Source organism: Hevea brasiliensis, chromosome 14, assembly GCF_030052815.1.
Source record: "Hevea brasiliensis isolate MT/VB/25A 57/8 chromosome 14, ASM3005281v1, whole genome shotgun sequence".
Taxonomy (NCBI): domain Eukaryota; kingdom Viridiplantae; phylum Streptophyta; class Magnoliopsida; order Malpighiales; family Euphorbiaceae; genus Hevea; species Hevea brasiliensis.
This window is the reverse complement of record NC_079506.1, coordinates 48,232,054-48,376,232: the sequence shown is the minus strand read 5'-3', so window position 1 is coordinate 48,376,232 and position 144,179 is coordinate 48,232,054.

The following is a 144,179-nucleotide window of genomic DNA, read 5'->3' as shown; positions in this document are numbered from 1 at the left end:
GTGATAAGGAGGGTGTTTGAAAGACTCAGAAATACCGGTTGAAGTGAACCTCGCTAAGTGCATATTCGAGCTAGATCGGGAAAACTGTTGGGATTCATAGTAGCGAGAAAGGGATAGAAGTAGATCCGCACAAGGTTCGAGCTATTCAAGAAATGCCGCCCCAAAAACAGAAGGGAGGTGCGATTTTAGGGAAAGCTGAACTACATTTCGAGGTTTATTTCTAATCTCACTGCCAAAGCTGAGCCTATTTTTAGATTACTCCGGAAAAACAACTCTACTCAATGGGATTCAGTTTGTCAAGAGGCTTTTGAGAAAATCAAGCGATTCATCAAACCCACCAAGATTGGTTCCACTGTGGCAGTGTGCCTTGATACTGTACATGGCAGTCCAACAGAATTCTATGGGGTGTGTTTTGGGACAGCATGATGATACCGGCCGAAAAGAGAGGGCCATTTATTACCTGAGCAAGAAGTTCAATGATTGTGAGTCAAGGTACTCCTTCTTAGAAAAGACTTGCTGCGCGTTAGCATGGACAGCAAATCGCCTCAAGCACTATATGTTGAATCACAAGACATGGCTTATCTCCAGGATGGATCCTATCAAATACGTATTTGAAAGCCCGTTCGTGCCAGGGAGGATAGCCAAGTGGCAGGTTATACTTTCCCAATACGACATAGTCTACATGACCCGAAAAGCGGTGAAAGGTAGCGTGATTGCTGACCTCCTAGCGTAAAAACCCTATCCAGGATTATGAAGCTCTGAATTTCGAGTTCCCTGATGAACATATTAATGAGGTAGACTGCAAAGAAGACGAGCCAACCGATGTATGGGAAATGTATTTTGATGGAGCAGTCAATTTATCAGGAAATGGAATCGAGTCGCATACTAGTATCCTGACGGAAACATTTCCGATAGTCGCTAAATTGGGGTTTGACTGTACCAACAATGTCGCAGAGTATGAAGCTTGTGTAATGGGTCTACATGCCGCTATAGAGATGAAAATCAGAAAGTGGGAGGTGTACGGAGACTCGGCTCTGATAATCTATCAAGTCAAGGGAGAATGGCAAACTAAGGATCCCAAGTTGATCCCATATCGTAAGTACTTATCGGAGTTGATCAAGAAATTCAAGAAATCTCTTTCACTCACCCGAGTAGAGACAAGAATCAATTTGCTGATGCCTTAGCTACTCTAGTCATATGGCTCAAATCGAAGAAGGGCGTATGTTTGAGACGTTGAAGATTAAGGTAAGGGATGAGCCACCTATTGCTTCATGATTGAAGAAGAGTCCGACGGAAAGCCTTGGTATCATGACATCACGGCTCATCAGAGAACCAGAGAATTCCCTTCAGGGCAAGCAAAAATGAAAAGAAGATGATTCGAGGTTAGCATTAGGTACTTTCCTGGTGGAGAAACCCTATACAAGAGGAGCCCCAACGGAGAATTGTTGAGATGTGTAGATGCAAAGGAAGCAAAGAAAATCCTTTTGAAACTCATGAGGGAAATTGTGCCACTCACGCCAATGGTCACATGATGGCAAAGCAAATCATGCGACGTGGGTATTTTTGGATCACAATGGAAAAGGATTGCATCGAGTATTTCCGGAAGTGCCATAAGTGTCAGATTTACGCAGATCCGATAAATGTGCCACCTCACAAGTCGCTCAATCTCGTCTCACCGTGGCCTTTTGCAATGTGGGGCATAGATGTGATTGGTCCCATCAATCCCAAGGCATCCAATGGGCACAGATTCATCCTTGTAGCCATCGACTATTTCTCCAAGTGGGTCGAGGCGACATCCTATGCTCACATCATGCAGAACACGTTTCTCAAATTCTTGAAGCAATATCATCCGCCGCATGGTCTCCGAATGAAATTGTCACCGATAATGCCAAGAACTTGAATGGTCCAAGATTCGGGAATTATGTGACCAATACAAAATCCGACACCTCAATTCCTCCCCATACCGTCCCTGATGAATGGAGCGGTGGAAGCCGCAAACAAAACCTCAAGAGAATAATCCGGAAAATGACGGTCACATATAGGGATTGGCATGATATGCTTCCCACGCTCTTCACGCATACCGACTTAGTAAGGACCTCGACCGACAACTCCATACTCACCGGTCTACGGATGGAAGCGGTATTGCCCATTGAAGTTGAAATTCCGCCCTAAGGATTCAAGGAATCGGGTTGATGAGTCGAATGTATCCAAATAAGGTTGGATCACTAAACTTCTTTGGATGAGAAGAGGTTAACCGCAGCATGTCACGCAATTATACGGAGGAGAATGGCCCGAGCATTTGATAAAAATGTACGCCACGGAATTCCAACCTGGGACTTAGTTCAAGAAAGTGTCACGAACCAAAACGATCCTCGGGGCAAGTGGTCACCAACATACGAGGGACCCTATGCGGTTAAGAAGACATTTTCCGGAGGAGCCTTGATCTTGACCCGCATGGACGGTGAAGAATTCCCAAGACCAGTCAATGCCGACACTGTCAAGAGATACTATGCATAAAAAGGGGAAAGGATGAAAACCCGAAAGGGCGTCCAAAAAAAAAAAAAAAAAAAAAAAAAAAAAAAACCCAAATTGGGGTGAAAACCCAAAAGGGCGTCCCAAGAACCGAAATGGAGAAGAGGGCATGAAACCACGGGTAGAGAAGAGATCGTTACGGCATGAGGCTTCAGAGGACTCGAAATAATGGCAGTTAAAAGACTTCAAAAACTAACCATAAGGAATATGTGAGATCTAACCTTATGCCCTTTTTCCTTTGAAAGTTTATCTTCGCTTTTCTAAGACCATAATAAAGTTATACTTTATTCCCTCTGCTCTTATTTTTCTGCCTACTCACTTTTTACTATCCTTTCTCTTTGTTTAAGTGTGCTATTAATTAGTTAAATTTTTGCCATAAGATTTGAATCTGGAAAATTGGTAACCTCACGTACTTTGCTATGAGATTTGCAGGGAATGACATCCAAAAAAAAAAAAAAAAAAAAAAAAAAAAAAAAAAAACTAGAGGTGAAAACCCGAAAGGGCGCTTCTGGTCAAGCGGACTAAAAGAAAGTGAAAACCCAAAAGGGCGCTTCTGGTCAAATGGACTAAAAGAAAGTAAAAACCCGCAAAGGCGCTTTCCGAAGAATAAGAAGAAAGTCGGGAACGGAAAAGGGTCATCCGAAAGAATGAGATCATAGGTCAGGTCTTGCAACTCCTCCTCCATTAATCATCCGCCTTCGTTATCTTGTTAAATACACTTCTTCAGGGAAAGAACTTCATGTGTCAGGGTTAGACTCGCCTTGTAAGTTGATTTTAATTTCCTGCAATTTAAATTTCTGCTATCAACCTCTGGTTCCTTGATCCAAGTTGATTTTAATTTCCTGCAATTTAAATTTCTGCTATCAACCTCTGGTTCCTTGATCCAAGTTGATTTTAATTTCCTGCAATTCCACCATCAACCTTTGGATCCTCGATCCAAGTTGATTTTAATTTCCTGCAATTCCACCATCAACCTCTGGATCCTTGATCCAAGTTGATTTTAATTTCCTGCAATTTTAAATTTCTGCTATCAACCTCTGGTTCCTTGATCCAAGTTGATTTTAATTTCCTGCAATTCCACCATCAACCTTTGGATCCTTGATCCAAGTTGATTTTAATTTCCTGCAATTCCACCATCAACCTCTGGATCCTTGATCCAAGTTGATTTTAATTTCCTGCAATTCCACCATCAACCTCTGGATCCTTGATCCAAGTTGATTTTAATTTCCTGCTATTTTAAATTTCTGCTATCAACCTCTGGTTCCTTGATCCAAGTTGATTTTAATTTCCTGCAATTCCACCATCAACCTCTGGATCCTTGATCCAAGTTGATTTTAATTTCCTGCAATTTAAATTTCCACCATCAACCTCTGGATCCTTGATCCAAGTTGATTTTAATTTCCTGCAATTTAAATTTCTACCATCAACCTCTGGATCCTTGATCCAAGTTGATTTTAATTTCCTGCAATTTACATTTCCACCATCAACCTCTGGATCCTTGATCCAAGGTGATTTTAATTTCATGCAATTTAAATTTCTGTTATCAACCTCTGGTTCCTTGATCTAAGTTGATTTTAATGTCATGCAATTTACATTCCTGTTATCAACCTCTGGTTTCTAGATCCAAGTTGATTTTAATTCTCTAGGTCATTAATTTAGGTGTGCTTTAGTTCCCTAATTTCAAATACCTAATCGTCCAAAATATGAGTCGGATTCTTTACATAATTCCTATACGGAAATCTTTCCTTTAATAGAAATTATGTAAAGAGGGGCAGCTGTTGACACCATATTTTGGTCGATCCCTAGAATCAATAAAAATTCTTCTTTGAACAGCTAATCACGTTTCCGGTCCCTCCTTGATAGGCGGTCACATTTCCGATCTCTCCTCACAAAGACTTGAATCAATGCTAAGTCCTAGCATCCCTTAAAACTCAGCCGATCTCTCAAATCATTTACCGATCCTCAAACCCGTTCGAATTTCGGACTCGGGTATATTCTCGATCTCTGTTGATGAATAAAATGAACGGGCACTAGATCTTTTCCTACCGCTTTATTGCCGACCTCCTTTCCGAAAAGTTTAAGAGCTAAAGTTTTGGTTCGATTCCGATCTTAAGTGTTCGAGTTAAATTTTCATCAAGTTCTATTCAAAGATTTCTTCCCTACCGATCTCATGTTCAAAGTGCTTTCCAATCTCTCATACTTAGATTAATAATCACATTTAGTTTTTGTTTTGCTGTGCTCATACAATCAAATACTCAGACAAACAATGGTTTAAAATTTTCCGATCACAATCATTCATTGAACAAAAGGCATTTCATTTCATGTCATAATTTGTACAAGTTATTCGGCTGGGGGATCACCCCCAGCCTGATCTACATTTGGATCACTCCCTCTCTCCCTCTCACCCTCGGCTTCATCCTCACTGTCTTCATCATTGTCCTCAGGAGCCACATCGGCCATCCAAGAAAAGTCTTCTTCTGGGTAACGCTCCTGGAGTGCGGCCAAGAGATCCTTGTGAGCCTTCACATAGGCCTCGGCTATTCCCGTCACCATCTCCTCATCCCTTTCCTTAAGCTCCTTGTCTTTCTCCTTAAGCTCCTTATCCTTCGCCTCAAGTTCCTCTATAAGTTGAGCGACCTGAGCGGCTTCGTTGGCGTGAAGCACCTGGACTTCCTTAAAAGCGCGGTCCCTCTCATCCAAAATACGGTTCTGTTCGGCCAACCGGTCTTCATGGAGCTTTGCCCGTCCCTCGACCTGAGATATATAATCCCGAGCCGACGAGAGCTGGGATCGGAGGGAATCTACTTCCTGGTTCTTCTTCCCGATCTCCTTACCCAAGCGCTGAATCCTTTCCCGGATCATGGTCTGGTTCACCAGACACTCCACGTTTAAGCTCATGGTCCGAGTCAATATGTCGTCGAGACCATTCAGGATAGCTGTCCCGATCCTCGGAAAGAAGATGGTAGACCCGGTGACTTTGGCGAAATCGAGTTCTCCTTGACACCGATTATTCCTCAAGCGATCGATCAAGATTTGAGCGCCCGAGAAGAGGTCCTCCTGAAGCTTGAGTAGGCCCCCTTCCCGCTTGGAACAAGCTGCAAGAGTCGGAGGTCGCTCCTCCGATCTAGGAGGAGATCGGGTAGCTTCAGTGGTCGGCGGACCCGTAGGTTGGGGAGGATCACTTTGTATCTCCCCAGGTTCGTGACCGGGCGTTTGGAGTCGTTCCGAACGCTTTATCTCCTTTATCTTCCGGGAGATCTCTCTCTCCTTCTTCCGCTTCCTTGAACCTCACCACCCGCCATACCGCATAAAGAAAAGGTTAGTGAGATCGCTAAGGTCCCGAGATCCGAGGTATAGAAAATACCGATGCCGAGGTTAGAGAGCGGAAGTTCTCGGTCTTGGCAGTGAGCACCGAACACCAATGGTGCAGCTTCGGCCACCGAATCCAAACAAGAATACTTTTTAGTGGCAGCCTCACTCTTGAGATCCATCACTATCAAACTTTCCTCTTCGCTCGTGGTAATATGGTTCGAAGCAAGGGTCCCCGGTACCACCAAATGCGGGGAAGTCCTCAAAGCGGCTCGGATCTTTGCTCCTCACAATGAAGAAACGATTCTTCCAGTTCTTAAGAGACGAGGCGATCGGAAAAGAGCTCGCAATTAGGCTTCGCTGAAAGAACCAATGGTCATCGTCCTTTCGGTGAGTTAGCCGGCAGCTTGGCGAACACTTTAGCCGTAGGTCCGATTCCCTTAGCTCGGCATAGACCTCGAAAGCTACCAAGATCCGCCACGAGTTGGGGTGAATTTGAACAATGGATGCTCGGTGAAGTTTTAGGACTTCCTTATAGAAATCGTCTAGAGGGAACCTCGACCGCCTTTAATCGTTCCTCATATACCATAACCCTGTCGTTCTCTTCAAAGAAGTGATCGACACGAAGGTCGCCATGGCACTTGATTAGCTCAAACGAATCAGGACAAATATTGTATTCTTGAACAAACGACTGCAGAGCGGATTCTCGAAGAACCGACGGAAGCTCGTCTATGGGAAGGGTCTCTCTCCTTGAAGAAGGGCGCGTACGCCTTAATGGTACGACTACCGACTGGGGCAGGGACCCTAAGGGGTCCAGGTTGCGCGCTTGGCCCGACTGCCTCTTCTTCATCAGACGATGACCAAGAGAACTCAATGGAAGGAGGGCTCGCCGCTCTCTGACCTTCGGCACCGCTCATTTTCAAAAGAAACAAAGAATTTAAACAAAAAAGAAGATCAAAGTCCTTACCAGAGTCTAATCGGCGTCGGAGAAACTGGAGAAAATGAGAGAACTTCGAAGCTATGAGCAGGAGACTGAAAATGGAATGAGAGAACAACTGGCTAACCCTCCCCTATTTATACTAGTCCGAGCATTTAATGCTCGCGAGGTTCTAGGCGGCGCATCGATTGGTGAGACTCGACAGCTGTTCTGACACTTCTCTCAAATATCCGAATGTTCAGAGATCGGTTAATTGGAGATCGGCATAATAAGTTAAATATTTTGAATAAAGGATCAGTTAAGTGTCATTCAGGTAAAGAACCAGATCGGATAAACACGGAGAGATCGGAAAATAATCAATGCAAAAATAAGATGATAACCGACAAAATAAAGTCTTTATTCTCAAAAGATCGGATTACATCATTTGGGCGATCTCTAGGGATCGGACATACAAAGGTCTAGCTACATCATGTGGCCGATCTCTAGAGATCCGATTACATTGAAAGATTACATCATTTGGACGATCTCTAGAGACCGTGAAAATCCTATCTGAAGAGGCTGATCTAAGGATCAGTTTATAACTTATCCCAAGGATACTCCCAGGTGATCTAAGGATCAGTTTATAACTAATCCCAAGGATACTCCCAGGTGATCTAAGGATCAGTTTATAACTGATCCCAAGGGTATTGCCGACCGGAAGCTTAATCCGCTGTCGGAACACCCAATGTGGATCAGAATCGCTGTCGGAACACTCAATGTGATGAGAAGCCGAATGAACTCAGTTGAGCAACTCGAGATCGGTACAACCGAAGCCCGCAATACGGATCGGTCAAATCCAGCTTCTCTCACCATCGCCAATTAGGACCATCCAATCACCGGATCGAATTTTCACGAGGAATAGGGAATTCCATCGGAAGAGGATCAAAACCACGATTGTAGCCTAACTTTCCCTAAGCCTAGAACCAAGAAACAAGGAGAAAGAGAGAAAAATCGAATGAAGGAAATGCCACTATCAACAGGGGTATATATAGGGGAAAATGGGCATTTAATGCTGAGCGGAAAACGAAGCAGACGCTTCGAAAATCGAGATGTAATTAATGCTTGGACCGAATCCAGACTGATCAAGGGATAATAGAGATCGGGAGATAGGAGATCAGTATGAGAGATCGGAATAGGAGCTAGGGGAGGGATCGGAAGACAAAAAGAATAAGACAAATTCCAATAACCGCTGCCGTAATCGTGAGCGAGGTAGTTAAAGCGTGGCGCATTTAAATCTCCACCGCACGCCTAAGAATCGCCCGCACGTCGACAGTGCGGTATGTCATGACATCCAGACATCCCAATCTCCACCGTTGATCTCACTTGTAAGGATGAATCCGGAACCCTTGGATCAAAAGAGAAGATGATAATACCAGCGTTTTTCACTCTCAGCCCTCAGATCATTCCGGACAAGAGGATTCAAGACCGTCGGATTAAAAGAGGAAAAGGACAAATATTTTGAGAAGCGATCTCAGCCATTCGTTTTGATTCTCTTTAATTCCTAAACATCCGATCATGTACTTCAAAATCTTGACCCTCCATCTCCCTCAAAATGAATCTCGACCCTTCATGGGGAGCACCGATTCCTATAAATACTGCATGAAAAACTGCTCAGGACGAAAAAACGAACGGAAAATATAGACAAGAGGTCGCTATTATCGTGGAGGAACTCAAACTTCATTCAGCTTTGTTACTCATTGCTTTGTAGTGATTAAAAGACTTTTGAAACTAGTTTTCAGGAGTGTTTTCTTGGAAAAGGTTTTGAATACTGGAACTCCATATTTCCATTTTGTTCATTATCTGACATCAACTCTCAGGCTGATCAATCCGCCATCTTCATCACTATTTACCATCTCATAGTTATTTCAATATATTTGGCTCCTCACAGGTAAGAGCTCATACTGTTGTTTACGTTTATTTTCCACACTTCCTTTGTTCTTTATACATCTGCAACTTCCTTCAAAGATTATTTTGCACTAGAGAACCTCAAAAGGTGTTATTGTAGGAGTTCATGCTACTGTTTTATTAAGTGTCCACGTTTATTTTCCGCATTTTCCTTGTTTTCTTACATCTGCGATTTTCTTCAAGTTTACTTTCTGCACAAGCAATCCCAAAGAAAGTCACTCTCAAATCATTTTTTTAGTGATCAGTTCATTTTATTGATCTCCGTCATTTCTGAAAACCAGTTTTCTAACTCTTTGTAGTATGTAAATGGTTGGGTAAACGTAGGTAGCTGCAACTTAGAGGTCTCCTTTAAAAAGAGGACCTGAATAACACGTCAGGAAGATAGCCGAACTATTAGGCCGACGTAAACAGCAGTTCGACCAAGATGTCATGAAATGGAATAAGACCAAAGTAAACGAAACAGAGTGGATCGGTCATTAATAGATATTGGTAAAATGACTACATGAAAAGGTCAGTGAATCAAGTCCAGTGTTCCCCGTTCAGCCACAGGATATCCATAAACCTTATCCCCGGCATTTTTGAAGGTCAGAATTCTTAGTTTTAGGTTCTTAAGACCCGTAGCTGTGGTTAAATTTTTAAAGGTCGGAAAAGTCTTTGTCCGAGTCTCATCAAAATAGAAGGGGTCGGAAGAGTCCTTATCCTATCCTTGCCTAAAAGCTTTAAGTCAACTCTTAAAGGAGATCGGAGGAGGGTTCTTATCCGGTCTCCCTTCAAAATTTTGATAAACGTTAAGTAGGGATCGGAAGAGAGTTCTTATCCGGTCTCAACTCAAAACATTAACGAATAACTCTAAAGGAGATCGGAGGAGGGTTCTTATCCGGTCTCCTCTCAAAATTTTAATAAATAACTCTAAAGGAGATCGGAGGAGGGTTCTTATCCGGTCTCCTCCCAAAATTTTAATAAATAACTTAAAAGAGATCGGAGGAGGATTCTTATCCGGTCTCCCTTCAAAATTTTAATAAACATTAAATAGGGATCGGAGGAGAGTTCTTATCCGGTCTCAACCTCAAATTTTAATAAACATCTGAAAGAGATCGGAGGAGAGTTCTTATCCGGTCTCATCCTCAAAACTTCAAATAAATAACTTAAAAGAGACCGGAGGAGGGTTCTTATCCGGTCTCCCCTCAAAATTTTAATGAACAACTTAAAAAAGATCGGAGGAGAGTTCTTATCCGATTCTCACACCCGTTCACTAAGGTTGTCTCATTTACTTATGTATCTGGGTGATCCAAATTTAGTGAAAAATCAAACATTCCTTCCACCAAAAGGATTAACATTGCCGCCTAAGCCCCTCTAACTAATTTGTAAAGGACGCAGAATTAAATCTACTTACCCTTATTAAGGGACGAGGTGGGGTGCCTAACACCTTCCCCACCCGTTTACGGACCCCGAACTTAGAATCTCTGTTTTGAAGTGGTTTCATTTTTAATTTAACTTCTCAAATGGTTTTCTTTAGTTTCCCTCAAAACTAAGGTGGCGACTCCTCACTCTTTCCCACTTCGGTGAGTGATCGTCCGGGCGACCGCAAAATCCCATTGCGACAATAATAATAACATGTAATATGTGATAAGCCCTCGAGAATCTACTGAGAACTTGTGTCATTGAATCCGAGGGGAGATGGGACAGATACGTCCCATTAACAGAATTCGTATACAATAATAAGTTTAAGCTAGCATACAAATAGCACCCTATGAAACATTGTAAGGGAAAAAGTGCAGAACACCAGTACCTTGAACTGCGTTGGGTAAAGATATCTAGACATTGATATAGAGTCTTATAATTATTTTGATATTTTTGTCAGAAAAGAATGATTTAGGTATTTGAAAATATATCTAGAAGTTATAGTGTTATTCCCTCTGAAGCAATAATAGATACCTTCCATTGATGGAGTTTGTGTATAGTGATATTTATTAAATAAGCATGAAGATACCAAGGTATAAGGTCTTGTATGAGATAAATGTAGAAAACCTAGATAAAGGGTAATTTAACAGAGTTGGAATTGGTAAAAGAGACTAAAGGACCAGTAAGAATTCCAATATGAGAAATCAGAGAACTAATGAATAATAGACTTTCATGAGTATAAATAATAAAGGCAAAAGAAAACAATGATGGGAAAGTGAATAGAATTCTGAAATAACGATAAGCTTAGTTGTTTAAATCTGATGAATTTCGAGGACGAAATTTTCATTTTGAGGGGAAGAATTGTAACACCTTCACTTTACGTAGTCCGTACATTCGACTACTCCGGTGACCTACTGTCAGTCCAAACAAGTCAGGATGTCTGGAACTACACTCTAGTGATAATAAACAGACATAAAATGAAAAAATAAATAAAAAAATACAAGAAAAATTAAGGAAAAAATAAAAGAGACGAAATGAAAGTAAGTTAAACAAGCCGGCACCATAGCGTTGGGTGACCGCATTGGGAAGTTACGGCGAAGACCGTTGACTAGCCCTGGACCGCGGGGAACCCTTAGAAATATTTTTAAGACTTAAACAAATATCTATTGAGGTATAATTGACTTAGAAAATATCAAAGAAAATTTTATTAATTAGTACAAAGTAAAACGAAAATTAAAGAAATCGGCTGGTCAAGGAATTAATCGGTAGTACCGAAAAATCAGAAATGCAACCCGAAGAGGGGCATTTTGGTCATTTGACACCTAGTGTTAGCTTTTGACCTAAATGTCTATGAAAATAAAGTGGTATTAAATTTTTAAAATTTCATGAAAAATGAAACTGGAATGAAATGTAATTAAGGGAAATTATGGGGTGTAAATTGCAAATAATGAAAACTTAATTATTTAAGTAATATTTAATTGATTAAGTGGAGGTATAAAAGGCCAAGTGGATAGCATATCCCACTAACACACTCATCTTCATCTTCCTCACCTCATAGCAGAATTCTATTTCTCTCAAATTCTTTAAGGTTACTCCATAGTCAGCCATGAAAGAAGCTTCAATCTACCCATGATCAAGTCACTTTCTCCCTAAGTGTCTTCACTAAATCTTGTCTACACACCATGGGCAACATAAAGACTGCAAAAACGAGAGGGAATTCCATGGATTTGTGAAGCAAAAGTTGAGGTAAGTGCCCATTCTCTTCCCTTGTTTAAGTAAAGTTTATGTTTAGCTTGAGATGAGTTGATTGGTGATGAAAATTGATGAAATTGTTGAGTTATTGGACTGCCTAATTTTAGGCAGCCATGGGGGCCTATATTACTTGAGTATTCTGCGTAATTTACTTTGCTAGAATTGTATTGAATAAATATAGAAGTGCCAAGAATGAATATTGAAGTATTGGGAGGAGGAGGATTGCCAAATTGGGAGTGTAAATTCTCTTATGCAAGTTGTGATTATTGGTAGTGTATAAATTAGGTTATAAGTGTAAAGTTGTGACTCCAATTGGTATGAGGCCAAATGGAGGTGTAACTAGACATAAAATAGGCCAACTTTCATGTAGAAGTGTTGCCCAAATTCTACCTAGAAGTGACCAAAAAGAATGACTAAACCCGAAATTGCATGACATGAAAACCCAGAATTTTGACCATATGAAAAGTAGTCAGTATTTTGGCCATAACTCACTCAAAACAGGTCCAAATGACCTAAAATTTATATGGTTTGGAAGCTTAGACATAGGGCTACAACTTTGGTGAAGACTACCAAGCCTAGAAATGCCAATTACCAAGTTAAAATGATCACCAAAATTGGGTTACAAAAACTGGCCGAATTGACTTTGACCTAAAAATGACCTAAACTTTGCAATATAAGTGCAACTTAATCAGCAATAGTAAAATGACCATAACTTGGTCCATAGAACTCCAAATGACATGAAACCAGTACCAAAATTTCAATAAAAATAGATTTACAATATTAGTAATTTGACCAAAACCCAGAAATCAAGGGAATTAGGTCAACTAACTTGATTAAGTTGGCACACTAAATCTAGAATTAGCACAATTGACCATAAAATCCAGAAAATTCAAATAAGCATATCTCCCATCAAAAGTGTCCAATTTAAATGAGCCATACCAATATGGAAAGCTAAAAAAGAGACCTAAAACATTGTTTTAGACAACTTACTCAAATTATAAATGTATAAGGTTAGAATTTAAGGTTAAGCCATTGACCTAATTGAGGACCATGCCAATATAGGACCTTTGAGTCCAAGTTAACAATTTGTTTGTAAAGAATTCTATAAGACTTGAAAAAATGGTAAGCAAAATTTATGGTTGTCTCTAAGACATAGGGCAACAATACTTATGAAGAATGCTAGACCTCAATGTGATTACAAACAGTCCAAATAAATTAGTAAAATCAGAACTGAAAAGGCCTAAAAAGGAAACTAAAATTTAGATGAGCTATACAACTCCAAATGGAGTGATTCAGAAAGGAAATTAAAGAAGACACAATGAGAAACAATTTAATGAAGAGAAATCTGCTAAATTTACACTGTAGCTTAGTCCAATAGACAGTAAACATTAGCTATGAAATCTGAATAATTGCAATAAAATGTAATAAGCTTTGATATGAAATTGGCAACATATGTCAACATGTGAGGAATGTAAAATGGAATATGTTAGTGACATTAAAACTAATTCACCTAGTGTGCATTAAAGGTTAACATTATAGGTTGACTAATGAAAGGAATAGTATTAATAAAATTTAATTATTGAACCTTATTGTTAGAAACAATTTAAATAAGTACTGAAACACTTTAAATTGTGTGTTTCAGTTAGAAAAGAAACTAGAAAGGGAAAAGACCCACCAAGTCAAGGCCAAGAGGCGATTCATCAGAGGTTTGTGCACAACTAGTTTTTAATTGATTTTATTTTGAAAATTTCATATGACTAAATGACGTATTTTCCTTATTTGTTATGTTTATCAAGTATTGGATTTAATTCAATGATTATTGAAATTATAATAGTATGTATGAATTTAGCTTTGTGAAATGGTATTTCAATAAGTATTAAGCATTGTTGTAGATTGAATAAATTATGTTTTGAAAAATTGTGATAGAATATGTTTTGAATTGTGATGGGCAATTTGCATGAAAAAATAAAAATTTATGTTTTGAATTGTGATGAGCATAAAAATTATTAGATATTGGAATTGATATTGAATTGAATTGTGTTGTGATTTATGCTCACAAAAAGGACAGAGATTCATGATATTGTTTTATATCTCACTGTAGATCCTTGACTAGGTTATGGCTCTTTCGGAAGTTTCATTATTGTGATGTGTACTGTGCACGATGATTCGACCTCCCTGACCACAGGGAGTTAGAATTTGATTCGACCTCCCCGACCATAGGGAGTTAGAATCACCCCGGAGATGGCCCTTTCGGATTAGTCTTGCATAGTTAGTGAGATAAATAATGGTTTTTGAATAGTAAAGAATTTCAATTTCAAATGGGATTTATGATATTGTTTTATATCTCACTATAGACGCTTGACTAGGTTATTGCCCGTCTCTCTCATTTGTTGAGGAGACAATGGAGTTAGCTTTGTTTTAATTATCATGATATGTGCACAGGCTTAGATTCTCCTCTTATTAGAGGTTAGATCTAAGTTTATATGTTATGGCCTTTTCGGAAGTTTCATTATTATGATGTGTACTGTGCACGATAATTCAACATCCTCGATCATAGGGAGTTAGAATCCGATTTGACCTCCCCGACCATAGGGAGTTAGAATCACCCCGGAGATTGCCCTTTTGGATTAGTCTTGCATAGTTAGTGAGATAAAGAATAGTTTTTGAATAGTAAAGAATTTCGATTTCAAATGGAATTTATGCATAATTGATTTTGTTGGAATTAATTTTTATTTCCATGATTGCTGGAATTACTTTAAATGTCCAGTTGTGATTTGATAAATTGAATTTCTTGCTCAAAGTCATTTTAACTAATGATTTATATTATTGGCAATGAAGATTTTGACTTTTGCAATTTTTTTTTGAATTTCGTGACTTTTAAATTAATTGTTATAATTTTGCTAATGTATATTGTACTATATTTTAAATTATAGTTGTGCACCACTGAGTTCACCACTTAGCGATAGCTTTGTATGCTGTCACAGGTGAAAGTAAGGATAGAGCAACTGAATGAGAATTCCTGTAGCTGCGCCTTGAAGACACATTCAGATCATCTCCAGGTATATCATAGATATACCCATGTACATAGGTTTGATGTATGCATGTAATAATGTGTATGTAAATTATTTGAGCAGTTGTATAAAAACTCTTATAAAATATTTTGGTATGTAATTAAATGCAAATTATTGTAATGTAAATTTCAGATTTCATTTACTTGTATAGTTTTGTAATATAAATTTTTTTAGTCTTGTAATCAATGAAATGTTTCTTTTATGATGAGGTTGGTTTGAAAATAAAATGATTTGATTATTGAGATTGAATTATGAGATGAAATGAAATTTATTGGATTGTATTTGAGAAAACATATTGGGAGTGTTTTCCTTTTTAGGTTTGAAGAACTATTTTCTCAAAATACAGCCGGCACTCTGCCGAAATTTTGAAAAATTTTTGTGACACTAGATTTTAATCGATGATTTTATCCATGACCAAAATTTCACTTAAAGGCTTTTTAAGAAATATTCAACGTTCCCTCCACTATTTAATTTCACAAAAATTATTTTAAAATCCCTTGTAGTATATTTAATTGGTTACCAGTAGACGAAGTATGGTTATTCATCAGGTGTACTATGGAATCATGTTACATCTTACGGAGGAGTAAGGTGTGACAAGGTATATGATATAAAATATGAATAAATATTGAAGAAAAATTTATTAAAAATAAATTAAAATAGATGAAAAGAAAACAAAACAAATGAAGTTAAAATTCCATTTATGACATCATAATTATGCACGTAGACTTTTTCGAACCAATCACATGTGGACAACTTCAAGTGTAAAAGTTAAATTAGGGATGAATTGAATTAAAAACACCTTCTTCTTCCTTGGTTCTCATAGTGGCTGAAACCTCTCTCACTCTCCTTCATAGCTCTTCCATCTTCACATCTTCAATTTAGTTGGTTTCCCACCATAAAACTCCTTACTCCTTTCATTAAAATTTCTCCTTGCACCTTGGGGAAGCTTGAGACAGCAAAAAGAAGTGGAAATAAAGAGGTTTGTCAAGCTTTGGTTGGCATACATAAAGGTTAGTGTCAATTACTTCCACTCTCTCCCTAAATTCTTTATTAGGATACTAAATTCAACGAGAAATTGTTGAAATTTAAACAAAATACACATGTTTGAACCTACCTTGAATTTTAGCAGCCATGAAATTATTAGGGTTTTAATGATTTTCTTTGAATTAAATTGGTGTATTGGTTGCCCTTGATGAGAATATAAATATGAGATCTTTGATTTGTTATGTATGGTGATAAATGGAAAATTTGGAATTAGGGTTTAAGCAAAAATTAGGGTTTTGCTCACTTGATGGTGAATTAGTGTTCTAATGGTGAATTATTGACCATTTGAAGTGAATTGACCATAATTTGGAATGAGTTGTGGCAATGGATTAAGAATTGGTATGCTGCCCCAACTGTGCCAGAATTTCTAGACTTGAGTCCAGTGTGTTTGGTCAGCCATAACTTGAATTGTGTAGCTTTAATTGGTGCAAGGCCAATTGGAGGTGAAACTAGGGTCATAATTCCACAACTTTGTTGAAGAAACCTTGCCCAAAAAACCAACTTAGGATGACCTAAAAATTGACCAAATCCGGTTAACTAATTGTAGACCTCATAAAAGTGACATTTGGCCATAACTTTGGGTAGAAAGGTCCAAATGACCTGATTTTTAAACCCATGGAAAGCTAAGAAAATTTAGAACAACTTTCATGGAGAATAGTAACTCATAAATTAGGACACCAAAATTGTCAGAACCAATTTCTACCCAGAAATTCTGGGTTATGGCCAATCCGGCCAGCCATGGGAAAAATGGCATAACTTGAGCTATAAAACTCCAAATAGAGTTATTCAAAAACAAAATTAAAGAAGACTACCCCTCCGTAAGGCATAACATGATCCCGTAGTATACCTAATGAATTACCAACTTTGTCTACTGATAACCCATTAAATACACTACAAGGGATTTTAAAACTTTTCTTACTTCTTTTTACAATGGTGAGCACTATTTTCAGGTGTTAAAAAATTTTTTTGAACTGAAGTGAAACTGTAACACCCCTATGTTCGGTAGTGCGTTCTACTATTCCAGTGACCAGTGTTGTCCGGACAGCTAGGATGCCTAGAACTACACTTCGTTATGAGTGAGGAGGCATAAAATAATGAAATACAAGAAAAGAGAATACAAGAAAAACAAAAGAAAAATAATAGCAAAGAAATGTAACCAAGTTAAGCGAGCCGAGAACCCTGGCGATGGGTGATCGCACCGGGAAGTCACGGCGTGGACCATTGACTAGCCCTGGACCGCGGGAAACCTGGAAAATATTTTTAGGACTTAAATAGACCCCTATTGAAGTATAAATATCATTAGAAATATCAAAGAAAAATTAATTAAATAGTACAAAGAAAAGTGAGAAATCGAAAAACGGACAAGACCCGGTGTTACCAAAAAATCGGGAATGCAACCCGAACAGGGGTATTGTGGTCATTTGACACCCCGAGTTGTCTTTTAACCTAAATGTCCATTGAAAATACATGATATTACACTTGGAAAATATAATGAAAAATTAAATTAGGGGTACCTAATAGAAATAGGAAAAATGGGGTTCAAATTGGGTAATTAACACTTTTCACTTATTAAATCATTAAAAATGGGTGAGTGGAGCACTTTGGGGATTAAATTAACATCATATGGGCAGGTGTACTTCCACTAAACTTCATCTTCTTCATTCCTTTCATCCAAGCCGAAATAAAACCTCAGAAATCCACCATTGCCGAATTTGAGTGAAGCGTCCTAACCTCCTCCATTCCACCTCCAAACACCAAAGCTTCTTTACTAATCTTGATCCCCACCGCACAAGGAAGAAGTAGATACTAATTTCAAGGGAGTTTGGTGAAGATTTAACAAGCCTCATCAATAGGTAAGTTTGTATTTTTTATTGTTGTTTTGTTAAAATTTGTAAGGATGTTATGGGTGTTTGATTTATGGAGAAATTTTTGAGGTTTGATGTTTAAAGGGGGAAGTGTACTTTTGGCAGCCATGGAAACACCTTGAAGACAATTTATTTTTGCTTGTAAATGGTGAATAAAAGGATTGATTAAATGTATATGGTGTAGGAAATTATTTGGGTGATGTATACTTAGTATATGTGAATGTGTATTGAAATTTGAATGCTTGGAAATTATGGGAATGTAATGCATGAAATGGCAGCCTGGTTTGGTGAACCATAAGGATGTTATTTCATGTTTGGGTTATGGAATATTAATGTTGAATTGTGTTGGTTATTATGGCAGTTTGGGTATGTGTGTGATGGTGTGAGGTTGAACATGTAAAAGTGTTATGGATAGGTGATTGAATTGTGGTAAATGAGTTTGACAAATTCTGCACTTTATGGTGTATGTTGAATGTTATTGTAAGCTGCCAAAATGACCAATAATGTGTTGTGAATTATGTTTAGGTCATGGTACAACCAGAATTGGCTTGAATGTTGAGTTTGGTAAGTGTTAAAAGTGATCCTTGATGTGTATGAAGGAAATGCAATAAGGCAGTTTGTGTTTTGAACCTAGAACTTTAAGTGTGTGGCTCCAATTGGTATGAGACCAATTGGAGGTGAAACTAGGCACAAAATGTGCCAACTTTTATGAAGAAAGCTTGCCAAAATTCTGCTTGCAAGGTAGCTTGAAAAATGACCAAATCCGGATTAAGTGCAAATAAGGCCTGAAAAGTTACCATTTGGGCAGCAGTTAGTTTTTAGGCCATAACTCACTCAAAACAGGTCCAATTGACCTGAAATTTTGACCATGAATAGTTAAGACCCATATCTACAAGTCTTATGAAGACACCAAAGCCCAGAAATGACCATAAGCAAGTCAAAAAGCTTGCACAAGTTCGGGTCCAAAAACTGGCCGAACCAAAATTGACCTAAAATGACCAATTTTGGGGCAATTTGACCAGCAATAGTAAAATGACCATAACTTGGTCTACATAATTCAGAATGACCTGAAATTTTGCTCCGCGTGCAATAAGACATAGATCTACAAGTTTGTAGTTTTGACCGAAACCTGAAAAGGGAGGGAACTAGGTCGTCAGGCTAGGTCAAACTTGTATCCCGGAATCCAGTAAATTGCAAGAAAATGCAGTATACACGGAACTGAAATTGGTAACATGTACCAACCCTAAAAGACTATCGAATGTGACATGTTAGTAACACTAAAACCTAATTTACCTAAAACGCATCTAGGGTCGATATATGAGGTTGATTAAGCAAATAATAGCATTCAGTGAATTACTTATCAAGCATTATCATTAGAGACAGTTTAATTTAGTACTGAAAAACTTCATGAAGGAACGGAAGCGTGAAAAACACAAGTTTATACCATTGAATTCAAAAATTTTCACCTAGGGTCACATGCATCATGCAAGATTTATTTTTATCTATTTTATTTCAATGATAAACAACATATTAAAACTCTTTTAATATGTTTTTGGATCTGTATTTGCCATTTAAGATTTTAAAATTAATCAGATTAATTTTAGAACCCTAGATTAAATCAAGAACGATTACACTAACCTCTTGATGCCTTCGCAACGTGTCCGCGCTTTGATATTCGTCTTCAGGACACCAGATGTTGTCCCTCTAGCTTGTCCACACCAAGAACACCTATGGCAGCCCTTGAACAGCTTCTAAAGCCTTTTCTATTAATTAGAAATTCAAGTTCTGCCTTTTAAGAGATTAAAGATGTAAACAGGACACTAGAAACAATTTTTAGTGTTCTTAATTCAAGAGATTTGTCACACCCTACCCCTCTGTAAGGCATAACATGATCCCGTAGTATACCTAATGAATTACCAACTCCGTCTACTGATAACCCATTAAATACACTACAAGGGATTTTCAAAACTTTTCTTACTTCTTTTACAGTGGTGAGCACTATTTACAGGTGTTAAAAACTTTTGAATCAAGTGATAAACCGACACATTTGACTTAATTGGAGTTTCTGTAAAAATTTTGGCAGAGTGCCATCTGTATTTTGGATAAAACAGTTCTTCAGAAAACCTGTAAAAAGCACTTCAATATGTATTTGCAAATCTCAACTCCAATATATTTCTCAATTCAAATCCATAGTGATTTTTCAAAGACTGAGATACAAGAAATATAATACAAAACTATTTAAGTAAATGAAATCTCATATTTACATTCACGATAATTTACATTTAATTACATACCAAAATATTTTACAAGAGTTTCTATACAACTGCTCAAATAATTTACATACATATTATTACATGCATACATCAAAACCTATGTACATGGGTATATCTATGATATACCTGGAGCTGATCTGAATGTATCCTCAAAGCAACTTAATCACTGCTCTATGCTCTTCTTACTGCGATAAAGATGCAAAGCTATCGCTGAGTGGTGAACTCAGTGGTGCACAACTATAATTTAAAACATAGTACAATATACATTGACAAATTTTACAGTAAATAATTTGAGAATCTGAATACTGATCAAATTCCAAAACTCAAAATATTCATTTCCAATAATGTAAATCATTTGTATAAATGACTTGAAGCACAAAATTCAATTTATCAAATCATGACTATCCATTTAAGTAATTCCAACAAAATCAATTATACATAAACCATAATTGAAATCACCATTCCTTACCATTCAAAAGCCATTCTGTATCTCAAAAATCATTATGTATCCCAAAAATCATACTGTATCTCAAAAATCATACTGTATCTCAAAAATCATACTGTATCTCAAAAATCAATCTTTATCTCACTAATATGCAAGACTAATCCGAAAGGGCCATATTCGATGTGATTCTAACTCCCTATGGTCGGGGAGGTCGAATCTGATTCTAACTCCCTATGGTCGGGGAGGTCGAATCATCGTGCACAGTACCATCACAATAATGAATCTTCCGCAAGGGCCATAACGATAAAATAAACTTAGATCTAACCTCAAATCAGAGGAAAATCTAAGCCTGTGCACGTACCATGGTAATCAAAACACAACTCACTCCATTGTCTTCTCAACAAATGAGAGAGACGGGTAATAACCTAGTCAAGCATCTATAGTGAGATATAAAACAATATCACAATCCTTTTAGCGAGCATAAATCACAATATAATTCGATTCAAAGTCAATTCCAATATCCAATAATTTTTATGCTCATCACAATTCAAATAATAAAGTTTTCATTTTTTCCATGAATATTACCATCACAATTCAAAACATATTCTATCACAATTTTCCAAAACATAATTTACTTAATCCATAACAATGCTTAATACTTATGGAAATACCATTTCACAAAGCCAAATTCATACATACAATAACAATTTTCAATAATCATGGAATTAAATCCAATGCTTGTTAAACATAATTCATAAGAAAAATATATCATTTAATCATATGAAATATTCAAAACAAAATCAGTTAAAAACTAGTTGTGCACAAACCTCTGATGACTGTCTCCCTGATCTGGACTCAGTGTTTCCTTCCCTTTTCCTGAGTCTTTGGTAACTTTGATTGTAACTTGCTAAACCTTCACCAAACTTCTCAAATTTGGTATCAATCTCTTCCTTGTGATGAGTAGACAAAGTTTCATGAAGGAAGGTGTGGGAAAAGGAGGCTTGATCATGGGGTTGTGAAGGGTTGAAGGTGGGCGGCCATGGGAGATTTCTCTCACCTTCACTTCGGCATGTTTGAATGCTTTGGAGAAAATGAATATTTCTGCTGGTTTAGTGGAGTTACAGCTGCCCTATTATGTGTTTATTTTATGCATTAGTGGTCCACTCATAAATTTAATCATATTATAAACTTAACTCCCACTTATTCCACATTTAACCCATGATTTTAGCTATTTTCTTTAGGTACCACCAAATTAATTTTTCATTTTATTTTCTAAGTGTAATACTATTTATTTTTAATGGACATTTAGGTCAAAAGATAATTCGGGATGTCAAATGACCATAATGCCCCTGTTCGGGTGGCATTCCCGATTTTTCGGTATTACCGGGTTTTGTCTGTTTTTCGATTTCTCACTTTTCTTTGTACTAATTATTTAATTTTTCTTTGATCTTTCTAATGATATTTATACTTCAATAAATATTTATTGGAGTCCTAAAAATATTTTCCAGGGTTCCCCGCAGTCCAGGGCTAGTCAACGGTCCACGCCGTGACTTCCCGGTGCGGTCACCCATCGCTAGGTTTCTCGGCTCGCTTAACTTGGTTACATTTCTTTGCTATTATTTTTCCTTTGTTTTTCTTGTATTTTCTTTTCTTGTATTTTATTATTTTATGTCTCCTCACTCACATTGAAGTGTGGTTCTAGGCATCCTAGCTTTCCGGACAACACTGGTCACCGGAACAGCAGAACGCACTACCGAACTTAGGGGTGTTACAAGATTGATGGCTAATCTCTTTGAATTGATGAGAGATGAAGAAGAATAGAGGGAGGGCTGCAAAATGGCGTGACAAAGGAGTGTGGCTGCTGGTTGTATTTTATTTTCTCATAACAACACTTAAATAGCTAGGTTAACACATTAAACCCTTGCCATATGTCACCCTTTGATTAGCTCTAGGTTTAAGTGACCCAATCACATTGTGCCAAGTGTCAAACCTATATTTAATCTTGATTTTAATCATCTTACATCATTAAAAAACATTTGGCAAGCTTATGTGTTATGCCATGTGCCACCATCTCATGGTGCCACGTGTCACACTACAAAATGACCAAAATGCCCCTGTGTCTTAATTTTGAGTTCTTAACCCAAAATAATTATTTTCTTCTTCTAATTAATTTATATCAAATATAAATTAATTAATTAATCTCTATTAATTAATTTCTCATTAATTAAATTCATATTTAAACACTTTAAATATAAATTTAACTTATATTATACATCCAATAATCTAGATTTGGTTTTAAGTCATGCTAGGGACTTTGCAATCTAATTGCAAACCAAACCTATTTAATTAATCAATTTAAACTCTTTAATTAATTAATTAAATCATATTTAATTAGGTGATAACTTGTGTATGTGTGTGACTTACTAGGCTCATCACTAATTGGCAATGAGACATGATATCAACTCTTAATATCATCAGAACTCTTTCTTACCATAAATGATTTCTCTAAATCATTTTATGAACCTCATAGACCATGGTTAACACCTAGCATAGCATGCCATAGCCACCCAATTAGTAATAAGGTTTACCTTAAATGAACCTATAATCATATGTTACCATGCACTAGAATCTCTCTCATACAAAATCCCAACTCAAGCCGAGTCATGGCTTATGTCAAACTCCATTTGCTATGAATATTATGTTCTCTTTTAATTCCAGTTCTTGATTAAAAGATTTTCTCATCGAAACTCTTTCTCAATAAATCCATCTGTCTGCCAGAACTTGAAACATCAAGAACAATTAAATGAACATAGGATTTTATCTCTATTTACTTAGAGGAACATATTCCATCTTGATCAACACCTACCTCCATATATAACTAGTAGGAGCCAACACATGCCCATATACCCATACACAGTACAAGTATGAAAGCAGTATCAAACTCAAACTACCTATATACAAGATAATCGTGCTATCTCAGTCTAAAGATTATATGCACCGATATGATTTATGACAAAACATTGACAAGAATAAACTCCATGTGCTTGTCATAAGTGTCACTGGTGCGGCCTACTTATCATTTATAAGTGCCTATCATGTTTGTTATATGGCATGAGACTCACCATTCCATCTTATTTATATCTCATATAAATAACTTGGGAACAAACATGAATACAATCTTTCTGGATAAGTCATGTCCTTATTATGAAGTATCCTCAATTGTGAACCTATTTATGATACTTCGTGCTAGAAATATTGTCACTCATATTCTTAACAACTTAAGAATAATATTTCTAACAAAATATCAATGGACCTTTTCTATTACACATAAATATATTATGTAAACGGAAAAGTGGAAATGCCTTTTATTAATAAAAATATGTACAAGATACATACTAAATGATATGCTCTAGGGCATACTACTAACAATCTCCCACTAGCACTAGAGCCATTCATTACAATATCTTAGACCTATCTTCTCAAGATGTCAATCTAACTGAGTCTGTGACATAGGCTTAGTGAATGGATCAGCTGGATTTTCAGCTGATGCTATTTTCTGCATGGCTACATCACCTCGCCCAACTATTTCTCTGATAATGTGGTAGCGCCTTTCTATGTGTTTGGATTTCTGGTGAGACCTTGGTTCCTTAGCTCAGATGATCGCTCCATTATTGTCACGGTGTAGTGGAACCACGACTCAATGGAAGGAACTACTGTAAGTTCTGTCACAAACTTCTTTATCCAAACAGCCTTCCTTTGCAAAGATCTCGATGCAAAGAATATACTCGGCTTCGTAGTGGAATCTGCAATCGTGCTCGCTTGGAACTCTTCCAACCGATCGCACCTCCATTACAAATGAACACATATCCGAGGTAGACTTTCTATCATCGATATCGATTGGAAATCGTAATCGGTATAACCATCCAATTGCAAGTCTCCACCTCCATAAATCAAGAATAAATCCTTAGTTCTTCTCAAGTACTTAAGGATATTCTTGTGACTATCGATGTTCCAAACTGGATTGGATTGATACCGCTAGTCAAACTAACAAAGATATGCGATATCTGGCCTAGTACACAACATTGCATATATTAAACTTCCAATAGCCGAAGCATATGGAATCCTGACCATCTTATCTCTTTCTTCAGGTGTCTTTGGAGACATCTCTTTAGAAAGATGGATACCATGTCTCACTGGTAACAATCCTCTCTTGGAATCAAGCATGTTAAACCTCTTTAACACCTTTTCCAAGTATATACTTTGGGATAAACCAATTATTCTTTTCGCTCTATCTCTATAGATGCGAATCCCAAGAATATAGGTTGCCTCCCCTAAGTCTTTCATGGAGAATGTATTTGACAACCATACCTTTATAGTCGTCAACATACCTGTGTCATTACCCATCAACAGTATGTCATCCACATATAAGACAAGGAAAGTGATAGCACTGTCACTAACCTTCTTATATACACATGGCTCATCCTCATTTTTGATAAAACCAAAGGATTTAATGGCTTCATCAAAATGAATGTTCCAACTCCTCGAAGCTTGTTTCAACCCATAAATGGATCGCTTTAGCTTGCATACCTTGGAACCATCTTGGGATTCAAATCCCTTAGGTTGTTCCATGAAAATGTTTTCTTCAATGTATCCATTGAGAAAAGCGGTTTTGACATCCATCTGCCAAATCTCATAATCATAGTACGCAGCTATTGCTAATAAAATCCTAATTGATTTAAGCATGGCAACAAAGCAGAAAGTCTCCTCATAGTCGATTCCTTGCCTTTGGCGAAACCCTTTCGCTACTAGCCTTGCCTTATAGGTCTCTACCTTTCCATCGAACCAATTTTCTTCTTGAAAACCCATTTGTTCCCTATAGGTATAATACCTTGGTGGGTCAACAAGATCCCAAACTTGATTCTTATACATGGAATCAATCTCGGATTTCATAGCATCAATCCATTTTGAAGAGTCTATATCTGATATAGCTTCTTCATAGGTAAGTGGATCATCTCCATGATCTACTTCTTCATGAGTAGATAACTCTTGTTCTTCTTCATGAAGAAAACCATATCTCAGGTGGGTGAGATACCGGTTGTTCTACGAGGAACAGTGTTGATGTTTCATCAACGGGTATTGGTTGACTAGATGGATCTATATCCATCGATGCATTGGTTGGTCAGAATTCTCCAATTCTAACTCTATTTGCCTTCCTTTGCCTCCTTCTTGAACAAACTGTTGTTCAAGAAATGTGACATCTCTACTTATCACAACCTTTTGTGAAGTAGGCAAATAAAAATAATATCCAAAACTATCTTTTGGATATCCAACAAATCGACCTTTTTCTGATCTGGTCTCCAATTTATCAGTGTTCAGCTTTTTGATATAAGCTGGACAACCCCAAATCTTAACATGCTTAAGAATTGGTTTTCTTCCATGCCATATCTCATAAGGTGTGGAAGAAACTGATTTTGATGGAATCCTATTCAGAATATACAAAGCTGATTCTAATGCAAATCCCCAAAAGGAGATTGGCATATCAGTATAGCTCATCATACTACGTACCATATCCAATAGGGTACGATTTCTCCTATCAGATACACCATTCACCGTATGGCGTTCTGGAGGAGTCACCGAGAAACAATGCCATGCTCTCTCAAGTATTCATCAAATTCAGTACTCAAATATTCACCTCCACGATCTGATCGAAGAGCTTTAATATTCTTTCCTGTTTGATTTTCTACTTCAGATTTAAATTCTTTGAACTTTTCAAAAGATTCATGTTTGTATTTCATCAAATACAAATACCCAAACCTTGATTTATCATCAGTAAAGGTAATAAAATAATGAAAACCCCCTCTAGCCATTTCTTTAAATGGACCACATACATCACTATGTATTAGCTCCAAAATATTTTCAGCTCTTAGCCCCTGTCTAACAAAGGGTGATCTAGTCATTTTGCCCTAAAGGCAAGATTCACATGTTGGAGTAGGCTCAGAGCCCAATGAGGATAGAATCCCCATTTTCTCCAGTTTTGCAATCCTATCTTCTGCAACATGACATAACCTTAAGTGCCAAATATATTTTGAACTTGAGTTGGTTTTCACCATGGCATTGCATTCTTTTAGATCACTTGCATTCAATTTGTGTTTGTCATTATTATCCAAATAATAAAGACCATCATTCATATAACCCGAACCAATATATTTATTTTTAAAATAAATATTGCAAACATCATCAGTGAACTGAAATTCATAGCCATTTCTAGTCAAATTAGATATAGAAATGATGTTCTTAAAAGCATCAGGTACATATAAAATATTATCCAAACACAAAACATGTCCAAACATGTAAAAAGATTTAGATCCTATGGCTAAAGCTTCAACAGTTGAGCCATTGCCAATCCGGACTCTAACATCTTGAGAACGCAAGCTGCTACTATTTGCTAGTTCCTGCATATCATTAGAAATGTGAGAAGCGGCACGATGATCTAAAACCCAAGTTGTAGATGAACTATGAGTATCAGAATCTAAATAACAAGATATGGACATACCTTCCGAAGGTGTATCCTTCTTGTCCTTCAGAGAAGCAAGATACTCTGGGCAGTTCCTTTTCCAGTGCCCATCCTTTTGGCAGTGGAAACACTTTCCTTTGCCACCATCAGCTTTAGTCTTCCTTTTCTGTTTAGCTATTTTCTTGGAGGGACCAGGAATCTGAGGTTTCTTTTTCTTATTGTCCTTCTTCTTGTTGGACTTTCCAGTAGAAGAAGATGCAACCAAAGCTACCTCTTTTCCTTTATTGCCTGGCATATTCTTTTGGGCAATAACCAGCATGTTGAGTAAACCAGCTAAGGTGCATTCCTGTTTAGTCATATGGAAATTTGTCACAAAATTCCCAAAAGACTCAGGAAGGGACTGAAGGATCAAATCCGTCTGTAGTTGGAAATCCATGTTGAAGTCAAGATGTTCCAACTGCTCAATCAGCTGAATCATCTTGTGGACATGATCCCCAACATTCTGTCCCTCAGACATCCTCATACGGAATAGCTGTCTAGATATCTCATACCTAGCATTCCTGCTGTGCTCACCATACAACTCTTGTAGGTGAAGGAGGATCTCACTCGCGCTTTGCATGTTCTCATGTTGCTTCTATAACTCATTACTCATGGAAGCAAGCATGTAACACTTAGCTCTCATATCATGCTCCTTCCACTTGTCCAAAGTTTCATGTTCCTCTTGTGTGGCCTCTGGAGGTAAGGGACCAGGAACATTTGAATCTACAACATATCCTATATGTTCAAGGTTCAGGACAAGTTTCAAATTTCTTAGCCAATCAGACAGATTAGGTCCTGTCAACCTATTGTGATCAAGTATGCTTGCAAGGATATTGGATGGTGGTGGTTGTTTTGTGCTCATTTTTATCAGAAAATTAACTGCAGAAAATAACCAGATTAATTAGTAAATGTATCATGTAATTAACCAAAATGATTATGGTCTTTTAATCAAATTGGTCCTCCCACTAACTTAGCGAATCCTACACTTCCAAAGTAGAAAACGGAAATCCTAGTTGGATGGATTTCTAGTGGGTGATTGAATTCTTATAATTCTATTGATCATCCTCAGGTACATCCATTATTGGAATTACAATAAACTATAAGTGAGCAACTCTTTGCCCATCACATCTCATGTGAGGTTCAATCCTTTACCTAGCCCCTAATGCTCAAAATCTCAGGTACATCAATTATTGACTTATCTTGCATTAGTTAAGTTGATCCCATTGAGCCAGTAATTATGCAAATAATTTTAATGTCCTCAGGTACATCCAATATTGGCCACTAAACCATTTACATATTTACAACATCTCATGCTTAACAATTATTCTTAAGAAAATCTCTTAAATAAATTGCATCTTATGCAACTATTTAAAATTTCTTAAAATAATTGCCCCAATGGAGGGCCTATGTTATAATTACTTTAATTATAGCATTTCCAACTTAATCATTTGTTTGGAAGATTTTATGGTCATTATATTTACTATTAAGGTCTCACTTTGCACATTATCCATTTAGCATGCATATATCATATAATTGCATACATTCCCATACATCTCATGCATTCATGGATAAGCGAAATATGGTATGATCATGGACTTTCTAAGGGATTCAATTCGAGCCACCAAGAATTGAATCGGGGCATTCCTAGGTGCATTTTATTCATTCATTTTACAAGAGTTGCTGAAGGAGTACATAATCAACACTTGATCTTGAATTCCTCCCACGGTCCCACCAATGCTCTTGACCTCCTTGAACTTCTTGCAATCCAATATTACATAGTAATCCTTGGCATACCAAGGCGAATTTACAAGAACTTAAATAAATGAAATTACAACCCAAAAATTATTACAAACTTAATAATACATGCCCAAAATAAATTAAAATAAATTAATTAATTTACAATCCCAAAGAAACATAAAAGAAATAAATCCAATCACATTGGTCTTTTATAGTCCATGATCATCCATCATGCATATCACTATTTAACAATTAAATAAAACATACATACTTAAATTAAATTGAATATCTCATATTCAACTTAAAATCCAGATTTGAATATGATTCAAATAAATTTAAAAATTCAGATTTGAATCTCATTCAAACAAATTTAAAAATTCAGATTTGAATCACATTCAAACAACTTCAAAAATTCAGATTTGAATCACATTCAAACATTTTTTAAAAAATCAGATTTGAATCACATTCAAACATTTTTTAAAAAATCAAATCTGAATTTTATTCAATCAATTTTAAAAAATCAGATTTAAATATGATTCAAACAACTTTAAAAATTCAGATTTGAATCACATTCAAACAATTTTTAAAATTCTGATTTGAATCATAATTTAATTGTGTGATAAAAACTACTAATTAAACACTTTAATTAGTCAAAGAATAGGCCTTAGATCATACAACAATTGCAGAATTAAAAGCCAAACCTTAAACCACCCATGGAAGCCAAACCATGCGCACCATTGATGGTGTTTTTTCAAGTATGCCGCCAACTTGCTTTGCAACCAGCAATGAACTTTTGATCTCATGATCAAACACACAATTAAATCATATAATCAACAATCTAAATGGCAAATATAGTGGCTCTGATACCAATTGAAGGAACGGAAGCGTGAAAAACACAAGTTTATACCATTGAATTCAAAAATTTTTACCTAGGGTCACATGCATCATGCAAGATTTATTTTTATCTATTTGATTTCAATGATAAACAATATTTTAAAACTCTTTTAATATGTTTTTGGATCTTTATTTGCCATTTAAGATTTTAAAATTAATCAGATTAATTTTAGAACCCTAGATTAAATCAAGAACGATTAAACTAACCTCTTGATGCAACTGCAGCGTCTGCGCCTTTGAGATTCGTCTTCAGGACACCAGATGTTGTCCCTCTAGCTTGTCCACACCAAGAACACCTATGGCAGCCCTTGAACAGCTTCTAAAGCCTTTTCTATTAATTAGAAATTCAAGTTCTGCCTTTTAAGAGATTAAAGATGTAAACAGGACACTAGAAACAATTTCTAGTGTTCTTAATACAAGAGATTGATGGCTAATCTCTTTGAATTGATGAGAGATGAAGAAGAATAGAGGGAGGGCTGAAAAATGGCGTGACAAAGGAGTGTGGCTGCTGGTTGTATTTTATTTTCTCATAACAACACTTAAATAGCTAGGTTAACACATTAAACCCTTGCCACATGTCACCCTTTGATTAGCTCTAGGTTTAAGTGACCCAATCACATTGTGCCAAGTGTCAAACCTATATTTAATCTTGATTTTAATCATCTTACATCATTAAAAAACATTTGGCAAGCTTATGTGTTATGCCATGTGTCACCATCTCATGATGCCACGTGTCACACTGCAAAATGACCAAAATGCCCCTGTGTCTTAATTTTGAGTTCTTAACCCAAAATAATTATTTTCTTCTTCTAATTAATTTATATCAAATATAAATTAATTAATTAATCTCTATTAATTAATTTCTCATTAATTAAATTCATATTTAAACACTTTAAATATAAATTTAACTTATATTATACATCCAATAATCTAGATTTGGTTTCAAGTCATGCTAGGGACTTTGCAATCTAATTGCAAACCAAACCTATTTAATTAATCAATTTAAACTCTTTAATTAATTAATTAAATCATATTTAATTAGGTGATAACTTGTGTATGTGTGTGACTTACTAGGCTCATCACTAATTGGCAATGAGACATGATATCAACTCTTAATATCATCAGAACTCTTTCTTACCATAAATGATTTCTCTAAATCATTTTATGAACCTCATAGACCATGGTTAACACCTAGCATAGCATGCCATAGCCACCCAATTAGTAATAAGGTTTACCTTAAATGAACCTATAATCATATGTTACCATGCACTAGAATCTCTCTGTTACAAAATCCCAACTCAAGCTGGAGTCATGGCTTATGTCAAACTCCATTTGCTATGAATATTATGTTCTCTTTTAATTCCAGTTCTTGATTAAAAAGATTTTCTCATCAGAAACTCTTTTCTGAATAAATCTATCTGTCCTGGCCAGGAACTTGAAACATCAAGAACAATTAAATGAACATAGGATTTTATCTCTATTTACTTAGAGGAACATATTCCATCTTGATCAACACCTACCTCCATATATAACTAGTAGGAGCCAACACATGCCCATATACCCATACACAGTACAAGTATGAAAGCAGTATCAAACTCAAACTACCTATATACAAGATAACTGTGCTATCTCAGGTCTAAAGATTATATGCACTAATATGATTTATGACAAAACATTGACAAGAATAAACTCCATGTGCTTGTCATAAGTGTCACTGGTGCGGCCTACTTATCATTTATAAGTGCCTATCATGTTTGTTATATGGCATGAGACTCACCATTCCATCTTATTTATATCTCATATAAATAACTTGGGAACAAACATGAATACAATCTTTCTGGATAAGTCATGTCCTTATTATGAAGTATCCTCGATTGTGAACCTATTTATGATACTTCGTGCTAGAAATATTGTCACTCATATTCTTAACAACTTAAGAATAATATTTCTAACAAAATATCAATGGACCTTTTCTATTACACATAAATATATTATGTAAACGGAAAAGTGGAAATGCCTTTTATTAATAAAAATATGTACAAGATACATACTAAATGATATGCTCTAGGGCATACTACTAACACTTCAAATTGTGTTTCTCAGTTAGCAAAGACTCAGGGAAAGGGAAGGAAACACCGAGTCAAGGCCAGGAGACAGTTATCAGAGGTTTGTGCACAACAGCTAATTCTTTTGAATTTTTCAATTGAAATGAATTATGACTATTTGTACATTATTATTTTAAATTGTGAAAATGTGTTTGAATGAATATTTATTGCTTGAAAAGCATTATAAATGGTTTGAAACTGTGAAAAATTGTTTGAATGATATTGATGGATACTTATTGATTGAAAAGCATTGGAAATGATTTGAAACCACAACTATCATGTATATTGATTGTATTCCTCGCTAGCTTGTCTAGTGGGACGAATTGAATTCCCTCTCTGGCTGAAGTGTTGAGGTGTGTGCCAATTGAGGACGAATCGAATGAGTACTCATATTTTTACTAGCTAGCTATGTTATTCCTCATTAGCCATCGGCTTCTGTGACGAATTGAATACCTCATTAGCCATCGGCTGTTGGGATGAATTGAACTTTGGAACATGATTTTAAGCTGTGTGTGATTTATTGATACGTATTTTAAGATTGTGAAATGGAGTTTAAATTCTTATTGACATTCACTGTCTTCTGAATTTAACTATGTTTTGATTACCAAGATTTATTGTGATATTGTGTTAAATTCCTTATGACATTCATTGTCTTGAATTTAACTATGGTTTTATGTATCCACTACTTATATGATTTATAATTTGTGATTTAAAGTTGTATTTGGTTAATGTTGTGCACCACTAAGACATTGTCTCAGCGATAGCTTTTTATTGCTATCGCAGGTAGACAGACGGACAGGGCAGCAGACTAGGCTGCTAGTACATCCAGGGAAAGATTATCGGGTATAATGAGTATACCACATTTTGCATTTTATACTGTAATGTATGACCACTGTATGTACATATTGTTCTTGGTTTTGAGCAGTTGTAAATTAAAATTGTACATTAAAGTTGTAACATAAATTATGAGTTATTTTGACTTGTAAAAATTGTATTATATTTCTTGTATCTCAGTATTTGAAAAATTATTGTGGATTTGTGTTGAATTATGTTGGAGTTTGAGATTGAGAAAAATATTGAAGTGCATTCTACAAGTTTTTGAAGAATTGTTTTATCCAAATTACAGAGGGCATTCTGCCAAAATTTTTACAGAAATTACTAATAGTCTAAATGTGTTAGCTAATTCACTTCAGTTCAAAAAGGTTTTTAACACCTGTAAATAGTGCTCACCACTGTAAAAGAAGTAAGAAAAGTTTTAAAAATCCCTTGTAGTGTATTTAATGGGTTATTAGTAGGCGAAGTTGGTAATTCATTAGGTATACTATGGGATCATGTTATGCCTTACAGAGGGGTAGGGTGTGACATGTTTTAAGTGGTATCAGAGCTTAGTTTTTAAATTCTGTTTTTACCTATTACTTGAATATTCTTTCTTCATAGTACAACTGCTTAATATCATTGTTTGATACATACAGTACATTACATTATAAATAGGCACTAACGGGAGGAAATCTCCTTGTGTTATTTGTTCAAGAGATCTAAGATCCTCGCATTGACTATGGAAGAGGGTGATCGTTCAGTCGATCAATCTATTGAGGCTGAGGTGCAAGGGGATGCCCCAGGCCTACACAATGTCAGTGGTTTAGCGGCACGAGCAAAGACTGCCACGCTTTCCTACTCAGTTCGCTCAGCAGATGGCTGCAATATTCCAACAAATGGCTGGTAATGTGCCTACTCAAGTCCCAATACAGACACCAGTGGTACAACCACAGTCTCCTGCTAGGCAGTATGACAAATTGATGAAATATGGGGCTACAGAGTTCAAGGGGACAGTAGATCCTCTAGAGGCTGAACAGTGGTTAGAAAGGATGGATAGGGTATTCAAGAAACTGAATTGTACGGAGGAGCTCAAATTTGAATACTCAGTATCTTTACTACAGGGGGATGCTTATAACTGGTGGAAAACCATTCCCCATAGTCTGGTAGAACCTGCAGTGTTAACATGGAATGACTTTCTCAGGGAATTTAGACAAAAATATGTCCCTGATGCTTATGTAGACCAGAAGTTGCAAGAGTTCCTAAGTCTGAAACAGGGGAGCAGATCAGTGGCTAAGTATGAAAGAGAATTTTCCCACCTAAGCCATTATGCAGTAAGTTTACTTTCTACCAGCAAGGAGAGATGCAAGAGGTTTGAAACTGGCTTGAAGCCCAGTATCAGATAACAAGTAGTCAGATTCAAACACACTAACTTCTCTGAACTTGTTTCTCAAGCCCTAGAGTTGGAAAGAATTGAGTCTGAAGCAGCTCCTGAGAAAAAGAAATCAGAGAAGACAGAGAAAGAGGGAAAATTAGTATAACAGAGTTCCAGTGGTCCTACTGGAAAGAGGAAGAACCATGGGGGACACAGCAGAGGTGGCAAGAAGTCTGGTGGGGGAAGATATTCAGGACAGAAGCCTCCTCTATCTGGTCAGTAGAGTACCAGAGGTTCCTACCCTCCCCGCCAATGTGAAACTTGTGGAAGAAATCATGGTGGGATATGCTACAAGGCTATTGGAGCCTGTTATAACTGTGGAGGCACAGGATACTTTGCCAAGGACTGCACCAGTAGTCGCAGAGTTGGACCACCTCCTACTACTGCAAAAGGGTTAGTTCAGAGCCCTATCACTAGAAGTTCACAACCACCCAGCAAAGGTAGAGGCAGGGGTAGAGGTAGCCCAGCAGGCAGCCAAGGCACAGTGAAACATTCAGAGCAAGACAGTGCTCCAGTTAGAATCTATGCAATGAGACAGAGGGAAGAGGCTGAGACATCTAATGTTGTGGCTGGTACCTTCTCAACTTTTAATCAAGATGTGTTTGTGTTATTGATCCGGGTTCTACCCATTCTTATGTGAGTGCTAGCATCATTGATTGCATTGCTGTTCCATGTACTAAAATGGACTTTGAAGTGCTAGTAACAAGTTCGCTAGGACAGGAGGTCAGGGTTAATAGAATGTATAGGGATTATCCTTTGGTGATCCAAGGACACACTTTTCTATCTAATTTCATTGAAATGCGCTTCAGAGATTATGATATCTTCTTGGGCATGGATTGGTTAGCCAGGCATCATGCCATGATTGACTGTAGGCTGAAGACAATCACTTTTGGTCTCCCTCAGTACAGTGATGTGGTAATACATGGGGAGAGGCAACTATTGCCATCAAACATCATTTCGGCTGCACTAGCTAGAAAAATGATCAGAAAGGGGTGTGAAGCATACTTGGCACATGTGGTAGACACCCAAGTGGGGAGTCCAGCATTGAAAGACATCCCTACAGTATGTGACTTTCCAGATGTGTTTCCTGATGAATTGCCAGGATTACCTCCGGAAAGAGAAGTGCAGTTTGAAATTAATATTATGCTTGGTATGGATCCAATCTCCATAACACCATATAGAATGGCACTAGCAGAGTTGAAGGAGTTGATGATACAGTTCAAAGAACTACTTGAAAAGGGCTTCATCCACTCTAGTGTGTCACCTTGGGGAGCACCAGTGTTGTTTATTAAGAAGAAAGATGATACTCTCCGCTTATGTATAGACTACCGGCAGTTGAATAAGGTGACAATAAAGAATAGATATCCATTGCCTCGCATTGATGATATGTTTGATCAGTTGAAGGGTGCAGCTGTATTCTCCAAAATTGATTTGCGATCTGGTTATTATCAGTTGAAGGTGCAAGAGCAGAGTATTCCAAAAACTGCTTTCACAACTCGGTATGGCCACTATGAGTTTCTAGTAATGCCATTCGGGTTAACAAATGCTCCAGCTGCTTTTATGGATCTGATGAACACTATCTTCAGACCATATCTTGATCAATTTGTGGTGGTGTTTATTGATGACATTTTGATATATTCGAGGAATGCAGAGGAGCATGATAGACATCTGTGGATTGTACTGTAGACTTTAAGGGAGAAACATCTATACGCTAAATTGTTGAAGTGTGAATTTTGGCTGAAAGAAATCTCCTTTTTAGGACATGTTGTGTCAGCTGAAGGGATTAAGGTAGATTCCAGCAAGGTAGAAGCTATCCTTAATTGGAAGCCACCCAGGAATATCACAGAAGTTCACAGTTTTCTGGGTTTAGCTGGATATTACCATCGGTTTGTGAAAGGGTTTTCTATGTTATCTTCTCCACTGACCAAGCTACTTCGGAAAGATGTAAAATTTCAGTGGACTGATAAATGCTAGCAGAGTTATGATGAGTTGAAGAGGTGTTTGACTGAAGCTCCAATTCTCACTTTACCTACTCCGGGTAAAGAATACACAGTTTATAGTGATGCTTCTCACAATGGGTTAGGCTGTGTACTGATGCAAGATCGGAATGTCATTGCTTATGCATCACGTCAGCTGAAACCGCATGAGAGGAACAATCCAACACATGATCTAGAGCTAGCAGCTATTGTTTTTGCTCTGAAGATCTGGAGACACTATTTGTATGGGGAGAAATGCTACATTTACACAGATCACAAGAGCTTGAAGTATTTAGGCACCCAGAAGGAATTGAATTTGAGGCAGAGGAGATGGTTAGAACTCATTAAAGATTATGATTGCTTAATAGACTATCAGCCAGGGAAAGCAAATGTGGTGGCTGATGCCTTAAGTCGCAAGACTATTGCAAGTTTCAGAGTTTCTCCTTTGTCCATGGTATATGAATTGAAAGCACAGCATGCCAGTTTAGAGATTATTGATGAGGGACAGACAGCAGTTGCATGGCATGTACAGCCAGTATTGATTGATCAAATCAGAATGGCTGCTCAGAGTGATGTTAAATATCAGAAGCTACTGAAAGAAGTCCAGCAGGGCAAGAAACCTGAATTTTCTGTGAGAGATGATGGTTTATTGCTACATCAGGGCAGAATGTGCGTTCCTAGTGATGTGGAATTGAGACAGATCATTATGAAGGAAGCACATGAGTCTCCTTTTGCTATGCACCCTGGTGGAACTAAAATGTATAGAGGGCTGAAAGAGCATTACTGGTGGATGGGTATGAAGAGAGATATAGCTGAATTTGTTTCCAAATGCCTAACTTGTCAGCAAGTAAAGGCAGAATATCAAGTTCCAGCTGGTTTGTTACATCCTTTGTCAGTACCAGAGTGGAAATGGGAACGAATAACTATAGATTTTTTTACAGGACTTCCAAGGACATAGAATAGTCATGATGCAGTATGGGTTATAGTTGACAGATTGACCAAGTCTGCTCACTTTTTGCCAATTCGGATGGATTATAGCCTAGAAAGATTAGCCAGATTGTACATATATGAGATTGTAAAACTGCATGGAGTGCCAGTATCAATTGTGTCTGACAGAGATCCTAGGTTCACTTCTAGATTCTGGGGTAGTCTACAGAGAGCCCTAGGAACTAGATTGAACTTCAAAGACAAAGATTCCACCCACGCATGCATGGCCACCGAAAGGGTTATTCAGATATTGGAGGATATGCTACGGGCTTGTGTGATTGAGTTTGAAGGTAGTTGGGATACACACTTGCCTTTGATTGAGTTTGCTTATAACAACAGCTATCAATTAAGCATTGGGATGCCTCCATATGAAGCTTTGTATGGCAGAAAGTGCAGAACTCCCTTATGTTGGGATGAAGTAGCTGAAAGGAAGATGATTGGGCCAGAAATTGTTCAGCAGACAGAGGAAAAGATCAAATTTATCAGAGCTAGACTCAAGGCTGCATCAGACCGTTAGAAGTCCTATGTTGATATGAAGAGAAGAGATATTGAATATGCAGTGGGTGATAAGGTATTCCTCAAAGTTTCTCCTTGGAAGAGAATTGTGAGATTTGGCAGACAGGAGAAACTGAGTCCTCATTTCATCGGACCATATGAGGTTCTGGAAAGAGTGGGTCCTTTGGCATATCGGTTGGCATTACCTCCAGAGTTAGCAAGGATACACAATGTCTTCCATGTGTCCATGTTAAGGAGGTACAGATCTGACCCATCTCATGTACTATCAATTGAAGAGATTGAAGTAAATCCAGACCTCTCATATGAGGAAGAACCCATAGAAATTTTGGCTTATGATGTGAAGCAGCTGAGGAATAAACAGATACACCTGGTTAAAGTGCCGTGGAACCATCATTCAGGCCAGGAAGCTACTTGGGAACGTGAAGAGGATATGAGGGGACAACACCCACAACTAGTCAGAGACTAATGCCAGGTAAAATTTCGAGATGAAATTTATTTAAGGGGGGGAGAATTGTAACACCCCTATGTTCGGTAGTGCGTTCTACTGTTCCAGTGACCAGTGTTGTCCGGACAGCTAGGATGCCTAGAACTACACTTCGTTATGAGTGAGGAGACATAAAATAATGAAATACAAGAAAAGAGAATACAAGAGAAAAAAGGAAAAATAATAGCAAAGAAATGTAACCAAGTTAAGCGAGCCGAGAACCCTAGCGATGGGTGACCGCACCGGGAAGTCACGGCGTGGACCATTGACTAGCCCTGGACTGCGGGGAACCCTAGAAAATATTTTTAGGACTTAAATAGACCCCTATTGAAGTATAAATATCATTAGAAATATCAAAGAAAAATTAATTAATTAGTACAAAGAAAAGTGAGAAATCGAAAAATGGACAAAACTCGGTGTTCCCGAAAAATCGGGAATGCAACCCGAACAGGGGCATTGTAGTCATTTGACACCCTGAGTTGTCTTTTGACCTAAATGTCCATTGAAAATACATGATATTACACTTGGAAAATATAATGAAAAATTAAATTAGGGGTACCTAATATAAATAGCAAAAATGGGGTTCAAATTGGGTAATTAACACTTTTCACTTATTAAATCATTAAGAATGGGTGAGTGGAGCACTTTGAGGATTAAATTAACATCATATGGGCAGGTGTACTTCCACTAAACTTCATCTTCTTCATTCCTTTCATCCAATCCGAAATGAAACCTTAGAAATCCACCATTGCCGAATTTGAGTGAAGCTTCCTAACCTCCTCCATTCCACCTCCAAACACCAAAGCTTCTTCACTAATCTTGATCCCCACCTCACAAGGAAGAAGTAGATACTAATTCCAAGGGAGTTTGGTGAAGATTTAACAAGCCTCATCAATAGGTAAGTTTGTATTTTTTATTGTTGTCTTGTTAAAGTTTGTAAGGATGTTATAGGGGTTTGATTTATGGAGAAATTTTTGAGGTTTGATGTTTAAAGGGGGAAGTGTACTTTTGGCAGCCATGGAAACACCTTGAAGACAGTCTATTTTTGCTTGTAAATGATGAATAAAAGGATTGATTAAATGTATATGGTGTAGGAAATTATTTGGGTGATGTATACTTAGTATATGTGAATGTGTATTGAAATCTGAATGCTTGGAAATTATGGGAATGTAATGCATGAAATGGCAGCCTGGTTTGGTGAACCATAAGGAAGTTATTTCATGTTTGGATTATGGAATATTAATGTTGAATTGTGTTAGTTATTATGGCAGTTTGGGTATGTGTGTGATGGTGTGAGGTTGAACATGTAAAAGTGTTATGGTTAGGTGATTGAATTGTTGTAAATGAGTTTGACAAATTCTGCACTTTATGGTGTATGTTGAATGTGATTGTAAGCTGCCAAAATGACCAATAATGTGTTGTGAATTATGTTTAGGTCATGGTACAACCAGAATTGGCTTGAATGTTGAGTTTGGTAAGTGTTAAAAGTGATCCTTGATGTGTATGAAGGAAATGCAATAAGGCAGTTTGTGTATTGAGCCTAGAACTTTAAGTGTGTGGCTCCAATTGGTATGAGACCAATTGGAAGTGAAACTAGGCAAAAAATGTGCCAACTTTCATGAAGGAAGCTTGCCAAAATTCTGCTTGCAAGGTAGCTTGAAAAATGACCAAATCCGGATTAAGTGCAAATAAGGCCTGAAAAGTTACCAATTGGGCAGCAGTTAGTTTTTAGGCCATAACTCACTCAAAACAGGTCCAATTGACCTGAAATTTTGACCATGAATAGTTAAGACCCATATCTACAAGTCTTACGAGGACACCAAAGCCTAGAAATGACCATAAGCAAGTCAAAAAGCTTGCACAAGTTCAGGTCCAAAAACTGGCCGAACCAAAATTGACCTAAAATGACCAATTTTGGTGCAATTTGACCAGCAATAGTAAAATGACCATAACTTGGTCTACATAACTCAGAATGACCTGAAATTTTGCCCCACGTACAATAAGACATAGTTCTACAAGTTTGCAGTTTTGACCAAAACCCGAAAACTGAGGGAACTAGGTCGTCCGGCTAGGTCAAACTAGTATCCTGAAATCTAGCAAATAGCAAGAAAATGCAGTATACACGGAACTGAAATTGGTAACATGTACCAACCCTAAAAAACTATCGAATGTGACATGTTAGTAACACTAAAACCTAATTTACCTAAACGCATCGAGGGTCGATATACTAGGTTGATTAAGCAAATAATAGCATTCAGTGAATTACTTATCAAGCATTATCGTTAAAGACAGTTTAATTTAGTACTGAAACACTTCAAATTGTGTTTCTCAGTTAGCAAAGACTCAGGGAAAGGGAAGAAAACACTGAGTCAAGGCTAGGAGACAGTTATTAGAGGTTTGTGTACAATAGCTAATTCTTTTGAATTTTTCAATTGAAATGAATTATGACTATTTGTACATTATTGTTTTAAATTGTGGAAATATGTTTGAATGAATATTTATTGCTTGAAAAGCATTGTAAATGGTTTGAAACTGTGAAAAATTGTTTGAATGATATTGATGGATACTTATTCATTGAAAAGCATTGGAAATGATTTGAAACCACAGCTATCATGTATATTGATTGTATTCCTCGCCAGCTTGTCTAGTGGGACGAATTGAATTCCCTCTCTGGCTGAAGTGTTGAGGTGTGTGCCTGTTGAGGACGAATCGAATGAGTACTCATATTTTTGCTAGCTAGCTATGTTATTCCTCATTAGCCATCGGTTTCTGGGATGAATTGAATACCTCATTAGCCATCGGCTTTTGGGATGAATTGAACTTTGGAACATGATTTTAAGCTGTGTGTGATTTATTGATACGTATTTTAAGATTGTGAAATGGAGTTTAAATTCTTATTGACATTCACTGTCTTCTGAATTTAACTATGTTTTGATTACCGAGATTTATTGTGATATTGTGTTAAATTCCTTATAACATTCATTGTCTTGAATTTAACTATGGTTTTAAGTATCCACTATTTATATGATTTATAATTTGTGATTTAAAGTTGTATTTGGTTAATGTTGTGCACCACTGAGACATTGTCTCAGTGATAGCTTTTCATTCTTTGCCGCAGTAGACAGACAGACAGTGGCAAACAGACTAGGCTGCTAGTACATCCAGCGAGAGATTATCGGGTATAATGAGTATACCACGTTTTGCATTTTGTACTGTAATGTATGACCACTGTATGTACATATTGTTCTTGGTTTTGAGCAGTTGTAAATTAAAATTGTACATTAAAGTTGTAAAATAAATTATGAGTTATTTTGACTTATAAAAATTGTATTATATTTCTTGTATCTCAGTCTTTGAAAAATTATTATGGATTTGTGTTGAATTATGTTGGAGTTTGAGATTGAGAAAAATATTGAAGTGCATTCTACAGGTTTTTGAAGAATTATTTTATCCAAATTACAGAGGGCATTCTGCCAAAATTTTTACAGAAATTACTAATAGTATAAATGTGTTAGCTAATTCACTTCAGTTCAAAAAGGTTTTTAACACCTGTAAATAGTGCTCACCACTGTAAAAGAAGTAAGAAAAGTTTTGAAAATCCCTTGTAGTGTATTTAATGGGTTATCAGTAAGCGAAGTTGGTAATTTATTAGGTATACTACGGGATCATGTTTCCTCAGTTTTCGGGTTTCTATCAAAACTACATACTTGTAGGTCTATGTCTTATTGCATGCAGGGCAAAATTTCAGGTCATTCTGAGTTATGTAGAACAAGTTATGGTCAATCTACCAATGCTCGGCAGAATGTATCAAAATGGTCGCTTTAGGTCATTTTTAGGTCACTTTTGGTTCGGCTAGTTTTTGGACCTGAACTTGTACAAGCTATTTGACTTGCTTATGGTCATTTCTGGGCTTTGGTGTATTCATAAGAATTGTAGATATATGTCTAAACTATTCATGGTAAAAATTTCACGTCAATTGGACCTGTTTTGAGTGAGTTATGGCCAAAACACTAACTACTGCCCAAATGGTCAATTTTCTAGCTTTCAAAGCACTAATTCGGATTTGGTCATTTTTCAAGTCACCTTCTAGGCAGAATTTTGGTAAGCTTCCTTCATGAAAGTTGGCACATTTTGTGCCTAGTTTCACCTCCAATTGGTCTCATACCAATTGGAGTCACACACTTAAGGTTCTAAGCCAAAACACACACTGCCCTGCTACACACTCTTCATCACATACCAAAGGACACATTCAACACTTACCAAGTTACACATCCATGCCAATTCTGGTTTGTACCATAACATAAACACATTTAGCAACTCATTTTTTGTCATTTTGGCAGCTTACAACCATTCTCAATATGCACATTATAGTACAGAATTTTTCAAGTCTAAGTATAAATAATTTAACCACATGACATAGCTCATTTACATGTCCATATTCAAACCTTTATACACATATACATGCTGCCATAACAAGCACCATAATTCAACAATATAATTCCATAAACCAAACCTTTAAACAACATATTTTGATCTACACTTCAAGTTGCCGCTTTGTACATTTCCTCTAATTAGTTTCCAAGCTTCCAAAATCAAGTGTACTATCACACATACATTTAGTATACATTATCTAATTTATTCCTACACACATAAACCCTTACATCAACACTTTAATCTACCATTTACATGTAAGGATAAACTGCTCTTATTGAAGTTCCATGGCTGCCAAAAATGTACCTCTCCCTTAACTCATCAAACTTCAAAAATCCTATCACAAATCAACTACCCATAACATCCATTCAAGGTTTAATGAAACAAGCATAAAAAATACATACTTACCACTTTTGAAATTCTTCAAAACCTCACTAAAACTTGATTTTCTTGCTGCCTATCTACTGTCCAAGTTGTGTAGAACAACTTTAGTGAAGGAAAATGCAAGGAAATAGGCTTGGATCATGGGAGAATGGAGCTTGGCCATGGACGGCCATGGAGGTTTTCTTTAAGAGAATTTTTGGCTGGTTTTTGGCAAGGTTGAATAAGGTGAGTAATCTGTTGTCCACATGCTGATTAAGTATCCACTTTATGGAGTTAGTGGAGCACTATCATCATTTAAATGTTTATTTATTCTAAAGTTTTCATTTTCCCACATTTAACTCCTATCTTTTGCTATTTAATTTAGGTACAACCAATTAAATTTTTCATGACATTTTCTAAGTGTAACATCATTTATTTTTAATGGACATTTAGGTCAAAAGACAACTTGGGATGTCAAATGACCACAATGCCCCTGTTCGGGTTGCATTCCCGATTTTTTAGTAACACCGAGTTTTGTCGTTTTCTCAATTTTCCATTTTTATTTGTACTAATTAATTAATTTTTCTTTGATAATTCTAATGATATTTATACTTCAATAGACATTTATTTAAGTCCTAAAAATATTTTCTAAGGTTCCCCGCGGTCCAAGGCTAGTCAATGGTCCACGCCGCAACTTCCCGGTGCGGTCACCCATCGCTAGGGTTCTCGGCTCATTTAACTTAGTTACATTTCATTGCTATTATTTTTCCTTTGTTTTTCTTGTATTTTATTTTCTTGTATTTTGTTATTTTATGTCTCCTCATCCATAACTAAGTGTATTTGTAGGCATTCTAGCTGTCCGGACAACACTAGTCACCAGAACAGTAGAACACACTACCGAATATAGGGGTGTTACATGACCAAGAACTCATAATGGCCATAGCGGGTTCTAATGGCAGTTTTAGGAATACTCTGCTCTTGTACTTTCAATTGATAATAACCTGACCTCAGGTCAATTTTGGAGAACACAGCTGCACCCCTCTACTGATCAAACAAGTCATCAATGCGGGGCAATGAATATCTATTCTTTATTGTCACCTTATTCAACTGCCGGTAGTCAATACATAAACGGAGAGTGCCATCCTTCTTCTTAACAAACAACACTAGAGCTCCCCAAGGTGACACACAAGGGCGGATAAAGCCCTTGTCAAGCATCTCTTGCAACTGCACTTTTAACTCTTTCAATTATGCTGGAGCCATTCTATATGGTGTTATGGAGATTGGGTCCACACTAGGCATAAAATCAATCTCAAACTGCACTTCTCTTTCTAGAGGTAATCCTGGCAATTCATCAGGAAACACATCCAGAAAGTCACATACCTTAGGGATGTCCCTGAGTGCTGGACTTCCCACTTGGGTGTCTATCACATGTGCCAAGTATGCTTCACACCCCTTTCTGATCATTCTTCTGGCTAGTGCAGCCAAAATGATGTTTGATGGCAGTAACTGCCTCTCCCCATGTATTACCACATCACCATACAGAGGGAGACTAAAAGTGACTGTCTTCAGTCTATAGTCAATCATGGCATGATGCCTGGCTAACCAATCCATACCCAAGATAATATCATAATCTCTAAAGGGCATTTTAATCAATTCTAACAGAAAAACATGTCCTTGGATCACCAAAGGACAGTCTTTGTAGATTCTATTGACCCGAACCTCTTATCCTAATGGACTAGTTACTAGCACTTCAAAACCCATTTTGACACACGGAACAGCAAGTGAACTGACTATGCTAGCACTAAGATATGAGTGGGTTGAACCCGGATCAAACAACACAAATACTTCTTAATCAGAGATAGAGAATGTACCGGCTACCACATCGGAAGTCTCAGCCTCTTCTCGCTGTCTCATCATATAAACCCTGGCTGAAGCACTTCCTTGTCTTGGCCGACCATGATACCATCTGCGGAAGCATTGCCTCTACCTCTGCCTCTTCCTCTGTTAACAGGTTGTGAACCTCTGATAGCAGGACTCTGAATAGACCCTTCTGCAGTTGTAAGAGCTAGCCTAAATCTAGGGGCACTGGTGTAGTCCTTAGCAAGATGGCCCTTGCCTCCACAGTTAAAGCAAGCTCCCGTTGCCCAATAGCATTCTCCCCCATGAACCTTGTCACAAGTCTCACAGGGGCGGGCAAGATATGAACCCCTGGTCGACTGCTGACCAGATCTAAGGGGTCTCTGACCAGAGAATCTGCCCTTTCCAAACCTTCCACCTCGACCTCTGCTAGGTCCCCCAAATTTCTTCTTTTTTCCAGATGTACCACTGGGACTTTATTCTACTGATTTTGCCCCTTTGTCTTTCTCTGATTTCTCAGTCTTTTCTGATTTCTCTTTTACTGGTGTCACTTCTAATTCAATCCTTTCTAGCTCAAGTGCCTGTGAGATGAGTTTAGAGAAGTTACTGTGTCTGAATCCCACTACTTGCATGCTCAAACTGGGCTTCAAACCAGTCTCAAATCTCTTGCACCTTTCCTTGCTGGTAGAAAGGAGACTCCTAGCATAGTGGCTTAAGCGGGAGAACTCTCTCTCATATTGTGCCACTGTTCTGTTACCTTACTTCAAACTCAAAAATTCTTATAGTTTTTAATCCACATATGCATCTGGGACATATTTCTGTCTGAACTCTCTAATGAAGTCATCCCAGGTCAGTACTGGTAGTTCAGCCAAGCTGTGGGGGATGGTCTTCCACCAATCATACGCATCCCCTTATAGCAAAGATACCGAATATTTAAATTTCAGCTCACCTTGGTAGTGTAATTTCATGAATACTTTGTCCATTCTTTCCAGCCATTGCTCTGCCTCTAGTGGGTCTACTGTACCCATAAATTCCGTGGCCCCATACTTCAATAACTTATCATATTATCTGACTGGAGCTTGGGGTTACACCACAGGAGTCTGGGGTGGAGCTTGAGCAGGCATACCCCCAGCCATCTATTGAAACATTGCCACCATCTACTGTGTGAACTGTGCAGGAAACTGCGGCATTTGTGGGGCTAGTGCCACTGACCCACTAACATTTTGTAGAGCTGGGGCTTCCCCTTGTGCCTCAGCTTCAATAGATTGCTCAACTGAGTAATCCCCTTCTTCCTTTTCAAATTGAAGTTGAGATATCTCCTTAACAAATAACACAAGGAGATTCCCTCTGTTAGTTCATATTTATGATGTAATGCATTGTATATAACAAATAAGGACATTGAGCAGTTGTACTTGACAAAGAAAAGACACAAATTCACAAGTTAAAATATACTTTAAAATTTTGCTCTGATACCTCTAAAACATGTCACACCTTATCCCTCTGTAAGGCATAACATGATCCTGTAGAATACCTAATAAACTGCCGAACTTCACCTACTGATAACTTATTAAGTACCCTACAAGGGATCTTAAAATCATTTTCTTACTTTTTAGAAGTGGTGTGTCACACCCTACCCCTCCGTAAGGCATAACATGATCCCGTAGTATACCTAATGAATTACCAAACTTCGTCTACTGATAACCCAATAAATACACTACAAGGGATTTTAAACCTTTTCTTATTTCTTTTTACAGTGGTGAGCACTTTTGATAGGTGTTCATTTTTTTTTAAACTGAAGTGAAGCCAAATAACACATATGAAGTATCAGTAATTTTTGTAAAATTTTTGGCAGAGTGCCATCTGTATTTTGAATAAAATAGTTCTTCAAAAACATGTAAAAAGCACTTCCAATATATTTGTTCAATCCCAAACTCCAATATGGTTCAACACAAATCAATTTCTCAACATTTATCAAACTCAATTCAACATCAATTTCTAGTATTTCCAAAGATAGACTACAAAATGACCAAGTAGTTCAAAAGTCGATATAAGAGAAATTTATTACAACTTTAGTTTACAACTGCTCAAGACCAAGTACACTATATATACATACAGTCACGTACATTTCAACAAAAACTTCAAAAAAAAATAGTATACTCAATATACCCGAAAGAATTCCAAAATGTAGCATAAGTAGCCTACTCTGCTGCTCTGTCTGTCTGTCTACCTGCGATAGCAATGAAAAAGCTATCGCTAAGCTAATATCTCAGTGGTGCACAACATTAAGAAAATGCAATTTAAAACCATAAATCATAAATCATATAAACTGTGGATACTTAAAATCATAGTTAAATTCAAAAGACAGAGAATGTCATAAAAAATTAAACTCCATTTCATAATGTCTCAATGAATATCAATAAATCACACACACAGCTTAATCATGATTCCATAGTCCAATTCATCCCAAAAGCCAATGGCTAATAAGGAATAACATAGCTAGCTAGCAATTATATGAGTACTCATTCTATTCGTCCTCAACTGGCACACACCTCAACACTTCAGCCAGAGAGGGAATTCAAAGCCAATTCATCCCACTAGACAAGCTAGCGAGGAATTCAATCAAATATACATGATAGCTGTGGTTTTAAACCATTTGCAATATTTTCAACCAATAAGTATCCATCAAATATCATTCAAACAAAATTTTTCATAATTTAAGCAATAACATACAAATTGTCATAATTTATTTCTAGTGAAAATTCAAAAGAATAACTATTGTGCACAAACCTCTGATGAGTAGCCACTTGGCCTTGACTCAGTGTTTCTTTCCCCTTTCCTGAGTCTTTGCTAACTGAAAGACACAATTTAAAGTGTTTCAGTACTCAGTTAAATTGTTTCTAACAATAAGGTTCAATAATTAAATTTATTTAATACTATTGCTTTCATTAGTCAACCTATAATGTTGACCTTTGATGCACTCTAGGGGAATAAATTTTAAGGTTACCAATGTCACATTTTATAGTCCTTTAGTGTTGGTATATGTTACCAATTTCATTTTCAAGTGTATTGCATTTTATTGCAATTTATCAGATTTTGGTATGCTGTTTTGACCTAGCCGGATGACCTAGTTTTCTCAATTTCTGGGTTCTGGTCAGAATTGCAAACTTGTAGGTCTATGTCTTAGTGAATTTTTGCCATAAATTTTAGGTCATTTGGAGCTTACTAGACCAAGTTATGATCATTTTACTATTGCTGGACAGATTGCACTAAAATGGCAAACTTAGGTCATTTTTAGGTCATTTCCAATTCTGGCAGTTTTTATACCCAAACTTGTGCAAGCATTTTGACTGGCTTATGGTCATTTCTGGGCTTTGATGTCTTCATAAGAGTTATAGCTCTATATATAAGATTTCCATGGTATAAATTTCAGATCATTTGGACCTGTTTTGAGTGAGTTATGGCTAAAACACTGACTACTGTTCAAATGGTCAATTTTCAAGTTTGCAAAGTCACCAATCCGAATTTGGTCAATTTTCATGTCACTTTCTGGACAGAATTTAGATAGGCTTCCAACATGAAAGTTGGCACATTTTATGCCTAGTTTTACCTCTAATTGGCCTCATACCAATTGGAATCACATAATTCCATTTATAGCCTAAAACACATACTGCCTTTAACACATTTTTGAAGCATCAACCAATCGCACATTCAACTAACCATACTTTACTTCCCTAACCTAATTCTGCATTTGTATCATACCACAACCATTCATCACTTTACATTATAGTCACTTTAGGCAGAATATAACCAATTTACAATGCACCAATTACACTTCCAATTCACAATATCCAATTCTAAACAACATATACACATAACACTCCTAACCATTACATATAGCTTCCATCATCAATTATACAAACTACCCCTACATCATCACCACCAGAATCCATCAATAAGTTTCTTGATATCATACATAATTTCATTGGTTTAAAGGCTACCCAAAATGGCAGTTTACTTAGGTATTGAATTTCCCTTACAAACCTTAATTTCCATTGCTCAATTCACACATACATATAAAATACATTGGCTAAAACATCTTATGACATTAATCAACATGATTTCCCATCAATTACATGTAAAAGCAAGCTAAACACTTTGAACTTCCATGGCTGCCAAAATGGAACACCACCCTAAATCATCAAAACCTCAACATTTCTTCATAAATCAACTCACCACAATACCCACACAAACTTTAACAAAGAAAGGATGAAGAAATGGTTACTTATCTCTTATGGACTTCCTCAAAACTCCACTAAATCTCTTCTTTCTTGTTCCCAAAATGTTGCCCAAGGTGTGTGTGCAAGCTTTAATGAAGAAACTATGGTGAAATGAGGGCTTGAACATGGTTGCATGGTGGTTGAAGTGAGGTTGGCCATGGAGTTTCCATGGGAGTTTTGGGAGAAAGCTCAATTTGGCTTGGAAGAAGAATGAAGAAGATGAAGCTTACTTAGTGGAGAAATCTATCCGCTAATGTTATATTTTAATGTCCATTAACCTCACTTAGTAGAGCACCAAGTTTAGTTAATGATTAATTAATCCAAAGTTTCGAAATTTGTAATTTTATCACCATTTCTTTCACTATTAATGTAATGTACCACAATTTAATTTTTATGACATTTTCAAAGTTAAATATCATTTATTTTTAATGGACATTTAGGTCAAAACGCAACTTGGGGTGTCAAATGACCAAAATGCCCCTCTTCGGGTTGTATTCTGGAGGTAATCCTGGCAATTCATCAGGAAACACATCTAGAAAGTCATATACTGTAGGAATGTCCCTCAATGCTGGGCTCCCCACTTGGGTGTCTACCACATGTGCCAAGTATGCTTCACACCCCTTTCTGATTATTTTTCTGGTTAGTGCAGCCGAAATGATGTTTGATGGCAATAGCTGCCTCTCCCCATGTATTACCAGATCACTCTACTGAGGGAGACCAAAAGTGACTATCTTCAGTCTACAGTCAATCATGGCATGAGGCCTGGCTAACCAATCCATGCCCAATATGATATCATAATCTCTGAAGGGCATTTCAATCAGATCAGACAGAAAAGTATGTCCTTGGATCACCAAAGGACAATCCTTATACATTCTATTGACCCTGACCTCTTGTCCTAGCAGACTTGTTACTAGCACCTCAAAGTTCATTTTTGTACATGAAACAATAATGCAATTAATGATGCTAGCACTCACATAGGAATGGGTAGAACCCGGATCAAATAACACAAACACATTTTGATTAAAAGTTGAGAAGGTATCAGCCACAATATCAGATGTCTCAGCCTCTTCTCTCTGTCTCATTGTATAGACTCTGACTGAAGCACTGCCTTGCTCTGACTGATTCACTGTGCCTTGGCTGCCTGATGGACTATCTCTACCCCTGCCTCTACCTCTGCTAGGTGGTTTTGAACCTCTGGTGGCAGGATTCTGAACTGACCCTTCTGCAGAAGTAGGAGGTGGCCCAACTCTACGGGCACTGGTGCAGTCTTTGGCAAAGTGTCCTGTGCCTCCGTAGTTATAACAGGCTCCTATGGCCTTGTAGCATACCCCACCATGATTTATACCATAAGTTTCACATTGACGAGGAGGGTAGAACTTCTGGTAGTCTGCTGACCAGATGGAGGAGGTCTCTGTCCCAAAAATCTTCCCCTACCAGACTTTTTACCACCCCTGCTTTGTCCCCCAAAATTCTTTCTCTTTCCAGGAGGACCACTGGAACTCTGATCTACTGACTTCCCCTCTTTCTCTTTTTTTGTCTTCTCTGATTTCTTTATCTTTGAGGCCGCTTATGACTCAATACTTTCTAATTCAAGTGCTTGAGAAATGAGCTCAGAGAAGTTATTATGTTTGAATCCGACCACTTATAGTCTAAGACTGGGCTTCAAGCCGGTTTCAAACCTCTTACATCTTTCCCTGCTGGTAGAAAGGAGACTTCCTGCATAGTGGCTCAGGCAGGAAAACACCCTTTCATATTCTGCCACTGATCTACTTCCCTGTTTCACACTTAAGAACTCCTGTAGCTTCTGGTCCACATAGGCATCTGGGACATATTTTTGTCTGAACTCTCGAAGAAAATCATTCCAGGTTAGCACTAGAGGTTCCACCAAACTATGAGGAATGGTTTTCCACCAGTCATATGCATCCCCCTATAGTAGTGACACTGAAATACTCAAATCTGAGCTCCTTTGTACAGTGTAGTTTCTTGAACACCCTATCCATTCTCTCCAATCATTGTTCTACCTCTAGAGGATCTACTGTCCCCTTGAACTCAATAGCCCCATATTTAATCAGCTTATCGTACTGCCTGGCTGAAGGCTGTGGTTGCACCACTGGTGTCTGCAGTGGGGCTTAAGTAGGCATGTTACCAGCCATATGTTGGAACATTGCAACCATCTACTGAGCAAACTAAGCAGGAAACTGCGGTACTGAGGGGACTGGTGCGGCTAATCCACTCACATTGTGAAGAACTGGGCTTCCGCTTGTACCTTAGCCTCTATTGATTGATCAACTGAACGGTCCCCTTCTTCCATAGTCAATTAGAGGATATTATACCTCCTGAATAAATAACACACAGAGATTTCCTCCCATTAGTGCATATCTATAGTGTAATGTACTGTATGTATCAAACCATGACATTGAGCAGTTGTACTATGAAGAAAGAATATTCAAATTACAGGTTAAAACAGAATTTAAAAACTAGCTCTGATACCACTAAAACATGTCACACCCTCCCCCTCCGTAAGGCATAACATGATCCCGTAGTATACCTAATGAATTACCAAACTTCGTCTATTGATAACCCATTAAATACACTACAAGGGATTTTAAACCTTTTCTTATTTCTTTTTACAGTGGTGAGCACTTTTGACAAGTGTTAAATTTTTTTTTTTTAACTAAAGTGAAGCCAAATAACACATATGAAGTATCAGAAATTTTTGTTAAAATTTTGACAGAGTGCCATCTGTATTTTGAATAAAACAGTTCTTCAAAAACCCGTAAAAAACACTTCCAATATATCTGTTCAATCCCAAACTCCAATATGGTTCAACACAAATCAATTTCTCAACATTTATCAAACTCAATTCAACATCAATTTCCAGTATTTCCAAAGATAGACTACAAAATGACTGAGTAGTTCAAAAGCTGATATAAGAGAAATATATTACAACTTTAGTTTACATCTGCTCAAGACCAAGTACACTATATATACATATAGTCACGTACATTACAACAAAAATTACAAAAAAAATGGTATACTCAATATACCCGGAAGAATCCCAAAATGTAGCATAAGCAGCCTACTCTGCTGCTCTGTCTGTCTGTCTACCTGCGATAGCCATGAAAAAACTATCGCTGAGCCAATGTCTCAGTGGTGCACAACATTAAGAAAATGCAATTTAAAACCATAAACCATAAATCATATAAACTGTGGATACTTAAAATCATAGTTAAATTCAAAAGACAGAGAATGTTATAAAGAATTAAACTCCATTTCATAATGTCTCAATGAATACCAATAAATCACACACACAGCTTAATCATGATTCCATAGTCCAATTCATTCCAAAAGCCAATGGCTAATGAGGAATAACATAGCTAGCTAACAATTATATGAGTACTCATTCTATTCGTCCTCAACTGGCACACACTTCAACACTTCAGCCAGAGAGGGAATTTAAAGCCAATTCGTCCCACTAGACAAGCTAGCGAGGAATTCAATCAAATATACATGATAGCTATGGTTTCAAACCATTTAGAATATTTTTTAATCAATAAGTATCCATCAAATATCATTCAAACAAAATTTTTCACAATTTAAGCAATAACATACAAATTGTCATAATTTATTTCTAGTGAAAATTCAAAAGAATAACTGTTGTGCACAAACCTCTGATGTGTAGTCTCTTGGCCTTGAATTAGTGTTTCTTTCCCCTTTCTTGAGTCTTTACTAATTGAAACACATAATTTAAAGTGTTTCAGTACTCAGTTAAATTGTTTCTAACAATAAGGTTCAATAATTAAATTTATTTAATACTTATGCTTTCATTAGTCAACCTATAATATTGACCTTTGATGCACTCTAGGGGAATAAATTTTAATGTTACCAATATGTCACATTCTATAGTCCTTTAGTGTTGGTATATATTACCAATTTCATTTTCAAGTGTATTGTATTTTATTGCAATTTATTAGATTTTGGTATACTGTTTTGATCTAGTCGGATGACCTAGTTCCCTCGGTTTCTGGGTTCTGGTCAGAATTACAAATTTGTAGGTCTATTTCTTAGTGAACTTTTTCCATAAATTAGAATTACTAGACCAAGTTATGGTCATTTTACTATTGCTGGACAGATTGCACTAAAATGGCAAACTTAGGTCATTTTTAGGTCATTTCTGATTCTGGCAGTTTTTATACCCGAACTTGTGCAAGCATTTTGACTTGCTTATGGTCATTCCTGGGCTTTGGTGTCTTCATAAGAGTTGTAGCTCTATGTATAAGCTTTCCATGGTATAAATTTCAGATCATTTGGACCTGTTTTAAGTGAGTTATGGTCAAAATACTAACTGCTGTTCAAATGGTCAATTTTCAGGTTTGCAAAGTCACCAATCCGGATTTGGTCAATTTTCATGTCACTTTCTGGACAGAATTTAGGTAGGCTTCCAACATGAAAGTTGGCACATTGTGTGCCTAGTTTCACCTCCAATTTCCCTCATACAAATTGGAGTTACACAATTCCATTTATAGCCTAAAACACATACTGCCCTTAACACATTTTTGAAGCATCAACCAATCGCACATTCAACTAACCATACTTCACTTCCCTAACCTAATTCTACCTTTGTATCATACCACAACCATTCATCACTTTACATTATAGTCACTTTATGCAGAATAGAACCAATTTACAATGCACCAATTACACTTCCAATTCACAATATCCAATTCTAAACAACATATACACATAACACTCCTAACCATTACGTATAGCTTCCATCATCAATTATACAAACTTCCCCTACATCATCACCACCAGAATCCATCAATAAGTTTCATGATATCATACATAATTTCATGGGTTTAAAGGCTGCCCAAAATGGCAGTTTACTTAGGTATTGAATTTCACTTACAAACTTTAATTTCCATTGCTCAATTCACACATACTCATAAAATACATTGGCTAAAACATCTTATGACATTAATCAACATGATTTCCCATCAATTACATGTAAAAGCAAGATAAACACTTTGAACTTCCATGGCTGCCAAAATGGAACACCACCCTAAATCATCAAAACCTCAACATTTCTTCATAAATCAACTCACCACAACACCCACACAAACTTTAACAAAGAAAGGATGAAGAAATGGTTACTTACCTCTTATGGACTTCCTCAAAACTCCACTAAATCTCTTCTTTCTTATTCCCAAAATGTTGCCCAAGGTGTGTGTGCAAGCTTTAATGAAGAAACTATGGTGAAATGAGGGCTTGAACATGGTTGCATGGTGGTTGAAGTGAGGTTGGCCATGGAGTTTCCATGGGAGTTTTGGGAGAAAGCTCAATTCAGCTTGGAAGAAGAATGAAGAAGATGAAGCTTACTTAGTGGAGAAATCTGTCCACTAATGTTATATTTTAATGTCCATTAACCTCACTTAGTAGAGCACTAAGTTTAGTCAATGATTAATTAATCCAAAGTTTCCAAATTTGTAATTTTGTCACCATTTCTTTCACTATTAATATAATGTACCATAATTTAATTTCTATGACATTTTCAAAGTTTAATATCATTTATTTTTTATGGACATTTAGGTCAAAAGGCAACTCGAGGTGTCAAATGACCAAAATGCCCCTCTTCTGATTGTATTCCTGATTTTTTGGTAACACCGATTTTTATTGGTTTTTCAATTTTTCATTTTTCTTTGTACTAATTAATTTATTTTTCTTTGACATTTCTAATGTCATTTATACTTCAATAGATGTTTAAGTCTTAAAAATATTTCCCAGGGTTCCCCGCAGTCCAGTGCTAGTCAACGGTCCATGCTGTAACTTCCCGATGCAGTCACCCATCGCTACGGTTTTTGGCTCATTTAACTTAGTTACATTTCATTGCTCTTATTTTTCCTTTGTTTTACTTGTATTTTTCTCCATTTCATTTCATTATTTCATGTCTCCTCACTACTATTTAAGTGTAGCTCCAGGCATTCTAGCTGTTCAGACAGACACTGATCACCGAAATAGTAGAATGCACTACCGAATATAGGAGTGTTATATGGTGAGCATTTTCTGATAGGTATTAGAACATTTAATTAGAGTTTGAAAACGAGTTAAGATTTTTGTCCCTTTTTATTTGTCCGCAAATTTTAGAAAAATTTCGGAAGAGTGTCGTCTATATCTCATCAACTCAACAACTTCAACATCCACCACAACAAATTTCAACATCATTTCTCAAATTCTAAAATTCAAATCAATAAATTTCAATTCAATATCATCCAAAATAATACTAAGTAATTTCATTCAAATTAAAACAAAATAATTTCATTCCCTATTTCATTAAAGTTAAAACAATTTACATTCAACAATCCAGAATTTACATTAGAAAAATTCAAACTAATATTATTACAAACTTTATACAACTGCTCATGACCAGTTTTACATGTACGTACATTTACATACATCAAAATAATTATTACAATCAGGGTATAAAATATACCCGATAGAACTTCAGGGAAGGTGGCTCCACAATCCTTAGCAGCTCACTTTGCTGCTCCTCTAGTCTCAATATCTACGACAGCAATAACAGCCATCGCTGAGTACTATGACTCAGTGGTGCACAACATACTAAAATAACATTTATGCAGAACTTAAATCATATTTATTCAAAAATTGAACTGAATATGAGAAATAAATACAAAATATGATTTATATGCATTTAATCCAAATAATTTTATTTCAAAAGTCTCAAAATAAATTTCATAAAAACATACAGTTATATCATGATATTCGCAACAATAATCATGTCAATAGCCAGAGACTTATGAGAAGTCACATCACAAGGCTAGCTAGCTCAAATATATGGGTACCCATTCATTTTCTTCTTCTACTGGCACACACCTCAACACTTTAGCCAGAGAAGGAATCAAAATTCGAAACTAATTTCCCCCACTAGTTATGCTAGTGAGGCATTCAAATATATGGTCATGACACTGTGGTTTCAAAACTGTCTTAGCAATTTATTAAACATTTAATGCCATTTCAAATATATACAAGTAAACTTTCAACAATTTAAGTCAAAAGCATAATACATGTTTCATGCACTTTATAAATGAATTTTAAAGAATATTGATGTTGTGTACAAACCTTATGCAAGTCGCCTCTTGGCCTTGACTAGATGCCTCAGGTTCTTTCCTGGTATTCTTTTCCACTGAAACACACAGTTTCACAGTGTTTCAGTATTACAATTTATCATAAGTCCAAAAATAAATTCAAATCTACTTATACCTAGCTTTAATATGTTAAACTTGATGTTCTTTAAAATTTGTATTTTGGGGTTACTATTCATGATACTATTCAAGTCAATTTATTGACTTTCTAATGCTTAATAGGTATGGGAATTCTAATTTCACCCACATACCACATTTTGGTTACCTAATTTGTTAGTTTTTGTTGTTTTCTCAAAACTCAAGTCTTTTAGGCAAAATTTCAAATTTTCAGTTTTGGTGTCCTATTTTGCACTGTTTCATTGGTCATGTTGCTATTAGAATTTGGCTAAGTTTTCTTCATAGAAATTGTTCCTTATTGTCTTAAATTTATTTCCCATTTTGAATCACTCCATTTGGAGTTTTGTAGCTCAAGTTATAGCCATTTGAACATGGCTGGCCAAATTGGTCTAACCCAGATTTTCTGGGCACTAATTTGGTTCTGGCAGTTTTATGTCACTAAATTTGGGTGGCTAAATAACTTGGTTAAGGGAATAATTTGGACTTGTGTTCTTCATGAAAGTTGTAGGGCTATGTCTCAGCTTTTTACTGGTAAAATTACAGATCATTTGAACCTGCCTAGCCCAAGTTATGGCCAAATGAACAAATACTGGTCATTTGGTCATTTTTGTATAGGTCAGTTTACCTAATCCGGATTTGACCGATTTGTTCACTAAGTTATGGTCACTTTTTGGGCATGATTCCTAAATGAAAAATGTGACATTTTGTGTCTAGTTTCATTCCCAATTGACCTCACACTAATTGGGTTTGTAAATTTTTAGTTTTGGTCCCTGAAAAGGACCTTGGTCATGCTGCCTGCAGAATGACCATAACCAATCCGAATTCAAACTTAATTCCAACACTTCCTACACACCACAATTGGTCATACATGACCATTTTTCAACTCAAGCAAGGTCAAACACATTATTTGGATAATTCTCACATTTTTATCTCCCAAATCCTAGATGCCAAAACCCTAATTTTCATAAAATTCAAATCTAATGCATTCTAAACACCTATCCATAGTCTACATACATAATTCAACTTAAACAACCATTCAAATGCATCAAATTCACTCATTTCAAGCCCTAACCTACTGCTGGCAAAATTTCTATTTGGTCCCCAAGGATAGTTTTCTTTTAATTTTAAGTATATTTCTAAGTTAATTGAACTAAGAACATAAACATTTAACTAAAATATTCAAGTTTAGATTACTAACCTCAACTTTGACTTCCAAATTTTCCAATCTTCAATTCCTTCCTTTTCTTTGTCCTCCAATCTTCTTTTTTACTTGAGTTAGCAAGGTTTTATGAAGAAATTTGAGAGAAATTTGAGGTATGTGCATGGAAATCAAGCTTGAAACCAAGCTTTAATGGAGTTATGTGAGAGAGAGAGCTTTGGGAGAAAGTGTTACGGCTTAAAGAAGAAGAAGACTGAATTTTTTTTTTTTTCTTTTCTTTTATGACTTTTTAAATCTTTAGTAAGATAAAAGTTATCCTAAAATTTAAATTTTTAATTATTAGGTTTATTGCATCATGCATGATGTCACACATGATGTAAATAACCTTTTTCAACTTTTCTTTTTCCTTTTTTTTTCATTTATTTTTTCTTAGTTCTTTAATTTAATTCTTGATCTCAAAATTTTCTTTTTTCTAATTTTATTGGACAGTTAGGTCAGGAGTCAGCTCTAGGGGTAAATTGACCAATTTGCCCCTCGCTGGTTCGATCCGATTTGCTAGTTCTTTGATATTTCTTCTAGATCCCTGACCTAATTACTTGATCGGCTTAACAATTCTTTTTCATGATTTTCTCTTTTCCACTGTGTTCGTAATAGTCCTAAGGATCGCGGCGTCACATTTTACAGTTCGAAATTCGAGTTTAAATCGACCTCGCAATCCTTCCCAAGAAAGTCACCCATCACTGTGACTATCGGCTCATTTAACTTCTTATGTTTTGTTTTTCTTATTTAAACTTAACTAATTGACAATTACTAATTATTTGTATTTAGGGCTTAACTAGGTGTCTTAGACGTGGTTCTACATCTCTTAATTGTCCGGACCGACACTGGTCACCAGAACAGTGAAATATATCAGGCTATGCAAATAGGGGTGTTACATCCTCCTTCAGCTACAAGAGTTGTATGGTGAGCACAGCAGGAATGCTAGGTGTGAGATATCTAGACAGCTATTCCGCATGAGGATGTCAGAGGGACAGAGTATTGGGGATCATGTCCACAAGATGATTCGATTGATTGAGCAGCTGGAACATCTTGACTTTAACATGGATTTCCAACTGCAAATGGATTTGATCCTTCAGTCCTTTCTTGAGTCATTTGGGAATTTTGTAACAAATTTCTATATGACTAAGTAGGAATACACCTTGGCTAGTCTAATTAACATGCTGGTTATTACTCAAAAGAATATGTCGGGCAATAAAGGAAAAGAGGTAGCTTTTTTTGCATCTTCTTCTGCTGGAAAGTCCAACAAGAAGAAGGATAATAAGAAAAAGAAACCTCGGATTCCTGGTCCTTCCAAGAAAATAGCTAAATAGAAAGGGAAGGCCAAAGCTGATGGAGGCAAAGGAAAATATTTCCATTGCCAGAAGGATGGGCACAGTAATAGGAACTGCCCAGAGTATAGCAAGTAGTACCAGCTTGCAGTAACAAGATATTAGACTCTAGGTTGGCAATGGCTCAACTGTTGAAGCCTTGGCCATAGGATCTAAATCTTTATACATGTGTGGATATGTTTTGTATTTCAATAAGGTTTTGCATGTACCTGATGCCTTTTAAGAACATCATTTCTATATCTAGTTTGACTAGAGATGGTTATAAATTTCAGTTCATAAGTGATGTTTGTTATATTTATTTTGGAAATAAATATATTGGTTCGGGTTATATGCATGATGGACTTTATTATCTAGATAATAATGTTAAATACAAATCTAATGCAAGCAATCTAAAAGAATGTAATGCCATGATGAAAATCAACTCAAGTTCAAAAAATATTTAGTACTTAAGGTTAGGTCATGTTGCAGAAGATAGGATTGCAAAGCTGGAGAAAATGAGGATTTTATCCTCATTAGGTTTTGGACCTACTCCAACTTGTGAATCCTGTCTTCAAGGCAAAATGACTAGATCACCCTTTGTTGGACGAGGACTAAGAGCTGAAAAATGTTTTGGATCTAATACATAGTGATGTATGTGGACCATTTAAGGAAATGGCTAGAGATGGTTTTCATCACTTTATTACCTTTACTGATGATAAATCAAGGTTTAGGTATTTGTATTTGATGAAATACAAACATGAATCCTTTGAAAAGTTTAAAGAATTTAAATCTGAAGTAGAAAATCAAACAAGAAAAAGTATTAAAGCTCTTCGATTAGATCGTGGAGGTGAATACTTGAGTACTAAATTTGATGAATACTTGAGAGAGCATGGCATTGTTTCTAACTGACTCCTCCAGGATCACCACAGTTGAATGGTGTATCTAAAAGGAGAAATCATACCCTATTGGATATGGTATGTAGTATGATGAGCTATACTGATATGCCAATCTCCTTTTAGGGATTTACATTAGAATCAGCTTTGTATATTCTGAATAGGATTCCATCAAAATCAGTATCTTCCACACTTTATGAGATATGGCATGGAAGAAAACCAAGTCTTAAGTGTGTTAAGATTTGGGATTGTCCAGCTTATGTCAAAAGGTTGAACACTGATAAATTGGAAACCAGATCAGAAAAGGGTCGATTTGTTGGATATCCAAAAGATAGTTTTAGATATTATTTTTATTTGCCTACATCACAAAAGGTTGTGATAAGTAAAGATGCCACATTTCTTGAACAACAGTTTGTTCAAAAATGAGGCAAAGAAGGCAAATAGAGTTGGAATTGGAGAATTCTGACCAACCAACAGTTTAGATGGATATAGATCTATCTAGTCAACCTACACCTATTGATGAAACATCTACAGCTGTTCCTCATAGAACAACTAGGGTATCTCACCCACCAGTGAGATATGGTTTCCTTCATGAAGAAGAACAAGAGTTATCTACTCATGAAGAAGTTGATCACGGAGATGATCCACTTACCTATGAAGAAGCTATATCAGATATATACTCTTCAAAATGGATTGATGCTATGAAATCTAAGATTGATTCCATGTATAAGAATCAAGTTTGGGATCTTGTTAACCCACTTGAAGGTATTGTACCTATAGGGAACAAATGGGTTTTCAAGAAGAAAATTGGTTCTGATGGAAAGGTAGAGACCTATAAAGTAAGGCTAGTAGCAAAAAGGTTTCGCCAAAGGCAAGGAATCGACTATGAGGGGACTTTCTCGCCCGATGCCGTGCTTAAATCAATTAGGATTCTATTAGCAATAGCTGCATACTATGATTATGAGATTTGGCAAATGGATGTCAAAACAGCTTTTCTCAATGTATACATTAAAGAAAATATTTTCATGGAACAACCTAGGGGTTTTTAAATCCCAAGATGGTTCCAAAGTGTGCAAGCTAAAGCGATCCATTTATGGGTTGAAACAAGCTTTGAGGAGTTGGAACATCCATTTTGATGAAGCCATTAAGTCATTTGGTTTTATCAAAAATGAGGATGAGCCATGTGTATATAAGAAGGTTAGCGATAGTGCTATCACTTTCCTTGTCTTATATGTGGATAATATCTGTTGATAGGTAATGACACAGGTATGTTGACAACTGTAAAGGCATGGTTGTCAAATACATTCTCCATGAAAGACTTAGGGGAGGCAACCTACATTCTTGGGATTCACCTCTATAGAGACAGAGCAAAAAGAATAATTGGTTTATCCCAAAGTCTATACTTAGAAAATGTGTTAAAGAGGTTTAACATGCTTGATTCCAGGAGAGGATTGTTACCAATGAGACATGGTATCCACCTTTCTAAAGAGATGTCTCCAAAGACACCTGAAGAAAGAGATAAAATGGCCAGGATTCCATATGCTTCGGCTATTAGAAGTTTGATGTATGCAATGTTGTATACTAGGCCAAATATCGTATATGCTGTTAGTTTGATTAGCAGGTACCAATCCAATCCAGGTTTGGAACACTGGATAACTGTCAAGAATATCTTTAAGTACATGAGAAGAACTAAGGATCTATTCTTGATATATAGAAGTGGTGACTTGCAATTGGATTGTTATACTGATTTTGATTTTCAATCATATATCAATGATAGAAAGTCTACCTCTAGGTTTGTGTTCATTTGTAATGGAAGAACAGTTAGTTGGAAGAGTTCCAAACAGAGTACGACTACTGATTTCACTACAGAGGCCGAGTATACTATTGCATCAGATGCTACAAAAGAAGTTGTTTGAATATAAAAAACCCCGGTCTCACTAGAAATCCAAACACATAGAAAAGCGCTATCACATTATCAGAGAGATAGTTGGGCAAGGTGATATAGCCATGCAGAAAATAGCATCAGTTGAAAAATCCAGCTGATCCATCTACTAAGCCTTTATCACAAGCTCAGTTAGACCGACATCTTGAGAAGATGGGTCTAAGATATTATAATGAATGGCTCTAGTGCTAGTGGGAGATTGTTAGTAGTATACCTTAGAGCATATCATTTAGTATGTATCTTGTACATGTTTTAAAAGGCATTTTCACTTTTCCATTTACATAATATATTTATGTGTAATATAAAAGGTCCATTAATATTTTGTTAGAAATTCTATTCTTAAGTTGTTAAAAATATGAGTGACAGTATTTCTAGCTCAAAGTATCATAAATAGGTTCACAATCGAGGATACTTCACAATAAGAATATGACTTACCCAGAAAGATTGTAATCATGTTTGTTCCCAAGTTATTTATATGAGATGTAAATAAGATGGAATGGTGAGTCTCAGGCCATATAACAAATATGATAGGCACTTATACATGATAAGTAGGCCGAACCAGTGACATTAATGACAAACACATGGAGTTTACTCTTGTCAATGTATTGTCATAAATTATATCAGTGCATATAATCTTTAGACCTGAGATAGCATAGTTATCTTGTATATAAGTGGTTTGAGTTTGATACTGCTTTCATACTTGTACTGTGTATAGGTATATGGGCATGTGTTGGCTCCTACTGGTTATATATGGAGGTAGGTGTTGATCAAGATGGAATCTGTTACCCTAAGTAAATAGGGATAAAATCCTATGTTCATTTAATTGTTCTTGATATTTCAAGTTCCTGGCCAGGACAGATAGATTTATTCAGAAAAGAGTTTCTGATGAGAAAACCATTTTAATCAAGAACTGAAATTAAAAGAGAACATAATATTCATAGCAAATGGGGTTTGACATAAACCATGACTCCAGCTCGAATTGGGATTTTGTAACAGAGAGATTCTAGTGCATGGTAACATATGATTATAGGTTCATTTAAGGTAAACCTTATTACTAATTGGGTGGCCATGGCATGCTATGCTAGGTGTTAACCATGGTCTATGAGGTGCATAAAATGATTTAGAGAAATCATTTATTGTAAGAAAGAGTTCTGATGATATTAAGAGTTGATATCATGTCTTATTGCCAATTAGTGATGAGCCTAGTAAGTCACACACATACACAAGTAATCACCAAATTAAATATGATTTAATTAATTAATTAAAGAGTTTAATTGATTAATTAAATAGGTTTAGTTTGCAATTAGATTGCGAAGTCCGTAGCATGGCTTGAAACCAAATCTAGGTTATTGGATGTATAGTATAAGTTAAATTTATATTTAAAGTGTTTAAATATGAATTTAATTATGAGAAATTAATTAATAGAGATTAATTAATTAATTTATATTTGGTATAAATTGATTAGAAGAAGAGAAATAATTATTTTGGGTTGAGAACTCAAAATTAAGACACAGGGGTATTTTGGTCATTTCACAGGGTGACACGTGGCACCATGAGATGGTGACACATGGCACTACACATAAGCTTGCCAATTGTCTTTTAATCATGTAAGATGATTAAAGTCAAGATTAAATTAAAGTTTGACACTTAGCACAATGTGATTGGGTTAATTAAACTAAGAGCCAATCAAAAGGTGATAAGTGGCAAGGGTTTTAAGTGGTGACCTAGCTATATAAGGGAAAGGATGAAAAAAAAAAATACAAGTTGCTGGTTTTCTTTTTGTGCCGCCACCTTGGAGACCTCTCCCCTCTCTTATTCTTCATCTCTCATCAATTCAAAGAGATTTGCCAACAATCTTTTGAATTAACAATACTAGAAATCATTTCTAGTATCCTGTTTACATATGTAATCTCTCAAAAGGCAAAACCTGATTTTCTAGTTGATTGGAAAAGCTTTAGAAGCTGTTCAAGGGGCTGCCATTGGTGATCTTAGTATGTACAAGCTAGAGGGATAACATCTGGTGTCCTAGGTGCATTCCAAAGGTACCAAACACACTACAGTGCATCAAAAGGTTAGTGCACTTGTTTTTTTATCTAATCTAGGGTTCTAATGAATTAATCTATTAATTCTAAAATCTTAAATGGAAAATGTAGATCCAAAAACATATAAAAAGAGTCTTAATATGTTGTTTATCATTGAAATCAAATAGATAAAAAATGAATCTTACATGATGCATGTGACCCTAGATGAAAAATTTTTGAATTCAATGATCTAAACTTATGTTTTTCATGCTTCCGCTCCTTCAGATCAAAGCTGACAAAAACAAAGGAAAGTGTTTCCACTGCCAGCAGGAAAATGTTTCCACCGCCCAGAGTATAGCAATCTAAAAAAATGCAATATCATGATGAAAATTAACTCAAGTTCAAAATATATTTGGCACTTAAGATTAGGTCATGCTGCAGAAGATATGATTGCAAAACTGGAGAAAATGGAGATTTTATCCTCATTGGGCTCTAAGCCTACTCCAAATTATTAATCCTGCCTTCAGGGCAAAATGACTAGATCACCCTTTGTTGGGCAAGGACTAAGAGCTGAAAATATGTTGGAACTAATACATAGTGATGTATGTGATCCATTTAAGGAAATGGTTAGAGGCGGTTTCATTATTTTATTACCTTTACTGATGAAAAATCAAGGTTTTGGTATTTGTATTTGATGAAATACAAATATGTATCCTTTGAAAAGTTCAAAGAATTTAAATCTGAAGTAGAAGATCAAACAGGAAAAAGTATTAAAGCTCTTCGATCAGATCGTGGAGGTAAAAACTTGAGTATTGAATTTCATGAATACTTGAGAGAGCAAGGCATTGTTTCCCAGCTGACTCCTCCAGGAACACCACAGCTGAATGGTGTATTTGAAAGGAGAAATCATACCCTATTAGATATGGTATGCAGTATGATGAGCTATACTGATATGCCAATCTCCTTTTGGGGATTTGCATTAGAATTAGCTTTGTATATTCTGAATCGAATTCCATTAAAATCAATATCTTCCACACCTTATGAGATATGGCATGGAAGAAAACCAAGTCTTAAGCATGTTAAGATTTGGGGTTGTCTAGCTTATATCAAAAAGCTGAACACTGATAAATTGGAAACTAGATCAGAAAAGGGTCAATTTGTTGCATATCCAAAAGATAATTTTGGATATTATTTTTATTTGTCTACATCACTAAAGGTTATGATAAGTAGATATGTCACATTTCTTGAACAACAGTTTATTCAAGAAAGGAGGCAAAGGAAGGCAAATAGAGTTAGAATTGGAGAATTCTGACCAACCAACAGATCAGATGGATATAGATCCATCTAGTCTACCTACATCTATTGATAAAACATCTACAGTTGTTCTGTAACACCCCCGTTTGCATAGCCTAGTAGATTTCACTGTTCCGGTGACCGGTGTCGGTCCGGACAATTAAGGAGATTAGAGCCACACTTAAGACAACTTGAGAAGCCATAAACACAAATAATTAGTAATGTTTAATTAATTAACTATAAATAAGAAAAACAGAACATAAGAAGTTAAACGAGCCGAGAGTCACAGCGATGAGTGACCTCCTCGGGAACGACTGCGAAGTCGTTTTAAACTCAAATTTCTAACTGTAAAAAGTGACACTGCGGTCCTTAAGACCCTTATGAACACAATGGAAAAGAGAAAATCACGAAAAAGAACTGTTAAGCCAGTCAAATAATTAGGTCAAGATGCCGGAAGAAATATTGGATTATTTACAAACCGGGATGAACCGGCGAGGGGCAATTTGGTCAATTGACCCCGAGAGCTGACTCCTGACCTAACTGTCAAATAAAATCGGAGAAAAGAAAATTTCGGGATCGAGAATTAAATTAAAGAACTAATAGAAAAAAATAAATAGAAAAAAAAAAGAAAGAAGTTAGAAAAGTCAAGGTGATGACATCATGAATGATGTCATAAAAGATTAATTAACTTATTTTATTAATTTGGGATTTTTGGTCTTCAAAAGGGATAAGATTAAAGAAAATAAAAGAAAAACAAAAATTATTTTAGCTTCCTTCTTCCTTGTTGTGCCGCCCCACCTTCTCCCTCTCTTCTCCATGAAAGTTTCTTCTATTAAGCTTACACTTAAGCTTAATTTGCTCCACTTAATCTTCATAAATCCCCTAAAAACCTTGTTAGAACTTGCAATCTCAACTTAAGCACAAGGATTACAAGAAGAAAGAGGAGTTAAAGATATGGTTTTGAAGATTTAAGAAAGGTTAGTGTGCTAACTTATTATTTTACTTCTTTAAATGCATATGCAATGGTTGAAATGAACTTAAGATTAAGGAAATGAAATAAAAATATGGGGGAAGGACAAACTGAATTTTTTGGCCAGCTTGAAGGGAGTATGAATTGCATGAATTTAAAGGGTTTGAATGAGTATAAAAACCTTAATTAGTTGAATGATGATAGTTTAGAACTTTGAAATTGTTAATGGTGACAAAGTTGTGAGTTTAGGGTTTGAATGTTAGGGTTTGTGAACCAAATTTTGGAAAAATGCATAAATGATATCTTTGACCAATTTTGGACTGAAAAATGGTCAATAATAACCAAAGGAAATGTATGGGAATTGTTAGAATGGAAGACAAATTCGTAGGTCAATTGGTCATGCTGCTGGCAGCATGAGCAAACCAAATTTGAAGGACCAAAACGGAAATTTTACAAGTCAAATCGATATGCCACCAATTGGGGATGAAAATAGACATATAAGGGCACAATTTTCATTAAAGAACCATGCCCAAAAACTGACCAAAACTGGGTGAACCAATTGACCAAAGTGAAATGAGAGCAGGCTGCCACTGCACCAAACTGACCAAATGAACAGTAACTGTTCATTTGGTCATAACTCGAGCTAGGAAGGTCAAATTGACCTGAAATTTTATCAGAAATTATATAAGATATAGATCTAAAACTTTCATGAAGAACACCACCCCAAATTATGCCATATACCCATTCAAATTATTGAGCAAAGTTGAGTTACTGTAAATGCAATTCTGCAGAATTCCATTTGAGCAGTAATGTTTGAAGGGCTATAACTCTCTCTAGGAAACTCAGATTTAGGTGATTCTTGAACCGATGGAAACCTAAGACATAGTAGAACATTTCATATGAAGAAAGTTAGACCAAATTATGAACTTAACTTCATCAAATTACTGAACAAATTTGGACCAAAAATCTGCCAGAACCAAAATCTCAGCATGAGCGATTGCGTGAGCGATGCTTGTATTTTGGCTATAACTTGAGCTAAAAAACTCTGATTGGGGTGATCCAAAAATGAGAATACACTTAAGACAATAAGGAACATTTTCTATGAAGGAAGTTTTGCCAAATTCCAACAGTAGATTGACCAATGGAATAGTGCAACTTCGGAGCACCAAAACCGAAAATTGGCAATTTTGCCAAAATGACTTAAGCTTTGAGAAAATGACCAAAACCAACAAGTTTAATGGCCAAAATGTGGTATGTGGGTGAAGTTGGAGTTCCCATACCTATTAAGCCTTAAAAAGTCAACAATTTGACTAGAATAGTATAGTGAATAGTAACCCGAAACACAAAAATTTCAAGAACGTCGAAATTAGCACGTTAGAGCTAGGTAAAAGTGAAGTTAAATTTATTTTTGGATTTATGTTAAATTATGGTACTGAAACACTATAAAATTGTGTGTTTCAGTGAAAAAGAATACCGGGACAGAACCCGAGGAGTCAAGTTAAGGCCAACAGGCGACTCATTTGAGGTTTGTGCATAACATCTCCATGCTTTAAAATTCATTGATAAAGTGAACGAAATATGTATTTTACTTGTGCTTTGGAATTGTTGAAAGTTTAATTGTGACATTATTTATGATGTTTTAATTTAAACTGTGAAAGTTATTGTGTATATTTGAAATGACAATGTTTAGCAAATTATTAAGATAAGTTTTGAAACCACAGTGTCATGACCATATATTTGAACACCTCACTAGCACGACTAGTGGGGGTAATTAGTTTCGAATTTTGATTCCTTCTCTGGAGAAGTGTTGAGGTGTGCCAGTAGAAGAGGATGTGAATGGATATCCATATATTTGAGCTAGCTAGCCTTGTGATGTGATTTCTCTTTAGCCTCTGGCTATTGAGATTCTATTTGTTTCGAATGGCATGATTTAACTGTGGGTTTTATGAAATGTGTTTTGATACTTCGAAATGAACGTGGTTTGCATTAAAATCTCATAGTTCATGTTTTGTGTTTAATGCTCATGTTTAGTCAAATTTTTGAATAAATATGATTTTATTTTTGCATAAAGATTATTTTAGTATGTTGTGCACCACTGAGTCCTAGTACTCAGCGATAGCTTTATTCTTTATCACAGATCTGAGAGACTAGAGGAGCAGCAGACTGAGCTGCTAAAGATTGAGGATCATTCAGCCTAAAGTCTTCGGGTATAATTTATACCCTAATTGTAAATATTTCTTTTGATGTATATATTGCACATAAATGTATGGACATGTAAAAATGAGTCTTGAGCAGTTGTATAAAATTTGTATAAAGTTCTAATATATATTGTAGTTTTGCCAAAGGCAAGGAATCGACTATGAGAAGACTTTCTCGCCTGATGCCATGTTTAAATCAATTAGGATTCTATTAGCAATAGCTGCATACTATGATTATGAGATTTGGCAGATGGATGTCAAAATAACTTTTCTTAATGGATACATTGAAGAAAACATTTTCATGGAACAACCTAGGGGTTTTGAATTCCAAGATGGTTCCAAAGTGCGCAAGCTAAAGCGATCCATTTATGGGTTAAAACAAGCTTTGAGGAGTTGGAACATCCGTTTTGATGAAGCCATTAAGTCATTTGGTTTTATCAAAAATGAGGATGAACCTTGTGTATATAAGAAGGTTAGTGATAATGCTATCACTTTCCTTGTCTTATATGTGGATGATATTTTGTTGATGGGTAATGACACAGGTATGTTGACAACTGTAAAGGTATGGTTATCAAATATATTCTCCATGAATGACTTAGGGGAGGCAACCTATATTCTTGGGATTCGCATCTATAGAGATAGAGCGAAAAGAATAATTGGTTTATCCCAAGGTCTATACTTGGAAAAGGTGTTAAAGAGGTTTAACATGCTTGATTCCGAGAGAGGATTGTTACCAGTGAGACATGGTATCCACCTTTCTAAAGAGATGTCTCTAAAGACACTTGAAGAAAGAGATAAAATGGCTAGGATTCCATATGCTTCGGCTATTGGAAGTTTGATGTATGTAATGATGTGTACTAGGCCGAATATCGCATATGCTATTAGTTTGACTAGCAGGTTTCAATTCAATCCAAGTTTGGAATACTGAATAGCTATCAAGAATATCCTTAAGTACTTGAGAAGAATTAAGGATTTATTCTTGATATATGGAGGTGGTGACTTGCAATTGGATGGTTATATTGATACTGATTTCCAATCAGATATCATTGATAGAAAGTCTATCTCTGGATATGTGTTCATTTGTAATGGACGTGCAGTCAGTTGGAAGAGTTCCAAACAGAGCATGACTGCAGATTCCACTATAGAGACTGAGTATATTGCTGCATCAGATGCTACAAAAGAAGCTGTTTGGATATAAGAAAACTCAGTCTCACTAGAAATCCAAATACATAAAAAAGGCGCTACCACATTATCAAAGAGATAGTTGGGCAAGGCGATGTGGCCATGCAAAAAAATAGCATCAGCTGAAAATCCAGCTGATCCATTCACTAAGCCTTTGTCACAAGCTCAGTTAGACTGACATCTTGAGAACATGGGTCTAAGGTATTGTAATGAATGGCTCTAGTGCTAGTGGGAGATTATTAGTAGTATCCCCTAAAGTATATCATTTAGTATGTATCTTGTACATATTTTATTAATAAAAGGCATTTTCACTTGTCCGTTTACATAATATATTTATGTGTAATAAAAAAAAGGTCCATTGATATTTTGTTAGAAATTCTATCCTTAAGTTGTTAAAAATATGAGTGACAGTATTTCTAACACAAAGTATCATAAATTGGTTCATAATCGAGGATACTTCACAACAAGGACATGACTTATCCAAAAAGATTGTATTCATGTTTCTTCCTAATGTATTTATATGAGATATAAATAAGATGGAATGGTGAGTTTCATGCCATATAACAAACATGATAGGCACTCATACATGATAAGTAGGCTGAACCAGTGACATTTATGACAAGCACATGGAGTTTACTCTTGTCAATGCATTGTCATAAATTATATCAGTGCATATAATTTTTAGACCTGAGATAACACAATTATCTTGTATATAGGTGGTTTGAGTTTGATACTGCTTTCATACTTGTTGTGACACCCCTTACCCGTGTACAGTATACCCGAGTAAGTAATGCCACACAGTGTACCGGCACACTCTAATATTCCTTAATTAATTTATATCATACTTTTGCATATAATTTATGAAATACAATTTGTTTAAGCCATTTATCAAAACTATTATTCATTTAAGGTTCCGAAAATTTTAAAGAAAATTCGGCAGATTACCGGCTAAAAATGGAGAAAACCGTTCTTCGGAACCTGTTAAAAACACTTCCAATAAACAAATTCATTCATTCTCAACTTCAATATCATCACAAAACTCAATATCAAGATTTGAACAATTTTTCAGTTTCAGGTTTCAACAACCTTTTCATTTCTCAACATCCATTTCTCATATACAAGCAATAAATACATGCTCAAATCTTGCATTCATAGTCATAACTTTCATTATTTACATAAACATCAAAATATATTACATGAGTTCAAGTACATATGAGAAAATACAAATCTGCTACAAAATATCAAAATGACAAAATGACACCTAGTGCCCTACCGATGCACTGCAGGTAGTGAGGTGACACGGACACTGAGCAGAACTGTCAGATGGACTCACCCAGTCTATGGTCTACTGGGCTCACGGTCGAAATCTCCAGTACCTATGCGTGGCAAAAGCAACGCGCTAAGCAATAATGCTTAGTGGTGCAATAATATAATAGAAGAAATTGGCAAGAAAATAAATGTGTATGCAAAGTGTATGCTTTCTTTGTTTGATTTTGGTATATTCATTAATTCATTAACTTTGTTCACTTTTATTCATTTGGTTGCCCCAAGTAACCTACACTAGACGACTGGACTGGATAACGGTAACGGCACTGGGTACCTAGTACCTCGGGCCACACCATCGGTCACATATGCATCTCGGTGTGTAACAGGCTAACAATGTCAGAATAATATCAGGCACAAGGCCAAGTCTCAATGCAAAGTCAGAATGGCTAAAAGCCATGAAATCACAGAATGGCATTTTTGCCATGTGCAGTACTGCTAACTGAACGCTATTGGCATGCCAAACTATCCAAACCAATCTTGTTAGGTATACTAGGGCATTTGAAACTCTTAAATTCATCAATTTGTGAATTTCAACTTTTTTGGTGTTACTATTCATCATTGGTCAACAAAAATGTTGACTTTTAGAATAAAAATGTGTACATCAACTTTGGCACTCCCAACATACCACATTTGGTGTTTAAAACTTGTTGGCATTAAGTGTTTTTGCCATTCCAAAGTGTAACTCAACACAAACAGATTTTTCAGTTTTGGTGAGTCAACTTCACTGTTCCATTGGACACTGTTACTCTTGTAATTTGAGGAAATGTAAAACATGAAAGTTGTTCCTTATTTTGTCTAGTTGAATTTCCTTTTTTTAATCACTCCATTTGGAGTTTTGTAGCTCCAGATATGGCTCAAAAACCCAGGCTGTCCGGATATGCAGTCTGCAGAATTTTACCATATCTACAGTGCATGAACAGTTATTTGAGTCACTTGGTTGAATGGGTTCTGGCCATAATTTGGGGTAGGTTCCTTCATGAAAGTTGTTTGTCTATGTCTTAACTTATTGCTGTAAAAATTTCAGACCAATTGACCAAATCTACAGTGACTTATGGCCAAATGAACAGTTACTGTTCATTTGGTCAAATTCTGCAGAGGCAGTTTTAGGGTTCCGGATTGTGGCTGAGTTTTGACCCTTTTGCTTTGGTCTTTTGGGCATGGTTTCTTCAGCAAAAATGTGCCATTATAAGCCTAGTTTCATGTCCAATTGGCCAAACATCAATTGGACAAGCACAGCCCAAGTTATGGCAGTGCAAAGGGACTGAAATTTCAGTCCCTATGCTGCTGTCCATAGGGCAGTTTATACTTTCACTTTACCATCTCATTTTTCAGTTCTAATTAGGGTCAACCTACCTAAAATGGTCACTAATTGACCATTAAAAAGTTCCCTAACCATTTCCTAAGCTAAGTCACAATTTCACCTACACAACCCTAATGTCCAAACTCATTACTCATACACTTTGATTAACATACTTACTTAAGTCTCCATGCATATTAATACTTTAACCATGATTTCCAACCATTCTAAGCTTATCAAACAATCAACCTCAATCTCCCATAGGGCTGCCTAAATTCTTTGGTAGAGATACACATGGATTTGTTTCATTATTTCACAATTTTTCATTCATTACAAGCATAGATCATGGAACTAATGAGTTTTAAACTTCATATATGCACTAACCTTGTTTGGGCAGAATTTCCAAAGCCCTAAACTCCAATTTCTTCCTTCTTCTAGGCTGCCAAGAGACCATGCAAGGTACTAGAACAAACTTTAGTGAAGCTAGGTTATGATTTTAGGGTGAAACAAGGTAGGAATTTGAGCTTGCTTATTTGAACTTCAATGGAGGTTTCTAGGTGTGTTTCGGCTGGGTAGGGAATGAAGAGGGGCTGCTGCAAATTTTGGTAAATTTAGTATTTATTTAGTCTTTTATTTAGTTAGTCAAAGGGTGGTTAAATTGTGATTGGTCCAAATAACCTTAATGACATCACCATGATGCCATAATTAAGCTTTTTTCCTCATTTTCTTTCCTTTTCTCCACTACTCATTTTCAATTTGATTTCTAGTAATGTTTATTCATATTTTATGTTATATTAATTATTTACTCAACTGGACAAGTCGGCCAAAAGTCACCTCGGAAGGCGAAATGACCAAAATGCCCTCCGTTTGACTTAACGGGTCAAAATCGTCTGTACCGATTGAAAAATTTTTCTAGGTATTTTCTTGGCATTCTAATGCCATGGGTACCTCAATTACCCTTCTCTGGAGTCCCAAAAATTATTTTATAATTTTCCCCCCGGGTCTAGGGCTCCTCGTTGCGAGAACCGCAACTTCCCTCCGGTGACCCATCGCTTGGGCACCGGCTCGTTTGACTCTGTTGTATTTTATTTCTAAAATTTTTACTAAATTTTTCTTATTAATATTTGAGTTAATTAGGGTTCCTGACTTTAGTTTAAATATTTTTCCGGACGTTCTAGTATGTCGGACCGACACCGAATAAAGAGGGATGTACGGAGTGGTTATCGGGAGGGTGTTACACTTGTACTGTGTATGGGTATATGGGCATGTGTTGGCTCCTACTAGTTATATATGGAGGTAGGTGTTGATCAAGATGGAATCTGTTACCCTAAGTAAATAGGGATAAAATCCTATGTTTATTTAATTGTTCTTGATGTTTCAAGTTCTTGGCCAGGACAGATAGATTTAATCAGAAAAGAGTTTCTGATAAGAAAATCATATTAATCAAGAACTGGAATTAAAAGAGAATATAATATTCATAGCAAATGGGGTTTGACATAAACCATGGCTCCATCTCGAATTGGGATTTTGTAACAAAGAGATTCTAGTGCATGGTAACATATGATTATAGGTTCATTTAAGATAAACCTTATTACTGATTGGGTGGCCATGGCATGCTATGCTAGGTGTTAACCATGGTCTATGAGGCACATAAAAAAATCATTTATGGTAAAAAAGAGTTCTGATGATATTAAGAGTTGACATCATGTCTCATTGCCAATTAGTGATGAGCCTAGTAAGTCACACACATACACAAGTAATCACCAAATTAAATATGATTTAATTAATTAATTAAAGAGTTTAATTGATTAATTAAATATGTTTGGTTTGCAATTAGATTGTGAAGTCCCTGGCATGGCTTGAAACCAAATCTAGATTATTGGATGTAAAGTATAAGTTAAATTTATATTTAAAGTGTTTAAATATGAATTTAATTATGAGAAATTAATTAATAGAGATTAATTAATTAATTAATATTTGATATAAATTGATTAGAAGAAGAGAAATAATTATTTTGGGTTGAGAACTCAAAATTAAGACACAGGGGTATTTTGGTCATTTCACAGGGTGACATGTGGCACCATGAGATGGTGACACATCGCACTGCACATAAGCTTGCCATATGTCTTTTAATCATATAAGATGATCAAAGTCAAGATTAAATATATGTTTGATACTTGGCACAATGTGATTGGGTCAATTAAAACCTAGTGCCAATCAGAAGGTGACATGCGGCAAGGGTTTTAAGTGATGACCTAGCTATATAAGGGAAAGGATGAAAAGAAAAAATACAATCTGCTAATTCTCTCTTTGGTGCCACCACCTTTGAGCCTCTCCCCTCTCATCTTCTTTATCTCTCATCAGTTCAAAGAGATTTACCAACAATCTCTTGAATTAAAAATAATAGAAATTGTTTTTAATGTCCTGTTTACCTTTGTAATCTCTCAAAAGGCAAAACTTGATTTTCTAATTAATTAGAAAAGCTTTAGAAGCTGTTCAAGGGGCTGCCATTGGTGATCTTGGTGTGGACAAGCTAGAGGGACAACATCTAGTGTCCTAGGCGCATCCCAAAGTTGCCAAACACACTATAGTGCATCAAAAGGTTAGTGTACTTGTTCTTGATCTAATCTAGGGTTCTAATGAATTAATCTGTTAATTCTAAAATCTTAAATGGCAAATATAGATCCAAAAATATATTAAAAGAGTTTTAATATGCTATTTGTTATTGAAATCAAATAGATAAAAATGAATCCTGCATGATGCATGTGACCCTAGATGAAAAATTTTTGAATTCAATGATCTTAACCTATGTTTTTCATGCTTCTGCTCCTTCACAAAGGACCGCGGCGTCACTTTTTCCGATTCGAAATTTGAGTTTAGAATGACATCGCAGTCATTTCTCGAGAAGCTCACCCATCGCTGTGACTCCCTGCTCATTTAACTTTTTATGCTTTGTTTTTCTTCTTTATACTTAACTATTTTACAATTACTAATTATTTGCGTTCAGGGCTTATCTAGGTGTCTTCGATGTGGTTCTAATTCTCTTAATTGTCCGGACCGACACCGGTCACCAAAACAGTAAAATAGGAGTGTTACAAAAACAACTTTTCTCAATAGATACATTGAAGAAAATATTTTCATGGAACAACCTAGGGGTTTTGAATCCCAAGATGGTTCCAAAGTATGCAAGCTAAAGTGATCCATTTATGGGTTGAAATAAGCTTCGAGGAGTTGGAACATCCGTTTTGATGAAGCCATTAAGTCATTTAGTTTTATCAAAAATGAGGATGAGCCATGTGTATATAAGAAGGTAAGTGATAATGCTATCACTTTCCTTGTCTTATATGTGGATGACATTTTGTTGATGGGTAATGACATAGGTATATTGACAGCTGTAAAGGTATTATTGTCAAATATATTCTCTATAAAAGACTTAAGGGAGGTAACCTATATTCCAAGAATTTGTATCTATAGAGATAGAGTGAAAAGAATAATTAGTTTATCCCAAAGTTTATACTTGGAAAAGGTGTTAAAGAGGTTTAACATGCTTGATTCCAAAAGAGGATTGTTACCAGTAAGACATGGTATCCACCTTTCTAAAGAGATGACTCTGAAGACACCTGAAGAAAGAGATAAAATGGCCAGGATTTCATATGTTTCAGTTATTGGAAGTTTGATGTCTGCAATCATGTGTACTAGGCCGGATATAGCACATGCTGTTAGTTTAACTAGCAGGTTTCAATCCAATCCAGGTTTGGAACACTAGATATCTATCAAGAATATCCTTAAGTACTTGAGAAGAACTAAGGATTTATTCTTGATTTATAGAGGTGGTGACTTGCAATTGGATGGTTATACTCATTATAATTTCCAATCAGATATCGATGATAGAAAGTCTACCTCTGGGTTTGTGTTCATTTGTAATGGAGGTGTAGTTAATTGGAAGAGTTCCAAACAGAGTATAACTGCTAATTCCACTACAGAGGCCGAGTACATTGCTACACCAGATGCTACAAAAGAGACTGTTTGGATAAAAGGAACCCCGGTCTCACTAGAAATCCAAACACATAGAAAGGTGCTACCCCATTATCAGAGAGATTGTTGGGAAAGGGGATGTAGCCATGCAGAAAATAGCATTAGCTGAAAATCTAGCTGATCCATTCACTAAGCCTTTGTCACAAGCTCAGTTAGACTGACATCTTAAGAAGATGGGTCTAAGGTATTGTAATGAATGGCTCTAGTGCTAGTGGGAGATTGTTAGTAGTATGCCCTACAGCATATCATTTAGTATGTATCTTGTACATGTTTTATTAATAAAAGGCAATTTCACTTTTTCGTTTACATAATATATTTATGTTTAATAGAAAAGGTCCATTGATATTTTGTTAGAAATTCTATTCTTAAGTTGTTAAGAATATGAGTGATAGTATTTTTAGCACAAAGTATCATAAATTGGTTCACAATCGAGGATACTTCACAATAAGGACATGACTTATCCAAAAAGATTATAACCATGTTTGTTCCTAGGTTATTTATATGAGATGTAAATAAGATGGAATGGTGAGTCTCATACCATATAACAAACATGATAAGCACTTATGCATGATAAGTAGGCCGAACCAATGACACTTATAACAAGCACGTGGAGTTTACTCTTGTCAATGCATTGTCATAAATCATATCAGTTCATATAATCTTTAGACCTAAGATAGCATAGTTATCTTGTATATAAGTGATTTGAGTTTGATATTGCTTTCATACTTGTACTGTGTATGGGTATATGGGCATGTGTTGGCTCCTACCAGTTATATGTGAAGATAGGTGTTGATCATGATGGAATCTGTTAGCCTAAGTAAATAGGGATAAAATCCTATGTTTATTTAATTATTCTTGATGTTTCAAGTTCCTGGCCAAGACAGACAGATTTAATCAGAAAAGAGTTTTTGATGAGAAAATCTTTTTAATCAAGAACTGGAATTAAAAGAGAACATAACACTCATAGCAAATGGGGTTTGACATAAACCATGACTCTAGCTCAAATTGAGATTTTGTAACAAAGAGATTCTAGTGCATGGTAACATATGATTATAGGTTCATTTAAGATAAACCTTATTACTGATTGGGTGGCCATGGCATGCTATGCTAGGTGTTAACCATGGTCTATGAGGTGCATAAAATGATTTAGAGAAATCATTTATGGTAAGAAAGAGTTCTGATGATATTAAGAGTTGATATCATGTCTCATTGTAATTATATGTATGAAATTTCCTTTGAGCAGTTGTACCAACTCTTTTGTAATATATATATTTCGATCGTAATCAAATACAAATTATTGTAATATTATCTTGAGATTTTATATACTTATAAAGTTTTGCACTATTAAATTTTAATGCTCCCATGAATGTAAAAATTAATTTGTTTACCTCAATGAGATGTTTTAATATTTGATTTAATTTACACTGTGTATTGAGTGGTTTATGCGGATTTGTGAAATGAGATTGAATAATGGAGTTGGGATTGAGAAATATATTGGGAGTGTCTTTATTTTCAGGTTTTGAAGAACTATTTTCTCAAAATACAGATGACACTCTGCCAAAATTTTTGTAAAAATTATGGAGATTTTAAATATCTAAAAATTTAATTTATGTTTGGACTTTAAATAAAAGTTTTTAAAATCTAAAAAAAAAATTTTACCCACCAATTTAAAAATGAACGAAAATTATTTTAAAATCCCTTGTAGTATGTTTAATGGGTTACCGGTAGGCGAAGTACGGTAATTCATTAGGTGTACTACGAGAGCATGTTACATCTTACGAGGAGTAGGGTGTGACATGTTTAGTGGTATCAGAGCAAAGGTTTTAAAGTAAATTTTGAACTGTGAATTTGAAATATTTTTCGATTAGTACAACTGCTCGAATGTTTGATACATATAGTACATTTACATCATAAATATGAACTAACGAGGAGAAATCTCTTTGTGTTGGTTGTACAGGAAATTAAAAAAAAATCCTATGAATAGAAATGGATAAGGGGGATAAAACGGTAGAGCAGTCTGATACGGCTAATGTACAAGGAAAGGCCCCAGTTTCGCAGAGCGTTGGAGGTCTAACTGCACCAGTCCCTCCTATACAAATTACTGCACAAATGGCCCAGCAGATGGCCATGTTCTTTCAAAGAAATGGTCGATAATCACGACCAGTGCCCAAGTACAAACCCAATCCCCTCAAGTGCACATGAAAAAGAGAAAAGTGGGAAACCCATCGATCAAAGTTCGAGTAGTAATTTGGGAAAGAGAAAAGATTTGAGGGACCCCGAGCTCCTAAGTATGACAGAGGCGGATCTTCAGGGCAAAAGCAATCAAGAACCATTTGTTAAAGAACCAGAAGTTTCTACCCTATCCGTATCTGCGACATTTGTGGAAAATTTCATGGGGGTATTTGCCATAGGGGAGCCTACTTCAATTGTGGTGGAATTGGACATTTCGCCCGAGATTGTGCTAGCACACGTCGATTTATGCCACATACTACACCAGAGGAATCAGTCCAAGGTTCTGATTTTAGAGGCTCATTAATAGTTAGTAGGGGCAGAGGTAGAAGTAGAAACAGCACTTCGAGTAATCTTCACACAATGGACCAACTCGAGCAGAGGAATACACTAGAAAGAGGGAATGCCATGCATCGAGGGGAAGAAGCAGAGACTTCAGATGTAGTTACCGGTATGTTCTTAACTTGTGAAAGGAATAATTATGTACTATTTGATTCCGGCTCTACTTGTTTATATGCTAATGCTAAAATTATATGTTCTACTGCTATTCCCTTGCATGGAGATAAATTTTAATGTGTTAGTAATTAGTCTTTTAGGATAAGAATTGCGATAATGTGATTGGAATTAATTTTGGAAAAGTTTTTAGTGAGAGACATCTCCTAGACTATGATAAATTATAAAATTAATTAGTAAGCCTAATTAGGTAAGGCAAAAGGACCTAAAAGTAAGTTATAGTAATATACCTACCATAGATGCAGGTAAATGTATTACTGCTGATAGATGTCAATGGGTACCATAATTAAAATAAGTTTAGTGGATTTGAAAGAAATAAGACATAGGGAAGTTTGATCTATTGGGATGTATAAGTTTGATCTATTGGGATGTATCGTAGTAACTATGCAATATTCTTGATGTTTGTGCTGTAAGCTGCAGATTACAGTACTGACTTGAGATTTATTATATAGAGCTACGTACTACCCAATAGTACATAAGGATAAGAATAGTTATAAATGACTTTCGCTCTGGTACAAATATACCAAAATAGAGTTTTATTACTAGAACTGAGTTTGAAAATCCTAATTCGGGATTTAAAACTCTATAATTAGAATATCAAAAGATCATGGTTGCAAGGTAGTGAGAGTTAAAGACTCCGTTACCTTAGCATGAATTATTGTACATCAAGAATTGTTATGGGACTAGAGATTTTAGCATGTTAAAAATTTAAAAATAACACCTATAGGGCTAAATCATCCAGTCTCCGATATGGGGTTTATAGTTATTTTGGTATTGCAATGGATCTTTTGCTCAAAGTTTACTAAGGAATAGTATTCTATTTGTGTAGCAGTAAGACATAAAATATAATTTTGTTCCCCTAGAAGAGACAGGATGCTATGGATGACAATTATAACTTATAAAACAGTTAAGAAATGATATTCTACTAATAACAGTAATGCTATAGGAACTAGTTGGCCAGGTATTCTTTAGAAAGAGCACAATTTTATTGTGCAGATCATAAGGATTAGATTAGAATTCAAGCGAAACTTTAGAATAGCATGAGAAACAGGAGAGTCCGGTAGACTCTCTTTTTAAGATTAAAGAATTGTTTATGGTTGAAAGAAAAAAAAAACAAATAGAACAGTAAGAAATGAGAAAAACACTAGATGAGGAATTGCCACTAGGGCAAACAACCTACCTAAGACGCGTAACGATATCCCAAACTAATTTATCAAAAAGGAAATAAGTTAAACAAGAACAAACAAGATAGTGCAAAATGGCACATAAGCCTTAGTCATAAATATAGATGGTAAGATAATGGTTATGGACCTATGGCCAAGAAAGAGATAAGCAGTTCATATATGACCAACAAGGTCATTAAAAAAAAAAAGACTACAAAGGAAAATAATTGCTAAAACAACAGCAAGAAAAGACTAAAATATTCTAAATAAAACTGAAGGTTGCATCAAATGATCAAGAGATTTGATAAGAAAAGAGTAAAACTAAGTTTTCACCCATAAGATCATACGAGGTCCTAGAAAGAGTGGATCCACTAGCACACAGATTTGCGTACCTCTAAAATTGAAATGAATTTGAATCTAACTTATGACAGAAGCTCATAAGAAACTTGGCACACGAGGTGAGCAATCAATGAGTAAATAGTATTGGTTAAAGTACTAAAGAATCATCATTCAGGCCAGGAAGCTACTTAGGAGTATGAATAGGACATGAGGAGACAACACCCACAACTGTTCAGAGACTGATACCAAGTAAAATTTTGAGGACGAAATTATTTTAAGGGGGGGAGAATTGTAACTCCACTATTTGCATAGCCTGGTATATGTTACTGTTCCGGTGACTGGTATTGGTCCGAACAATTAAGAGGATTAGAACTGTGTTTAAGACCCCTAGTTAAGCCCTGAACACAAATAATTAGTAATTGTCAATTAGTTAAGTATAAATAAGAAAAACAAAACATAAGAAGTTAAATGAGCCGAGAGTCACAACGATGGGTGACCTTCTCGGGAAGGACTGCGAGGTCGATTTAAACTCAAATTTTGAACCGTAAAATGTGACGTTGCGGTCCTTAGGACTATTATGAACACATTGGAAAAGAGAAAATCATGAAAAAGATTTGTTAAGCCAGTCAAATAATTAAGTCAGGTAGCCGAAAGAAATATTGAATTATTTGCAAACCGGGTTGAACCGACGAGGGGCAATTTGGTCAATTCACCCCTAGAGCTGACTCCTGACCTAACTGTCAAATAAAATCGAAGAAAAGAAAATTTCGGGTCCAAGAATTAAATTAAAGAACTAATAGAAAAATAAATGCAAAAGAAAAAGAAAATTGAAAAATTTTATTACATCACCTTTATGACATCATTATGATGTCAAAACTAATTTTAATTTTTCTACCTAAATTAACCAAGTCAAAAGCAATTTTAAAAGAAATAAAAATAGCAAAAATTCAAAGAAATTTATTTTTTTTTCCCTTTCTTCTTCTTCTTGCCGTGACTCTATTCTCTCTCATTTTTTTTCTTTTCCTTCCCTCCATTAAAGCTCACTTTGAGCTTTTGTAACTCTAAATTACCACATAAATCCCTTAGAAAACTTGTAGAAATCCTCAAATTGAGCTTCAAGAAAAAGATTTGAAAGAGAAAAATTGAAGAAAATTGAAGAATTAAGAACATTGGAAAGCTCAAGTGAGGTAAGAATTTAAATTGAAATTTTTAGTTTAAAACATATGTTTTGAGTTAATTTAACTTAGATTTTAACTTAAAATTAAAAGAAAATAATTGTTGGAGGACAAGAGGAAAATTTGACCAGCTAGGGTTTTGATGTGTATGTGCATGAATTTGATTGAATTCAAAGTGTACGTAAGTGGGTATGAGTATGGAAATGATGTTTGGATGCATTGTAGTAGTTAAATGCAACATATTGGTGAATTAGGGTTTGGCACCTAGGGTTTAGAAGACAAAAATGTGGCAATATGTTAAATCGTGTGTTGGACTTGGTTTGAGGTGAGAAATGGTCATTTGTGACCAATTGGAGCATGTTAGAAGTATTGGAACCAAATGCAAATTCGGATTGCTTAGGGTCATGCTGCAAGCAGCAGGACCAAGGTCTTTTTGAGGGACCAAAACTGAAAATTTACAAGTCCAATTGGTGTGAGGCCAATTGGGAATGAAAATAGACACAAAATTACACAATTTTCATTTAGGAATCATGCTCAAAAAGTGACCAAAACCTAGTGAACAAATTGACCAAATCCGGAGTTGGCAATCTGACCTGTACAAAAATGACCAAATGAACAGTGTTTGTTCATTTGACCATATCTTGGGCTAGACAGGTCTAAATAACCTGAAATTTTACCAGTGAAAATTTGAGATATAGACCTAAAACTTTCATGAAGAATGCAAACCCAAATTATGCCCCTAACCAAGTCATTTGGCCACCCAAATTTGATGACCTAAAACTGCCAGAACCAGAATTTGCCCAGAAATCTAGGTTAAGTCCAATCCGGCAACCATGGTTCAAATGGCTATAACTTGAGCTACAAAACTCCAATTGGAGTGATTCAAAAAGGAGAATAAACTTAAGACAATAGGGAACATTTTCTGTGAAGAAAGTTTTACCAAATTCTAATAGAAAAATAACCAATGGAATAGTGCAACTTAAGATACCAAAACTAAAAATTTGCAAATTTGCCTAAAAGACTTAGAATTTGAGAAAACAATCAAAACCAACAAATTTAGTAACTAAAATATGGTATGTGGGTAAAGTTGGAATTCCCATACCTATTAAGCTTTAGAAAGTCAATAAATTGACTTGAATAATGTAGTGAATAGTAACCCCGAAACACAAATTTTAAAGAACGTCAAGTTTAGCATATATAAGCTAGATAAAAATGAATTTGAATTTATTTTGGATTTATGATAAGTTATGATACTGAAACACTGTGAAACTGTGTGTTTTAGTGGAAAAGAATACTGGGAAAGAACCCGAGACATCGAGTCAAGGCCAAGAGGCGACTTGTATAAGGTTTGTGCACAACTAACTATTTTGTTACTTTTCACTTCTAAATTGATTTGAACAAGTTTATTTTATGATTTATAATTTTGTTGTGTTGAGGATTTTAATTTGTTGAATGAAATTGTATAAATTAAATGTAAATTTTTTTTATACATTTAAGGATTTATTGCATGGTTTTGAGGATTGTAAATTTTAAGTTTGATGTGTTGCCAACCTTGAGCATGAATTTATGATGATTAAATATGTTGATGATTTGTAAACACTTTGTAAATAGAAATTGTTTTGAATATGATTTGAAACCACAGTTGACATGGCAAAATATGTTGTGAATACTCATTAGCTTGTCTAGTGAGATATCTCCTCCACTAGATAGGGCGAGTTCCTTCCTCTCTGGCTTGCCAGTTGGGGAAGAGTTTGAATGAGTACTCATATATACTAGCTAGTCTTTGTTCCTCCCTTTTAGCCTCAGTTATTGGGAGAATGTGAAATGCCATGATGTATAACACAGCATCTATTTGAATTTTGGGTCATGGGTTCAACTGTGTGAATTGTTAGCAACGCCCTTTAAATTATGCATAGTTTGATAAATTGTGGTTGAAATAAATAATTTTTCAGTGATTCAAAATATTTTTATATTGTTTCGGGATTTAAAAGAAATATAGATAAATAGTTACTATTTGATCAAAATGTTATTCAAATGAATAATTTACATGAATGAAAATATTGATTTTGGAATGTTATGAATTTTGAAGAATTTAGAAATTTTAAATTTTTATTCGTTATGAATTGCCAAGCATAACTTATATTAAGTTTTAAATTATTAGTTTGTGCACCACTAAGTTCACCACTCAGCGATAGCTTTGTATGCTGTCGCAGGTGAAAGAAAATATAAAGCAGCTGAGCAAGATTACTAAAAGGCATAGTGAGACTATCTTCAGGTATATCATAGGTGTACCCTTGTACTTTAGATTTTGATGTAATTTTGTAATTATATATATGAAATTTCCTTTGAGCAATTGTACCAACGCTTTTGTAATATATATATTTCGATTGTAATCAAATACAAATTATTGTAATATTATCTTGAGATTTTATATGCTTATAAAGTTTTGCATTATTAAATTTTAATGCTCCCATGAATGTGAAAATTAATTTGTTTACCTCAATGAGATGTTTTAATATTTGATTTAATTTACACTGTGTATTGAGTGGTTTATGCAGATCTGTGAAATGAGATTGAATAATGGAGTTGGGATTGAGAAATATATTGGGAGTGTCTTTATTTTCAGGTTTTGAAGAACTGTTTTCTCAAAATACAGACGGCACTCTGCCGAAATTTTTTATAAAAATTATGGAGATTTTAAATATCTAAAAATTTAATCTATATTTGGACTTTAAATAAAAGTTTTTAAAATCTGAAAAAAAAAATTTACCCACCAATTTAAAAATGAACAAAAATTGTTTTAAAATCCCTTGTAGTATGTTTAATGGGTTACCGGTAGGCGAAGTACGGAAATTTATTAGGTGTACTACGGGAGCATGTTACATCTTACGAGGAGTAGGGTGTGACAGTCAATCATGGCGTGATATCTGGCTAACCAATCCATGCCCAAGATGATATCATAATCTCTGAAGGGCATTTCAATCAAATCTGATAGAAAAGTGTATCCTTGGATCACCAAAGGACAATCTCTATAGACTCTGTTGACCCGGACCTCTTGTCCTAATGGACTAGTTACTAGCACTTCAAAATCCATTTTGGCACACGAAACCGCAAGTGAACTGACTATGCTAGCACTAACATATGAGTGGGTTGAACCCAGATCAAACAGTATAAATACATCTTGATCAGAGATAGAGAAAGTACTGGCTACAATATCGGAAGTCTCAGCCTTTTCTTACTGTCTCATCGTGTAAAACCTGGCTGGAGTACTCCTTTGTGCTGACTGGCTAACAGTACCCTGACTGCCAGAAACATTGCCTCTACCTCTGCCTCTTCCTCTGCTAACCGGTTGTGAACCTCTGATAGCAAGACTCTGAATAGACCCTTCTGCAATAGTAGGAGCTGGCCTAAATCTAGGGGCACTTGTAACACCCTTCCTATAGCAATTCCATACATTCTACTGTTCCGGTGATCGGTGTCTGTCCGGACAGCTAGAATGTCTGGAAAAAATATTTAAACTAAAGTGACGAACCATAATTAACTCAAATATTAATAAGAAAAATTTAGGAAAAATTTTAGAAATAAAATACAACCAAGTTAAATAAGCCGGTGCCCTAACGATGGGTAAACCAGTGGGAAGTTGCGGTTCTCGCAACTAGGAGCCCTAGACCCAGGAGAAAATTCGTAAAATAATTTTTGAGACTCCAGAGAAGGTTCATTGAGGTTTTTATGGCATTATAATGCCAAGAAAAGGTTTAGAAAAATTTTTAAATCAATACAGACAATTTTAGTCTGTTAAGCCAAATGGAGAACATTTTGGTCATTTCGTCTTCAGAGATGATTTTTGGCCGACTTGTCCAGTTAAGTAAATAATTATTATGACATAAAATGTGAATAAATATTGCTAAAAATTAAATTGAAATTTAGTAGACAAGAAAAGGAAGGAAAATTAAAGAATTCGAATTATGACATCATTATGATGCCATTAAAAATCCTCCCACCCAATCAAACTTTGACACATGGCATTAACTTATTTAAAATGACTTAATGGGCAGAAGAAAAGAAAGAAAAATTAGTTTCTTCTTCAACCTTTGGGGCAGCCAAAAACGTGGAGAGAAAGAGAGAGGAAGAAAAACTCCATTAAAGCTCACCCAAGCTCCCAACCTCACCAAATCTCACTCCAAAACCCTAGCCTTCTTCACAAAAAATTAACCTAGCACCTTGAGGAAGCTTTGGGCAGCAAAAAGAAAGAAAAATCAAGAAGTTTTCTAAGCTAGGGAAACTCTCCAACAAAGGTTAGTTTTACCAGCAACAAGCTGAGATATAGATCTACAACTTTTATGAAGAAAGCTAACCCAAATTATGACTAGAACATATTCAAAAAGTGAGTTGCATTGACTGTTCCAAGTACTGTAGATTTGGTCAGTCCAGAAATTCTAGAAAAATTTCAATCCGGCCAGTTGTGGTTTTTGGGCCATAACTTGAGCTACAAAACTCCAAATGGAGTGATTCAAAAAAATAAATATAACTAGACAAAATAAGGAACAACTTTCATGTTGATCATTTTGCCAAATTCCCACTGCAAAAATGACTAATAGAACAGTAAACACAATACTAGAAATCTGAAAATTTTGAACAATTAACATTAAGCTTAGAAATGGTATTGGCAACCAATACCAACAATTTTAGAATGCAATCATTGAATTCAAAAATTTTCACCTAGAGTCACATGCATCATGCAAGATTTATTTTTTATCTATTTGATTTCAATGATAAACAACATATTAAAACTCTTTTAATATGTTTTTGGATCTATATTTGCCATTTAAGATTTTAAAATTAATCAGATTAATTTTAGAACCCTAGATTAAATCAAGAACGATTACACTAACCTCTTGATGCACTGCAGCGTGTCTGCGCCTTTGAGATTCATCTTCAGGACACCAGATGTTGTCCCTCTAGCTTGTCCACACCAAGAACACCTATGGCAGCCCTTGAAGAGCTTCTAAAGCTTTTTCTATTAATTAGAAAATCAAGTTCTGCCTTTTAAGAGATTAAAGATGTAAACCGGACACTAGAAACAATTTCTAGTGTTCTTAATTCAAGAGATTGATGGCTAATCTCTTTGAATTGATGAGAGATGAAGAAGAATAGAGGGAGGGCTGCAAAATGGCGTGACAAAGGAGTGTGGCTGCTGATTGTATTTTATTTTTTCATAACAACACTTAAATAGCTAGGTTAACACATTAAACCCTTGCCACATGTCACCCTTTGATTAGCTCTAGGTTTAAGTGACCCAATCACATTGTGCCAAGTGTCAAACCTATATTTAATCTTGATTTCAATCATCTTACATGATTAAAAAACATTTGGCAAGCTTATGTGTTATGCCATGTGTCACCATCTCATGGTGCCACGTGTCACACTGCAAAATGACCAAAATGCCCCTGTGTCTTAATTTTGAGTTCTTAACCCAAAATAATTATTTTTTTCTTCTAATTAATTTATATCAAATATAAATTAATTAATTAATCTCTATTAATTAATTTCTCATTAATTAAATTCATATTTAGACACTTTAAATATAAATTTAACTTATATTATACATCCAATAATCTAGATTTTGTTTCAAGTCATGCTAGGGACTTTGCAATCTAATTGCAAACCAAACCTATTTAATTAATCAATTTAAACTCTTTAATTAATTAATTAAATCATATTTAATTAGGTGATAACTTGTGTATATGTGTGACTTACTAGGCTCATCACTAATTGGCAATGAGACATGATATCAACTCTTAATATCATCAGAACTCTTTCTTACCATAAATGATTTCTCTAAATCATTTTATGAACCTCATAGACCATGGTTAACACCTAGCATAGCATGCCATAGCCACCCAATTAGTAATAAGGTTTACCTTAAATGAACCTATAATCATATGTTACCATGCACTAGAATCTCTCTGTTACAAAATCCCAACTCAAGCTGGAGTCATGGTTTATGTCAAACTCCATTTGCTATGAATATTATGTTCTCTTTTAATTCCAGTTCTTGATTAAAAAGATTTTCTCATCGAAACTTTTTCGAATAAATTTATCTGTCCTGGCCAGGAACTTGAAACATCAAGAACAATTAAATGAACATAGGATTTTATCTCTATTTACTTAGAGGAACAGATTCCATCTTGATCAACACCTACCTCCATATATAACTAGTAGGAGCCAACACATGTTCATATACCCATACACAGTATAAGTATGAAAGCAGTATCAAACTCAAACTACCTATATACAAGATAACTGTGCTATCTCAGGTCTAAAGATTATATGCACTGATATGATTTATGACAAAACATTGACAAGAATAAACTCCATGTGCTTGTCATAAGTGTCACTGGTTCGGCCTACTTATCATTTATAAGTGCCTATCATGTTTGTTATATGGCATGAGACTCACCATTCCATCTTATTTATATCTCATATAAATAACTTGGGAACAAACATGAATACAATTTTCTGGATAAGTCATGTCCTTATTATGAAGTATTCTCGATTGTGAACCTATTTATGATACTTCGTGCTAGAAATATTGTCACTCATATTCTTAACAACTTAAGAATAATATTTCTAACAAAATATCAATGGACCTTTTCTATTACACATAAATATATTATGTAAACGGAAAAGTGGAAATGCCTTTTATTAATAAAAATATGTACAAGATACATACTAAATGATATGCTCTAGGGCATACTACTAACAATGTTGGGAGTATTAGAACCAATGTACCTATTGTCTATGCAAAAGTCAACATTTTAGTTGACTAATGAAATGAATAGTAACACCTAAACTTAAATTTCAAGAATTGTAAAGTTTAAAAGTGTAACATGCCCTAGTACACCTAGCAAGATTGGTTTGGATAGGTTGGCATGCCAATAGGGTTCGATTAGCGATCGCACATGGCATTATGCTATTACGTGATTTTATGGCTTTTAGCCATTCGACATTGTGTTGATACTTGGCCTTGTGCCTAATATTTATTGACTCATTAGTCGCTTTGCACATCGAGAGATACATATGTGACCGATGGTGTGATGGCCAGAGGTACTTGATACCCAGTGCCAGTTTACCCGTTTATCCAGTCCAGTCGTCCAGTATAGGTTACTTGGGCAACTAAAAATGGAAATGGATAAATTTAATGAAATTATGAATATAACAATTACAAAATAAATAAGATTACCAATACTGATTGAAAAATTATCTGCATAAGACATCAAAACATGCACTGCATATTTATTTTCTATTATTTATTTTTATTTTATTATTGGCACTACTAAGCATTATTACTTAGCACGTTGCTTTTTGCCATGCGTAGGTTCTGGAGAGACCGACCGAGAGCCTAGTAGACCACAGACTGGGTGAGACCATCTGCAGCTCTGCATAGTGTCTGTGTACCTCACCGATGTCAGTGCATTGGTAGGACACTAGATTTCATTTTTGGTATTTTGTAATTAACTTTTATTTTCTCATATGTAATTGAAACTTATGTAATGTATTTTGGTATTAATGTAAATAGTGGAAATTGTGTTTATGAATGAAAAAGTGAATATTTATTTATGACTTTTACATGATTATCATATGAGATGAATGATTAAGAAATGGAAATGTTGTTGAAAAACATTTTGAGATTTTGTTGATGAAATGGAGTTTGGGATTGATTGAAAATATTGGCAGTGTTTTTCATAGGTTCCGAAGAACTGTTTTCTCCATTTTTAGTCGGTACTTTGCCTGATTTTCTATAAAATTTACGGAACCTCAAATAAATTTATGATTTCAATAAATGACTGAAATGAATTACATTTCACAAATTGTACTTCATAACTATGAAAAAAAAAATAAATAAATTAGGAAGAATAAAAAAAATGATTGAATTAAAATAGGGTGTTCCAGTACACTGCGTGGCATATCTTGTTCGGCTACACTGTAGATGGGTAAAGGGTGTCACAGCACTAGTGCAGTCCTTAGTGAGATGGCCATTGCCTCCATAGTTAAAGCAAGCTCCTGTTGCCCAATAATATTCTCCCTCATGAATCTTGCCACATGTCTCATAGGGCGGGGAGGATATGAACCCCTGGTCGACTGCTGACCAGATCTAGGGGGTCTCTGTCTAAAGAATCTGCCCCTTCCAAACCTTCCACCTCTACCTCTGCTTGGTCCCCCAAATTTTTTCTTCTTTCTAGATGTACCACTGGGACTTTGCTCTACTGATTCTTCCCCTTTATCTTTCTCTGATTTCTCAGTCTTCTCTGATTTCTCTTTCGCTGGTGTTGCTTCTAATTCAATCCTTTCTAATCCAAGTGCCTGAGAGATGAGCTCAGAGAAGTTGTTGTGTCTGAATCCCACTACTTGCATCCTCAGATTGGGCTTCAAACCGGTCTCAAATCTCTTGCACCTTTCTTTGTTGGAAAATAGGAGACTCCCAGCATAGTGGCTTAAGAGGGAGAACTCCCTCTCATATTCTGCCACTGTTCTGTTGTGTCACACCTTACCCCTCTGTAAGGCATAACATGATCCCTTAGAATACCAATGAACTACCGCACTTCATCTACCGATAACTCATTAAGTACCCTATAAGGGATTTTAAAACAATTTTCTTATTTTTGGTAAGTGGTGAGCATTTTCTAATAAGTATTTAAAACATTTAGTTAAAATTAAAACTAGTTAATATTTTTGGTCCATTTTTTTTCTGCAAATTTTATAAAAATTTAGACAGAGTTCCCTCTGTATTTTGAGAAAACAGTTCTTTAAATACCTGTAAAAAGCACTTCTAAAAATTTTTCTCAACAACTGCTTTGATTTCATACTCAATCTCAATCAATTTCTCAACACATTTATCAACTTTCAAATTTCAAATCCACTATCCAATGATCATCAAAATACTAGCAATCCATTTCATTCAAATTAAATAAAATAGTTCCATTCATATTTCATTAGAGACAAAACAATTTAGATACATCATTACAAAATTTACATTAAGAGAATTTCAAACTACAATATATATTACAACTTTATACAAATTTTATACAAACTGCTCAATACCTATTTTTACATGTCCATACATTTATGTGCAATATATACATCAAAAGAAATATTTACAGTTATGGTATAAATTATACCCAAAGACTTCAAGCTGAATGATCCTCAATCTTTAGCAGCTCAGTCTGCTGCTCCTCTAGTCTCTAAATCTACAATAGCAATAAAAGCTATCACTGAGTACTAGGACTCAGTGGTGCGCAACATACTAAAATAATCTTTATGCAGAATATAAATCACTTTTCTTCAAAAATTTGACTAAACATGAGAATTAAACACAAAACATGAATTATGAAATTTTAATGCAAACCAAGTTCATTTCGAAGTATCAAAACACATTTCATAAAACCCACAGTTAGATCATGCCATTCAAAACAAATAGAATCTCAATAGCCAGAGGCTAAAGAGAAATCACATCACAAGGCTAGCTAGCTCAAATATATGGATATCCATTCACATCCTCTTCTACTGGCACACCTCAACACTTCTCCAGAGAAGGAATCAAAATTCGAAACTAATTACCCCCACTAGTCGTGCTAGTGAGGTGTTCAAATATATGGTCATGACACTGTGGTTTCAAAACTTATCTTAACAATTTGCTAAACATTGTCATTTCAAATATACACAATAACTTTTACAATTTAAATCAAAACATCACAAATAAGGTCACAATAAACTTTCAACAATTCAAAGCAAAAGTAAAATGCATATTTTATTCACTTTATCAATGAATTTTAAAGCATAGTAATGTTGCGCACAAACCTCAAGTGAGTCGCCTCTTGGCCTTGACTCGATTCCTCGGGTTCTTTTTCGGTATTCTTTTCAACTGAAACACACAATTTTACAGTGTTTCAATATCATAACTTAGCATAAATCAAAAAATAAATTTAGCTTCACTTTTACCTAGCTCTAACGTAATAATCTCGACGTTCTTGAAATTTTGTGTTTTGGGTTACTATTCACTATACTATTTAAGTCAAATCGTTGACTTTCTAAGGCTTAATAGGTATGGGAATTCCAACTTCACCCACATACCACATTTTGATCACTAAACTTGTTGGTTTTGGTCATTTTCTCAAAACTTAGGTCTTTTAGGCAAAATTGCCAAATTTTCAGTTTTGGAGTCCTAAGTTGCACTATTTCATTGGTCCTTTTACTGTTAGAATTTGTCAAAAATTTCTTCATAGAAAATGTTCCCTATTGTCTTAAGTTTATTCTCCTTTTTGAATCACTCCAATTGGAGTTTTGTAGCTCAAGTTATGCCCAAATTACGATTACTATTCATGCTGCAGAATTTAGTCTGGCAGATTTATTAATCCAACTTCATTCAGCAATTTGATCAAGTTAAGTCCATAATTTGGTCTAATTTTCTTCATATGAAATGTTCTACTATGTCTTAGGTTTCCATCGGTTCAAGAATCACCTAAATCGGAGTTTTCTAGAGAGAGTTATAGCTATTGAAACTTTACTGTTCATATGGCAAATCTGCAGTTCTGCAGATTCAGTGACTCAACTTTGGTCAGTAATTTGATTGGGTTAATGGCATAATTTTGATTTTTGTTCTTCATAAAAGTTTTAGGTCTATATCTCATCTAACCACTAGTAAAATTTCAGGTCATTTTGACCTGCCTAGCTCGAGTTATGACCAAATGAACAAATACTGTTCATTTGGTCAGTTTGTGCCAAGGCAGACTGTGATTTCTCAACTTTGGTCAATTTGTTCACTAGGTTTTGGTCACTTTTTGGGCATACTTCCTAAATGAAAATTGTGTCATTTAGTGCTTATTTTCATTCCCAAATGGTCCCATACCAATTGGACTTGTAAAATTTTATTTTTGGTCCCTCAAAGTTGACTTTTGGTCATGGTGCATACCCAATCCAAATTTGGCTTTGATTCAAACACTTCTAACACACTTAATTAAGTCACAAATGGCCATTTCTTTCCTTAAACTATGTCAAAGACATCATTTAGCACTTCTTCACATTTTTAGTCCCTAAACCCTAATGTCCAAACCCTAATTCACACTAATTTTTGCATTTACTTGATTCCATGCCTTTAACCATAGTCATTCAACTAACTAAGATTTATATACCCCTTTCAAACCATTCAATTCATGCAAATCATCCTCATAACCAAGCTGGCCGAAAATCAGTTTAGTCCCTCAACCAATTTTTCTTTTCATTTTAAGTTTGTTTCTATGTTCTGAATGCTATACATACACTAATTAAACTAAAAACTTGAAGTTTGCATTACTAACCTTTTTAGGTGTCTTTGAACTTTCACTTTCTCTCAATTTTCTTCAATTCTTTGATGACCAATCTTCCTCTCAAGTGATTAAATCAACTTTTTGTGAAGCAAGTATGGGAGGATTTGGGGTTTAATGATGGTTTCAAAGCTTGAAGCAAGCATTAAATGAGATTTGCAATGGTGAGGGAGAGAGAAGGATGGGAGGCGACACTTTGAGGAAGTTGAGGCTTTTAATTTTTTTTTTCTTTTCTTTATTTTGGATATTTATCTCTTAGGAAGACCCAAAAATCCAATTAATTAAATTCACAAATTCTTATTTTTTTATGGCATCATGCATGAGGTCATGCATGATGTCATCACCATTTGACTTTTCCATTTTCTTTTTTTTTTCTATTTATTATTCTATTAGTTCTTTAATTTAATTCTCAATTCTAAAATTTTCTTTTCTCCGATTTCTTTGACAGTTAGGTCAGGAGTCAGCTCTCGGGGTCAATTGACTAAATTGCCCCTCGCTGATTCATCCCGGTTTGTAAATAATTCAATATTTCTTCCGGCTCCCTGGCCTAATTATTTGACTGACCTAACAGTTCTTTTTCATGATTTTCTCTTTTCCACTGTGTTTATAAGGGTCCTAAGGACCGCGACGTCATATTTTACGGTTCAAAATTTGAGTTTAAAATGACTTGGCAATCCTTCCCGAGAAGGTCACCCATCGCTGTGACTCTCGGCTCGTTTAACCTCTTATGTTCTGTTTTTCTTATTTATACTTAACTAATTGACAATTACTAATTATTTGTGTTTATGGCTTCTCTAGTTGTCTTAAGTGTGGTTCTAATCTCCTTAATTGTCCAGACCAACACCGGTCACCGGAACAGTGAAATATATCAGGCTATACAAATAGGAGTGTTACAATTCTGCCCCCCTTAAAATAAATTTCGTCTCAAAATTTTACCTGGTATCAATCTCTAAACAGCTGTGGGTGCTGTCTTCTCATGTCTTCCTCTCGTTTCCAAGTAGCCTCCTGGCCTAAATGATGGTTCCACAACACTTTTACCAACGGTATCTGCTTATTTCGTAGCTGCTTCACCTCATAAGCCAGAATTTGTATGGGTTCTTCTTCATATGTGAGGTCTAGATTCACTTAAATTTCCTCTACTGGTAGTACATGAGATGGGTCTGATCGATACCTCCCCAACATAAACACATGGAAGACATTATGTATCTTCTCTAACTCTGGAGGTAATGCCAAATGATATGCCAAAGGACCCACTCTTTCCAGAACCTCATATGGCCCAATGAAACGAGGACTCAGTTTTCCCTTTCTGCCGAATCTCATAATTCTCTTCCAAGAAGAAACCTTGAGAAAAACTTTCTCACCCACTGCATACTCAATACCCCTTCTTTTCAAATCAATGTAGGACTTCTGACAGTCTGATGCAATCTTAAGTCGATCTCTGGTCACCCTGATTTTCTCTTCAGTCTGTTGAACAATTTTGGGTCCAATCATTTTTCTTTCACTCACGTCATCCCAACACAATGGGGTTCTACATTTTCTGCCATATAAAGCTTCATATGGAGGCATCCCAATGCTTGATTGGTAGCTGTTGTTGTAAGCAAACTCAATCAAAGGCAAGTGTGTCACACCCTACCCCTCTGTAAGGCATAACACGATCCCGTAGTATACCTAATGAATTACCAACTTCGTCTAATGGTAACCCATTAAATACACTACAAGGGATTTTAAAACTTTTCTTACTTCTTTTTACAGTGGTGAGCACTATTTACAGGTGTTAAAAACTTTTTTGAACTGAAGTGAAACAGCTAACACATTTGAATTATTAGTAATTTCTGTAAAAATTTTGGCAGAGTGCCATCTGTATTTTGAATAAAACAGTTCTTCAAAAACCTGTAAAAAGCACTACAAATATATTTCTCAATCTCAACTTCAATATTTGATCAACTCAATATGTTTCTCAACTCAAATTCACAGTAATTTTTCAGTATTTTCAAAGCTAAGATAAAAGAAATATAGTTCAAATTTTTCAAGCCAAAATAATTCACAATTTATTTCTACAACTTCAATGTACAATTTTATTTTACAACTGCTCAAAACCAAGAACACTATATGCATACAATGAACATACATTACAATATAAAATGCAAAATATGGTATAGTCAATATACCCGATGATCTCTCAGTGTAGTACTAGTAGCATAGTCTGCTACCCTGTCAGTCTGTCTACCTGCGACAGCAATGAAAAGCTATCGCTGAGTAAAATTAACTCAATGGTGCACAATAACAATTTGAAATGTGATAGATAAATCTTTTATTGATAATTCACAAATCAAATAGTTCACAATTCCATTTCACAATTTACAAAGTTCATATAATACAAATTTGATCAAATAACTGAGTAACACAGTTTTGCAAATCAATAACACAATTTTGACCAAATAACTGAATAATACAGTTTTGTCAATCAATAACACCACTTGATCAAATAATTGAATAATACAGTTTTGCCAATCAATAACACAATTTGATCAAATAACTGAATAATACCGTTTTGCAAATTAATAACACAATTTAAATGCTGCACAATTATATTTCACAAATTATCAAAGCTCATTATAGAAAAATTTTGAGTCAAATAATTTAATAAACACAGTGTTGCCAATTCATACACAACTTAAGCCATGACACAAAATTTCCGATCAATGCTGTGTTGTACACCACGACAAAGCAATCTACAACCCCACTAATCGAAATCAATGAGGGAGGTGGCTAACTAGCTAATGAGTACTCATCCGATCTACAACCTCAACTGGTAAACCAGAGAGGGAGGAAAATAATCGCACTCACCCTAGACTGATAAGTCAAAGAGGGAGGAATATAATCATACTTACCCATAAATGGAGGAGGAACATAGTAACAGTGTCATGCCAAGTGTGAATCAAAACAATTCCAAATCACAATATTTAAATATTTCATACAAACCACAAATCATATTTATCTCAAAATTTCCATTTGCAAAGTAGGCAACACAATAATTTCCAAATAAGATTCTCAAAGCCAAAACAATAAAAAATTATTCATAACTCATTTCTCCAAATAAATTTTCTAGAAAAAGCAGTGAATATAAAAAGTATTATGCACAGACACAATTTAAAACTATAATGTTCAAATAAATTTTTAAGTAGAAAATAAGAAATCAAAATTACTGTGCACAAACACAATTTAAAACAATAACATACAAATAATCATAATTTATTTCAATTGAAAATTTTAAAAGAAATAACCATTGTGCTTAAATACAATTTAAAACAATAACATACAAGTAATCATAATTTATTTCAATTGAAAAATTCAAAAGAAATAACTATTGTGCACAAACACAATTTAAAACAATAACGTACAAATAATCATAATTTATTTTAATTGAAAAATTCAAAAGAAATAACTATTGTGCACAAACCTCTGATAACCGTCTTTTGGCTCTGACTCAGTGTTTTCTTCCCTTCCCTGAGTCTTTGCTAACTGAGAAACACAATTTGAAGTGTTTCAGTACTCATTTAAACTGTCTCTAACGATAATGCTTAATAATTAATTTATTAAGTTCTATTATTTCCTTAGTCAACCTAAGATGTCGACCATCGATGCATTCTAGGTGAATTAGGTTTTAATGTTACCAATATGTCACATTTGTAGCCTTTTAGAGTTGGTACATGTTACCCAATTCATTTTCATATATATTGCGTTTTATTGCAATTTGCCGGATTCCGGTATACTGATTTAACCTAGCCGGATGACCTAGTTCCCTCAGTTTTCGGGTTTCGGTCAAAACTACAAACTTGTAGATCTATATCTTATTGCACGCAGGGCAAAATTTAAGGTAATTCTGAGTTTACTAGACTAAGTTATGGTCATTTTACTATTGCTGGTCAGAATGTACCAAAATTAGTCACTTTAAGTCATTTTAGGTCAATTTTGGTTCGGCCAGTTTTTGGACCTGAACTTGTGTAAGCTATTAGACTTGCTTATGGTCATTTCTGTGCTTTGGTGTCTTCATAAGACTTGTATATATATGTCTCAACTATTCATGGTAAACATTTCAAGTCAATTGGACCTGTTTTGAGTGAGTTATGGCCAAAACACTAACTGCTACCCAAATGGTCAATTTTCAGGCCTTAAGTGCACTAATCTGGATTTGGTCATTTTTCAAGTTATCTTCCAAGCAGAATTTTGGCAAGCTTCCTTTAAGAAAGTTGGCACATTTTGTGCCTAGTTTCACCTCCAATTGGTTTCATACCAATTGGAGCCACACACTTAAGGTTCTAAGCCAATTTACACACTGCCCTATTGCACATTGTCCATCACTCAATCAAAGATACATTTAACACCCACCAAGTTGCACATTCATGCAATTTCTGTTTTGTACCATAACACAAACACATTCCACAACAAATTGTTGGTCATTTTGGCAGCTTATAATCACACTCAATATGCACCATATAGGACAGAATTTTTCAAGCTCAAATTACAAACAATTCAATCACCTAACTTAGCTTATTTACATGTCCAACCTCACACATTTATACATATACACAAGCTGCCATAACAAGTACCACAATTCAACATTAATATTCTATAAACCAAACATGAAATAACATTTTTATGGTTCACCATTCAAGCTGCCGATTCATACACCTCTCTCCATTAATGTCCAAGCTTCCAATTTCAAGTATACATTCACAATATACTTAGTATACATTACCCAATTTATTCCTACACATATAAACACATAATCAACCCTTTAATCTACCATTTACAAGCAAGAATAAACTGCCCTTAAGGAGTTTCCATGGCTGCCAAAAATAAACATTTCCCTTAATACATCAATCTCCAAAAATCTCTCCACAATTCATGTACCCATAACATCCTCACAAACTTTAATGAAGCAATAATCAAAAACACATACTTACCACTTTGGAAACTCTCCAAAACCTCACCAAAACTTGATCTTCTTGCTGCTTATCTACTGCCAAAGTGGTGTAGAATAATTTTAGTGAAGGAATCAAATGGAAAAATGGCTTGGAGATGGGAGAATGGAGCTTGCATGGAGCTTGGAAGCTTTGGCCATGGAGTTCTTCTTGGGAGCAATTCGGCTGCTCTTTGGGAAGGATGAAGAAGATGACAATCTTTCCAAAAATGAGGATGTAATGGTCTACTTAGGTGAGTTAGTGGAGCACTATGTGTGATTAAATATTTATTTAATCTTAAATTCCCAATTTCTCACATTAAGCTCCCAATTTTTGCTATTTACTTTAGGTACCACCAATTAAATTTTTCATGACATTTTCCAAGTGTAATATCACGTATTTTTAATGGACATTTAGATCAAAAGACAACTCGGGGTGTTAAATGACCACAATGCCCCTGTTCGGGTTACATTCCTGACTTTTCGGTAACACCGGGCTTCGTCGTTTTCTCGATTTCTCACTTTTCTTTATACTAATTAATAAATTTTTCTTTGATATTTCTAATGGTATTTATACTTCAATAGACATTTATTTAAGTCCTAAAAATATTTTTCAGGGTTCTCCGCGGTCTGTATTAGTCAACGGTCCACGCCGAACTTCCCAAAGGCGGTCACCCATCGCTAGGGTTCTCGGCTCGTTTAACTTGGTTACATTTCATTGCTATTATTTTTCCTTTATTTTTCTTATATTTTCTTTTCTTGTATTTCATTATTTTATGTCTCCTCACTCATATCTAAGTGTAGTTCTAGGCATCCTAGCTGTCCGGACAACACTGGTCACAGGAACAGTAGAACGTACTACCGAACATAGGGGCGTTACAATTCTCTCCCCCCCCCCCCCCCTAAAATAAATTTCGTCCACAAAATTTTACCCAATAGCCATCTTACAATAGTCATACGTTTATTTTCTCCTTTCTATATGATCGTATAATCTTCTTTCCCTCAAATTTGTATAAGACTTTTAAAAATCTAATACAACATTTAATTTGATTGTATAACACCAATCTTCTCTTACTATTGTGCTGTCTAATATTTCGGTTCATGTTCCTTCTTGAATGACCCTTAAGGTCATGTTAGAATGATTTATCTAGTCATTGGTCCTCTAACTATTCTCGTCAATAGTCTTTCTCATATTCGTAACATTTCTTTGTTATATCTGAACCAACTGTTCAAATTTTTACTTCCATAACTCTTTTTATCTATCAATATTCTATAACTTACCTCCTTTTGTACTAAACTATAACCTTTCGATACTCTAACTTTTGAGTTTTAGATCCTTAAGTAGGATTTTCAAACTTATTTCTAACAATTAAATTCTGTTCTGGCATAACTATACCAAAACAGATGCCGTTGGCAACTATTCTCATCTAGGTGTACTATCGAGTAGTACGTAGCTCTACACAATAATCTCAAGTTAGTAATCAGAATCGACTACAAAGATAAACATCAAGAACATTGCATAGTTACTATGATACATCCCAATAGATCAAACTTTCCTATCTTTTATCCTTTTCGAATTCACTAATATCCCGAACTTCTTAGGGTTACAATATCCATTAACAATTACTAACAATAACATCTTTGCCCTCATCTAGAGCAATTCTATTACTGTAACTTACTTTTACGTCCTCTTGCCTTACATTAAGTAGGCTTGCCATTTAGCTTTATAATTTATGGTGTTTAGAACATACTTTTCGCCGATAAACTCTTTCAAAACCTATTTCACTTATTATCACAATCCTTATCTTAAAGGACTAATCACTAATGTATCAAAATTTATTCCCCTGTAAAGGAATAACAACAGAACATATAATTCTAACACTAACATAAAAGTATGCAGATTCCAGGTCAACAATACATAAACGAAGAGTGCTATCCTTCTTCTTAATAAACAATATTGGCGCTCCCCATGGTGACACACAAGGGCAGATGAAGCCCTTTTCAAGTAGTTCTTGCAACTGTACCTTCAACTCCTTCAACTCTGCTGGTGCCATTCTGTATGGTGTTATAGAGATTGGATCCACACCAGGCAAAACATTAATTTCAAACTGCACCTCTCTTTCTAGACGTAATCCTGGCAATTCATCAGGAAACACATCTGGAAAGTCATATACTGTAGGGATGTCCCTCAATACTGGACTCCCCACTTGGGTGTCTACCACATGCACCAAGTATGCTTCACACCCCTTTCTGATCATTTTTCTGGCTAGTGCAGCCGAAATGACGTTTGATGGCAATAGCTGCCTCTCCCTGTATATTACCACTTCACTGTACTGAGGGAGACCAAAAGTGACTGTCTTCAGTCTACAGTCAATCATGGCGTGATGCCTGGACAACCAATCTATGCCCAAGATGATATCATAATCTCTGAAGGGCATTTCAATGAGATCAGACAAAAAAGTATGTCCTTGGATCACCAAAGGACAACCCCTATACATTCTATTAACCCTGACCTCTTGTCCTAATGGACTTGTTACTAACACCTCAAAGTCCATTTTTGTACATGAAACAGCAATGCAATCAATGATGCTAGCACTTACATAAGAATGGGTAAAACTCGGATCAAATAACACAAATGCATCTTTGTTAAAAGTTGAGAAGGTACCAGCCACAACATCAGATGTCTCGACTTCTTCTCTCTGTCTCATTGCGTAGACTCTTACCGGAGCTCTGTCTTGCTCTGATTGTTTCACAGTGCCTTGGCTGCCTGCTGGGTTACCTCTAACCCTGTCTCTACCTCTGCTGGGTAGTTGTGAACCTCTGGTGACAGGGCTCTGAACCAACCCTTCAGCAGTAGTAGAAGGTAGTCCAATTCTACGGGCACTGGTGCAGTCCTTGGCAAAGTGTCATATGCCTCCACAGTTATAACAGGCTCCTATGGCCTTGTAGCATACCCCACCATGATTTCTACCACAAGTTTCACATTGGCAGGGATGGTAGAAACTTCTAGTCGTTCGACGACTGGACCTGGACCTTGGTGGTCTCTGTCTTGATGATCCACCTCTGTTATATCCCTGATCTCGGGGCTCCTCAAATTCTTTCTCTTTCTCAAATTACTGCTTGAGCTCTGACCCATACGTTTCTCCCTCTTCTTTATTTCATGTTGTCCTCGTAGGGGTTGGGTCTATACTTGGGCTTGGGCTGACAGATTATCAGCTATTTGTTGAAAGAAATTGGCCATTTGCTAGGCCATTTGTGCAGTAATTTGTACCGATAAAACTGGTACAGTCGGGCCTTCAACACTTTGTGGAGCTGGGGCCTCAACTTGTACCTCAGCCTCTATCGATTGATCGACTGAACGATCACCCTCTTCCATAGTCAATTCGAGGATCTTAGACCTCCTGAACAATTAACACAAGGAGATTTCCTCCTGTTAGTGCATATTTATAATGTAATGTACTGTATGTATCAAACAATGACATTGAGCAGTTGTACTATAAAGAAAGAATATTCAAATTATAAGTGAAAACAGAATTTAAAAACAAGCTCTGATACCACTAAAACATGTCACACCCTACCCCTCTGTAAGGCATAACATGATTCCGTAGTATACCTAATGAATTACCAACTTTGTCTACTGGTAACCCATTAAATACACTACAAGGGATTTTAAAACTTTTATTACTTCTTTTTACAGTGGTGAGCACTATTTACAGGTGTTAAAAACTTTTTTGAATTGAAGTGAAACAGCTAACACATTTGAATTATTAGTAATTTCTGTAAAAATTTTGGCAAAGTGCTATCTGTATTTTGAATAAAACAGTTCTTCAAAAACTTGTAAAAAGCACTACAAATATATTTCTCAATCTCAACTCTAATATTTGATCAACTCAATATGTTTCTCAACTCAAATCCACAGTAATTTTTCAGTATTTTCAAAGCTAAGATAAAAGAAATATAGTACAAATTTTTCAAGCAAAAATAATTCACAATTTATTTTTACAACTTCAATGTACAATTTTATTTTACAACTGCTCAAAACCAAGAACACTAAATACATACAGTGAACATACATTACAATATAAAATGCAAAATATGATATACTCAATATACCCGATGATCTCTCAGTGTAGTACTAGCAGCCTAGTCTGCTATCCTGTCAGTCTGTATACCTGCGACAGCAATGAAAAGTTATCGCTGAGTAAAATTTACTCAGTGGTGCACAATAACAATTTGAAATGCGATACATAAATCTTTTATTGACAATTCACAAATCAAATAGTTCACAATTCTATTTCACAATTTACAAAGTTCATATAATACAAATTTGATCAAATAACTAAGTTACACAGTTTTGCCAATCAATAACACAATTTTGATCAAATAACTGAATAATACAGTTTTGCCAATCAATAACACCATTTGATCAAATAATTGAATAATACAGTTTTGCCAATCAATAACACAATTTGATCAAATAACTGAATAATACCATTTTGCAAATTAATAACACAATTTAAATGCTGTAAAATTACATTTCACAAATTATCAAAGCTCATTATAGAATTTTGGGTCAAATAATTTAATAAACACAGTGTTGCCAATTCATACACAACTTAAGCCATGACACAAAATTTCTGATCAATGCCGTGTTGTACACCACGACAAAGCAATCTCCAAGCCCACTAATCGAAATCAATGAGGGAGGTGGCTAGCTAGCTAATGAGTACTCATCCGATCTATAACCTCAACTGGTAAACCAGAGAGGGAGGAAAATAATCACACTCATCCCAGACTGATAAGTCAAAGAGGGAGGAATATAATCACACTCACCCCATAAATGGAGGAGGAACATAGTAACAGTGTCATGCCAAGTGTGAATCAAAACAATTTCAAATCACAATATTTAAATATTTCATACAAACCACAAATCATATTTATCTCAAAATTTCTATTTGCAAAGTAGGCAACACAATAATTTCCAAATAAGATTCTCAAAGCCAAAACAATAAAAAATTATTCATAACTCATTTTTCCAAATAAATTTTCTAGTAAAAGCAGTGAATATAAAAAGTATTGTGCACAGACACAATTTAAAACTATAATGTTCAAATAAATTTTTACATAGAAAATAAGAAATCAAAATTATTGTGCACAAACACAATTTAAAATAATAACATACAAATAATCATAATTTATTTCAATTGAAAAATTCAAAAGAAATAACTATTGTGCACAAACACAATTTAAAACAATAACATACAAATAATCATAATTTATTTTAATTGAAAAATTCAAAAGAAATAACTATTGTGCACAAACCTCTGATAACCGTCTTTTGGCTCTGACTCAGTGTTTCCTTCCCTTCCCTGAGTCTTTGCTAACTGAGAAACAAAATTCGAAGTGTTTCAGTACTCATTTAAACTGTCTCTAATGATAATGCTTAATAATTAATTCATTGAGTTCTATTATTTCCTTAGTCAACCTAAGATATCGACCCTCGATGCATTCTAGGTGAATTAGGTTTTAATGTTACCAATATGTCATATTTGTAGCCTTTTAGGGTTGGTACATGTTACCCAATTCAATTTCATGTATATTGCGTTTTATTGCAATTTGCCGAATTCCGGTATACTAATTTGACCTAGCCGGATGACCTAGTTTCCTCGGTTTTCGGGTTTTAATCAAAACTACAAACTTGTAGATCTTTGTCTTATTGCACGAGGGGCAAAATTTCAGGTCATTCTGAGTTTACTAGACCAAGTTATGGTCATTTTACTATTGCTGGTTAAAATGTACCAAAATTAGTCACTTTAAGTCATTTTAGGTCAATTTTGGTTCGGCCAGTTTTTGGACCCAAATTTGTGCAAGCTATTTGACTTGCTTATGTTCATTTCTGGGCTTTGGTGTCTTCATAAGACTTGTAGATATATGTCTCAACTATTCATGGTAAAACTTTCAGGTCAATTGGACCAGTTTTGTGTGAGTTATGGCCAGAACACTAACTGCTACCCAAATGGTTAATTTTCAGGCCTTAAGTGCACTAATCCGGATTTGGTCATTTTTCAAGTTATCTTCCAAGCAGAATTTTGGGAAGCTTCCTTCATGAAAGTTGACACATTTTGTGCCTAGTTTCACCTCTAATTGGTTTCATACCAATTGGAGTCACACACTTAAGGTTCTAAGCCAATTTACTCACTGCCCTATTGCACATTGTCCATCACTCAATCAAAGATACATTTAACACCTACCAAGTTGCACATTCATGCAATTTCTATTTTGTACCATAACACAAACACATTCCACAACAAATTGTTAGTCATTTTGGCAGCTTATAATCACACTCAATATGCACCATATAGGACAGAATTTTTCAAGCTCAAATTACAAATAATTCAATCACCTAACCTAGCTCATTTACATGTCCAACCTCACACCTTCATACATATACACAAGCTGCCATAACAAGTACCACAATTCAAAATTAATATTCCACAAACCAAATATGAAATAACATTTTTATGGTTCACCATTCAAGCTGCCGATTCATACACCTCTCTCCATTAATGTCCAAGCTTCCAATTTCAAGTATACATTCACAATATACTTAGTATACATCACCCAATTTATTCTTATACATATAAAAACATAATCAACCCTTTAATCTACCATTTACAAGCAAGAATAAACTACCCTTAAGGAGTTTCCATGGCTGCCAAAAATAATCATCTCCCTTAATATATCAATCTCCAAAAATCTCTCCACAATTCAAGTACCCATAACATCCTCACAAACTTTAATGAAGCAATAATAAAAAACACATACTTACCACTTTGGAAACTCTCCAAAACCTCACCAAAACTTGATCTTCTTGCTGCCTATCTACTGCCCAAGTGGTGTAGAATAATTTTTGTGAAGGAATCAAATGGAAAAATGACTTGGAGATGGGAGAATGGAGCTTGCATGGAGCTTGGAAGCTTTGGCCATGGAGTTCTTCTTGGGAGCAATTCGGCTGCTCTTTGGGAAGGTTGAAGAAGATGACAATCTGTCCAAAAATGGGGATGTAATGGTCCACTTAGGTGAGTTAGTGGAGCACTATGTGCGATTAAATATTTATTTAATCTTAAATTCCCAATTTCTCACATTAAGCTCCCAATTTTTGCTATTTACTTTAGGTACCACCAATTAAATTTTTCATGAAATTTTCCAAGTGTAATATCATGTATTTTTAATGGAAATTTAGATCAAAAGACAACTCGGGGTGTTAAATGACCACAATGCCTCTATTCGAATTGCATTCCTGACTTTTTGGTAACACCGGGTTTTATCATTTTCTCGATTTCTCACTTTTCTTTGTACTAATTAATAAATTTTTCTTTGATATTTCTAATGGTATTTTTACTTCAATAGACATTTATTTAAGTCCTAAAAATATTTTCCAGAGTTCCCCGCGGTCCAGGGCTAGTCAACGGTCCACGCCGCAACTTCCCAGTGCGGTCACCCATCGCTAGGGTTCTCGGCTCGTTTAACTTGGTTACATTTCATTGCTATTATTTTTCTTTTGTTTTTCTTGTATTTTCTTTTCTTATATTTTATTATTTTGTCTCCTCACTCATATCTAAGTGTAGTTCTAGGCATCCTAGCTGTTCGGACAACACTGGTCACAGGAACAGTAGAACGGACTACCGAACATAAGGGTGTTACAAAGTGTGTATCCCCACTGCCTTCAAACTCAATCACACAAGCCCGTAGCATATCCTCCAAGATCTGAATTACCCTCTCAGACTGGCCATCTGTCTGTGGGTGGAATGCAGTACTGAAGTTCAATCTAGTTCCTAGGGCTTTCTGAAGACTACCCCAGAATCTAAAAGTGAACCTAGGATCTCTGTCTGATACGATGGATACTGGCACTCCATGAAGTCTCACAATCTCATCAATGTACAATCTGGATAATATTTCTAAACTATAGTCCATCCGAACTGGCAGAAAATGAGCAGACTTGGTTAGTCTGTCAATAATGACCCAAACTGCATCATGACTCTTCTGTGTCCTCGGAAGTCCCATCACAAAATCCAACGTTATTCTCTCCCATTTCCATTCTGGTACTGGTAGTGGATGTAATAACCCAGTGGGTACTTGATGCTCTACATTCACTTGCTGACAAGTTAGGCATTTGGAAACAAACTCTGCTACATCTCTTTTCATACCCATCCACCAGTAATGATCCTTTAGCCCTCTATACATTTTTGTGCCACCAGGGTGCATGGCAAAAGGAGACTCATGTGCTTCCTTCAAAATGATTTGCCTCAAATCGACATCATTAGGAACACACATTCTGCCCTGGTGTAGCAGTAGACCATCATCTCTGATTGAAAATTCTCGTTTCTTGCCCTGTTGGACTTCTTCCATCAGCTTCTGATACTTCTGATCATTTTGAGCAGCCATTCCAATCTGATCAATCAATACTGGCTGTACATCCCATGCAACTGCTGTCTGCCCATCATCATTATTTTCTAAGCTGGCATGTAATGATCTTAACTCATATACCATAGACAAAGGAGTAACCCGTAGACTTGCCATAGTCTTGCGACTTAAGGCATCAGCCGCAATATTAACTTTCCCTGGCTGATAGTCTATCAGACAATCATAGTCTTTTATTAACTCTAACCATCTCCTCTGTCTCAAATTCAGCTCTTTCTGGGTGCCCAAATACTTCAAACTCTTATGATCTGTGTAGATGTAACACTTTTCCCCATACAAATAGTGTCTCCAGATCTTAAGAGCAAACACAATAGCTGCAAGCTCCAAGTCATGTGTCAGATAATTCCTCTCATGCGGTTTTAGCTGGCGTGATGCATAGGCAATGACATTTCGATCTTGCATCAATACACAGCCTAACCCATTGTGAGAAGCATCACTGTAAACTGTGTATTCTTTACCCGGAGTAGGTAAAGTAAGGACTGGAGCTTCAGTCAAACATTTCTTCAATTCATCAAAACTCTGTTGGCATTTATCCGTCCACTGAAATTTCACATATTTTCTAAGCAGCTTGGTCAATGGAGATGCTAACATGGAAAATCCTTTCACGAAACGATGGTAGTATCCAACAAAACCCAGAAAACTGTGAATTTCTGTGACATTTCTGGGTGGCCTCCAATTAAGGACAGCTTCTATCTTACTTGGATCTACCTTGATTCCCTCTTCTGATACTACACGCCCCAAGAAAGATATTTCCTTCAACCAAAATTCACATTTCGACAATTTGGCGTATAGCTATTTCTCCCTCAAAGTCTACAGTACAATCCGCAAATGTCTATCATGCTATTCTGCATTCCTCGAATAGACCAATATATGATCAATAAATACTACAACAAACTGGTCTAGGTATGGTCTAAAGATAGTGTTCATTAGATCCATAAAAGCAGCCGGAGCATTAGTTAACCCGAATGGCATGACTAAGAACTCATAATGGTCATAGCAGGTTCTGAAGGCAGTTTTAGAAATACTCTGCTCTTGTACTTTCAGCTGATAATAACCTAATCTCATGTCAATTTTGGAGAACACAGCTGCACCCCTCAACTGATCAAACAAGTAATCAATGCGGGGCAATGGATATCTGTTCTTTATTGTCACCTTATTCAACTGCCGGTAGTCAATACATAAGCGGAGAGTGCCATCCTTCTTCTTTACAAACAACACTGGTGCTCCCTAAGGTGATACACTGGGGCGGATAAAGCCTTTATCAAGCAGTTCTTGCAACTTCACTTTCAACTCTTTTAATTCTGCAGGTGCCATTCTATATGGCGTTATGGAGATTGGGTCCACACCAGGCATAACATCAATCTCAAACTGCACCTCTCTTTCTGGAGGTAATCTTGGCAATTCATCAGGAAACACATCCCAAAAATCACATACAGTAGGGATGTCCCTTAGTGCTGGACTCCCCACTTGGGTGTCTATCACATGTGCCAAGTATACTTTACACCCCTTTCTGATCATTCTTTTGGCTAGTGCAGCCAAAATGATGTTTGATGGCAGTAAATGCCTCTTCCCATGTATTACCACATCACCGAACAAAGGAAGACCAAAATTAACTGTCTTCAGTCTACAGTCAATCATGGCATGATGCCTGGCTAACCAATCCATGCCCAAGATAATATCATACTTTTTGAAGGGCATTTCAATCAAATCTGACAGGAAAACATGTCCTTGGATCACCAAAGGATAGTCTCTATAAATTATATTGACCCGGACCTCTTCTCCTAACAGACTAGTTACTAGCACTTCAAAACCCATTTGCACACATGGAACAGCAAGTGAACTGACTATGCTAGCACTAACATATGAATGGGTTGAACCCAGATCAAACAACACAAACACATCTTGATCAGAGATAGAGAATGTACCAGCTACCACATCGGAAGTCTCAGCCTCGTCTCGCTGTCTCATTGTATAGACTCTGGCTGACGCACTTCCTTGTGCATCGACCAATCGTGCCTTTGATCGCTCAAGCAAAGCCTCTACCTCTGCCTCTTCCTCTTCTTCTGCCAACTGACTATGAACCTCTGGGAGCAGGACTCTGAATAGATCCCTCGGCAGTAGTAGGAGCTGGACCATATCTCGGAGACGGAGCACTAGTACAGTCTCTTGCTAAATGACCCTTGCCTCCGGAATTAAAGCAGGCTCCAGTGGCCCAATAACACTCCCATGAATCTTGCCACAAGTCTCACAGGGCGTAATGTGAACTCGCCGATCGGCCGACTGCACCTAGGGGTCTCGTCCGAAAATCTGCCTACCAAATCTTTCCACCTCGACCGCCTGGTCCAAGAAACTTCTTTTTCTTTCCGAGGTACCATCGTAACTCGGCTCACCGACTTTTTCCCTTATCTTTTCTCGATTTCTCCTTTCTCGATTTTTCTTTCACCGGGTTGCTTCTAATTCTATTCTTTCCAACTCAAGTGCTTGAGACATGAGCTCTGAGAAGTTGCTGTGTCGAAATCCTACAACTTGCATCCTTATACTGGGCTTCAAATCCGTCTCAAATCTCTTGCACCTTGCCTTGCTGGTGGAAAGGAGACTCCCAGCATAATGACTTAAGCGAGAGAACTCCCTCTCATACTCTGCCACTGATCTATTCCCTTGTTTCAAACTCAAAAATTCTTGTAGTTTCTGATCAACATATGCATCTGGGATGTATTTCTATCTGAATTCTCTGAAGAAGTCATCCCAGGTCAGCACTGGTGGTTCAGCCAAGCTGTGGGGGATGGTCTTCCACCAATCATACGCATCCCCTTGCAATAGCGACACAGAATACTCAAACTTCAGTTCATCTTGGCAGTGCAGCTTCTTAAACACTCTGTCCATTCTTTCAAGCCATTACTCTGCCTCAAGCGGCCCATCAGACTTCTTAAATTCTGCAGCCCCATACTTCAATAATTTATCATACTGTTTGGCTAGAGACAGTGGTTGTGCCATAGGTGTCTGGGGTGGAGCTTGAGCAGGCATACCCCACACCATTTGTTGAAACATCGCAGCCATCTGCTGTGCGAACTATGCAGGAAACTGCGGCATTGGTGGGGCCGGTGCTGCTGATCCATTGACATTTTGTAAAGCTAGGGCTTCCTCTTGTGCCTCAGCTTCAACAGACTGCTCAACTGAGCGATCCCCTTCTTCCATAACAGTCTGGAGTAGGATATCTCCTGAACAAGTAACATAAGGAGATTTCCCTCCGTTAGTTCATATTCATGATGTAATGCACTGTATGTACCAATTATGGACATTGAGCAGTTGTACTTAACAAAGAAAAGACACAAATTCTCAAGTTAAAACATACTTCAAAAATTTTGCTCTGATACAACTAAAACATGTCACACCTTACCCCTCTGTAAGGCATAACATGATCCCATAGAATACCTAATGAACTACCGCACTTCATCTACCGATAACTCATTAAGTACCCTACAAGGGATTTTAAAACAATTTTCTTATTTTTGGTAAGTGGTGAGCATTTTCTAATAAGTATTTAAAACATTTAGTTAAAATTAAAAATAGTTAATATTTTTGGTCCATTTTATTTTTCTGCAAATTTTATAAAAATTTTGATAGAGTTCCCTTTGTATTTTGAGAAAACAGTTCTTCAAATACCTGTAAAAAGCACTTCTAAAAATTTTTCTCAACAACTGCTTTGATTTCATACTCAATCTCAATCAATTTCTCAACACATTTAGTAACTTTCAAATTTCAAATCCACTATCCAATGATCATTAAAATACTAGCAATCCATTTCATTCAAATTAAATAAAATAGTTCCATTCATATTTCATTAGAGACAAAACAATTTAGATACATCATTACAAAATTTACATTAAGAGAATTTTAAACTACAATATATATTACAACTTTATACAAATTTTATACAAACTACTCAAGACCCATTTTTACATGTCCATACATTTATGTGCAATATATACATTAAAAGAAATATTTACAGTTAGGGTAAAAATTATACCCGAAGACTTCAAGTTGAATGATCCTCAATCTTTAGCATTACCATCTTTGCTCCTCTAGTCTCTAACTGGGACAAAGAATAAAAGTTATCGCTGAGTACTAGGACTCGGTGGTGCACAACATACTAAAATAATCTTTATGCAGAATATAAATCACATTTATTCAAAAATTTGACTAAACATGAGCATTAAACACAAAACATGAATTATGAAATTTTAATGCAAACCAAGTTCATTTCGAAGTATCAAACACATTTCATAAAACCCACAGTTAGATTATGCCATTCGAAACAAATAGAATCTCAATAGCCAGAGGCTAAAGAGAAATCACATCACAAGGCTAGCTAGCTCAAATATATGGATATCCATTCACAACCTCTTCTACTGGCACACCTCAACACTTCTCCAGAGAAGGAATCAAAATTCGAAACTAATTACCCCCACTAGTCGTGCTAGTGATGTGTTCAAATATATGGTCATGACACTGTGGTTTCAAAACTTATCTTAACAATTTGCTAAACATTTTCATTTCAAATATACACAATAACTTTTACAATTTAAATCAAAACATCATAAATAAGGTCACAATAAACTTTCAACAATTCAAAGCAAAAGTAAAATGCATATTTCATTCACTTTATCAATGAATTTTAAAGCATAGTAATGTTGTGCACAAACCTCAAGCGAGTCACCTCTTGGCCTTGACTCGATTCCTAGGGTTCTTTCCCGGTATTCTTTTCAATTAAAACACACAATTTTATAGTGTTTCAGTATCATAACTTAGCATAAATCCAAAAATAAATTTAGCTTCACTTTTACCTAGCTCTAACGTCCTAAACTCGACGTTCTTGAAATTTTGTATTTCGGGTTACTATTCACTACACTATTTAAGTCAAATTGTTGACTTTCTAAGGCTTAATAGGTATGGGAATTCCAACTTCACCCACATACCACATTTTGATCACTAAACTTGTTGGTTTTGGTTATTTTCTTAAAACTTAGGTCTTTTAGGCAAAATTGCCAAATTTTCAATTTTGGAGTCCTAAGTTGCACTATTTCATTGGTCCTTTTACTGTTGAAATTTGGCAAAACTTTCTTCATAGAAAATGTTCCCTATTGTCTTAAGTTTATTCTCCTTTTTGAATCACTCCAATTGGAGTTTTGTAGCTCAAGTTATACCCAAATTACGGTTACTGTTTGTGCTGTAGAATTTGGTCTGGCAGATTTATTGATTTAACTTTGTTCAGCAATTTGATTAAGTTAAGTCCATAATTTGGTCTAATTTTCTTCATATGAAATGTTCTACTATGTCTTAGGTTTCCATCGGTTCAAGAATTACCTAAATCAGAGTTTTCTAGAGAGAGTTATAGCCATTGAAACTTTACTATTCATATGGCGAATCTGCAGTTCTACAGATTCAGTGACTCAACTTTGGTCAGTAATTTGATTGGGTTACTTGCATAATTTTGATTTGTATTCTTCATGAAAGTTTTAGGTCTATATCTCATCTAACCACTGGTAAAATTTCAGGTCATTTTGACCTACCTAGCTCGAGTTATGACCATATGAACAAATACTGTTCATTTGGTCAGTTTGTGCTGAGGCAGACTATGATTTCTAAAATTTGGTCAATTTGTTCACTAGGTTTTGGTCACTTTTGGGCATGCTTCCTAAATGAAAATTGTGTCATTTAGTACTTATTTTCATTCCCAATTGGTCCCATACTAATTGGACTTGTAGAATTTTATTTTTGGTCCCTCAAAGTTGACTTTTGGTCATGGTGCATACCCAATACAAATTTAGCTTTGATTCAAACACTTCTAACACACTTAATTAAGTCACAAATGGCCAATTCTTTTCTTAAACTATGTCAAAGACATCATTTAGCACTTCTTCACATTTTTGGTCCCTAAACCCTAATGTCCAAACCCTAATTCACACTAATTTTTGCATTTACTTGATTCCATGCCTTTAACCATAGTCATTCAACTAACTAAGGTTTATATACCCCTTTCAAACCATTCAATTCATGCAAATCATCCTCATAACCAAGCTAGCCGAAAATCAGTTTAGTCCCTCAACCAATTTTTCTTTTCATTTTAAGTTTGTTTCTATGTTCTTGATGCTATACATACACTAATTAAACTAAAAACTTGAAGTTTGCATTACTAATCTTGTTAGGTGTCTTTGAACTTTCACTTCCTCTCAATTTTCTTCAATTCTTTGATGACCAATCTTCCTCTCAAGTGATTAAATCAAGTTTTTGTGAAGCAAGTATGGAGGATTTGGGGCTTAATGATGGTTTCAAAGCTTGAAGCAAGCTTTAAATGAGATTTGCAATGGTGAGGGAGAGAGAAGGATGGGAGGCGGCACTTTGAGGAAGATGAGGCTTTTAATTTTTATTTTTTCTTTTCTTTATTTTGGATATTTATCTCTTAGGAAGACCCAAAAATTCAATTAATTAAATTCACAAATTCTTATTTTTTTTATGGCATCATGCATGAGGCCATGCATGATGTCATCACCTTTTGACTTTTCCATTTTCATTTTTTTTTTCTATTTATTGTTCTATTAGTTCTTTAATTTAATTCTCGATTCTGAAATTTTCTTTTCTCTGATTTTATTTGATAGTTAGGTCAGGAGTCAGCTCTCGGGGTCAATTGACTAAATTGCCCCTCGCCGGTTCATCCCGGTTTGCAAATAATTCAATATTTCCTCTGGCTCCCTGACCTAACAGTTCTTTTTCGTGATTTTCTCTTTTCCACTGTGTTTATAAGGGTCCTAAGGATCGCGGCATCATATTTTACGGTTCAAAATTTGAGTTTAAAATGACTTCGCAATCCTTCCCGAAAAGGTCACCCATCATTGTGACTCTCGGCTCGTTTAACCTCTTATGTTCTGTTTTTCTTATTTATACTTAACTAATTGACAATTACTAATTATTTGTGTCTATGGCTTCTCTAGTTGTCCTAAGTGTGGTTCTAATCTCCTTCATTGTCCGGACCGACATCGGTCACCGGAATAATGAAATATACCAGGCTATACAAATAGGGGTGTTACAATTCTCCCCCTCTTAAAATAAATTTCGTCTCAAAATTTTACCTGGTATCAATCTCTGAACAGCTGTGGGTGCTGTCTCCTCATGTCCTCCTCTCGTTCCCAAGTAGCCTCCTGGCCTGAATGATGGTTCCACAGCACTTTTACCAATGGTATCTGCTTGTTCTGTAGCTGCTCCACCTCATAAGCCAGAATTTGTATGGGTTTTTCTTCATATGTGAGGTCTAGATTCACTTCAATTTCCTCTACTGGTAGTACATGAGATGGGTATGATTGATACCTCCTCAACATAGACACATGAAAGACATTATGTATCTTCTCCAACTCTAGAGGTAATGCCAAACGATATGCCAAAGGACCCACTCTTTCCAGAACCTCATATGGCCTAATGAAACGAGGACTCAATTTTCCCTTTCTGCTGAATCTCATAATTCTCTTCCAAGGAGAAACCTTGAGAAAAACTTTCTCACCCACTGCATACTCAATATCCCTTCTTTTCAAATCAATGTAGGACTTCTGACAGTCTGATGCAGTCTTAAGTCGATCTCTGATCACCTTGATTTTCTCTTCAGTCTGTTGAATAATTTTGGGTCCAATCATCTTTCTTTCACCCACGTCATCCCAACACAATGGGGTTCTACATTTTCTGCCATATAAAGCTTCATATGGAGGCATCCCAATGCTTGATTAGTAGCTGTTGTTGTAAGCAAACTCAATCAAAGGCAAGTGTGTCACACCCTACCCCTCTGTAAGGCATAACACGATCCCGTAGTATACCTAAAAACTTTTTTGAACTGAAGTGAAATAGCTAACACATTTGAATTATTCGTAATTTCTGTACAAATTTTGTCAGAATGCCATCTGTATTTTGAATAAAACAGTTCTTCAAAAACCTGTAAAAAGCACTACAAATATATTTCTCAATCTCAACTCCAATATTTGATCAACTCAATATGTTTCTCAACTCAAATCCACAGTAATTTTTCAGTATTTTCAAAGCTGAGATAAAAGAAATATAGTACAAATTTTTCAAGCTACAATAATTCACAATTTATTTTTACAACTTCAATGTACAATTTTATTTTACAACTGCTCAAAACCAAGAACACTATATACATACAATGAACATACATTACAATATAAAATACAAAATATGGTATACTCAATATACCCGATGATCTCTCAATGTAGTACTAGCAGCCTAGTCTGCTACCCTATCAGTCTGTCTACCTGTGACAGTAATGAAAAGCTATCGCTGAGTAAAATTTACTCAGTGATGCACAATAACAATTTGAAATGCGATACATAAATCTTTTATTGACAATTCACAAATCAAATAGTTCACAATTCTATTTCACAATTTACAAAGTTTATATAATATAAATTTGATCAAATAACTGAGTAACATAGTTTTGCCAATCAATAACACAATTTTGATCAAATAATTGAATAATACAGTTTTGCCAATCAATAACACAATTTGATCAAATAACTGAATAATACCGTTTTGCAAATTAATAACACAATTTAAATGCTGCAAAATTACATTTCACAAATTATCAAAGCTCATTATAGAAAAATTTTTGGTCAAATAATTTAATAAACACAGTGTTGCCAATTCATACACAACTTAAGCCATGACACAAAATTTTCAATCAATGCCGTGTTGTACACCACGACAAAGCAATCTACAACCCCACTAATCGAAATCAATGAGGGAGGTGGCTAGCTAGCTAATGAGTACTCATCCGATCTACAACCTCAACTGGTAAACCAGAGAGGAAGGAAAATAATCACACTCACCCCAGACTGATAAGTCAAAGAGGGAGGAATATAATCACACTCACCCCATAAATGGAGGAGGAACATAGTAACAGTGTCATGCCAAGTGTGAATCAAAACAATTTCAAATCACAATATTTAAATATTTCATACAAACCACAAATCATATTTATCTCAAAATTTCCTTTTGCAAAGTAGGCAACACAATAATTTCCAAATAAGATTCTCAAAGCCAAAACAATAAAAAATTATTCATAACTCATTTCTCCAAATAAATTTTCTAGTAAAAGCAGTGAATATAAAAAGTATTGTGCACAGACACAATTTAAAATTATAATGTTCAAATAAATTTTTAAGTAGAAAATAAGAAATCAAAATTATTGTGCACAAACACAATTTAAAACAATAACATACAAATAATCATAATTTATTTCAATTGAAAAATTCAAAAGAAATAACTATTGTGCTTAAACACAATTTAAAACAATAATATACAAGTAATCATAATTTATTTCAATTGAAAAATTCGAAAGAAATAACTATTGTGCACAAACACAATTTAAAACAATAACGTATAAATAATCATAATTTATTTTAATTGAAAAATTCAAAAGAAATAACTATTGTGCACAAACCTCTGATAACCGTCTTTTGGCTCTGACTCAGTGTTTCCTTCCCTTCCCTGAGTCTTTGCTAACAGAGAAATGCAATTTGAAGTGTTTCAGTACTCATTTAAACTGTCTCTAACGATAATGCTTAATAATTAATTCATTGAGTTCTATTATTTCCTTAGTCAACCTAAGATGTCGACCCTCGATGCATTCTAGGTGAATTAGGTTTTAATGTTACCAATATGTTACATTTGTAGCCTTTTAGGGTTGGCACATGTTACCTAATTCATTTTCATGTATATTACATTTTATTGTAATTTGCCGGATTTCGGTATACTAATTTGACCTAGCCGGATGACCTAGTTCTCTCAATTTTCAGGTTTCGGTCAAAACTACAAACTTTTAGATCTATGTCTTATTGCAAGCGTGGCAAAATTTCAGGTTATTCTGAGTTTATTAGACCAAGTTATGGTCATTTTACTATTGCTGGTCAGAATGTACCAAAATTGGTCACTTTAAGTCATTTTAGGTCAATTTTGGTTTGGCCAGTTTTTGCACCCGAAATTGTGCAAGCTATTTCACTTGCTTATGGTCATTTTTGGGCTTTGGTGTCTTCATAAGACTTGTAGATATATGTCTCAACTATTCATGGTAAAAATTTCAGGTCAATTGGAGCTGTTTTGAGTGAGTTATGGGCAAAACACTAACTGCTGCCCAAATGGTCAATTTTCAGGCCCTTAAGTGCACTAATCCAGATTTGGTCATTTTTCAAGTTATCTTCCAAGCAAAATTTTGGTAAGCTTCCTCCATGAAAGTTGGCACATTTTGTGTCTAGTTTCACCTCCAATTGGTTTCATACCAATTGGAGCTACACACTTAAGATTCTAAGCCAATTTACACGCTGCCCTATTGCACATTGTCCATCACTCAATCAAAGATACATTAACACCTACCAAGTTGCACATTCATGCAATTTCTGTTTTGTACCATAACACAAATACATTCCACAACAAATTGTTGGTCATTTTAGCAGCTTATAATCACACTCAATATACACCATATAGGATAGAATTTTTCAAGCTCAAATTACAAACAATTCAATCACTTAACCTAGCTCATTTACATGTCCAACCTCACACCTTCATACATATACACAAGCTGCCATAACAAGTACCACAATTCAACATTAATATTCCATAAACCAAACATGAAATAATATTTTTATGGTTCACCATTCAAGCTGCCGATTCATACACCTCTCTCCATTAATGTCCAAGCTTCCAATTTCAAGTATACATTCACAATATACTTAGTATACATCACCCAATTTATTCCTACACATATAAACACATAATCAACCCTTTAATCTACCATTTACAATGCAAGAATAAACTGCCCTTAAGGAGTTTCCATGGCTGCCAAAAATAAACATCTCCCTTAATAAATCAATCTCCAAAAATCTCTCCACAATTCAAGTACCCATAATATCCTCACAAATTTTAATGAAGCAATAATCAAAAACACATACTTACCACTTTGGAAACTCTCCAAAACCTCTCCAAAACTTGATCTTCTTGCTGCTTATCTACTGCCTAAGTGGTGTAGAATAATTTCTGTGAAGGAATCAAATGGAAAAATGGCTTGGTGATGGGAGAATGGAGCTTGCATGGAGCTTGGAAGCTTTGGCCATGGGGTTCTTCTTGGGAGCAATTCGGCTGATCTTTGGGAAGGTTGAAGAAGATGACAATCTGTACAAAAATGAGGATGTAATGGTCCACTTAGGTGGGTTAGTGGAGCGCTATGTGTGATTAAATATTTATGTAATCTTAAATTCCCAATTTCTCACATTAAGCTCCTAATTTTTGCTATTTACTTTAGGTACCACCAATTAAATTTTTCATGACATTTTTCAAGTATAATATCATGTATTTTTAATGGAAATTTAGATCAAAAGACAACTCGGGTGTTAAATAACCACAATACCCTTGTTAGGGTTGCATTCCCGACTTTTCGGTAACACCGGATTTTGTCGTTTTCTTGATTTCTCACTTTGCTTTGCACTAATTAATAAATTTTTCTTTGATATTTCTAATAGTTTTTATACTTCAATAGATATTTATTTAAGTCCTAAAAATATTTTCCAGGGTTCCCCATAGTCCAGGGCTAGTCAACGGTCCATTCCGTAACTTCCCAGTGCGGTCACCCATCGCTAGGGTTCTCAGCTCGTTTAACTTGGTTACATTTCATTGCTATTATTTTTCTTTTGTTTTTCTTGTATTTTCTTTTCTTTTATTTCATTATTTTATGTCTCCTCACTCATATCTAAGTGTAGTTCTAGGCATCCTAGCTGTCCGGACAACACTGGTCACAGGAACAGTAGAACGCACTACCGAACATAAGGGTGTTAAAATTCTCCCCCCCTTAAAATAAATTTCGCCCACGAAATTTTATCCAATAGCCATCTTGCAATAGTCATATGTTTATTTTCTCCTTTCTATATGATCGTATAATCTTCTTTCTCTCAAATTTGTATAAGACTTTTAACAATCTAATACAATATTTAATTTGATTGTATAACACTAATCTTCTCTTACTATTGTGCTGTCTAATATTTTGGTTGATGTTCCTTCTTGAATGACCCTTGAGGTCATGTTAGAATGATTTATCTAGTCATTGGTCCTCTGACTATTCTCGTCAATAGTCTTTCTCATATTCACAAAATTTCTTTGTTATATCTGAACCAATTGTTCAAATTTTTACTTCCATAACTCCTTTTATCTATCAATATTCTATAACTTACCTCCTTTTATACTAAACTATAACCTTTCGATACTCTAACTTTTGAGTTTTAGATTCCTAAGTAGGATTTTCAAACTTATTTCTAACAATTAAATTCTGTTCTAGCATAACTATACCAAAACAGATGCCGTTGGCAACTATTTTCATCTAGGTGTACTATCGAGTAGTACATAGCTCTACACAATAATCTCAAGTTAGTACTGTAATCTACAGCTTACAGTATAAACATCAAGAACATTGCATAGTTACTACGATACATCCCAATAGTTCAAACTTTCCTATCTTTTATCCTTTTTGAATTCACTAATATCCCGTACTTATTATGGTTACAATATCCATTAACAATTACTAACAATAACATCCTTGCCCTCATCTAGAGCAATTCTATTACTGTAACTTACTTTTACGTCCTCTTGCCTTACATTAAATAGGCTTGCCATTTAGCTTTATAATTTATGGTGTTTAGAACATACTTTTCGCCGATAAACTCTTTCAAAACCTATTTCACTTATTATCACAATCCTTATCTTAAAGGACTAATCACTAATGTATCAAAATTTATTCCCCTATAAAGGAATAACAACAGAACATATAATTCTAACACTAACATAAAAGTATGTAGATTCCAGGTCAACAATACATAAACGAAGAGTGCCATCCTTCTTCTTAATAAAAAATACTGGCGCTCCCCATGGTGACACACTAGGGCGGATGAAGCCCTTTTCAAGTAGTTTTTGCAACTGTACCTTCAACGCTTTTAACTCTGCTGGTGCCATTCTGTATGGTGCTATAGAGATTGGATCCACACCAGACAGAACATTAATTTCAAACTGCACCTCTCTTTCTGGAGGTAATCCTGACAATTCATCAGGAAACACATCTGGAAAGTCATATACTGTAGGGATGTCCCTCAATACTAGACTCCCCACTTGGGTGTCTACCACATGCACCAAGTATGCTTCACACCCCTTTCTGATCATTTTTCTGGCTAATGCAGCCGAAATGACGTTTGATGGTAATAGCTGCCTCTCCCCGTATATTACCACTTCACTGTATTGAGGGAGACCAAAAGTGACTGTCTTCAGTCTACAGTCAATCATGGCGTGATGCCTGGCTAATCAATCCATGCCCAAGATGATATCATAATCTCTGAAGGGCATTTCAATGAGATCAGACAAAAAAGTATGTCCTTGGATCACCAAAGGACAATCCCTATACATTCTATTAACCCTGACCTCTTGTCTTAACGGACTTGTTACTAGCACCTCAAAGTCCATTTTTGTACATGGAACAGCAATGCAATCAGTGATGCTAACACTTACATAAGAATGGGTAGAACCCAAATCAAATAACACAAATGCATCTTTATTAAAAGTTGAGAAGGTACCAGCCACAACATCAGATGTATCGACTTCTTCTCTCTGTCTCATTGCGTAGACTCTGACCGGAGCTCTTTCTTGCTCTGATTGTTTCACAGTGCCTTGGCTGCCTGCTGGGTTACCTCTACCCCTGTCTCTACCTTTGCTGGGTAGTTGTGAACCTCTTGTGATGTGGCTCAACCAACCCTTCAACAGTAGTAGAAGGTGGTCCAATTCTACGGGTACTGGTTCAGTCTTTGGCAAAGTGTCCTATGCCTCCACAGTTATAACAGGCTCCTATGGCCTTGTAGCATACCCCACCATGATTTTTACCACAAGTTTCACATTGGCAGGGATGGTAGAAACTTTTAGTTGTTCGACGACTGGACCTGGTGGTCTCTGCCTTGATGATCGACCTCTGTTATATCCCTGAGCTCAGGGCTCCTCAAATTCTTTTCTCTTTCTCAAATTATTGCTTGAGCTCTGACCCATAGGTTTCTCCCTCTTCTCTATTTCATGTTGCCCTTGTGGGGGTTGGGTTTATACTTGGGCTTGGGCTGACAGATTATCAGCTATTTGTTGAAAGAAATTGGCCATTTGCTGGGCCATTTGTGCAACAATTTATACCGGTAAAACTGGTACAGTCGGGCCTTCGACACTTTGTGGAGCTGGGGCCTTAACTTGTACCTCAGTCTCTATCGATTTATCGACTGAATGATCACCCTCTTCCATAGTCAATTCGAGGATCTTAGACCTCCTCAACAATTAACACAAGGAGATTTCTTCCCGTTAGTGCATATTTATAACGTAATGTACTGTATGTATCAAACAACGACATTGAGCAATTGTACTATGAAGAAAGAATATTCAAATTATAGGTGAAAATAGAATTTAAAAACTAGCTCTGATACCATTAAAACATGTCACACCCTACCCCTCTATAAGGCATAACATGATCCCATAGTATACCTAATGAATTACCAACTTCGTCTACTAGTAACCCATTAAATACACTACAAAGGATTTTAAAACTTTTTTTACTTCTTTTTACAGTGGTGAGCACTATTTACAGGTGTTAAAAACTTTTTTGAACTGAAGTGAAACAACTAACACATTTGAATTATTAGTAATTTCTGTAAAAATTTTGGCAAAGTGCCATCTGTATTTTGAATAAAACAGTTCTTCAAAAACCTGTAAAAAGCACTACAAATATGTTTCTCAATCTCAACTCCAATATTTGATTAAGTCAATATGTTTCTCAACTCAAATCCACAGTAATTTTTCAGTATTTTCAAAGTTGAGATAAAAGAAATATAGTACAAATTTTTCAAGCCAAAATAATTCACAATTTATTTTTACAACTTCAATGTACAATTTTATTTTACAACTGCTCAAAACCAAGAACACTATATACATACAGTGAACATACATTATAATATAAAATGCAAAATATGGCATACTCAATATACCCGATGATCTCTCAGTGTAGTACTAGCAGCCTAGTCTGCTATCCTGTCAGTCTGTCTACCTGCGAAAGCAATGAAAAGCTATCGCTGAGTAAAATTTACTCAGTGGTGCACAATAACAATTTGAAATGCGATACATAAATCTTTTATTGACAATTCACAAATCAAATAGTTCACAATTCTATTTCACAATTTACAAAGTTCATATAATACAAATTTGATCAAATAACAGAGTAACACAATTTTGCCAATCAATAACACAATTTTGATCAAATAACTGAATAATACAGTTTTGCCAATCAATAAACCATTTTATCAAATAATTGAATAATACAGTTTTGCCAATCAATATCACAATTTGATCAAATAACTGAATAATACCGTTTTGCAAATTAATAATACAATTTAAATGCTGCACAATTACATTTCACAAATTATCAAAGCTCATTATAGAAAAATTTTGTGTCAAATAATTTAATAAACACAGTGTTGCCAATTCATACACAACTTAAGCCATGACACAAAATTTCCGATCAATGCCGTGTTGTACACCACGACAAAGCAATCTACAACCCCACTAATCGAAATCAATGAGGGAGGTGGCTAGCTAGCTAATGAGTACTCATCTGATCTACAACCTCAACTGGTAAACCAGAGAGGGAGGAAAATAATCACACTCACCCCAGACTGATAAGTCAAAGAGGGAGGAATATAATCACACTCACCCCATAAATGGAGGAGGAACATAGTAACAGTGTCATGCCAAGTGTGAATCAAAACAATTCCAAATCACAATATTTAAATATTTACTACAAACCACAAATCATATTTATCTCAAAATTTCCATTTGCAAAGTAGGCAACACAATAATTTCCAAATAAGATTCTCAAAGCCAAAACAATAAAAAATTATTCATAACTCATTTCTCCAAATAAATTTTCTAGTAAAAGCAGTGAATATAAAAAGTATTGTGCACAGACATAATTTAAAACTATAATGTTCAAATAAATTTTTAAGTAGAAAATAAGAAATCAAAATTATTGTGCACAAATACAATTTAAAACAATAACATACAAATAATCATAATTTATTTCAATTGAAAAATTCAAAAGAAATAACTATTGTGCTTAAACACAATTTAAAACAATAACATACAAGTAATCATAATTTATTTCAATTGAAAAATTCAAAAGAAATAACTATTATGCACAAACACAATTTAAAACAATAACGTACAAATAATCATAATTTATTTTAATTGAAAAATTCAAAAGAAATAACTATTGTGTACAAACCTCTGATAACCGTCTTTTGGCTCTGACTCAGTGTTTCCTTCCCTTCCCTGAGTCTTTGCTAACTGAGAAATACAATTTGAAGTGTTTCAGTACTCATTTAAACTGTCTCTAACGATAATGCTTAATAATTAATTCATTGAGTTCTATTATTTCCTTAGTCAACCTAAGATGTCGACCCTCGATACATTCTAGGTGAATTAGGTTTTAATGTTACCAATATGTCACATTTGTAGCCTTTTAGGGTTGGTACATGTTACCCAATTCATTTCCATGTATATTATGCTTTATTGCAATTTGACGGATTCCGGTATACTAATTTAACCTAGCCAGATGACCTAGTTCCCTCCGTTTTCGGGTTTCGGTCAAAACTACAAACTTGTAGATCTATGTCTTTTTGCACGCGGGGCAAAATTTAAGGTAATTCTGAGTTTACTAGACTAAGTTATGGTCATTTTATTATTGCTGGTCAGAATGTACCAAAATTGGTCACTTTAAGTCATTTTAGGTCAATTTTGGTTCGGCCAATTTTTGGATCCGAACTTGTGCAAGTTATATGACTTGCTAGTGGTCATTTCTGGTCTTTGGTGTCTTTATAAGACTTGTAGATATATGTCTCAACTATTCATGATAAAAATTTCAGGTCAATTAGACCTGTTTTGAGTGAGTTATGGCCAAAACACTAACTGCTGCCCAAATGGTCAATTTTCAGGCCTTAAGTGCACTAATCCGGATTTGGTTATTTTTCAAGTTATCTTCCAAGTAGAATTTTCGTAAGCTTCCTTCATGAAAGTTGGCACATTTTGTGCCTAGTTTCACCTCCAATTGGTTTCATACCAATTGGAGCCACGCACTTAAGGTTTTAAGCTAATTCACACACTGCCCTATTGCACATTTTCCATCACTCAATCAAAGATACATTTAACACCTACCAAGTTGCACATTCATGCAATTTCTGTTTTGTACCATAACACAAACACATTCCACAACAAATTGTTGGCCATTTTGGCAGCTTATAATCACACTCAATATGCACCATATAGGACAGAATTTTTCAAGCTCAAATTACAAACAATTCAATCACCTAACCTAGCTCATTTACATGTCCAACCTCACACCTTCATTCATATACACAAGCTGCCATAACAAGTACCACAATTTAACATTAATATTCCATAAACCAAACATGAAATAACATTTTTATGGTTCACCATTCAAGCTGCCGATTCATACACCTCCCTCCATTAATGTCCAAGCTTCCAATTTCAAGTATACATTCACAATATACTTAGTATACATCACCCAATTTATTCCTACACATATAAACACATAATCAACCCTTTAATCTACCATTTACAAGCAAGAATATACTGCCCTTAAGGAGTTTCCATGGCTACCAAAAATAAACATCTCCCTTAATACATCAATCTCCAAAAATCTCTCCACAATTCAAGTACCCATAACATCCTCACAAACTTTAATGAAGCAATAATCAAAAACACATACTTGCCACTTTGAAAACTCTCCAAAACCTCACCAAAACTTGATCTTCTTGCTGCCTATCTACTGCCCAAGTGGTGTAGAACAATTTTTGTGTGGGAATCAAATGGAAAAATGGCTTGGAGATGGGAGAATGGAGCTTGCATGGAGCTTGGAAGCTTTGGCCATGGAGTTCTTCTTGGGAGCAATTCGGCTGCTTTTTGGGAAGGTTGAAGAAGATGACAATCTATCCAATAATGAGGATGTAATGGTCCACTTAGGTGAGTTAGTGGAGCACTATGTGTGATTAAATATTTATTTAATCTTAAATTCCCAATTTCTCACATTAAGCTCCCAATTTTTGCTATTTACTTTAGGTGCCACCAATTAAATTTTTCATGACATTTTCCAAGTGTAATATCATATATTTTTAATGGAAATTTAGATCAAAAGACAACTCGGGGTGTTAAATGACCACAATGCCCCTGTTCAGATTGCATTCCCGACTTTTCAGTAACACCGGGTTTTGTCGTTTTCTCGATTTCTCACTTTTCTTTGTACTAATTAATAAATTTTTCTTTTATATTTCTAATGGTATTTATACTTCAATAGACATTTATTTATGTCCTAGAAATATTTTTCAGGGTTCCCCAAGGTCCAGGGCTAGTCAACGGTCCACACCGCAACTTCCCAGTGCGGTCACCCATCGCTAGGGTTCTCGGCTCGTTTAACTTGGTTACATTTCATTGCTATTATTTTTCCTTTGTTTTTCTTGTATTTTCTTTTCTTTTATTTTTTCATTTTATGTCTCCTCACGCATATCTAAGTGTAGTTCTAGGCATCCTATCTGTTTGGACAACACTGGTCACAGGAACAGTAGAACGGACTACCGAACATAAGGGTGTTACAAAGTGTGTATCCCCACTGCCTTCAAACTCAAACACACAAGCCCGTAGCATATCCTTCAAGATCTGAATTACCCTCTCGCATCGCCATCCGTGCGTGGGTGGAATGCAAGATCAAGTTCAATCTAGTTCCTAGGGCTCTCTGAAGACTACCTCAGAATCTAAAAGTGAACCTAGGATCTCTGTCTGATACGATGGATACTGGCACTCCATGAAGTCTCACAATCTCATCAATGCACAATCTGGACAATATTTCTAAACTATAGTCCATCCGAACTGGCAGAAAATGAGCAGACTTGGTTAGTCTGTCAACAATGACCCAAACTGCATCATGACTCTTCTGTGTCCTCGGAAGTCCCATCACAAAATCCATCGTTATTCTCTCCCATTTCCATTCTAGTACTGGAAGTGGATGTAACAACCCAGTGGGTACTTGATGCTCTGCCTTCACTTGCTGACAAGTTAGGCATTTGGAAACAAACTCTGCTACATCTCTTTTCATACCCATCCACCAGTAATGCTCCTTTAGCCCTCTATACATTTTTGTGCCACCAGGGTGCATGGCAAAAGGAGACTCATGTGCTTCCTTCAAAATGATTTGCCTTAAATCGACATCATTAGGAACACACATTCGCCTCGTGCAAAGAAGAGACCATCATCTCTGATTGAGAATTCTGGTTTCTTGCCCTGTTGGACTTCTTCCATCAGCTTCTGATACTTCTGATCATTTTGAGCAGCCATTCTAATCTGATCAATCAATACTGGCTGTACATGCCATGTAACTGCTGTCTGCCCATCATCATTAATCTCTAAGCTGGCATGTAATGATCTTAACTCATATACCATAGACAAAGGAGTAACCCGTAGACTTGCCATAGTCTTGCGACTTAAGGCATCAGCCACAACATTAGCTTTCCCTGGCTGATAGTCTATCATACAATCATAGTCTTTTATTAACTCTAACCATCTCCTCTGTCTCAAATTCAGCTCTTTCTGGGTGCCCAAATACTTCAAACTCTTATGATCTGTGTAGATGTAACACTTTTCCCCATACAAATAGTGTCTCCATATCTTAAGAGCAAACACAATAGCTGCAAGCTCCAAGTCATGTGTCGGATAATTCCTCTCATGCGGTTTTAACTGGCGTGATGCATAGGCAATGACATTTCAATCTTGCATCAATACACAGCCTAACTCATTGTGAGAAGCATCACTGTAAACTGTGTATTCTTTACCCGGAGTAGGTAAATTAAGGACTGGAGCTTCAGTTAAACATTTCTTCAATTTATCAAAACTTTTTTGGCATTTATCCGTCCACTGAAATTTCACATCTTTTCTAAGCAGCTTGGTCAATGGAAATGCCAACATGGAAAATCCTTTCACGAAACGATTGTAGTATCCAGCTAAACCCGGAAAACTGCGAATCTCTGTGACATTTCTGGGTGGCCTCCAATTAAGGACAGCTTCTATCTTACTTGGATCTACCTTGATTCCCTCTTCTGATACTACATGCCCCAAGAAAGATATTTCCTTTAGCCAAAATTCACATTTCGACAATTTGGCGTATAGCTGTTTCTCCCTCAAAGTCTGTAGTACAATCCGCAAATGTCTATCATGCTCCTCTACATTCCTCGAATAGACCAATATATCATCAATAAACACTACAACAAACTGGTCGAGGTATGGTCTGAAGATAGTGTTCATCATATCCATAAAAGCAGCCGGAGCATTAGTTAACCCGAATGGCATGACTAAGAACTCATAATTGCCATAGCGGCTCAAGGCGCTTTAGAAATACTCTGCTCTTGTATTTTCAGCTGATAATAACCTGATCTCAGGTTAATTTTGGAGAACACAGCTGCACCCCTCAACTGATCAAACAAGTCATTAATGTGGGGCAATGGATATCTGTTCTTTATTGTCACCTTATTCAACTGCCGATAGTCAATACATAAGCGGAGAGTGCCATCCTTCTTCTTTACAAACAACACTGGCGATCCCCAAGGTGATACACTGGGGCGGATAAAGCCCTTGTCAAGCAGTTCTTGCAATTGCACTTTTAACTCTTTCAATTCTGCAAGTGCCATTCTATATGCCGTTATGGAGATTGGGTCCACACCAGGCATAACATCAATCTCAAACTGCACCTCTCTTTCTGGAGGTAATCCTGGCAATTCATCAGGAAACACATCCGAAAAATCACATACAGTAGGGATGTCCCTTAGTGCTGGACTCTCCACTTGGGTGTCTATCACATGTGCCAAGTATACTTCACACCCCTTTCTGATCATTCTTTTGGCTAGTGCAGCCGAAATGATGTTTGATGGCAGTAAATGCCTCTCCCCATGTATTACCACATCACCAAACAAAGGGAGACCAAAAGTGATCGTTTTCGCCATACCAATCATAGCGTGATGCCTGACTAACCAATCCATGCCCAAGATAATATCATACTCTCTGAAGGGCATTTCAATCAAATCTGACAGGAAAACATGTCCTTGGATCACCAAAGGATAGTCTCTATAAATTCGTTGACTCGACCTCTTGTCCTAATCTGACTAGTTACTAGCACTTCAAAACCCATTTGCACACATGGAATAGCAAGTGAACTGACTATGCTAGCACTAACATATGAATGGGTTGAACACGGATCAAACAACACAAACACATCTTGATCAGAGATAGAGAATGTACCAGCTACCACATAGGAAGTCTCAGCCTCTTCTCACTGTCTCATTGTATAGACTCTGGCTGACGCACTTCCTTGTGCATCGACCAATCGTGCCTTAATCGCTCAAGCAAAGGTTTCTACCTCGCCTCTTCCTCCGCCAACTAATCGTGAACCTCTAGGAGCAGACTCAATAGATCCCTTGGCGAGTAGGAGCCGACCATATCTCATAGACGAGCACTAGTACGCCTCTCTTGCTAAATGACCCTTGCCTCTGCAATTAAAGCAGGCTCCAGTGGCCCAATAACACTCCCCCCCATGAATCTTGCCACAAGTCTCACAGGGGTGGGCAGAATGCGCTGATCGCCGACTGACCTAGGGGTCTCGTCCGAAAATCGCCCTATCAAATCTTCCACCTCGACCCACAAGGCCCACTAAACTTCTTTTTCTTTCCGCAGGTACCACCGTAACTCGGCTACCACCGACTTTTCCCCCTTATTTTTTTCTGATTTCTCAGCTTTCTCTGATTTTTCTTTCACTGGGGTTGCTTTTGATTCTATTCCAACTCAAGTGCTTGAGACATGAGCTCTGAGAAGTTGCTGTGTTGAAATCCCACAACTTGCATCGTTATACTAGGCTTCAAACCCGTCTCAAATCTCTTGCACCTTGCCTTGCTGGTGGAAAGGAGACTCCCAGCATAATGACTTAAGCGGGAGAACTCCCTCTCATACTCTGCCACTGATCTATTCCCTTGTTTCAAACTCAAAAATTCTTGCGCTTCGATCAACATATGCATCCGGGATATATTTCGTCCTCAATTCTCCGATGAAGTCATCCTGTGTCAAGATCGTGGTTCACCAAGCCGTGGGGATGGTCTTCCACCAATCATACGCAACCCCTAGTAGTAGCGACACATAATACTCAAACTTCAGTTCATCATGGCAGTGCAGCTTCTTAAACACTGGCCCATTCTTTCAAGCCATTGCTCGCCTCAAGCTGCCCATCAGACTTTAAATTCTGCAGCCTCATACTTCAAGAATTTATCATACTATCCGGCCGAGGCGTGGTTGTGCCACAGTGTGTCCGGGTGGAGCTTGAGCAGCATACCTCACCATTTGTTGAAACATCGCAGCCTATCTCAGGTGAACTGTGGCAGAAATCGCGGCATTGGTGGGTCGTGTCGCGATCCATCGACATTTTGTAAAGCTAGGGCTTCCTCTTGTGCCTCAACTTCAACAGACTGCTCAACTGAGCGATCCCCTTCTTCCATAACAGTCTGGAGTAGGATATCTCCTAAATAAGTAACATAAGAAAATTTTCCTCCGTTAGTTCATATTCATGATGTAATGCACTGTATGTAACAATTATAGACATTGAGCAGTTGTACTTAACAAAGAAAAGACACAAATTCTCAAGTTAAAACATACTTCAAAAATTTTGCTCTGATACCACTAAAACATGTCACACCTTACCCCTCTGTAAGGCATAACATGATCTCGTAAAATACCTAATGAACTACCACACTTCATCTACTGATAACTCATTAAGTACCCTACAAGGGATTTTAAAATAATTTTCTCATTTTTGGTAAGTGGTGAGCATTTTCTAATAAGTATTTAAAACATTTAGTTAAAATTAAAACTAGTTAATATTTTTTGTCCATTTTATTTTTTTGCAAATTTTATAAAAATTTTGACAGAGTTCCCTCTGTATTTTGAGAAAACAGTTCTTCAAATACCTATAAAAAGCACTTCTAAAAATTTTTTTCAACAACTGCTTCGATTTCATACTCAATCTCAATCAATTTCTCAACACATTTATCAACTTTCAAATTTCAAATCCACTATCCAATGATCATCAAAATACTAGCAATCCGTTTCATTCAAATTAAATAAAATAGTTCCATTCATATTTCATTAGAGACAAAACAATTTAGATACATCATTATAAAATTTACATTAGGAGAATTTCAAACTACAATATATATTATAACTTTATACAAATTTTATACAAACTGCTCAAGACCCATTTTTACATGTCCATACATTTATGTGCAATATATACATCAAAAGAAATATTTACAGTTAGGGTATAAATTATACCCAAAGACTTCAAGCTGAATGATCCTCAATCTTTAGCACTACCATCGCTTCCTCTAGTCTCTAAATCATGGACAAAGAATAAAGCTATCGCTAAGTACTAGGACTCAGTGATGCACAACATACTAAAACAAACTTTATGCAGAATATAAATCACATTTATTCTAAAATTTGACTAAACATGAGCATTAAACACAAAACATGAATTATGAAATTTTAATGCAAACCAAGTTCATTTCGAAGTATCAAAACACATTTCATAAAACCCACAGTTAGATCATGCCATTCGAAACAAATAGAATCTTAATAGCCAGAGGCTAAAGAGAAATCACATCACAAGGCTAGCTAGCTCAAATATATGGATATCCATTCACATCCTCTTCTACTGGCACACCTCAATACTTCTCCAGAGAAGGAATCAAAATTTGAAACTAATTACCCCTACTAGTCGTGCTAGTGAGGTGTTCAAATATATGGTCATGACACTGTGGTTTCAAAACTTATCTTAACAATTTGCTAAATATTGTCATTTCAAATATACACAATAACTTTTACAATTTAATCAAAACATCATAAATAAGGTCACAATAAACTTTCAACAATTCAAAGCAAAAGTAAATGCATATTTTATTCACTTTATCAATGAATTTTAAAGCATAGTAATGTTGTGCACAAACCTCAAGCGAGTCACCTCTTGGCCTTGACTCAATTCCTCGGGCTCTTTCTCGGTATTCTTTTCAACTGAAACACACAATTTTATAGTGTTTCAGTACCATAACTTAGCATAAATCCAAAAATAAATTTAGCTTCACTTTTACTTAGCTCTAACGTGCTAAACTCGACGTTCTTGAAATTTTGTGTTTTGGGTAACTATTCACTACACTATTTAAGTTAAATTGTTGACTTTCTAAGGCTTAATAGGTATGGGAATTCCAACTTCACCCACATACCACATTTTGATCACTAAACTTGTTGGTTTTGGACATTTTCTCAAAACTAAGTTCTTTTAGGCAAAATATCAAAATTTTAAGGTTTGGAGTCCTAAGTTGCACTGTTTCATTGGTCCTTTTACTATTGGAATTTGGCAAAACTTTCTTCATAGAAAATGTCCCCTATTGTCTTAAGTTTATTCTCATTTTTGAATCACTCCAATTGGAGTTTTGTAGCTCAAGTTATACCCAAATTACGGTTACTATTCATGCTGCAGAATTTAGTCTGACAGATTTATTAATCCAATTTTGTTCAGCAATTTGATCAAGTTAAGTCCATAATTTGGTCAAATTTTTTCATATGAAATGTTCTACTATGTCTTAGGTTTCCATAGGTTCAAGAATCACCTAAATCAGAGTTTTCTAGAGAGAGTTATAGCCATTGAAACTTTACTATTCATATGGCAAATTTGCAGTCTGCAGATTCAGTGACTCAACTTTGGTCAGTAATTTGATTGGGTTAATAGCATAATTTTGGTTTGTGTTATTCATAAAAGTTTTAGATCTATATCTCATCTAACCACTGGTAAAATTTCAGGTCATTTTGACCTGCCTAGCTCGAGTTATGACCAAATGAACAAATACTGTTCATTTGGTCAGTTTGTGCATAGGCAGACTGTGATTTCTCAACTTTGGTCAATTTGTTCACTAGGTTTTGGTCACTTTTTGGGCATGATTCCTAAATGAAAATTGTGTCATTTAGTGCTTATTTTCATTCCAGATTGGTCCCATACCAATTGGACTTGTAAAATTTTATTTTTGGTCCCTCAAAGTTGACTTTTGGTCATGGTGCATACCCAATCCAAATTTGGCTTTGATTCAAACACTTCTAACACACTTAATTAAGTCACAAATGGCCATTTCTTTCCTTAAACTATGTCAAAGACATCATTGAGCACTTTTTCACATTTTTGGTCCCTAAACCCTAATGTCCAAACCCTAATTCACACTAATTTTTGCATTTACTTGATTCCATGCCTTTAACCATAGTCATTCAACTAACTAAGGTTTATATACCCCTTTCAAACCATTCAATTCATGCAAATCATCCTCATAACCAAGCTGGCCAAAAATCAGTTTAGTCCCTCAACCAATTTTTCTTTTTATTTTAAGTTTGTTTCTATGTTCTTGATGCTATACATACACTAATTAAACTAAAAACTTGAAGTTTGCATTACTAACCTTGTTAGGTGTCTTTGAACTTTCACTTCCTCTCAACTTTCTTCAATTCTTTGATGACCAATCTTCCTCTCAAGTGATTAAATCAAGTTTTTGTGAAGCAAGTATGGGAGGATTTGGGGTTTAATGATGGTTTCAAAGCTTGAAGCAAGCTTTAAATGAGATTTGCAATGGTGAGGGAGAGAGAAGGATGGGAGGCGGCACTTTGAGGAAGACGAGGCTTTTAATTTTTTTTTTCTTTTCTTTATTTTGGATATTTATCTCTTAGGAAGAGCTAAAAATCCAATTAATTAAATTCACAAATTCTTTTTTTTTATGGCATCATGCATGAGGTCATGCATGATGTCATCACCTTTTGACTTTTCCATTTTCTTTTTTTTTTCTATTTATTGTTTTATTAGTTCTTTAATTTAATTCTCGATTCTGAAATTTTATTTTCTCCAATTTTATTTGACAATTAGGTCAGGAGTCAGCTCTCAGGGTCAATTTACTAAATTGCCCCTCGCTGGTTCATCCCGGTTTGCAAATAATTCAATATTTCTTCCGGCTCCCTGACCTAATTATTTGACTGACCTAACAGTTCTTTTTCGTGATTTTCTCTTTTCCACTGTGTTTATAAGGGTCCTAAGGACCACGGCGTCATATTTTACGGTTCGAAATTTGAGTTTAAAACTACTCATAATCCTTCCCGAGAAGGTCACCCATTGCTGTGACTCTCGGCTCGTTTAACCTCTTATGTTCTGTTTTTCTTATTTATACTTAACTAATTGACAATTACTAATTATTTGTGTTTATGGCTTCTCTAGTTATCTTAAGTGTGGTTCTAATCTCCTTAATTGTCCAGACCGATACCGGTCACCGGAACAGTGAAATATACCAGGCTATACAAATGGGGGTGTTACATGTTGCCTTGCTTCAAACTCAGAAATTGTTGTAGTTTTCTGATCTACATATGCATCTGGGACATATTTCGATCTGAACTCTCTGATGAAATCAACCCAGGTTAATACTGGCAATTCTGCCAAGCTGTGGGGGATGGTCTTCCACTAGTCATATGCGTCCCCTTGCAACAAAGATACCGAATACTGAAACTTTAGTTCATCTGGGCAGTGCAATTTCTTGAATACTCAGTCCATTCTCTCTAACCACTGCTCTGCCTCTAAAGGGTCTATTGTACCCTTAAATTCTGTCACCCCATACTTCAACAGCTTATCATACTATCTAACAAGAGCTTGAGGTTGCACCACAGAAATCTGGGGTGGAGCTTGAGCAGGCATAGCCCCAGCCATCTGTTGAAACATTGCAGCCATCTGCTGTGCAATTTGTGCAGGAAACTGTGGTATTTATGGGGCTAGTGCTACCGACCCACTGACATTTTGGAGAGTTGGGGCTTCCTTTTGGGCCTCAGCCTCTACCGATTGCTCAACTGAGCGGTCCCTTTCTTCCATTTAAGTCTGGAGTTAGGATATCTCCTGAACAAATAACACAAGGAGATTTCCTCCGTTAGTTCATATTTATGATGTAATGCACTGTATGTAACAAATAAGGATATTGAGCAGTTGTACTTATCAAAAAAAAGACACAAATTCACAAGTTAAAACATAATTCAAAAATTCGCTCTAATACCACTAAAACATATCACACCTTACCCCTTTGTAAGGCATAACATGATCCCGTAGAATACCTAATAAACTACTGAACTTCACCTACCGATAACTCATTAAGTACCCTATAAAGGATTTTAAAACCATTTTCTTACTTTTTGTAAGTGATGAGCATTTTCTTACATTTAATAGAAGTTTAAAAACTAGTTCAAATTTTTGTTTATTTTATTTTTACGCAAATTTTAGAAAAATTTCGATAGAGTGTCGTCTGTATTTTAAGAAAACAGTTCTTCAAAAACCTGTAAAAACACTTCCAATAATTCTTTTTCATCAAACTCACTACTATCTCAACACAATTCAACATCATTTCTCAATTCAATTGTCATAAAAAAAATAATACTCAATAATTCCATTCATTTTTTTTTATTAAAGTAAAAACAATTTACGTTCATCAACCAAACTTTACATTAGGAAATCCAAAATAGTATTATTACAAACCCTATACAACTGCTCAAAGTCAATTTATACATGTACATACGGTTACATACACAAATATAAATATTACAATCAGGGTATAAAGTATACTCGACAAAACTTCAGAGATGTGGCTCCAAATCCTCAGCAGCTCACTATGCTGCTCCTCTAGTCTCTATATCTATGACAGCAATAACAACCATCGCTGAATACTATGACTCAATGGTGCACAACATACTAAAATAATATTTATACATAATTTAAATCACATTTATTCAAACACAGTACTGAAAATGAAAAACAGATGCAAAACATGATTTATGAACTTTTAGTCCAAACAATTTCATTGAGAAAGTCTCAAAACAATTTCATAAAAACACATAGTTATATCATGCCATTTGAAACATATTCATCTCAATAGCCGGAGGCTTATGAGAAATCACAAGGCTAGCTAGCTCAAATATATGGGTACCCATTCAAATTTCTTCTTCTACTGGCACACACCTCAATAGTTCAGCCAGAGAAGGAATCAAAATTCAAAACTAACTTCCCCCACTAGTCATGCTAGTGAGGCATTCAAATATATGGTTATGACACTGTAGTTTTAAAACTGTCTTAGCAATTTACTAGACATTTATTGCCATTTCAAATACATACAAGTAAACTTTCAACAATTTAAGTAAAAAGCATAATAAATATTTCAATACAATTAAGTCATAATTTAATATCACAATTCATTCAAAACAATTTGTAGAAGAAAATTTATAGAAATTTCTATGTTATGCACAAACCTTATGCGAGTCACCTCTTGGCCTTGACTCGATGCTTTGGGTTCTTTCTCGGTATTCTTTTTAACTGAAACACACAATTTTATAGTGTTTCAGTACCATAAATTATCATAAGTCCAAATATAATTTCAAATCTATTTATACCTAGCTTTAATATTCTAAACTTGATGTTCATTAAAATTTATACTTCGGGGTTACTATTCACGATACTATTCAAGTCAATTTGTTGACTTTCTAATGCTTAATAGGTATGGGAATTCTAATTTTACCCACATACCACATTTTGGTTACCTAATTTGTTGGTTTTGGTTGTTTCCTCAAACCTTAAGTCTTTTAGGCATAAATTTCAAATTTTTAGTTTTGGTTTCCTGTTTTACACTATTCGATTGGTCATGTTGCTGTGATAATTTGGGTAAGTTTTCTCCATATAAGTGTTTCTTATTGTCTTAACTTTATTTCCCTTTTTGAATCACTTCATTTGGAGTTTTGTAGCCCTAGTTATGGCCATTTGAACAAGGTTGGCCGGATTTGGTGTTACCCAGAATTCTGGGCATTTACTTGTTAATGGCAGTTTTTGTGGATTGACTGCAAGTAAGTTTTTGGACAGCTTATGGTCAAATTTTGGGTTTGTTTTCTTCATGAAAGTTGTAGGGCTATGTCTCAGCTTTCTTCGGTATAAAATTCAGGTCATTTGGACCTTCCTAGACCAAGTTATGGTCATTTACGTAACTACTGTTCATTTGGTCATTTTTGTACAAGTCAGTTTGCCTAATTTTGGATTTGGCCTAATTGTTCACTAAGTTATGGTCACTTTCTGGGCATGATTCCTGAATAAAAAATATGTCATTTTGTGTCTAGTTTCATTCTCAATTGGCCTCACACCAATTGGGTTGGTAAATTTTTATTTTTGGTCCCTGAAAAGGACCTAGGTCAAGCTGCCTGTAGATTGACCCTCACCAATCCGAATTGGAACTTGGTTCCAACAATTCATACACTCCACAAATGGTCACAATTGACCATTTCTCAACCCAAATAAGGTTAACTAAATCATTTGGCCAATTCTCAAATTTTTCTCCAATTTCTTCAAAATGCTCAAACCCTAACTACATATAAAGTTCAATTTAATGTCTTCAAAGTGTACATGCATGATCTACACACCTAATTCACTTCAAATAACCATTCAAAATCATCAATCTCATTCATATCAAACCCTAACCCTAGCTGGATGAATTTCATGTTTGGTCCCTCAATAATTGTTTTTGTTTGGATTTAAGTAAAAATCTAAGTTAACTAAGAACATAGAAATTTAACAAAAGAATTCAAATTTACATACTAACCTTTGTTTGATTTTCCAATCATTAATTTTCTTCCTTTTTTCTTCTTTCTTGCTTCTTCAATCTCCTCTTCTAGTTGCCCAAACAAAGTTTAATCATAATTTAGTGGAATTTTTTGGGGATTTCTAGGGTTTGTGAAGCTTTAAATTTTAGTGGCTGACATGGGGGAGGAAGAAATGAAATTTTTTTCTTTTTTTCTTTTTTTTATGTATTTAAATGGCTTTTTGACTTGGTCAATTATTGGGGAAAATAAATTTTTATTTTGACATCATTTGTGATGTCATCATGGTGATGCAATAAAACTTTTTTCTTTTCTTTTTTCATTTTCATTAATTTTTAATAGTTCTTTAATTTAATTTTCGATTCCGAAATTTTCGTTTCTCTAATTTTAGTGGACAGTTAGGTCAGGTGTTAGCTCTAGGGGTGAATTGTGTTAGTAGTATGCCCTAGAGCATATCATTTAGTATGTATCTTGTACATATTTTTATTAATAAAAGACATTTCCACTTTTCCGTTTACATAATATATTTATGTGTAATAGAAAAGGTCCATTGATATTTTGTTAGAAATATTATTCTTAAGTTGTTAAGAATATGAGTGACAATATTTCTAGCACGAAGTATCATAAATAGGTTCACAATCGATGATACTTCATAATAAGGACATGACTTATCCAGAAAGATTGTATTCATGTTTGTTCCCAAGTTATTTATATGAGATATAAATAAGATGGAATGGTGAGTCTCATGCCATATAACAAACATGATAGGCACTTATAAATGATAAGTAGGTCAACTAAAGGACACTTATGACAAGCACATGGAGTTTATTCTTGTCAATGTTTTGTCATAAATTATATCAGTGCATATAATCTTTAGACTCGAGATAGCACAATTATCTTGTATATAGGTAGTTTGAGTTTGATATCGCTTTCATACTTGTACTGTATGGGTATATGGGCATGTGTTGGCTCCTACTAGTTATATATGGAGGTAGGTGTTGATCAAGATGGAATCTGCCTCTAAGTAAATAGAGATAAAATCCTATGTTCATTTAATTGTTCTTGATGTTTCAAGTTCCTGGCCAGATGTATAGATTTATTCGTAAAAGAGTTTCTAATGAGAAAATCTTTTAATCAAGAACTGGAATTAAAAGAAAACATAATATTCATAGCAAATGGAGTTTGACATAAACCATGACTCACTTTTGAGTTGGGATTTTGTAATGAGAGATTCTAGTGCATGGTAACATATGATTATAGGTTCATTTAAGGTAAACCTTATTACTAATTGGGTGGTCATGGCATGCTATGCTAGGTTTTAACCATGGTCTATGAGGTTCATAAAATGATTTAGAGAAATCATTTATGGTAAGAAAGAGTTCTGATGATATTAAGAGTTGATATCATGTCTCATTGCCAATTAGTGATGAGCCTAGTAAGTCACACACATACACAAGTTATCACCTAAATAAATATGATTTAATTAATTAATTAAAGAGTTGAAATTGATTAATTAAATAGGTTTGGTTTGCAATTAGATTGCAAATTCCCTAGCAAGACTTGAAACCAAATCTAGATTATGCTATGTATAATATAAGTTAAATTTATATTTAAAGTGTTTAAATATGAATTTAATTAATGAGAAATTAATTAATAGAGATTAATTAATTAATTTATATTTGATATAAATTAATTAGAAGAAGAAAATAATTATTTTGGGTTAAGAACTCAAAATTAAGACACAGGGGCATTTTGGTCATTTTGTACAGGACACGTGGCACCATGAGATGGTGACACATGGCATAACACATAAGCTTGCCAAATGTTTTTTAATCATGTAAGATTATTAAAATCAAGATTAAATATAGGTTTGACACTTGGCACAATGTGATTGGGTCACTTAAACCTAGAGCTAATCAAAGGGTGACATGTGGCAAGGGTTTAATGTGTTAACCTAGCTATTTAAGTGTTGTTATGAGAAAATAAAACACAACCAGCAGCCACACTCCTTTGTCACGCCACTTTGAGGGTTTTTATCTCTTCTTCTTCATCTCTTATCAATTCAAAGAGATTAGCCATCAATCTCTTGAATTAAGAACACTAGGAATTGTTTCTAGTGTCCTGTTTACATCTCTAATCTCTTAAAAGGCAGAACTTGAATTTCTAATTAATAGAAAAGGCTTTAGAAGCTGTTCAAGGGCTGCCATAGGTGTTCTTGGTGTGGACAAGCTAGAGGGACAACATCTGTGTCCTGAAGACGAATCTCAAAGGCGCAGACACGCAGTTGCATCAAGAGGTTACTGTAATCGTTCTTGATTTAATCTAGGGTTCTAAAATTAATCTGATTAATTTTAAAATCTTAAATGGCAAATACAGATCCAAAAACATATTAAAAGAGTTTTAATATGTTGTTTATCATTGAAATCAAATAGATAAAAATAAATCTTGCATGATGCATGTGACCCTAGGTGAAAATTTTTGAATTCAATGGTATAAACTTGTGGTATCAGAGCCACTATATTTGCCATTTAGATTGTTGATTATATGATTTAATTGTGTGTTTGATCATGAGATCAAAAGTTCATTGCTGGTTGCAAAGCAAGTTGGCGGCATACTTAAAAAAAACACCATCAATGATGCACATGGTTTGGCTTCCATGGGTGGTTTGAGGTTTGGCTTTTAATTCTGCAATTGTTGTATGATCTAAGGCCTATTCTTTGACTAATTAAAGTGTTTAATTAGTAGTTTTTATCACACAATTAAATTATGATTCAAATCAGAATTTTAAAAAATTGTTTGAATGTGATTCAAATCTGAATTTTAAAAGTTGTTTGAATGTGATTCAAAACTTAATTTTTAAATTTTTTTTAATCATATTAAAATCTGATTTTTAAAATTGATTGAATAAAATTAGATCTGATTTTTTTTCAAAATGTTTGAATGTGATTCAAATCTGATTTTTTAAAAAATGTTTGAATGTGATTCAAATCTGAATTTTTGAAGTTGTTTGAATGTGATTCAAATCTGAATTTTTAAATTTGTTTGAATGAGATTCAAATCTGAATTTTTAAATTTATTTGAATCATATTCAAATCTTGATTTTTAAGTTGAATATGAGATATTCAATTTAATTTAAGTATGTATGTTTTATTTAATTGTTAAATAGTGATATGCATGATGGATGATCATGGACTATAAAAGACCAATGTGATTGGATTTATTTCTTTTATGTTTCTTTGGGATTGTAAATTAATTAATTTATTTTAATTTATTTTGGGCATGTATTATTAAGTTTGTAATAATTTTTGGGTTGTAATTTCATTTATTTAAGTTCTTGTAAATTCGCTTGGTATGCCAAGGATTACTATGTAATATTGGATTGCAAGAAGTTCAAGGAGGTCAAGAGCATTGGTGGGACCAAAGTGGGAGGAATTCAAGATCAAGTGTTGATTATGTACTCCTTCAGCAACTCTTGTAAAATGAATGAATGAAATGCACCTAGAATGCCCCGATTCAATTCTTGGTGGCTCTAATTGAATCCCTTAGAAAGTCCATGATCATACCATATTTATCGCTTATCCATGAATGCATGAGATGTATGGGAATGTATGCAATTATATGATCTATGCATGCTAAATGGATAATGTGCAAAGTGAGACCTTAATAGTAAATAGAATGACCATAAAATCTTCCAAACAAATGATTAAGTTGGAAATGCTATAATTAAAGTAATTATAACATAGGCCCTCCATTGGGGTAATTATTTTAAGAAATTTTAAATAGTTGCATAAGATGCAATTTATTTAAGAGATTTTCTTAAGAATAATTGTTAAGCATGAGATGTTGTAAATATGTAAATGGTTTAGTGGCCAATATTGATGTACTGAGGACATTAAAATTATTTGCATAATTATCGCTCAATGGGATCAACTTAACTAATGCAAGATAAGTCAATAATGGATGTACCGAGATTTTGAGCATTAGGGGCTAGGTAAAGGATTGAACCTCACATGAGATGTGATGGGCAAAGAGTTGCTCACTTATAGTTTATTGTAATTCCAATAATGGATGTACCTGAGGATGATCAATAGAATTATAAGAATTCAATCACCCACTAGAAATCCATCCAACTAGGATTTCCGTTTTCTACTTTGGAAGTGTAGGATTCGCTAAGTTAGTGGGAGGACCAATTTGATTAAAAGACCATAATCATTTTGGTTAATTACATGATACATTTACTAATTAATGGTTATTTTCTGCAGTTAATTTTCTGATAAAAATGAGCACAAAACAACCACCACCATCCAATATCCTTGCAAGCATACTTGATCACAACAGGTTGACAGGACCTAATCTGTCTGATTGGCTAAGAAATTTGAAACTTGTCCTCAACCTTGAACATATAGGATATGTTCTAGATTCAAATGTTCCTGGTCCCTTACCTCCAGAGGCCACACAAGAGGAATATGAAACTTTGGACAAGTGGAAGGAGCATGATATGAGAGCTAAGTGTTACATGCTTGCTTCCATGAGTAATGAGTTACGTATAACATGAGAACATGCAAAGTGCGAGTGAGATCCTCCTTCACCTACAAGAGTTGTATGGTGAGCACAGCAGAATGCTAGGTATGAGATATCTAGACACTATTCCAGATGAGGATGTCCGAGGGATGTAATGTTGGGGATCATGTCCACAAGATGATTCGATGATTGAGCAGTTGGAACATCTTGACTTCAACATGGATTTCCAACTACAGACGGATTTGATCCTTCACTACTTCCCGAGTCTTTGGGAATTTTGTGACAAATTTCCATATGACTAAACAGAATGCACCTTAGCCGGTTTACTCAACATGCCGGTTATTGCCCAAAAGAATATGCTGTGCAATAAAGGAAAAGAGGTAGCTTTGTTGCATCTTCTTCTCACTGGAAAGTCCAACAAGAAGAAGGGCAATAAGAAAAAGAAACCTCGATTCCCGGTCCTTCCAAGAAAATAGCTAAATGTAAAAGGAAGACTAAAGTCGATGGTGGCAAAGGAAAGTGTTTCCACCGCCAAAAGGATGGGCATTGGAAAAGGAACCGCCAGAGTATCTTGCTTCTCCGAAGGACAAGAAGGATACACCTTCTAAGGTATGTCCATATCTTGTTATTTAGATTCTGATGATACTCATAGTTCATCTACACCTTGGGTTTTAGATATCGTGCCGCTCACATTTCTAATGATATGCAGAACTAGCAAATAGTAGCACTATGCTTCTCAAGATGTTAGAGTCCTGATTGGCAATGGCTCAACTGAAGCTTTAGCCATAGGATCTAAATCTTTTACATGTTTGGACATGTTTTGTGTTTGGATAATATTTTATATGTACTGATGCTTTTAAGAACATCATTTCTATATCTAGTTTGACTAGAAATGGCTATGAATTTCAACATCGATGATGTTTGCAATATTTATTTTGGAAATAAATATATTGGTTCGGTTATATGAATGATGGTCTTTATTATTTGGATAATAATGACAAACACAAATTGAATGCAAGTGATCTAAAAGAATGCAATGCCATGGTGAAAACCAACTCAAGTTCAAAATATATTTGGCACTTAAGGTTATGTCATGTTGCGTAAGATAGGATTGCAAAATGGGGATTCTATCTCATTGGGCTCGAGCCTACTCCAACTTGTGAATCTTGCCTTCGTGGCAAAATGACTAGATCACCCTTTGTTGGACAAGGGCTAAGAGTCAAAATATTTTGGAGCTAATACATAGTGATGTATGTGGTCCATTTAAAGAAATGGCTAGAGGGGGTTTTCATTATTTTATTACCTTTAATCGATGATAAATCAAGGTTTGGGTATTTGTATTTGATGAAATACAAACATGAATCTTTGAAAAGTTCAAAGAATTTAAATCAAGTAGAAAATCAAACAGAAAGAATATTAAAGCTCTTCGATCGATCGTGGAGGTGAATATTTGAGTACCGAATTTGATGAATACTTGAGAGAGCATGGCATTGTTTCTCACCGACTCTCCAGAACGCCACAAATGAATGGTGTATCCGAAGGAGAAATCGCACTTATTGGATATGGTACGTAGTATGATGAGCTATACCGATATGCCAATCTCCTTTGGGGATTTGCATTAGAATCACTTTGTATATTCGAATAGGATTCCATCAAAATCGCTTTCTTCCACACCTTATGAGATATGGCATGGAAGAAAACCAAGTCTTAAGCATGTTAAGATTTGGGGTTGTCCAGCTTATATCAAAAAGCTGAACACTGATAAATTGGAGACCAGATCAGAAAAAGGTCGATTTGTTGGATATCCAAAAGATAGTTTTGGATATTATTTTTATTTGCCTACTTCACAAAAGGTTGTGATAAGTAGAGATGCTACATTTCTTGAACAACAGTTTGTTCAAGAAGGAGGCAATGGAAGGCAAATCGAGTTAGAAGTGGAGACTTCTGACCAACCAATGCATCGATGGATATAGATCCATCTAGTCAACCAATACCCGCTGATGAAACATCTACACTGCTCCTCGTAGAACAACCAGGTATCTCACCCACCGTTGAGATATGGTTTTCTTCATGAAGAAGAACAAGAGTTGTCTACTCATGAAGAAGTAGATCATGGAGATGATCCACTTACCTATGAAGAAGCTATATCAGATATAGACTCTTCAAAATGGATTGATGCTATGAAATCCGAGATTGATTCCATGTATAAGAATCAAGTTTGGGATCTTGTTGACCCACCTGAAGGTATTATACCTATAGGGAACAAATGGGTTTTCAAGAAGAAAATTGGTTCTGATGGAAAGGTAGAGACCTATAAGGCAAGGCTAGTAGCGAAAGGGTTTCGCCAAAGGCAAGGAATCGACTATGAGGAGACTTTCTCGCCTGTTGCCATGCTTAAATCAATTAGGATTTTATTAGCAGATGGATGTCAAAACAGCTTTTCTCAATGGATACATTGAAGAAAACATTTTCATGGAACAACCTAGGGGATTTGAATCCCAAGATGGTTCCAAGGTATGCAAGCTAAAGCGATCCATTTATGGGTTGAAACAAGCTTCGAGGAGTTGGAACATCCATTTTGATGAAGCCATTAAATCCTTTGGTTTTATCAAAAATGAGGATGAGCTATGTGTATATAAGAAGGTTAGTGACAGTGCTATCACTTTCCTTGTCTTATATGTGGATGACATATCGTTGATGGGTAATGACACAGTATGTTGACGACTATAAAGGTATGGTTGTCAAATACATTCTCCATGAAAGACTTAGGAGGCAACCTATATTCTTGGGATTCGTGATCTATAGAGATAGAGCTAAAAGAATAATTGGTTTATCCCAAAGTCTATACTTGGAAAAGGTGTTAAAGAGGTTTAACATGCTTGATTCCAAGAGAGGATTGTTACCAGGAGACATGGTATCCATCTTTCTAAAGAGATGTCTCCAAAGACACCAAGAAAGAGATAAGATGGCCAGATTCCATATGCTTTGCTATTGGAAGTTTAATGTATGCAATGTTGTGTACTAGGCCGAATATCGCATATGTCGTTAGTTTGACTAGCAGTGTATCAATCCAATCCAGTTTGGAACATCGATAGTCACAAGAATATCCTTAAGTACTTGAGAAGAACTAAGGATTTATTCTTGATTTATGGAGGTGGAGACTTGCAATTGATGGTTATACCGATTCTCGATTTCCAATCGATATCGATGATAGAAAGTCTACCGGATATGTGTTCATTTGTAATGGAGGTGCAACATTGGAAGAGTTCCAAACAGAGCACGATCGCAGATTCCACTACGTAGGTCGAGTATATTGTCGCATCGATGTCGCAAAGGAAGTCGTTGGATAAAGAAGTTCGTGATGTAACTTACAATAGTTCCTTCCATTGAGTCGCCAGCCCACTACATCGTGACAATAATGGAGCAAATACATACAAAGGAACCAAGGTCTCACCGTAAATCCAAACACATAGAAAGGCGCTACCACATTATCGAGAAATAGTTGGGCGAGGCGATGTAGCCATGCAGAAAATAGCATCACCAAAAATCCAAATGATCCATTCA